General features: G+C 51.5%; 2 protein-coding genes across 19 annotated transcripts; one reads left to right on the top strand and one right to left on the bottom strand.

The window, feature by feature from the left end:
* The first annotated feature begins 39,067 nt into the window (after positions 1 to 39,067).
* FBN3 (fibrillin 3) lies at positions 39,068 to 125,537 on the top strand. Of its 15 annotated transcripts, none has more exons than XM_063719892.1 (65): positions 39,069 to 39,296; positions 41,247 to 41,415; positions 41,543 to 41,625; positions 42,503 to 42,601; positions 42,790 to 42,885; positions 43,731 to 43,826; positions 46,572 to 46,769; positions 46,867 to 46,992; positions 47,127 to 47,252; positions 50,740 to 50,892; positions 50,980 to 51,162; positions 52,719 to 52,862; positions 52,939 to 53,058; positions 53,159 to 53,284; positions 57,527 to 57,649; positions 58,942 to 59,217; positions 59,483 to 59,536; positions 61,305 to 61,430; positions 61,517 to 61,642; positions 63,880 to 63,999; positions 64,107 to 64,244; positions 64,365 to 64,415; positions 64,695 to 64,820; positions 66,716 to 66,940; positions 67,134 to 67,259; positions 69,353 to 69,481; positions 71,731 to 71,856; positions 73,173 to 73,298; positions 73,472 to 73,594; positions 73,964 to 74,089; positions 75,119 to 75,244; positions 78,009 to 78,131; positions 78,323 to 78,445; positions 78,921 to 79,046; positions 79,137 to 79,259; positions 80,347 to 80,469; positions 80,711 to 80,872; positions 81,860 to 81,928; positions 83,996 to 84,121; positions 86,493 to 86,618; positions 87,307 to 87,456; positions 89,130 to 89,201; positions 92,619 to 92,744; positions 93,027 to 93,152; positions 93,466 to 93,591; positions 93,955 to 94,071; positions 94,517 to 94,645; positions 95,471 to 95,590; positions 98,426 to 98,551; positions 99,777 to 99,929; positions 100,069 to 100,134; positions 100,358 to 100,483; positions 101,724 to 101,843; positions 101,956 to 102,078; positions 102,711 to 102,845; positions 103,614 to 103,739; positions 105,360 to 105,566; positions 107,555 to 107,680; positions 109,429 to 109,551; positions 109,790 to 109,906; positions 115,509 to 115,637; positions 115,730 to 115,849; positions 117,629 to 117,863; positions 118,718 to 118,868; positions 124,668 to 125,537. In XM_063719892.1, exons 2-65 carry the CDS (start codon positions 41,264 to 41,266, stop codon positions 125,007 to 125,009), a joined length of 8,541 nt encoding a protein of 2,846 aa, XP_063575962.1. In that variant the 5' UTR covers positions 39,069 to 39,296; positions 41,247 to 41,263; the 3' UTR covers positions 125,010 to 125,537. The 15 variants fall into 15 exon arrangements, with proteins under 15 accessions (XP_054395508.2, XP_054395509.2, XP_063575962.1 ...); XM_054539531.2 differs by lacking the exon at positions 47,127 to 47,252 and adding an exon at positions 123,322 to 123,429 and having other exon boundaries at positions 43,731 to 43,850; positions 102,648 to 102,845; positions 124,668 to 124,753; XM_054539524.2 differs by lacking the exon at positions 47,127 to 47,252 and having other exon boundaries at positions 102,648 to 102,845.
* Positions 125,538 to 128,266: 2,729 nt separating this feature from the next.
* CCL25 (C-C motif chemokine ligand 25) lies at positions 128,267 to 138,686 on the bottom strand. 4 transcript variants are annotated; one of them, XM_054539550.2, is made up of 7 exons: positions 138,320 to 138,686; positions 137,916 to 137,974; positions 137,617 to 137,739; positions 134,478 to 134,595; positions 134,248 to 134,381; positions 132,819 to 132,938; positions 128,267 to 128,699 (listed from the first exon to the last, which is right to left on the bottom strand). In XM_054539550.2, exons 3-7 carry the CDS (start codon positions 137,687 to 137,689, stop codon positions 128,692 to 128,694), a joined length of 453 nt encoding a protein of 150 aa, XP_054395525.1. In that variant the 5' UTR covers positions 137,690 to 137,739; positions 137,916 to 137,974; positions 138,320 to 138,686; the 3' UTR covers positions 128,267 to 128,691. The 4 variants fall into 4 exon arrangements, with proteins under 4 accessions (XP_054395525.1, XP_054395526.1, XP_024092740.2 ...); XM_054539551.2 differs by having other exon boundaries at positions 132,819 to 132,935; XM_024236972.3 differs by lacking the exon at positions 138,320 to 138,686 and having other exon boundaries at positions 137,916 to 137,978.
* Between the last annotated feature and the right edge of the window lie 2,307 nt (positions 138,687 to 140,993).

Genomic DNA, 140,993 nt, shown 5'->3' with positions numbered 1-140,993 from the left:
GAATGTCCATCAATGAGGGAGTAGAGAAATGAAAGGAGGATGAAATGTAATGGTAAGGTAATGGAATATTAAACAGGAGTGAAAAGGAATAAGTAACTCTCTCTGTCTCTGTGTCTCTCTAACTTTCTCTCTCTTGCCCTTGCTCTCATTCTCACTCTTTCCAGCGCTACTCTGTCAATATACATGCATCTTAATGTGGTGCTATTTCAAAAAGAAATTCAAGTTGTGCAATGTTAGTTTAGTGTGATACTGTTTATATAAATTTGAAACATAACAGCACTCTGGGTTGCTTATGGATACAATTCCACTTAAAAACAGATACAGATTAAGGAAGTAATGGCCTTTTTTTTTTTTTTTTTTTTTCCTAAGTACTTGCAGGTTTCAAATGTGTCTCCCTGCAGTGACCAAAGAGAGCAGATCACTATAGGTCAGTGGCCAGAGGAGTCCAGGAGTCAGAGTGGGATGTGACTGAATGATCAGTATAGCCAAGGGATCAATATGACTGAGGTAGCCAGACCAACCACATAGAAGGTAGACTTTTTATTTTTCCTTTGAGACAAGGTCCCACTCTGTTGCCCAGGCTGGAGTGTAGTGGCATGATCATAGCTCACTGCAGCCTCAACTTCCCAGGCTCAAGCCAGCCTCCCACCTCAGCCTTCCGAGTAGCTGGCATTACAGGTGTGCACCACCATGCCTGGCTAATTTTTCTTTTCTTCCTTTTTAGACACGGTTTCCTGCTATGTTGCCCAGGCTGCAGGCTGGTCTCAAACTTCTGGGCTCCCAAAGTGTTGGGATTACAGGCGTGAGCCTTTGTGGCTGGTGGAAGGTAGCTTTTTCTTTTCTTTTTTTTTTTGCCAGAGTCTCACTTTGTCTCCAAGGCTAGAGTGCAGTGGCATGAGCTCAGCTCACTGCAACCTCTGCCTCCCAGGTTCAAGCGATTCTTTTGCCTCAGCCTCCTGAGTAGCTGGAATTACAGGCATGGGCCACTGTACCCAGCTAATTTTTGTATTTTTAGTAGAGATGGGGTTTCACCATGTTGACCAGGCTGGTCTTGAACTCCTGACCTCAGGTGATCCTCTTGCCTCGTCCTCCCAAAGTGCTGGGATTACAGGCATGAGCCACTGCCCAGGGCTGGAAGTTAGCTTTGATGCAGCCATTTGTCCTGGGGCCCCATGAACAAGGTGTGCTCTACAAGAAAGAGTGCAGATGGGATGTGGATTCTGGAAATCATATGTAAGATTTGCAACCTCGTGCATGGTTCTGAGTATCTGTAGCTTGCAGCAGGTCTAGACATGCCAACTCTTGATTTAGAGCTCAAAAGTCATCAGGGTCTTATGGGCCAGCTGAGGACACCAGGGGTCAGGCACCAGGATTTTCTTTTTTTGCATTAAATCAATTTTTTAGGCTGGATGCAGCACCTCATACCTGTAATCCCAGCACTTTGGGAGGCCGAGGCGGGATTGCTTGAACCTAGGAGTTGGAGTCCAGCCTGGGCAACGTAGTGAGACCCTATCTCTACAAAAAAATTTAAAAATCTGGCTGGGCGCTGTGGCTCATGCCTGTAATGCCAGCACTTTAAGAGGCTGAGTCCAGCGGATCACATAAGGTCAGGAGTTCAAGAGCAGCCCGGCCAATGTGGTAAAACCCCATCTCTACCAAAAATACAAAAATGGCCTGGGTGTGGTGGTGCATGCCTGTAATACCAGCTACTTGGGAGGCTGAGGCATAAGAATCACTTGAACCTGGGAGGCAGAGGTTGCAGTGAGCTGAGATTACACTACTGCACTCCAGCCTGGGCGACAGAGCAAGACTGTCTCAAAAAAAAGAAAAAAAGAAAAGAAAAGAAAAAGAAAAAGAAGAAAAAAAAGCTGGATGGGGTGGCTCATGCCTGTAATCCCAGAACTTTGCAAGGCTGATGCAGGTGGATCACCTGAGGTCAGGAGTTTGAGACCAGCCTGGCCAATGTGGTGAAACCCCGTCTCTATTAAAAATACAAAAATTAGCTGGGCATGGTGGCGCACACCTGTGGTTCCAGGTCCTCAGGGGGCTGAGGCAGGAGAATTGCTTGAACCCAGGGGATGGAGGTTGCAGTGAGCCGAGATCCACTGCACTCCAGCCTGGGCGACAGAGCAAGACTCTGTCTCAAATAAAAAAAAAAAGAAAGAAAGAAAGAAAAAGAACAGCTTCATCACCCCCTAAAATTCCCTTACACTGCCTGTTAGGAGTCACATCCTTCCTTCTTTCTCCTTGACAACCACTGATCTGCTCTCTGTCACCATAGTTTAGCCTTTCCGGGACTGTCGTATAAATTGAATCAGTCACATACTGGGTAGCCTTGTGAGACTGGCTTCTTTCTTTTCTTTCTTTTTTTTTTTTTTTTTGGATGGAGTTTCATTCTTGTTGCCCAGGCTGGAGTGCAATGGCACGATCTCGGCTCACTGCAACCTCCACCTCCTGGGTTCAAGCGATTCTCCTGCCTTAGCCTCCCAAGTAGCTGGGATTACAGGCATGCGCCACCATGCCTGGCTAACTTTGTATTTTTAGTAGAGACGGGGTTTCTCCATGTTGGTCAGGCTGGTCTCGAACTCCCGACCTCAGGTGATCTGCCCACCTCGGCCTCCCAAAGTGCTGGGATTACAGGCGTGAGCCACCGTGCCCAGTGAGACTGGCTTCTTTCACTCAAGCAGAGGAAAACAGTATTTTTTTTCCCATGGGCTTTTTTTTTTTAAGACAAGGTCTGGCTCTGTCACTGAGGCTGGAGTGCAGTGATGGAATCACAGCTCAGTGCCAACTCCACCTCCCAGGCTCAAGCCATCCTTCTGCCTCAGCCTCCCGAGTAGCTGGGACTACAGATGCACACCACCACACCTGGCTAATTTTTTTTTTTTTTTTTTTTTTTTTTGGTAGAGATGGGGCCTTGCTATGTTGCTCAGGGTGGTCTCAAACTCCTGGGCTCAAGTGATCCTCCTGCCTTGGCCTCCCAAAGTGCTGGGAGGACAGGCGTGAACCACTGCACCCAGCCCATAAATGTTCTGATTTATAGCAGTTCAGGTTTGCAGCAAAATTGAGTGGAAAGTACAGAGATTTCCCACATATCTACCCTGCCCCCCAAGCCTAGCCTTTTCCTTATCAATGTCCGCCACTAGAGTGGTGCATTGGTTATACTCGATGAATCTCCAGGGATCCGTCCTCATCACCCCGAGTCCACAGCCTACATTAGGGCTCACTCTTTTTTTTTTTTTTGAGGAGTTTTGCTCGGCTAGTTTATATATTTTTTTAGGCAGGCTCTTTCTCTGCCATCCAGGCTAGAGTGCAGTGGCACCATCACAGTTCACTGCAGTGTCGACCTCTCCAGCTCAAGCCATCCCCCTGCCTCAGCCTCCCTGAGTAGCTGGGATTACAGGTGCACCATCATGCCTGGATAATTAAAAAAAATTTTTAGGCTGGTCACGGTGGCTTACACCTGTAATTCCAGCACTTTGGGAGGCCAAGGTGGGCAGATCACTTGAGATCAGGAGTTCGAGACCAGCCTGGCTAACTTGTTGGAACCCTGTTTCTACTAAAAATTCAAAAATTAGCCGGGCATGGTGGCACGCACTTGTAGTCCCAGCTACTCAGGAGGCTGAGGCAGAAGAATTGCTTGAACCTGGGAAGCAGAGGCTGCACTGAGCTAAGATGGCACTACTGCACTCCAGCCTGGGTGACAAGAGTGAGATTCTGTGTTAGAAGAAAAGAAAAAATATAACGTAATTTAAATTAATTTATTTAGAGACATGGTCTCTCTCTGTCCCCCAGTCTGACCTGGAACTCCTGGGCTCAAGCAATCCTTCCACTTCAGCCTCCTGAGTATCTGGGACCACAGGCTTGTGCCACTGTGCCCAGCAAGAGCTCATTTATTTTAATTAATGAGTTCCCATTGTCTGAAAGTACCACTGTTTATTTATTCATTTATCTCCCAAAGGGCATCTTGGCTGCTTCCAAGTTTTATGCAATTATGAATAACACTGCTATAAACATCCATGTGCAGGTTTTGTTTTGTTTTGTTTTTGTTTTTGAGACAGAGTCTCACTCTGTCGCTCAGGCTGGAGTGCAGTGGCACGATCTCGGCTCACTGCAAGCTCCGCCTCCCAGGTTCACACCATTCTCCTGCCTCAGCCTCCCAAGTAGCTGGGACTACAGGCACCTGCCACCATGCCCGGCTAATTTTTTGTATATTTAGTAGAAACGGGGTTTCACCGTGTTAGCCAGGATGGTCTCGATCTCCTGACTTCATGATCCTCCCGCCTCGGCCTCCCAAAGTGCTGGGATTACAGGCGTGAGCCACCACGCCCGGTGAGTTTGTTTTTGTTTTTTGAGTCGGAGTCTCGCTGTGTCGCCCAGGCTGGAGTGCAGTGGTGTGATCTCGGCTCACTGCAACCTCCGCCTCACGGGTTCAAGTGATTCTCCCGCCTCAGCCTCCTGAGTAGCTGGGACTACACGCACACGCCACCACACCCAGCTAATTTTTGTATTTTTAGTAGAGACAGGGTTTCACCATATTGGCCAGGCTGGTCTTGAACTCCTGACCTCGTGATCTGCGCACCTCGGCCTCCCAAAGTGTTGGGATTACAGGTATGAGCCACTGCACCCGACCCATGTGCAGGTTTTCTTGTAGACATGAGCTTTCAACTCATTTGGGTAAATATCTAGGAGTGAAATTAATTGGTTATATGGTAAGAGTATGTTTAGTTTTGTAAGAAGCTGTAAAACTGTATTCCAGAGTGGCTGTACTGTTTTGCATTTCTTTCAGCAATGAGTGAGACTTCGTGTTGCTATATGGGAAACATCTTTTTTTTTTTTTTGAGTCAGTCTTGCTTTGTCACCCAGGGTGGAGCACAGCGGTGTAATCTCAGCTTATTGCAACCTCCACTTCCCGGGCTCAAGCACTTCTCATGCCTCACCCTCCCGAGTAGCTGGCATTACAGGCATGCACCACCACACCCGGCTAATTTTTGTATTTTTAGTAGAGATGGGGTTTTGTCATGTTGCCCAGGCTGATCTCGAACTCCTGGCCTCAAGTGATCCGCCCACCTCAGCTCGCAAAGTGCTGGGATTACAGGCGTGAGCCACCACTCCTGGCCATATAGGCAACAAAATTTTTAATTATGGCAACATCTAGAAAAAAATGTTTTATCCTGTATCCTGCATTTTTCTTTTCTTTTCTTTTTTCTTTTTTTTTTTTTTTTGAGATGGAGTCTCACTCTGTCGCCCAGGCTGCAGTGCAATGGGCCATCTCGGCTCACTGCAACCTCTGCCTCCCAGATTCAAGCAATTCTCCTGCCTCAGCCTCCCAAATAGCTGGGATTACAGGCTCGCGCCACCACACTCTGCTAATTTTTTGTATTTTTAGTAGAGATGGGGTTTCACCATGTTGGCCAGGCTGGCCTTGAACACCTTGCCTCAAGTGATCGGCCTGCTTTGGCCTCCCAATATCCTGCTTTTTTCTTTAAAAATAGTATGAAAACATTTTACATATTGTTAAAGAAAATCTACAAACATTTTTCATAACTGCACATTGGATCTTATCACGTGATTGTACACAGCGTACCGGATACCTCAGGCTTTGCACTAACCGAATATTAAAATAACAATAACAGAAGCATTGTTATATGTAAATATTTGCCTATTTCTCATATTTCTTTCTCATGGATTCCCAGCAGTGGAAATACTGGCTTGAAAAAGGCAAACACGTTATGATTCTTGGTACATGTTGCCAAGAACTCACCAGAAGCCTGAAATTTATGCTAAAAGCAGCAAGCTGGCTGGGCACAGTGGCTCATGCCTGTAATCCCAGCACTTTGGGAGGCTGAGGAGGGTGGATCACCTGAGGCCAGGAGTTTGAGACCAGCCTGGCCAACATGGCAAAACCCCATCTCTACTAAAAATACAAAAATTAGCTGGGCATGGTGGTGTGTGTCTGTAATCCTGGCTACTAGGAAGGCTGAGACAGGAGAATCACTTGAACCTGGGAGGCAGAGGTTGCAGTGAGCCGAGATTACGCCACTGCACTCCAGCCTGGGTGACAAAGCAAAACTCTGTCAAAAAAAAAAAAAAAAAAAAGGTTAGATTAAAATAGACAAAAGATGTCTCGTTCTCTTTCCTTTTTTAGAGACAGAGTCTTACTGTGTTGCCAGGCTGGGGTGCAGTGGAACTATCATAGCTCACAGAAGCCTCAGCCCCCTGAGTTCAAGTGATCCTCCCACCTCAGCTTCCCAAGTAGGTGGGATTACAGGCATGTGCGACCATACCCAGCTAATTTTTATTTTTTGCAGAGATGTGGTCTCACTACATTGCCCAAGCTGGTCTCAAACTCCTGGGCTCAAGTGATCCTCTCACCTCGGCCTCCCAAAGTGCTGGGATTACAGGCATGAGCCACAGCACCTGGCTAAGAATTCCTCTGTAAGTTTTAAAGAGACAACTCAGTACATTGCTTGACCATTTTGCCCTCTGTTCTTAAGCTTAGAAAATGCTTTGACATCTCAGAGATTTAAAATCCATTTGCAGCTGGACGCAGTGGCTCACGTCTGTAATCTCAGTACTCTGGGAGGCCAAGGCAGGCAGATCACTAGAGGCCAGGAGTTTGAGACCAGCCTGGCCAACATGGTGAAACCCCGTTTCTACTAAAAATACAAAACTTAGCTGGGCAAGGTGGCACATGCCTGTAATCCCAGCTACTCGGGAGGCGGAGGCAGGAGAATCGCTTGAACCCAGGAGGCAGAGGTTGCAGTGAGCCGAGATTGTGCCACTGCACTCCAGCTTGGGCAATAGAGTGAGACTCCATCTAAAATAATAATGATAATAAATAAATCCAAAGAACTTAGTAAACTCCTTTGGTGTCACAAAGCTGTTTGATGACAGAATCAGTATTATAACCTGGAAGTTCAAACTCTGGCCTGGCGCTTTTTCTTATTTTATAGCTAGTCTTTGAGGTAAGATTTGTACTGTTAATTCATTCTGCCTACCCATCTACACACAAATAAATAATTTTAAATAGAGCAAAAGTAGAGGAAGTAGGGAAGGAAAAAAGGATTCTGGAATTCCATAAAAGTTTTGTGTTTTTTTTCTTTTTTTTTTTTTTTTTTTGAGATGCAGTCTCACTCTGTCACCTAGGTTGGAGTGCAATGGCGCAATCTCGGATCACTGCAACCTCTGTCTGCCTCCTGGGTTCAAGCGATTCTCCTGCCTCAGCATCCTGTGTAGCTGGGATTACAGGCGCCTGCCACCATACGTGGCTAATTTTTGTATTTTTAGTAGAGACAGGGTTTCACCATGTTGGCCAGACTGGTCTCAAACTCCTGACCTCAAGTGATCCACCCACCTCGGCCTCCTAAAGTTCTGGGATTCCAGGCGTGAGCCACTGTGCCTGGCCTGTTTCTTTTCTTTTCTTTCTTTTTTTTTTTTAAATTGAGACAGGGTCTCACTCTGTCACCCAGGCTGGAGTATGGTGGTGCCATCTCAGCTCACTGTGGCCTCAACCTGGGCTCAATCAATTCTCCCATCGGGCTCCTGAGTAGCTGGGACTATAGTTGTGCACTACTATGCCTGGCTTTGCTGCTTTTTGATCTGATAACAGAAAATGGCCTGTATCCGCAACATAATCAGAAGTAGATAACAAACCAGCTGGTTAAAAGGAACTTGCAAAAGAACAATACACCTCTTTGGTCAGGTGTGGTGGCTCATGCCTGTAATCCCAGCACTTTGGGAGGCCGAGGTGGGTGGATCACTTGAGGTCAGGAGTTTGAGACCAGCCTGGCCAACATGGTGAAATCCCGTCTTTAATATAAATACAAAAATTAGCTGGGCGTGGTGGCAGGTGCCTGTATTTCCAGCTACTTGGGAGGCTGAGGCAGCAGAATTGCTTGCAGCCAGGAGGCGGAGGTTTCAGCGAGCCAAGATCACACCTTTGCACTCCAGCCTGGGTGACAGAGAGACTCTGTCTCTAAATCAATCAATCACATGCTCCTAACACAGTCCATGAAGGGGGTCAACTCACTGAACTACCAGAAATTGATTATGGTTACAGAAAATGTCGTAGGTTGTATGTTTGTAGAGCCGTATCTGCACACACACATATGCACTTTTCCATGCTTGTTATTCAGATAGCAGCTGCATTAAATTTATATCATCCTAGCTACTGGCTTAGTAGCCAAGAATCTATATAGAGTTGTAGGGCAGTGATAAACATAGGGTTTTAGAAGGCATTTACTATAGATTGTTTTTTTTTTTTTTTTTTTTTTTTTGAGACGGAGTCTTGCCCTGTTGCCCAGGCTGGAGTGCAATGGCGCGATCTCAGCTCACTGCAACCTCCGCCTCCCAGGTTCCAGCGATTCTCCTGCCTCAATCTCCTGAGTAGCTGGGATTACAGGCAGGTGCCACCACGCCCAGCTGATTTTTGTCTTTTTAGTAGAGATGGGGTTTTGCTGTGTTGGCCAGGCTGGTCTAGATCTCCTGACCTCTTGATCTGCCCACCTCGGCCTCCCAAAATTCTGAAATTACAGGCGTGAGCCACCGCACCCTGCCTAGATTGTTACCTTTTTTTTTTTTTTTTTTTTGAGATGGAGTCTCTCTCTGTCGCCCAGGCTGGACTACAGTGGTGCGATCTCGGCTCACTGCAAGCTCTGTCTCCAGGTTCACGCCATTCTCCTGCCTCAGCCTCCCAAGTAGCTGGGACTACAGGCGCCCGCCACCACGCCTGGCTAATTTTTTGTATTTTTAGTAGAGACGGTGTTTCACCGTGTTAGCCAGGATGGTCTCGATCTCCTGACCTTGTGATTTGCCCGCCTTGGCCTCCCAAAGTGCTGGGATTACAGGAGTGAGCCACCGTGCCCGGCCTAGATTGTCACCTTTAATTAAAGTAACTTTTAGCTGGGCATGGGCCTGTAACCTCAGTTACTTGGGAGGCTGAGGCAGGAGGATCATTTGAGCCCAGGAGTTCAAGGCTGTAGTGTGCCATGATCCTGTCTGTGAATAACCACTGCACTCCAGCCTGGGCAACATAGCAAGACTTTCTCTCTCTCTCAAAAAGGTAACTTATAATTTTCATAAATTTTGAACTCCTTGAGCCCAGGAGTTCAAGACCAGCCCTGGTAACATATTGAGACCTCATCTGTACAAAAACTTTAAAAATTAATTAGGTGTGGTGGTGTGCACCTGTAGTCCCAGCTACTCAGGAGGTTGACGCAGGAGGATCACATGAGCCCCAGTGGTTGAGGTTGCAGTGAGCTATAATCATGTCACTGCACTCCAGCCTGGGTGACAGAAAGACCCAGTCTTTTTTTTTTTTTTTTTTTTGATGGAGTCTTGTTCTGTTGCCCAGGCTGGAGGGCAGTGGCGTGATCTTGGCTCACTACAACCTCTGCCTCCTGGATTCAAGCAATTTCCTGCCTCAGCCTCCCGAGTAGCTGGGATCACAGACATGCGCCACCAAGCCCGGCTAATTTTTGTATTTTTAGTAGAGACGGAGTTTCACCATATTGGCCAGAGTGGTCCTGAACTCTTGACCTCAGATGACCCACCTGCCTTGGCCTCCCAAAGTGCTGGGATTACAGGCGTGAGCCACTGCGCCTGGCCCACAATATATGTGTGTGTGTGTGTGTGTGTATATATATATATATATATATATGTTTCTGAGACAGAGTTTCTCTCTTGTTACCCAGGCTGGAGGGAAGTGGCACAATCTCGGCTCACTGCAACCTCCACCCCCAGGTTCAAGCGATTCTCCTGCCTCAGCCTCCTGAGTAGCTGGGATTACAGGCGCCTATCACCATGCCTGGCTAATTTTTGTATTTTTAGTAGAGATGGGGTTCCACCATGTTGGCCAGACTGATCTCGAACTCTTGACCTCAGGTGATCCTGAGCCACCGCACCCAGCCAAACAATATATATATTTAAGAATTTAAGGTCAGGCATGGTGGCTAACACCTGTAATCCCAGCACTTTGGGAGGCCAAGGCAGGTGGATCACTTGAGCTCAGGAGTTCAAGACCAGCCTGGCTAACATGGTGAAACCCTGTCTCTACTAAAAATACAAAAACGAGCTGGGCGTGGTGGCAGGTGCCTGTAATCTCATCTACTTGGGAGGCTGAGGCAGGAAAATGGCTTGAACCTGGGAGGCGGAAGTTGCAGTGAGCTGAGATCACGCTACTGCATTGCAGCCTGGGCGACAAGAGCAAAGAAACACTCCATCTCAAGATAAATACATAAATAAATAAATAAATAAATAAATAAATAAATAAAATAATTAAATAAATAAATGTACCAGAATTTTTCTGTGTTCCAAAACTGTCAGAACAATTCTAAAGAGCTAGCCAATTTTTATACGTTTCCTTTCAACACTTCCTTTTTCTTTAAAAGAAAGGAAATTTTCTTTGTTCTAAAGTAACGTGATTTAACAAATAGGATTTACAAGATATAAATTATACCAAAATTCAAGATTAATTTTTTCTTTCAGATCCCATATTTTTTAGAATTTGAGACCAAATACTAATCTACCATATTTACATTTCAGCTATATCAGATTAGCTTTTCCATATAGGTGATTTTGTGTTTGTTCATTGAAATAAATACCTTGCCTATGTACCTACTGTTGAGAACATTTACTTAGGCTAACATTTTGTGGTTTTTTTTGTTGTTGTTGTAGTTTGTTTTTGTTTTTCTTGAGGCAGAGTTTCGCTCTTGTTGCCCAGGCTGGAATGCAATGGCGTGAGGTTGGCTCACTGCAACCTCTGCATCCCAGGTACAAGCAATTCTCCTGTCTCAGCCTCCTAAGTAGCTCGGATTACAGGCATGCACCACTACCTCCGGCTAGTTTTTTGTGTGTTTAGTAGAGATAGGGTTTCACCATGTTAGTCAGGCTGGTCGGGAACTCCTGACCTCAGGTGATCCACCCGCCTCAGCCTCCCTAAGTGCTGGGATTACATGCATGTGCCACTGTGCCGGGCCTTTTTTTTTTTTTTTTTTTTTGAGACAGAGTGATGCTCTGTCAACCAGGCTGGAGTGCAATGGTGCCATCTCAGCTCACTGCAACCTCTACCTCCCAGGTTCAAGCAATTCTCCTGTCTCAGCCTCCCAAGTAGCTGGGACTACAGGTATGGTTCACCATGCCTGGCTAATTTTTTGTATTTTCAGTAGAGACGGGGTTTCACCATGTTGTCCAGGCTGGTCTCGAACTCCTGACCTCAGGCGATCTGCCTGCCTTGGCCTCCCAAAGTGCTGGGATTATAGGCGTAAGCCACCATGACAGCCTAGGCTATGTTATTATAATAGGAAATCAGTTTAAAAAATACTGATATATGAAGATGCTTAAACATTTAAAATATATTTAAATTTATTTATTTATTTATTTATTTATTTATTTATTTATTTATTTTTGAGACAGGGGCTTTCTCTTACCCATCTTGGAGTGCAGTAGTGGACTCACTGCAGCCTCCGTCTCCTTTGCTCAAGCAATCCTCCCACCTCAGCCTCCTGAGTATCTAGGATTACACCTGGCTAATTTCTAATAATTTTTTCTGTAGAGACAGGGTCTCACTATGTTGCCCAGGCTGGTCCCAAACTCTTGAGCTCAAGCGATTCTCCTGCCTCAGCCTTCCAAAGTGCTGAAATTACAGGCACGAGCCACCATGACCAGACCCATTTTAGATAAAATATCTTTAATTTGCACAAACATGATAATATTTAGATAACTTCTCTGCAGGTGATAAGAATGTCACGTCAAACTCCTTATCAGAGAGTCTACTAACAGATGCACAAAGGTTTTTTTTTTTTTTTTAATTTTTGAGACAGAGTCTTGCTCTGTCACCTAGGCTGCAGTGCAGTGGTGCAATCTCAGCTCACCGAAACCTCCACCTCCTGGGTTCAAGCGATTCTCCTGCCTCAGCTTCCTGAGTAGCTGGGATTACAGGCACCCACCACTACGCCAGGTAATTTTTGTATTTTTAGTAGAGATGGGGTTTCCCCATGCTGGACAGCTTGGTCTCGAACTCCTGGCCTCAAGTCATCCGCCCGCCTTGGCTTCTTGAAGTGATGGAATTACAGGTGTGAGCCACCGCGACCAGCCTAGATGCACAAACATGTTTTCTGATCTGGCCTCTCTTTTCTGCAGACAGGGAAAGGGTCTCAGTATAACCTTCATGCTCAGCCCAAAATCCAGTTCTGTCTCCTTCATGGGGAACAGTGATGTCAAGCTCTGGCCCCTGAATAGTGCACAAAGAGAATTATACTAAGCCTGGGCAACATAGCGAGATCCCCATCTCTACAAAAAAGAAAATAAATGAGCTGGGAGTGGTGGCACATGCCCGTAGTCCCAGCAACTCAGGAGGCTGAAGTGGGAGGATTGCTTGAGCCCAGGAGTTCCAGGTTGCAGTAAGCTATGATCATGCCATCGCACCAATCCAGCCTGGGTGACAGAGTGAGACTCTATCTCTCTCTCTCTTTTTTTTTTTTTTTTTTTGAGCCAGGGTCTCACTCTGTCAACCAAGTTGGAGTGCAGTGGTGCCATCTTGGCTCACTGCAACCTCTGCCTCCTAGGCTCAAAAGATCCTCCCACCTTAGCCTTCCGAGTAGCTGGGACCACAGGTGCATGTCACCACACCCAACTAATTTTTTGTATTTCTGGTAAAGACAGGGTTTCGCCATGTTGCCTGGGCTGATCTCAGACTCCTGACCTCAGGCAATCCTACCGCCTTGGCCTCCCAAAGTGCTGGGATCACAGGTGTGGGCCACTATGCCCAACTGACCCTATCTCATTTCTTTATTTATTGGATTTATTTATATATATATTTTGGGGGGATGGAGTCTCACTTTGTCACTCAGGCTGGAGTGCACTGGCGAGATCTCAGCTCATTGCAACCTCCACCTACCGGGTTCAAGCAATTCTCCTGCCTTAGCCTCCAGAGTAGCTGGAACTATAGGTGTACACCACTATGTCCGGCTAATTTTTTGTATTTCAGTAGAGACGGGTTTTCACCGTGTTACCCAGCGTGGTCTCACACTTCTGAGCTCAGGCAATCCGCCTGCCTCGGCCTCCCAAAGTGCTAGGATTACATGGGTGAGCCACCGCACCTGGCCTGGACCGACCCTATCTCTTAAAAAAAAAAAAAAAAAAAAAAGAGGCCGGCGTGGTGGCTCACACCTATAATCCCAGCAGTTTGGGAGGCTGAGGTGGGCAGATCACGAGGTCAGGAGATCAAGACCATCCTGGCTAACACAGTGAAACCCAGTCTCTACTAAGAATGCGAAATATTAGCCGGGCATAGTGGCACCTGCCTGTAGTCCCAGCTACCCGGGAGGCTGAGGCAGGAGAATCGCTTGAACCTGGGAGGCGGAGCTTGCAGTGAGCCGAGATCCTGCTACTGCACTCCAGCCTGGGTGACAGAGCAAGATTCTGTCTCAAAAAAAAAAAAAAATTGTGTTGGCCAAAACTTTCACAACACCCATCCCAAAATACTTGTTCCACGTGGTATGCAGATCAACTGTCTCTTCAGACAAGCACTTCTTTAATCTTTACTTCATCAAAATGGAATATTTCTTTGAAATTCCACACCTTTTTAAATTCCTAAATCCTCAGACAGCTTTCTTAGTTGGCTCACTTGAAGTTTCATCATCTTTGTTACAACAACCTCTAATGAGAACAGGTTTCAATAAAGGAGGTGACTCAATCACATTCTTGTTTTTGAGATAGAGTCTTGCTCTATCACCCAGGCTGGAGTGCAGTGGCATGATCTCAGCTCACTGCAACCCCGCCTCCTGGGTTCAAGCAATTCTCATGCCTCAGCCTCCCAAGAAGCTGGGATTACAGGCACATGCCACCATGCCTGGTTAATGTTTTTTGTATTTTTGGTAGTAACATGGTTTCACCACATTGGCCAGGCTGGTCTTGAACTCCTGGCTTCAAGTAATCCACCTGCCTCAGCCTCCGAAAGTGCTGGGATTACCGGCATGAGCCACCGCACCTGGCCTCAATCATCTTGTTTAACTATTTCTCAAAGGCTCTGATCTGCAAAGGAAGATTAATTTCAGGTCTGAACTGGCCAACGGAAACCACCAAATGTCCTGGGGTCATCTTTTTCTGAAGTCAGGGAATGTTCAGAAATGCCCGCATACCACGTGGTGGATAAACAATATTAGCGTAATTCCCAGCTTTCCACAGTGAAAGGATATGGTTCAGTGTCCAAGAAGAATTCATCATGAGTACATCACTGCAAGAACCAAAGACTCCTGCTGGGCGTGGTGGCTCACGCTTGTAATCCCAGCACTTTGGGAGGCCGAGGCAGGCGGATCACAAGGTCAGGAGATCGAGACCATCCTGGCTAACACAGTGAAACCCCGTCTCTACTAAAAAATACTAAAAAATTAGCCGGGCGTGGTGGCAGGTGCCTGTAATCCCAGCTACTCGGGAGGCTGAGGCAGGAGAATGGCGTGAACCCGGGAGGCGGAGCTTGCAGTGAGCCGAGATCGCGCCACTGCACTCCAGCCTGGGCAACAGTGAGACTTCATCTCAAAAAAAAAAAAAAAAAAAAAAAGAACCAAAGAGTCCACAAATAAATCGAAAACTAAATAGTAGTAGATGAGCTTTGCTTTGCTGAGGATTCGTGGTAACGAAGGCTGTGTTATTTTATTCAACATTTCGTACCCATGCCTGTAGTCTCAGCTACTTGGAAGGCTGAGGTGGGAAGATCACTTCGGCCCAGGAAGTCGAGGCTGCAGTGAGCTGTGATGGTGCCGCTGCACTCTAGTCTGGGCAACAGAGTGAGACCTTGTCTCAGAAATAAATAAATAAATAAATAAACAAACAAACAACATAGGCTGGGTGCAGTGGCTCTTACCTTTAATCTCAACACTTTGGGAGGCCAAGGTGGGTGGATCACTTGAGATCAGGAGTTCAAGACCAGCCTGGCCAACATGATGAAACCCTGTCTCTACTGAAAATACAAAAATTAGCCAGGCATGGTGGTGTGGGCCTGTAATCCCAGCTACTTGGGAGCCTGAGACAGGAGAATTGCTTGAACCCAGGAGGCAGAGGTTGCAGTGAGCTGAGATCACACCATTGCACTCCAGCCTGGGCAACACAGCGAGACTGTCTCCAGAAAATAATAATAATAATAATAAAAATAAACATAATAGTAATAATAACCTGTTTCAAGATACTTACTTTTTCTGCAGGGCTCTTGAAACCACACCATAAAACTCATTCGCCTTCTCCACTAGCATTGCAGTATGGATTCAAAAATTCAAATAGGCCAGACGCGGTGGCTCATGCCTGTAATCCCAGCATTTTGGGAGTCTGAGGTGGGCAGATGGCTTGAGGTCAGGAGTTCAAGGCCAGCCTGGTCAACATGGTGAATCCCCATCTCTACAAAAAAAAAAATACAAAAATTAGCCAGACATGGTGGCACATGCCTGTATTCCCAGCTACTCAGGAGGCTGAGGCAGGAGAATCGCTTGAACCCAGGATGTGGCGGTTGCAGTGAGCTGAGATCACGCCACTGCACTGCAGCTTGGGTGACAGAGTGAGACACTCTCAAAAAAAAAGGCTGGGTGCAGCGGCTCACGCCTGTAATCCCAGCACTTTGGGAGGCCGAGGCGGGCAGATCACGAGGTCAGGAGATCGAGACCATCCTGGCTAACACGGTGAAACCCCGTCTGTACTAAAAATACCAAAAATTAGCCAGGTGTGGTGGCGGGCGCCTGTAGTCCCAGCTACTTGGGAGGCTGAGGCAGGAGAATGGCCTGAACCCGGGAGGTGGAGCTTGCAGTGAGCCGAGATAGCATCACTGCACTCCAGCCTGGGTGAAAGAGCAAGACTCCATCTAAAAAAAAAAAAAGGCAATCACTATTTGATTTTTTCCATTTTTTTGCTGGTTGACACTGATTTTTCTTTCTTGATAGCAGCAGATTCCTCAAAGGATGATGACCAAATATATACATAAAGTTCCACATACAATTAGCTCATGAAAGAACAGTGAATTAAATTACCTCAACAACTCAAAGACCAGTCCCCTCCCATGGGGCCCCATCTTCCGAAGACCCCCAAACCAGGAGGCACTTCATTGTTTCTCTCCTCTATGAGCTCCTCCACACGCTATCATTTCTTTTTCTTTCTGTATTTTTATTATTAAGACAGAGTCTCACTCTGTTGCCCAGGCTGGAGTGCAGTGGCCCAATCATAGCTCAATGCAGCTTTGAACTGCTGGGCTCAAGCGATCCTCCCACCTCAGCCTCCCGAGTAGCTAGAACTATATAGGTGCATGCCACCATGCCTGGCTACTTTTTTTTCTTTTTTTTTTTTGTTGAGACGGAGTCTCTCTCTGTCACCCAGGCTGGAGTGCAGTGGCAGCAATCACGGCTCACTGCAACCTCTGCCTCCCGGATTCAAGCTATTCTCCTGCCTCAGCCTCCCGAGTAGCTGGGATTACAGGCACTTGCCATCATGCCCAGCTATTTTTTTTTCTGTATTTTTGTAGAGACAGGGTTTCACCATGTTGGCCAGGCTGGTCTTGAACTCCTGACCTCAGGTGATCCACCTGCCTTGGCCTCCCAAAGTGCTGGGATTACAGGCATGAGCCACTACACCCGGCCATCCTGGCTAATTTTTAAAAATTATTTTTAGAGACCGGGTCTCACTATGTTGCCCGGGCTGGTCTCAAACTCCTGGCCTCAAGTGATCCTCCCACCTCAGCCTCCAAAATTTATTGGATTATAGGCGTAAGCCATTGCACCCAGCTTCTCTTTTAATTTTCTAGGCTATTTATAGGGTCCACAATAGATCATGCCAGCCCCTCCGCTAAGGGTTATCCACCAACATCTCATTTAACCTACACCATCCTCTCCAGAAGTAAATATTGCATTGGTGCAAAAGTTATTGCGGTTTTTGCAACTAAAAGTAAAGGCAAAGCTGGACACGGTGGCTCACACCTGTAATCCCAGCATTTTGGGAGGCTGAGGCAGGTGGATCACAAGTTCAGGAGTTCGAGACCAGCCTGACCAACATGGTGAAACCCCATCTCTACTAAAAATACAAAATTAGCTGGGTGTGGTGGCGTGCGCCTGTAATCCCAGCTACTTGGGAGGCTGAGGCAGGAGAATCACTTGAACCCGGGAGGTGGAGGTTGCAGTGAGCCAAGATCGTGCCACTGCACTCCAGCCTGACAACAGAGCGAAACTCTGTCTTTAAAAAAAAAAGGTAATGGCAAAAAATGCAATTATTTTTGCACCAACCTAATATTATTTCTCTCATGTCACAGATGAGAAAACTGAGGTTTAGGGGGAATCTCTAAATTGTCTAGTGTCATGTGGCCAGAGACGTAATTCATAACTGGACACCTCACTCCGGATGCTGTTCATGGCCCTACTCCTCTTTGGTGGGTAAATACTCCGGGAAAGGCACGATTTTCTCCTAGTGTGAACTCAGGGTAGGCAAAATAGCCTCGTCCAGTCACAGAAGGCCCCTGACCTGCCCGAGAAAGGTGCTCCAAACCCCGCGCTCTGTGGCTTCCCCCACCCTTGTGTTTTTGGTCTCCCAGGGGGAAACTGAGGCAGCCTGGGCAGTGGCCAATGATCCCAGACATTAGCAGAAAGAAATCCCGAATTTTCCTTGGCAGAGGGAAGCCTCAGGATCCACAAAGCAGGAACCTGTGACTTGACGGCAATTCCCGGAGCTCCCAACCCCGCTGACACCCCCGTGAAGTATGGCGTAGCCCACGCCCAGAATCTCACTCCCTATGACTTGTAACTACTGTCTTTTCTTTTCTTCTCTTTTCTTTTGAAACAGAGTCTCGCTCTGTTGTGCAGGCTGGAGTGCAATGGCACCATCTCGGCTCACTGCAACCTCCGCCTCCCAGGTTCAAACAATTCTCATGCCTCAGCCTCCTGAGTAGCTGGGACTACAGGCACCTGCAACCACTCCCGGCTAATTTTTTGTATTTTTAGTAGAGATGGGGTTTCACCGTGCTAGCCAGGATGGTCTCGATCTCCTGACCTTGTGATCCGCCCGCCTCGGCCTCCCAAAGTGCTGGGATTACAGGTGTGAGCCACCTTGCCCGGCCTTGTCTTTTCTTTTCTTTTCTTGTCTTGTCTTTTGAAACAGAGTCTCGCTCTGTTGTGCCGGCTGGAGTGCAATGGCACGATCTCGGCTCACTGCAACCTCCGCCTCCCAGGTTCAAGCAATTCTCCTGCTTCAGCCTTCCGAGTAGCTGGGAGTACAGGCTCCTGCCACCACGCCTGGCTAATTTTTGTATTTTTGTAGAGATGGGGTTTCACCATGTTGGTCAGGCTAGTTTTGAACTCCTGGCCTCAAGTGATCCGACTGCTTCAGCCTCACAAAGGGCTGGGATTACAGGCTTGAGCCACCGTGCCTGGCACTACTCCCACTTCTATAGCCCCTTCATCTCTCTAATCCTTTTATCCTCATGACAGCTTTACCCAAGCCCCTGAACAGGAGCAGAAAATCCATTCATTTAGGCCGGGCGTAGTGGCTCACGCCTATAATCCCAGCACTTTGGGAGGCCGAGGCGGGTGGATTACTGGAGGTCAAGGAGTTCAAGACCAGCCTGGCCAACATGGTGAAACCCCTTCTCTACTAAAAATACAAAAATTAGCCAGGTGTGGCGGCGGGTACCTGTAATCCCAGCTACTCAGGAGGCTGAGACAGGAGAATCACTTGAACCCGGGAAGTGGAGGTTGCAGTGAGCTGAGATTGTGCCATTGCACTCTGGCCTGGGCAAAAAGAGCAAAACTCTGTCTCAAAAAAAAAAAAAAAATCTGGGCGCAGTGGCTCATGCCTGTAATCCCAGCACTTTGGGAAGCTGAGGCGAGCAGATCACCTGAGGTCAGGAGTTTTAGACCAGCCTGGACAACATGGTGGTTGGGAGACTCAGCCTCCCGAGTAGCTAGAATTACAGGCACCTGCCACCAAGCCCGGCTAAGTTTTTGTATTTTTAGTAGAGATACGGTTTCACCATGTTGGCCAGGTTGGTCTTGAACTCCTGATGTCAGGTGACCCACCCACCTCAGCCTCCCAAAGTGCTGGGATTACACGAATGAGCCACCACACCTGGCTGAAAAAAATCATCTATTAGAGATGAGGTCTTGCTATGCCACCCAGGCTGGTCTCAAACTCCTGGCCTCAAGCGATCCTCCCTCCTCAGCTTCTCAAAGTGACATGATTACAGACGTGAGCCACCTCAACCAGCAGCTTTTTGTTTTGTTTTGTTTTTTTAATGGAATCTTGCTTAGTCACCCAGGCTGGAGTGCAGTGGCACAATCTCGAATCACTGCAACCTCGGCCTCCCGGGTTCAAGTGATTCTCCTGCCTCAGCCTCCTGAGTAGCTGGGATTACAGGCACCTGCCACCATGCCTAGCTAATTTTTTGTATTTTTAGTAGAGACAGGGTTTCATCTTGTTGGCCAGGCTGGTCTCAAACTCCTGACCTCAGGTGATCTGCCTGCCTCAGCCTCCCAAAGTGCTAGGATTACAGGCATGAGCCACTGTGCCTGACCTGCTTCTTATTTTATTTTTATTTATTTATTTATTTATTTGAGACAGAGTCTCGTCAGGCTGGAGTGCATGGCACGATTCGGCTCACTGCAAGCTCCGCCTCCCAGGTTCATACCATTCTCCCGCCTCAGCCTCCCCAGTAGCTGGTACTACAGACGCCCACCACCACGCCTGGCTAATTTTTCTGTATTTTTGGTAGAGACGGGGTTTCACCATGTTAGCCAGGATAGTCTCGATCTCCCGATGTCGTGATCTGCCTGCCTCGGCCTCCCAAAGTGCTGAGATTACAGGCGTGAGCCACCGCGCCCGGCCCCTGTTTCTTATTTTAAAATGTAGCAGGAGGCCAGACATGGTGGCTCTCACCTGTAATCCCAACACTGTGGGGGGCCAAGGTCAGAGAATTGCTTGAGGCCAGGAGTTCAAGACCAGCCTGGGCAACATAGCAAGACCCCATTTTTACACGCTGGCCATGATGGTGTATGCCCCATGGTCCCAGCTACTAGGGAGGCTGAGGTGAGAGGATTGCTTGAGCCCGGGAGGTCAAGGCTGCAGTGAGTTGTGATTGCAGCACTGCATACCAGCTTGGGCAACAGAGCAAGACCCTGTTCTCAAAAAAAAAAAAAAAAAAAGAGACCTGGGGCAGTGGCTTAGGCCTGTAATCCCAGCACTTTGGGAGGCCGACGCAGGCGGATCACCTGAGGTCAGGCGTTTGAGACCAGCCTGGCCAACACAGTGAAACCCCATCTCTACTAAAAATACAAAAATTAGCTGGGCATGGTGGCGGCTGCATGTAATCCCAGCTACTCAGGAGGCTGAGACAGGAGAATCGCTTGAATCTGGGAGGCGGAAGTGGCAGTGAGCTGACGTTGCACCACTGCACTCCAGCCTGGGCAACAGAAGGAGACTCCATCTCAAAAAAAAAAAAAAAAAGAGGCAGAGAGAGCAGGAGAAAATGTGGGTAAGAGCCTTTATTATAGTTGCCATGGGCTAATTTGAATAATTTCTCCAGGCTCTGGGGCATACGTGCTGTCCCTAATTACCTGGCACGTGGCCCTAAAGTAATCAGGTCAGGGCAACAGGCTTGAATTGTCACAGCTCTGCAAAAAAGGTGGTTGTGGGGTGTGAGCTTTGCATAGGAACTGTGTGCTCTTGGACAAGCCAGTTGTTTGCAAACTCTCAAACAAATTAGCTAACCCTGAAGAAATCAGCAAAGCCTGGAAGAAGCTGTCTCTCCGGCATTAGCAAGGCCCAAGATGCCAAAACATCAGAAAACAGAGAAACTCCTGGCCTCAAGTGAACCTCATAGAAAGACCAGTCCCCTCCTGTGGGGCCCCATCTTCTGACGACCCCCAAACTAGGAAGCACTTCATTGTTTCTCTTCTCTGTAGGCTCTTCCACATTTCTTTCTCTTTCTGTCATTTCTTTCTCTGTCTGTATTTTTCTTTCTCTTTCTGTATTTTTATGTATTATCATTTGGGTCAGGGTCTCACTCTGTGCCCAGGCTGGAGTGCAGTGGTGCAACCATAGCTCAATGCAGGCTTGAACTCCTGGGCTCAAGCAATCCTCCCACGTCAGCCTCCTGAGTGTCTGGGACTTACAGGTGTGTGCCACTAGTCCAGCCTTTTCCCTTTCACCTTGCTTTCCCTAGGGTCTGTTCCCCTGCCCTACCTGGCTCCTGTGTCCCCAGAGAGCTGGCCAAACAGCAAGGGAAAGGGATTTCCCCCTTCAAGTGTTACTAGGGCTAAGGGACAGAACCCAAGTTAGCCACCCACCTGCACATTTGACCTCGCCGCAGGGTCTGGCAGCTGCACCCTACACAGACACTTGAATCAGATCTCAGTTCTGTCGCTCTGTGACCTCCTGTTGCAATTTGCTGGAAAGCAAGTGAATCCTGTGCCCAGACACATTGGCACACATCTGTGGTTGTGTGTCAGGTACCCAGGAGGCTAAGGTGGGAGGATTGCTTGAGCCCAGGAGTTCGAGACCAGCCTGGGCAACATAGTGAGGCCTTGTCTCTACAAAAGATAAACAAAATTAGTCAGGTGTGGTGGCATGCACCTTTGGTGTTGGCTACTCGGGAGGCTGAGGTGGGAGGATGGCTTGAGCCCTAGAGGTCTAGACTTCAGTGAGCTGTGATCGTTCCATTGTACTCCAGTCTGGGCAAAAGAGCAAGACCCAGCCGGGCGTGGTGGCTCACACCTGTAATCCCAGCACTTTGGGAGGCCGAGGCGGGTGTATCACCTGAGGTCGGGAGTTCGAGACCAGCCTGACCAACATGGAGAAACCCCATCTCTATTAAAAATACAAAATTAGCCAGGCGTGTTGGCGCATGCCTGTAATCCTAGCTACTAAGGAGGCTGAGGCAGGAGAATCACTGGAACCTGGGAGGCAGAGGTTGCAGTGAGCTGAGATCACGCCATTGCACTCCAGCCTGGGCAACAAGAGCGAAACTCAGTCTCAAAAAAAAAAAAAAAAAAAAAAAGCGAGACTCCCATCTCTAAACACATATAGATACACATATAAAATACAAAATATATATAAAGAACAAAAATCCTATTAGAAAATCTAAGCTGGCCGGGCTCAGTGGCTCATGCCTGTAGTCCCAGCACTTTGGAAGGCTGAAGCCAGTGGATCACCTGAGGTCAGGAGCTCAAGGCCAGCCTGGCCAACATGGTGACTCCCCATCTGTACTAAAATTACAAAAAATTAGCTGGGCATGGTGGTGGGTGCCTATAATCCCAGCTACTTGGGAGGCTGCAGCAGGAGAATTGAACCTGGGAGGTGGAGGTCGCAGTGAGCCGAGATCACACCATTGCACTCCAGCCTGGGCAACAAGAGTGAAACTCCATCTAAAAAAAAGAAAAGAAAAGAAAAGAAAATATCAGCAGTTGCCTATACAACCAAAGGACCAAAGAGACTTTTTTTTGAGATGGCGTCTCGCCCTGTCGCCCAGGCTGGAGTGCGGTGGTGCAATCTCGGCTCACTGCAAGCTCCACCTCCCAGGTTCATGCCATTCTCCTGCCTCAGCCTCCCGAGTAGCTGGGACTACAGGTGCCCGCCACCACGCCCGCCACCACACCTGGCTAATTTTTTGTATTTTTAGTAGAAATGGGGTTTCATCGTGTTAGCCAGGATGGTCTAGATCTCCTGACCTCGTGATCGCCCGCCTCGGCCTCCCAAAGTGCTAGGATTACAGGCGTGAGCCACCGTGCCCCGCCAAGATCACCTAGATTTTCTTCTAGAAGTTGTAGAGTTTTGTAGAGTTTTTTCTCCTTCTCTTCCTCCCTCCCTCCCTCCCTCACCCTCTCCCCTCCTCCCCCTCCCCCTCCCTCCCTCCCTCCTTCCCTCTCTTCCTCCCTTCCTCTCTTCCTGCCTTCCTTTCTCCCTTCCTTCCTTCCTTCCTTCCTTCCTTATTTTTGTTTTCTCTCCCTTCCATTCTCCACCTTCCTCTTGCACCATCCCCTATAGCTTTGTATTTGACATGTAGGTCTACAATTCTTTGTGTTTGTTTGCATGGTATAATATACATGGCATAAAATTTTCCTTTTTTTTTTTTTTTTGAGACAGAGTCTTGCTCTGTCGCCCAGGCTGGAGTGCAGTGGCGTAATCTCGGCTCACTGCAACTTCCACCTCCCGGGTTCAAGCGATTCTCCTGCCTCAGCCTCCCGACTGGCTGGGAATACAGGTGCGGGTGCCACCATACCCAGTTAATTTTTGTATTTTTGGTAGAGATGGCGTTTGGCCATGTTGGCCTGGCTGGTCTCGAATTCCTGACCTCAAGTCATCCGCCCGCCTTGGCCTCCCAAAGTGCTGGGATTACAGGCGTGAGCCACCGCACCCAGCCACCATTTACCATTTTAACCTGTCAATGCAGAGTCAAACTCTAAAATATTCGAAGAGATTTATTCTGAGCCAAATATGAGTGATCATAGCCCATGACAGAGCTCTCAGGAGGTCCTGGGAACATATGCGCAAGGTGGTTCGGGAGCAGCTTGGTTTGATACATTTTAGGGAGGCATGAGACATCAATCAAATACATTTGAGAAATATGCTGGTTTGGTACAGAAAGGTAGGACAATTCAAAGGAGGTGGCGGGTCTTCCATTTTCTGATTGACAATTGGTTGAGTTTGTCTAAAGGCCTGGGATTAAGCTGGGCACGGTGGCTCACCCCTGTAATCCCAGCACTTCTGGAAGCTGAAGTGGGTGGATCACTTGAGGTCAGAAGTTCGAGTCCAGCCTGGCCAACATGATGAAACCCTGTTTCTATCAAAAATACAAAAAAATTAGCTGGGCACGATGGCAGGTGCCTATAATCCCAGCTACACTGGAGGCTGAGGCAGGAAAATCTCTTGAACTCGGGAGATGGAGGTTGCAGCGAGTCGAGATCATGCCACTGCACTCCAGCCTAGGCAACAGAGTGAGACTCTGTCTCTAAATAAATAAATAAATAAACAAACAAACAAAATAAAGACCTGGGATTAATAGAAAGGAAATGTTCAGGTTCAGATAAAAGATTATGGAGACCAAGGTTTGTTTGTTTGTTTTGAGACAGGGTTTCGCTCTTGTTGTCCAGGTTGGAGTGCAATGGCATGATATTGGATCACTGCAACCTCGGCCTCCCGCGTTCCAGCAATTCTCCTGTCTCAGCCTCCCGAGTAGCCGGGATTACAGGCATGTGCCACCATGCCCGACTAATTTTGTATTTTTAGTAGAGATGGGGTGTCTCTGTGTTGGTCAGGCTAGTCTCGAACTCCTGACCTCAGGTGATCTGCCTGCCTCCGCCTCCCAAAGTGCTGGGATTACAGGTGTGAGCCACCACACCTGGCCCAAGGCCATTTCAAACTATGGTAAAGAAACATGTTTTGGGGTAAAATACTTTTATTTTCTTCTTTGCCACGTAATGTTATGCCAGAGTCAGGTTGGAAAGTAAGTCACGATATATAGGGTTAAATAAAACCCATCTGATGAGGATTTATGGTTTGTGGGGCAGACTCAGGCCCCTTAGACAGGAATTTGGGCAAGATAAAAAAATATTGGAGCTTAGTCCTCAAACCGTTTTTAAGTACGCAACTCAGTGGTATTAAGTACATTTGTGTTGTTTTGCAAACATCATTGTCAGAAGCATGTAAACCAGAGTGACTCCATCTTGAATAGGGGCTGGGTAAAAATCAGCCTGAGACCTAATGGGCTGCACTCCCAGGCAGTTAAGTCATTCTAAGTCACAGGATGAGACAGGACGTCAGCACGAGATACAGGTCGTAAAGACCTTGCTGACAAAACAGTAAAGAAGCCGGCTGAAACCCACCAAGACCAAGATGACGACATGAGTGACCTCTGATTGCCCTCACTGCTGCACTCCCACCAGCGCCATGACAGTTTACAGATGCCATGGCAACATCAGGAAGTTACCCTCTATGCTCTAAAAAGGGGAGGCATGAATAATCCACCCGCTGTTTAGCATATCATCAAAAATTAACCATAAAAATTGGCAACCAGCAGCCCTCGGGGCTGCTCTGTCTATGGAGTAGCCATTCTTTTATTCATTTACTGTCCTAATAAACTTGCTTTCACTTTATGGACTTGCCCTGAATTCTTTCTTGTGCGAGATCTAAGAACCCTCTCTTGGAGTCTGAACTGGGAGCCCTTTCCCGTAAGATCTTCACCATCCATCTCCAGAACTTTTTCCAAACAGGAAATCTGTACCTGTTAAATAATAGCACTGGCCGGGCGCTGTGGCTCACGCCTGTAATCCCAGCACTTTGGGAGGCCAAGGCGGGTGGATCATGAGGTCAGGAGATTGAGACCATCCTGGCCAACATGGTAAAACCCCATCTCTACTAAAAATAAAAAAAAATTAGCGGGGCATGGTAGCGCATGCCTGTAGTCCCAGCTACTCGGGAGGCTGAGGCAGGAGAATCTCTTGAACCTGGGAGGTAGAGGTTGAAGTGAGCCGAGATCATGCCACTGCACTACAGCCTGGTGACAGAGTGAGACACTGTCTCAAAATAATAATAATAATGATAATAATAACACTTCATCCCTCTTCCCCCAGCCTCTGGTAACCTCCATTCTACTTTCTGTCTCTGTGAATTTTCCAATTCTAGGTACCTCACTATGCTCCCTTTTGTGTTCATTTTTTTGTTTTTTTTGAGTCTCACTCTGTCGCCCAGGTTGGAGTGCAGTGGCTTGATCTTGACTCACTGCAACCTCCACCTCCTGGGTTCAAGTGATTCTCCTGCCTCAGCCTCCCAAGTAGCTGGGATTACAGGTGCCCACTACCACTCCAAGCTAATTTTTGTATTTTTAGTAGAGACGGGGTTTCACCATCTTGGCCAGGCTGGTCTCGAATCCCTGACCTCAGGTGATCTACCCATCTTGGCCTTCTAAAGTGCTGGGATTACAGGTGTGAGCCACTGTGCCTGGTCTGTGTTCATTTTTGTTTTGTTTTGTTTTTAGATTTTTAAAAAGTTTTAAAATTTTTTGTAGAGAGGGGTTCTCACTTGTTCGAGGCCGGTCTCAAACTCTTGGGCTCAAGCAATTCTCCTGTTTCAGCCCCTGAAAGTGCTGGGATTACAGGCGAGAGCCACGGCACCTGGCTGCATTCATTTTTTATGAAAAGTGTAAAGTCTGTGCCTATTTTTTGCATATGGACATCTGATTGTTCTAGCACCATCCATGGAAAATGTAACCACACCAGACCAATCTGGTTCACCTTTTTTTTTTTTTTTTTTTTTTTGGAGATAGAGTCTCACTCTGTCACCCAGGCTGGAGTCCAGTGGCACAATCTCAGCTCACAGCAGCCTTTGCTTCCTGAGTTCAAGTGATCCTCCTGTCTCAGCCTCCTGAGTAGCTGGGATTACAGGGGAGCACCACCACACCCGGCTAATTTTTGTATTTTTAGTAGAGATGGGGTTTCACTATATTGGCCAGGCTGGTCTCGAACTCCTGACCTCAGGTGATCCGCCTGACTTGGCCTCCCAATGGTTCAATTTATTTTTTTTTGGAGTCTCGCTCTGTCACCCAGGATGAAGTGCAGTGGTGTGATCTCGGCTCACTGCAAGCTCCGCCTCCCAGGTTCACGCCATTCTCCTGCCTCAGCCTCTCGAGTAGCTGGGACTACAGGCACCCGCCACCACACACAGCTAATTTTGTTTTTGTATTTTTAGTAGAGATGGGGTTTCACCATGTTAGCCAGGATAGTCTCGGCTAGTCTCGATCTCCTGACCTTGTGATCTGCCTGCCTCGGCCTCCCAATGTGCTGGGATTACAGGCGTGAGCCACCGCGCCCAGCCCCAATGGTTCAACCCTTTTTTTTTTTCAAGAAGGAGTTTCACTCTTGTTGCCCAGGCTGGAGTGCAATGGCACGATCTCGGCTCACCACAACCTCCTCCTCCCAGGTTCAAGCGATTCTCCTGCCTCAGCCTCCCTAGTTGCTGGGATTATAGGCATGTGCCACCACGCCCGGCTAATTTTGTAGTTTTAGTAGAGACGGGGTTTCTCCATGTTGCTTAGGCTGGTCTTGAACTCCCAACCTCAGGTGATCCACCCGCCTCGGCCTCCCAAATGCTGGAATTACAGGCGTGAGCCACCAAGCCCGGCCAGTTCAACTTTTATGTAGCAGAGTTGTGAGTTGTTTTTCAGTTGCCACGGACCCCCAGGTAGAAGGTCACATAACCTGAGCATGTCCAGGTGAACCAAGTGTGTAACCACGAGCAGAACCTAAGTGCTCCCACTGAGGAGAGAGGAGTGGAGACTGAATTAAGAAGCAGACACAGCATGACAGGACCCAGGATCCAATCAGAGTGAGCCCTGGCATCACCCCATGGCCGGATCCAATCAGATCATGCCTCCCAGTATCACCTCAGTGCAAGATCCAATCAGAACACGCCTCATTACCCTATGCTTATAAAAGCTGCCCCAGCCTGCAGCTCCCGGAGACAGATTTGAATGTTTCCTCCTGTCCCCGTGCAGTCGACTTGCAATAAAGCTTTTATTTTCTCAAAAGCTGGTGCCATGTATTGGCCTGTATGTGCATTGGGCAGGGAGCACATTGATCGCATAGATAGCAAAAAGACTGTCCTTTCTCCGTTGAATTGCCTGTGAGCTTTTGTCAAAGATCAATTGATTATATTGGTGTGGATTCATTTCTGGACTCTCTGTTCTGTTGATCTGTGTGTCTTCTTTTGCCAATACTGTCGTGGTTATTGCAGATTTTCAGAACATCTTGATATTGGGTAGTGATAGTCCTCCAACTTGGTTCTTCTTTGATATTTTGTAGGCTATTCTCAGTCTTTGTCTTTCTGTATCAATTTTAGGATCAGTTTGTCAATATCTACAACCTGGCAACATCTATTAAAATTAAAAATATAGGCCGGGCACGGTGGCTCACGCCTGTAATCCCAGCACTTTGGGAGGCTGAGGCAGGCAGATCACGAGGTCAAGAGATCGAGATCATCCTGGCCAACATGATGAAACCCCGTCTCCACTAAAAATACAAAAATTAGCTGGGCGTGGTGCCACGCGCCTGTAGTCCCGGCTACTCGGGAGGCTGAGGCAGAGAACTGCTTGAACCTGGGAGGAGGAGGTTGCAGTGAGCCAAGATTGCACCACTGCATTCCAGCCTGGTGACAGAGTGAGACTCCGTCTCAAAAAAAAATATATAGATATAGATATAGATATATATCCTTCACTCAGCGACCTCATTGCTAGAAATCTTCCCCTTGGAAAGAAAATCATCAGCACATATGGGCATAGGTATAAAAATTAATTTTTGTAGAGACAGGGTCTTGCTCTAATGCCCAGTCTGGAGTGCAGTGGTGTGATCATGGCTCACTGCAACCTCCACCTCCCAGGCTCAGGTGATCCTCTCACCTCAGACTTCCAAGTAGTTGGGACTACAGGTGCAAGCCATCATGTTTGGCTAGTTTTTAAAAATTTTTTTTGTAGAGACAGGAGTCTCATTACATTGTCCAGGCTGGTCTTGAACTGGTCTGAAGCAATCCTCCTGCCTTGGCCTCCCAAAGTGCTGGGATTACAGGTGAGAGCCACTGTACCCAGCCAAAAAATTCTTTTTGCAGCATTTTTTGCTGACTTTTTGGTAGTGGTGGGGAATAAAACCTGTTAACCAAGTGAAAACTCATCAATGGGGATGTGGTTGAATCAATGAAGGTTCATCCACACCATAGATGATTATCAAGCAATTAAAAAGAATGAATTCAGATTTTAGTAGGTGGTCTAAGAAGTTTCCAGAAAGTCCTGCGAATAAAAAATTATGTTCAATATGATTCCATATTTATGAAACAATGACCCCATCCTCTCTTTTTGGTCTATGTATTTATGAATATCTACCTTCGTTTAATGAATAAAGAGAACAACCTGGTAGACTGTTAACTTGAAGAATGACCAAAGTAAGAGGAAATAAGAGAAAAAGAGAGGGTAGTTCAACCCCTGATGACTGTTGAAAAAAATAGTAGCTTCTTTTTCTAAACCAGTGCTGTCCAATAGAAATACAAATGCAAGGTCAGGCTCAGTGACTCATGTCTATAATCCCAGCACTTTGGGAGGCTGAGGCAGGAGGATCGCTTAAGCCCAGGAGTTCGAGATCAGCTTGGACAACATGATGAAACCTTGTGTTTACAAAACATACAAAAGTTAACCGGGTGTGATGGCATGCATTTGTAATCCCACCTACTCGGGAGGCTGAGGCGGGAGGATTGCTTGAGCCTGGGAGGTTGAGGCTGTAGTGAGCCATGATCACACCACTGCATTCCAGCCTGGGCAACAGAACAGGATCTTGCCTAATAAAAAAGAAATAAAATAAAAACTAATGCAACCAACATAGACAATCTTAACTCTTTTAGAACCCACATTTTATTTTATATATATTTACTTATTTATATATATATTTTTGAGACGGAGTCTCACTCTGTTGCCCAGGCTTGAGAGCAGTGGTGCGATCTTAGTTCACTGCAACCTCCGCCTCCCAGTTTCAAGCGATTCTCCTGCCTCAGCCTCCTGAGTAGCTAGGATTTCGGGTGCCTGCCACCACGCCCAGCTAATTTTTTGTATTTTTAGTAGAGACGGGGTTTCACCATGTTGGCCAGGCTGGTCTCGAACTCCTAACCTCATGATCCACCCGCCTGGGCCTCCCAAAGTGCTGGGATTACAGGCATGAGCCACCGAGTGGCCTAGAACCCACATTTTAAAAAGTAAAAAGAAACAGATGAAATTTTAATAATAGAATTTATTTAGTCCAGTGTACCCAAAATATCAGCATTTCATCCCTGTCATTGCTATTTGAGGCATCTTACATTCTTTTTCTTGTGTGACGTGCTTGCGATTCCGTGTGGATTTCACACTTACATCTCCGTAGAACTGGTTCAAATGCTCAAAAGCTCCCTGTGACCAGTGGCCACCTAACAATCTATGGGAAGACTTGAGTGCCCCCTAGTGACAGATTTGATTAACTTCCTCTTGGCAATGAGGTCCTCAAACGTAAATCAGATGGCGTGGCTCCCTGCCTAGAACCCACCATGGCTCCCTGCTGCCTCCAGGTCATACCCACGCTCCTAGCTTTCAAGACTCCTTTCAATCGGAGTCCTGCTAGTCTCTCCACAAGCAACTTCCACTCCTTCCTTCCGGTCATATCAGATTTGCTCACCATTCATTCATTTACTGATCCATCGATTCAGCGTTTATTGAGTGCCAATGAAGGCCCTGGCACATGTGCGTTTTCTGAAGATCAGTGATGTTCGGGTTTCTGGATCTGACAATTTGCACTTAACCAACTTTATTTTTGAGTGTCAGTCTTCTTGTCTGACTTAACTAATGGCACCCTTAAGGTTTCAGGGGGCAGAGCGGAAAGCTGCAAGTGCACCCTTAGCCCTCAAGGATGAGACCAGAGGGAGAGAAGCTGGGCAGGCATTGGGGCCCCAGATAAATGGGTGCAGATGGCAGAGCTGGCAGTGGGTGCCAGAGTCCTCTCTTCTCCCAGCAGGGCTAATCCTAATCCAGTTGAAGTCTGACCTCAAAGCCCACCTTGGCATGTCAAAATGCTGGGATTATGAGCCAATGCACCCCGGCCTCTCTTGCTTTCTTGCTTTCTTTCCCTCCCTCCCTCCCTCCCTCCCTCCCTCCCTTCCTTCCTTCCTGTCTTTCTTCTCTCTCTCTCTCTTTCTCCATTCTTTTGACAGAGTCTCACTCTGTCGCCCAGGCTGGAGTGCAGTGGCACAATATCTGCTCACTGCAACCTCCGTCTCCCAGGTTCAAGCAATTCTCTGCTTCAGCCTCCCAAGTAACTGGGATTGCAGGTGCCCACCACCACGCCTGACTATTTTTTTTTGTATTTTTAGTAGAGATGGGTTTTCACCATCTTGGCCGGGCTGGTCTTGAATTCCTGACCTCGTGATCCACCTGCCTCGGCCTCCCAAAGTGCTGGGATTACAGGCGTGAGCCACTGCGCCTCTCCTCTCCTCTCTTCTCCCCTTTCTTTCTTCCTTTTTCTTCTCTCTCTCTCTCTCTCTCTGTCTTTCTTTTTATTTGAAAGGGTCTTGCTCTGTCTCCCAGTCCGGAGTTCAGTGATGTGATCTCGGCTCACTGTAGCTTCTACAGTGACATCTGGGGCTCCCAGACATCTGGGGATCGAGTGATCTCACCTCAGTCTCCTGAGTAGCTGAGACTACAGACTCATGCCACCATGCCTGGCTAATCTTTGTGTTGTTTGTAGAGACGGAGTTTGCCATGTTGCCCCAGCTGGTCTCTAACTCTTGCGCTCAAGGGATCTGCCTGCCTTGGCCTCCCAAAGTGCTGGGTTTACAGGTGTGATCCCCCGCTCCCGGCTCGACATGGAAATACTGCCAAGATGTATTAAGAAGTTAAAAGAGGCTGGGCATGGTGGCTCATGCCTGTGATCCCAGCACTTTCGGAGGCCAAGGCAGGCAGATCATGAGGTCAGGAGATAGAGACCATCCTGGCCAACATGGTGAAACCCCGTCTCTATTAAAATACAAAAAAAAAAAAAATGCCAGGTGTGGTGGCATGTGCCTGTAGTCCCAGCTACTTGGGAGGCTGAGGCAGGGGAATCGCTTGAACGTGGGAGGCAGAGGTTGCAGTGAGCTGAGATCACACCACTGCATTCCAGCCTGGGTGACAGAGTGAGACTCCACCTAAAAAAAAAAAAGAAGTAAAAAGAGGGGCAGCATGGTGGCTCACACCTGTAATCTCAGCACTCTGGGAGACCGAGGCAGGCAGATTGCTAGAGGCTAGGAATTTGAGACTGGCTTGGGCAACACAGCAAGATCCCATCTGTACAAAAAATTTAAAAAATTGGCCAGGTGTAGTGGCGTGCACCTGTAGTCCCAGCTACTCCAGAAGCTGAAGCAGGTGGATTGCTTGAGCTCAGGAGGTTGAGGCTGCAGTGAGCTGTGATCATGTCGCTGCACTCCAGCCTGGGTGACAGAGCAAGACCCTGTCTGAAAAAACAAACAAACAAACAAAAAACAAAGGGAAGGAAACACTGACACATGCTATGTGGATGAGCCTCAGAAATACTGCTAAGTGAAAGAAATCAGATTAAGAGGCCACATAGGCGGGGCACGGTGGATCACACCTGTAATCCCAGCTACTCGGGAGGCTGAGGAAGGAGAATCGCTTGAACCTGGGAGGCGGAGGTTGCAGTGAGCCGAGATCGCGCGACTGCACTCCAGCCTGGGTGACAGAGGGAAACTCTGTCACAAAATAAAACAAACAAACAAAAAAATAAAAATAAAATAAAGGGCCACCTAGTGTGTGATTCCATTTACGTGAAATGTCTAGGCCAGGCACGATGGCTCATGCCTGTAATCCCAGCACTTTGGGAAGTCAAGGCAGATGGATCACTTGAGGCCAAGAGTTCAAGACCAGCCTGGCTAACATGATGAAACCTTGTTTCTACTAAAAATACCAAAAAAATAGCCAGATGTGGTGCCACGTGCACCTGTAATCCCTGCTACTCGGGAGGCTGAGGCAGGGAAACATTCGAACCTGGGAGGTGGAGGTTGCAGTGAGCCAAGATCATACTATTGCACTCCAGCCTGGGTGACAGAGGGAGACTTCATCTCAAAATAAATAAAATAAAATAAATACATGCAATGTCCAGAACGGGCAAATCCACAGAGAATAGAAAGTGGATTAGTGTTTGCCAGGGACTGGGATACGGGGAATGGGGAGCAACTGCTAATAGGGACAGGATTTCATTCTGGGGTGACGAGTATGTTTTGGAACTAGATAGAGGGGGTGGCTGCACATACTGCATGTACTGAATGCTACTGAATTGTACACTTGAACATAGTAAGTGCTATGTTGTGTGAAATTGATCTCAGTAAAAGAAAACAGTAAAAAGATGGTAATTGAGAGAGATTGATTTAGTTTGCAAGAAAAAAATATTTTTTTTTACAAAGATGAGAAAAAGCAAATACAGAACAAGATACAAAGCTGCTAACATTTGTGTTTATTAGAAAGAGAAAGAGGCCAGGCTCCACGGCTCACGCCTGTAATCCCAGCATTTTGGGAGGCCCAGGTAGGCAGATCACCTGAGATCAGGAGTTTGAGACCAGCCTGGCCAATATCGTGAAACCCCATCTCCACTAAAAATACAAAAAAATTAGCCAGGCGTGGTGGCGGCAGGTGCCTGTAATCCCAGCTACTCAGGAGGCCGAGGCAGGAGAATCGCTTAAACTTGGGAGGTGGAGGTTGCAATGAGCTGAGAGTGTACCACTGCACTCCAGTCTGGGCGACAGAGTGGAACTCTGTCTGAAGAAAAAAGAAAAAAAAGAAAGAAAGAAAGAGAAAGAGGCCAGGCACGACAGCTCATGCCTGTAATCTCAGCACTTTGGGAGGATGAGTTGGGAGGATCATTTGATCCCAGAGTTTGAGACTAGCCTGGGCAACATAGTGAGACTCTATCTCTACAAAAAAAAAAAAAGTTAAAAATTAGACAGGTGGTACATGCCTGTAGTCCTAGCTACTCTGGAGGCTGAGATGGGAGGATTGCTTAAGCCCAATTCGAGGCTGCAGTGAGCTGTGGTCTTCCCCACTGCACTTTAGCCTGGGTGACAGAGGGAGACTCTGTTTTTTTTGTTTGTTTGTTTGTTTTTAATTATTTTTACAAAGAGGAAAGAGGGCAACTACAGAACAATGTATAAAGGTGCAAACATGTGTGTTTATTAGAAAGAGAAATAATATATTGTATATGGACCCTAGACAGGTCCCCCAGCTAGAACATCAAGGCAATGGGGTGAGGGTGTGGCTGGGGGCCCAAGGCCATGGGGAAGGTTCCAGCTTTGTGGCCTGGGTTCAGATTTGCCTGTATTCTTTCCTGGTGGTGGGGTCCCAGTGGGCGATCTGGTGGCTCTGTGCCTCAGTTTCCTCATCTGTGTAATGGGATGATAGCAGAGCCTGTGTTGAGGGTCTCTTGTGAGGATCCAGGCTGATCTCTTCCTCGGAGCTTTCCTGGGTCCTCTGCAGCCTCCCTCCCTGCTCAAGCCTCATTCCTGGGCATGTGGCCAAACTCCTGGCGTTGTATGCAATGCTCTGACTCCCAGCTGCTTCCTGTGCTTACACAAAGAGGGCTCTGTCCCCAAGCCACCCTGGCCTAGGCTGGCCCAGTGCACGCCACACACCATAGACTGCAGGCATCTCCCTGTCCCTCCTGCCATCTCCTTGTCCCCAGCCCTGATCCTGTGCTCCTGGGCACACCCTGCCTTCCTGTGTCCATGCCTTCCTCGAGCCCATGCTAATGAACATCTGGGGTCTGCTGGCTCTGGGTGCACACAGTCAAGTCCCGCCTATGAGGGGGGCTCCATGGCTGCTCAGAAAGTCAAACGGAGGGTGGGGCTGGAGTGACTCACAGTGACCTTAACGGGATGACAGTGGCAGCAGCGGGGGGGGGGGACAGTTCTGGGGGACATTAATAGTGTGACAATGTGACAGCAACAGGTGACAACATCACAGGAACTGGGAATGATGGGAAGGCAACAGGTGACAGCAACAGGTGACACTGTAATTTTAAAACCCACTAGGGGCCAGGTGCAGTGGCTCACACCTGTAATCCCAGCTACTTAGGAGGCTGAGGCAGGAGAATTCCTTGAACCCAGGAGGAGGAGGTTGCAGTGAGCCAAGATCCCGCCACTGCACTCCAGCCTGGGTGACAGAGCAAGACTGCATCTCGGGGCGGGGGCGGTCCGGGGAGGACAAAAAACAAAAAAAGAGAATATCCACTAGGGGTCGGGTGCGGTGGCTCACACTTGTAATCCCCACAGTCTGGGACCAAGGAAGGTGGATCACCTGAGGTCAGGAGTTCGAGACCAGCCTGGCCAATGTGGTGAAACCTGGTCTCTACTAAAAATACGAAATTAGCCAGGCGTGGTGGCAGGCACCTGTAATCCCAGCTACTCGGGAGGCTGAAACAGGAGAATCACTTAAACTGGGAGGCGGAGGTTGCAGTGAGCTGAGATGGCACCACTGCACTCCAGCCTGGGTGACAGAGCAAGATTCTGTCAAAACAAACAAACAAACAAACAAAAAACAAAAGAAACTTTAAAACACCAGATCCCCATTGGAGCCCCCATGGACCTCATTTTGCTGAGGGTGGCGGGAACTGGTGCCAGCATCTCGGATCATTGAGCAGCATCAGGGCTTAGGATGCCAGATGGTAATGAACGGTGTCTTCCTGGGGCCCGATCTGCGTGTGATGTGTGTGAATGTGGTTGGCTAATGCACCACCAAGCTTGGTCACTCTTCCTGCTGAGCCCGGTTGTTGCTGATACCAGTGGATTGTGATGTTAAGAACCCTGACATTCTGGGTGAAGGTGTAAAGGTGACAGGAGACATGCACGTCCCAGGTAGCGGAGCAACCGGAAAAGAGCATGGTGTCACATGGACAGGTGACAATGAGACAGGGTCATAGGGACAAGTGACTGTAGAATAGGAACATGGTGATAATGATGATATACATACATATTTAGAGACAGGTTCATGATCTGTTATCCAGGCTGGAGTCCAGTGGCAACATCATAGCTCACTGCAGTCTCAAACTCCTGGGTTCAAGCACTCCTCCCACCTCAGCCTCCCAAGTAGCTGGGACTACAGGTACATGCCACCATGCCCAGCTAATTTTTCTATTTTTCTGTAGAGATGGGGTCTTGCTATGTTGCCCAGGCTTGCCTTGAACTCTTGGCCTGAAAGGATCCTCCGCCTTGGCCTCCCAAAGTGTTGACATTACAGGCGTGAGCCACCGCGCCTGGCTGATGATGCAGTTTTGATGGAGAGACCATGCATGTGTTTTGTACAGTCCTGGGTGGGGGGACCTTGATATGTGGTAGGATTTAAAGCCTAAATGTCCCTTCTTTTTTTTTTTTGAGATGGAGTCTTGCTCTGTCACCCACGCTGGAGTGCAGTGGCGTGATCTTGTCTCATTGCAGCCTCTGCCTCCCAGGTTCAAGCCATTCTCCTGCCTCAGCCTCCCAAGTAGCTGGAAATACAGGCGTGTGCCACCGCGCCTGGCTAATTTTTTTATTTATTTTTATTTTTATTTTTTTGAGATGGAGTCTTGCTCTGTCACCCAGACTGGAGTGCAGTGGCACAATCTCGGCTCACTGCAAGCTCCACCTCCCAGGTTCACACCATTCTCCTGCCTCAGCCTCCCAAGTAGCTGGAACTACAGGTGCCCGCCACCATGCCCAGCTAATTTTTTGTATTTTTAGTAGAGATGGGGTTTCACCATGTTAGCCAGGATGGTTTTGATCTCCTGACCTCGTGATCCGCCCGCCTCAGCCTCCCAAAGTGCTGAGACTACAGGTGTGACCCACCGCACCCGGCAATTTTTTTATATTTTTAGTAGAGACGGGGTTTCACTGTGTTAGCCAGGATGGTCTCGATCTCCTGACCTCGTGATCCGCCCAACTCGGCCTCCCAAAGCGTTGGGATTACAGGCGTGAGCCACCATGCCCAGCCTAAATGTCCCTTCTTAACAATGTGATGTAATGAGGGTGGGGGGGGGGTGACTCTGTCTGTGATACCACATCAATAACTGGCAATAACATAACAGACCAGGGTGGCATCATGGGAAGTCTGAAACCACAGCACACAGTGTGGACAGTAGCTTGGGTGGGGGGCTGTGAACAACCAATGCCCACTCACTGCTGTCATTGAGCACTTCAGGCGCAGGGACTTCCAACAGCTCCACATCTTGGTCTTGCCACACCCTCTGGCTTCCTTCTCCCCTCTCTTCTGGAGGGCAGGTAGGGAGACTTCTAGGACTGAGTCGCTCCCTGGCCCACAGTTCTTCCAGGAAAGCCCTCCGCCAGACTTAGCCATGGCAACAGTGGCCGTGCAGTGTCCCTGGGATGGGACAATCTCTCTCTACCTTTTGCACCTGTGCTGGGCTGCTTCTAGGGCACCCGGTGCTTGTCCCCATGTAAGATACATTTGTTGCAGAACAAATCCTGGTGGACCTTGGCAGAAGAGCCTGGAAAGAGGTGTCCAAGGTGTTCGGGGAAACTGGTTTGTCCACAATAGCCCCTGGGCCCACCCTCCAACAGGAACCCCACCCCCCTGTCTCTGCTGGGCCACCTTGATCCTGGGGTTCCCTCCCCAGTCCACCCTCCCCATGCCCCAGCACCCCACCTGACCCTTCTCACAGGGTCCACGGCCCCCTCCCTTGGCCAGGATGACTGGATCTTGTCCCTGAAGTCGGCGTCTGTCCCATGCTCCCTGAGCCCAGCCCTGGGGCCCTCAATGCTCCCCGGACACAGTCTAAGACCTAGAAGTGGAGCCTCGGGAGAACCTCCCTTTTCTGTGAGTCCACTGTGTCTCCCCTCAGAGGCTGGGGCGGGGAGCCTGCTGAGGGCTCCTAGGTGCTTCTAGCCTCTTCTTATGTTTCCTGCTTTCCTCTTGCTCCCTCCTCTTCTCCTCTCCCCTAAAGTTCCAACCTCACTCCATCCAGGCATGTTTGTTCTAAGTTCTCTCCTTCTCCAGGCCTTTGCCTGTTCTGTTTCCTCCAGCAAACTCCTATGCAACTGTCAAAACCTAGTTCAAAAATCCCCTTCCAGGCCAGACGCGGTGCCTCACGCCTGTAATCTCAGCACTTTGGGAGGCTGAGGTGGGTGGATCACAAGGTCAGCCTGGCCAACATGGTGAACCCCCATCTCTACTAAAGATACAAAAAATTAACCGGGCATGGTGGCACAAGCCTGTAATCCCAGCTGCTCGGAAGGCTGAAGCAGGAGAATTGCTTGAACCTGGGAGGTGGAGGTTGTAGTGAGCCAAGATCACACCATTGCACTCCAGCCTGGGTGACAGGGCAAGACTTTGTCTCAAAAAACAAAACAAAACAAAACAAAAACAAAATCCTCTCCCTCCCTGCAAATTGTGAGTTTATCCTATTGAACTCCCAAAGCTGACTTGCTGAATATACTCCCACCATAGCACTTCTGGAATGGAGACAGGGTCTCCATTTTTTGGAGATAGGGTCTTGGTCAGTTGCCCAGGCTGGAGTGCAGTGGCACAATCATAACTCACTGCAGCCCCAACCTCCTAGGCTGAAGCAATCCTCCTGCCTCAGCCTCCTGAGTAGCTGGGACTATACATGCATGCCACCAGGCCTGGCTAATTCTTTTTAACTATTTTTTTTAAGAGATGGGGTCTCACTATGTTACTCAGGTTAGTCTCGAACTCCTGGTTTCAAGCCCACTGGGCTTACTTACTTATTACATTCCGGAAGTGCTGTGGTGGGTGGATATTGAACTCCCAGCTTTGGGAGTTCAATAGAGTAAACTCACAATTTGCAGATAAGGAGGGAATTTTTGAACTGGACTTTGACAGATGCGTAGGAGTTTGCTGGATGGAGTAACAGCTTCAGGCCCAACGCACAGCTTCTGACAGATCCCCATGTTAAGGGTCTATTCTCAAAGGTAGGAAGGTGATGGAAAAGCCTAGAAATTTTTGTTTGGAGTACTGACAACAGATAGGGAGCCGAAATTCTTGTCTGGTTCCTTTGGTAGGTGGAGAAACAGGTTCAAAGAGATTTGAAAGTTTACACCGTTTGAATTGTTAACCTCTTCATTATGAGAACCAGATGAAATCCTGGGCCCTTCTCCCTGGGAAATACATCTTTGCCCAAAGTTTTGTCAACATATTTAGGGGCCCCTGATCTCAGCCTAGTTAAGAATCCAGGCTCCAAGAGCCAGGTGAGTTTCCAACGTCACTCTGGCAATTCTCCTTGCTCGAGGGAGGGGGCGGCGGCTTGGGAGGCAGTAAGAGGGCCGCCCAGGTGAGTCCCGGGATTTCTCTGCCCAGGCTTGTCGTCCAGGCCCCCCAAAAGTCAGAGCCCCACCTCCATCTCAATCTCTATCCGAAAACGCGGCCCCGGCAGCCCCTACTAGGCGCCCCCAGCCCTGAGCCCCCCGCCCGCCCTCACATCCCTCCAGTCCATCGGAGTCTTTCACTCGGAGACCCGGCCCTCCCCCGAGCCGCAGCCTCTCTCCCCGCCCCGGATCGGAGCCCCCCGTCCCCGCCCCGGGAGCTAAGAGGTGCAAACGCGCCCTCCTCCAACTCCTCCCGCCCCCAACTCCCCCCGAGTAGCAGCTCTGGGCTGGGAACGCGGCGGGGTCGGCCTCTCGGCTTTGCGTTCCCGCCCCGGGTCCCCGGCGCCGCAGAAGCCCGCCCTGCAGCGCTGAGTCCCGCGCGTCCGCCTGCCGTGCCCGCCTCCACGCGCGCCGCCTCGCAGGTAGGTGAAGGCGCGGGGCCCTCGGCGGGGCGAGATCGCGGGCGCTGAAGGGTGGGGAAGGCGGGGGCGGGGGGGCCGGCAGGGGGAGGGGGAGACGATTCCTTTGTTCGCAGCCAGGCAGCCCCGGGCCCAGCCCCCTCCCCTCTCCGCCTTCTAGTGGCGCCCTCCGCAGTGGAGAGTGGGGGCGCGGGGACGCGGCGGGAGGGGCTCGGCTGGGGCGCGGGGCCCCTGACCCACAGGTGAGGGCGGAGCCAAGCGTGGTCGCGGCCGGGGGCCCTGCCAGGTGGAGATCGCGCCCCGCGGGCTCCGGGGGCGCCCCCTCCCCGTCGGCGGAGCTTGGGATCCCTCGCTCTTTGGCCCTCAGTCTCCACACCCCGTGCGGGGCGCGCCTTCTCTGCTCATTCATTCCACAAACTCCAGGGTGTGGCTCGCAGAGGCAGCGGTGTGTAGGGGGGACCGAGGCAAATCAGGCCAGAGACTCCCCCCACCTAATTCCCCTACCCGACCCGAGGCAGGGGGCTGGGGCGGAGGGAGTGGGGGAGGAGGGCTTGCAGGGCCCGAGGCTGCTTGGAGTCCACAGAGCCTCAGAGTGCGGACTGACCCGGACAACTGAGAAGAAAAAGAGGGCGCCCCTCTCCAGCCAGCCAACCCTCCAACGTTGACAGGGGTCTCTCCCTTCTCCGGGGCCTTTGGACAACCAGGTTGGCCCAGAGAGGGGCGTGGCCAAGGCCACACAGCAGGGCTCCCCGCCCATTCTCCACCTAGGCCGGGTTCCTTTCCTCCCTGGAACCTGAATGGAACAGGAAGGCCACTTGGTCTGGCTTCTCTCCCTCGAGTATTTTGCCTCCACCCTCCAAACTGTCGTCTCCTGTCCCGGTCTTCTCCCTCGCGTCCTTCGTGGCCCAGGAAAGACCCAGCCACGGGGGGCAGGAGCGAGTTCCGTTCCTGATCTTCTCCCCCTCCTTCTTCTCTTCGTGGGCTTAAGCTCCCCAGCTTAGCCCCTCACTCATGGTGTGATGGCCTTAGTTTGCGCATCTGTGAAATGGGCACAGAAGCGGTCCCTTCCCTGCTGGGCACAGGGTTACTCTCTGCATTGGGAAGTTCCAGCCCCTGCCTGGGCCCCCTGCCCAGGGAGGCATCCAGCCCCGACCTGGGAGCAGTGAACAGTCAGAGAAGGCTTCCTGGAGGAGGTGTGATGTTAGAGAAGGGTCTTGCGGCTGAGGGTGCACAGCGGAGGCAAGACCGAGGTGGGATGTGGAGGGGAGGGGACACAGGGCCAGGTGGGGCCAGGCATTGCAGGAGTGGGGGTATCTGTGTCACAGAGGGACAGTGGGGTTGTTGCCTCCCACGACTTACCATCTTCCTCCTACCCTGGACGCTCTCCCGGCCCCACCCTCCCAGCTAGAACTTTGGGAATTTCCTCAATGCCTCCCACCTCCCAGGACATGAGCCTCCCATTCCTCTCCTCTCTCTCCCATCTGGACAGCCCCCAGCCTTCTGACATGCTCTTTCCAACGGGACCCTGCTACCCTTCCGCACTCCACCTAACACGCATTTCTGACCTTGCTCCTCCCACTCAAAGCTTTTCAAGGGCTCTTCATTGTCCTTGACCAACGAGCAACACCTCCATGACACCGCTACGCCCACTCCTGCAACGCCTGGCCCCACCTGGACCCACCTGGCCCTCTCTCCCCTCCCTTCCACGTCCCACACCCGTCTTGCCTTGGCTGTGCACCCTGAGCCCCAAGACCCTTCTCTAACATCACACCTCCTCCAGGAAGCCTCCTCTGACTGTTCACTGCTTCCCGGTTGGGGCTGGATGCCTCCTTGTGCTCCCAGAGGCCCCGGGGCTGCCCCATTTGGCAACCACCCTGCCCTCCTCGTTGTGTTGGGTCCCCCATGGCCAGGGTGGGGGGCTCTTCTAGGGCTGACTCTGCTTCCTCTCCGCAGCCTCCAGGGGACACGCCATGACTCTGGAGGGTCTGTGTTTGGCCCGGCTCCTGCTGGCCTGGTCGGCCCTGTTGTGCATGGCGGGTGGCCAAGGCCGCTGGGACGGGGCCTTGGAGGCTGCAGGTCCTGGACGTGTGCGGAGGCGGGGCAGCCCGGGCATCTTGCAGGGGTGCGTGGTACCTGGGATGCAGGGAGACCCCTTCGGTGTGGATTGGGCCGTCCTGGGGCCAGCGGAATACCCGGGGGGATGTCCACACAGGCAGGGGCTCACCAGACCCAACTCACTGTCCCCGAAGGCCAAATGTATGCGGCTCCCGGTTCCACGCCTACTGCTGTCCAGGCTGGAGGACATTCCCTGGCAGGAGCCAGTGTGTCGTGCGTGAGTGCTACTGCCGTCTGGAGGTGGGGGTGGGGGGGGCACAGGCCGAGGACACTCTTACCTGCCTGCAGGTCCAGCTCTGTTTACACGGGGACTTAGCCAGGGACCTCTAGCTGAACCACAGGAATGGCCCTTGCGTCTGTCCTCGGGGTTCCAGGCCAACCTGCCATGTTCATTTCCTTTGCCCTATAACCTCCTTGTGTCTGTCTGTCTGTCTCTCTGGTTCCCTTGCTTTGTCTCTGCTTCTCTATTCATCTCTGCTCGTGTCTGTCTCTGTTGGTTTCTTTTCTTTATGATTATTACTTTTAGAGATGGGGGTCTCTGTGTTGCTCAGGCTGGTCTCAAACTCTGGCCTCAAGCAATTTTCCCATCTCAGCCTCCCAAATTGCTAGGATTCCAGGTGTGAGCCAGCGCACCTGACCTCTCTCTGTCGGTTACTGTCTCTCTATCTAACTGATTCTCTCTCTCTGTCTCTCTGAGTCTCTGTCTGTCTGTCTCTCTCTGGCCTCACCGTCTCTTTCTGTTTCTGTCTCTGGAATCTGACTCCACTTCCCAGGAGACACCCAACCACAGTATCCAGGACCCCAGCACCTCCAGCTCTGTCCTCACAGCTCAGCAGCTCTGGCCCAAAGAGCGTTCTCTCCCAATGGCTCTAGCAAAGTCCCCAACCCACAGCCTGGGTCACACCCCCTGCCCAGCCCAGCCCGAGTTGGGGGACGTCCCATGAAAACAGGGGTGGGGTGTGCTATGAGCAGAGCCGGGGATGCAGATGACCAGCAGCGTCCACCGAGGTGTTCCGGCCAGCCTGGACACCGATGGAGCAGGGACGGCCCAGGCTCGGTCCTGGTCTTGACTGCCACCCGCTGCACCCATCCAGCCATCTGTAGGCGCGCCTGCGGTGAAGGCTTCTGCTCCCAGCCCAACCTGTGCACCTGTGCGGATGGAACGCTGGCTCCCAGCTGCGGGGTGAGCCGAGGTGAGCAGGAAGTGGCCTCTTGCGGGAGGGACAAGAAGGTCACAGGGTTCCGGTTGCCACGAGGAGCCTGGGCTGCTTTTGTTGAAGGACAGGAGCAGGGCTGAGCATGCCTAGTCCTGCAGCCGTCCTGGGAGGGCATCTCGGGGCCCGTCTCCACCTTACTGTGCGTCCTGCCTTTCTGTCCCCAGGGTCAGGGTGCAGTGTGAGCTGTATGAATGGGGGCACCTGCCGGGGGGCGTCCTGTCTGTGTCAGAAGGGCTACACAGGCACCGTGTGTGGGCAGCGTGAGTATCCCCATGGGACTCCCCTCCTTGCACACCTGGGACTGTGATCCCAGAGTATTGGTCTCTGCTGCCACCTGCCCACGGCCCAGGGTTCCTTCTTCCTGGACTGGAGATTGCAGGGGACATTTATTGTCACAGTCTTTTTTTTTTTTTGAGACGGAGTCTCGCTGTGTCGCCCAGGCTGGAGTGCAGTGGCAAGATCTCAGCTCACTGCAAGCTCCGCCTCCCAGGTTCACGCCATTCTCCTGCCTCAGCCTCCCGAGTAGCTGGGACTACAGGTGCCTGTCACCGTGCCTGGCTAATTTTTTGTATTTTTAGTAGAGACAGGGTTTCACCGTGTCAGCCAGGATGGTCTCGATCTCCTGACCTCGTGATCCACCTGCCTCAGCCTCTCAAAGTGCTGGGATTACAGGCGTGAGCCACCGCACCTGGCCTTTTTTTTTTGAGATGGAGTTTTGCTCTGTTGCCCAGGCTGGAGTGCAGTGGCACCATCTCAGCTCACTGCAACCTCCACCTCCCAGGTTTGAGCAATTCTCCTATGTCAGCCTCCCGAGTAGCTGGGATTACAAGCGCCTGCCACCATGCCTAGCTAATTTTTGTATTTTTAGTAAAGATGGGGTTTCACCATATTGGACAGGCTTGTCTCGAACCCCTGACCTCAGGTGATCCACCTGCCTTGGCCTCCCAAAGTGCTTGGATTACAGGCGTGAGCCACTGAGCCCGGCCTCAATCTTATTCAACCTGGGCCAGATCCTGGGGATTCCTGGGTGAAGAGGGGCTTGCTGTGAACCCCAGCTCTCTCTGCTGCTGGGGGACCTCCAGCTATCACCCTCTCTCCTCCACAGCCATCTGTGACCGCGGCTGCCACAATGGGGGTCGCTGCATTGGGCCCAACCGCTGCGCCTGTGTGTACGGCTTCATGGGACCTCAGTGTGAGAGAGGTACCAAGCACGAGCGGGTGGGAGGTAGGCAGGGGACTCGGTGGAGGAAAGGGGGTTTCCTGGAAGCCTCTGAGACATGGCCAGGCTTTGAGAGGACCCAGCTGGCCTCCTTCCCGCAGTTGGGGCAGTCTGAGGACATTTCTTTCATTTGCTCATCTGTTCTCCAAAACATCTGCTATTCACTGGCTCTGAGCGAGCGCCTGTGTTGGAGTCTGGTAGGAAAGAGAGAGGATGTGCCAGTCTGAGGGGCAAGGAGAAGAAACTGCAAGCAGAAGATTCTTATCTGGGGGTGTCAAGGCTAAGACAAGGGTTGGGGCAGCCCTGGAACATGTGAAGGACAGAGAAACCATCTGCTCCACGGAAGGGAGTCAGGGAGGGCTTCCTGGAGGAGGGGACCCCTCAGCTGGATCTGGTAGGGTGGATTGGACTTCATGAGATGGGCAAACCCCCTCTTTATTGCACCCTAATTCTCTCTTTTTTTTGAGACAAAGTTTTGCTCTTTCACCTAGGCTAGAGTGCAGTGGTACGATCTCAGCTCACTGCAACCTCTGCCTCCCAGGTTCAAGCAATTCTCCCGCTTCAGCCTCCCAAGTAGCTGGGATTACAGGCATCCCCACAGGTCAGCTAATTTTTGTAATTTTAGTAGAGATGAGGTTTTGCCATGTTGGCCAGGCTGGCCTCGAACTCCTGGCTTCAAGTGATCTGCCTGTCTTGGCCTCCCAAAATGAGCTACCACAGCCGGTCACCCTAACTCTTAAAAATGATCCCATTTTTAAGAGGGCTAAGATGGGTGGGGTTACCTGCTGAGAGGTTGTTACCAAAATTAAGAGGGTGGACGTACCAGGAGTTTGAGACCAGCCTGGACAACATAGTGAGACCCCCTTCTCTACAAAAGTAAAAAATTAGCCTGGCATGGTGGTGCATATCTGTAGTCTCAGGCTGAAGTGGGAGGATTGCATGAGCCCAGGAGTTCGAGGCTGCAGTGAGCCGTGGTGGTGCCACTGCATTCCAGCCTGGGTGACAGAACCAGACCCTACCTCTCTTAAAAAAAAAAAAAGAAAAGAAAAGAAAAAAGAAAGAAAGAAAAGAGGCCAGGCACTGTGGCTCACGCCTGCAATTCCAGCATTTTGGGAGGCTGAGGCGGGCAGATCACTCGAGGCCAGGAGTTTGAGACCAGCCATGGCCAACATGGCAAAAGCCATCTCTACTAAAAATACACAAAAAAATGTAACCGGGTGTGGTAGTGCGTGCCTGTAGTCCCAGCTACTTGGAAGGCTGAGGCATGAGAATCTTTTGAACCTGGGAGGCAGTGAGCCAAGATCGCACCACTGTACTCCAGCCTGGAAGACAGAGCGAGACCCTGTCTCAAAAAAGAAAAGAAAAGAAAAGAAAAAAGGAGAATGGACACAGTGATGTCTTTCTTGTGAGCAGTGAGGTGTGGCAGGGATGCGGAGAGAAGAAGGAAGGAGTCAAGATGAACCCCAGCCTGGTCTGAAAACTGGGGGGAAGGTAGTGGTGCACCCTGGCAGGGAGGAGGAAGACTCTGAGCTCAGTGTTGGCCGAGGGACTTGCAAGTTGTCTGGGAAGCAGCTGGACACTCAGGCCTGGGGCTGAGACAGCAGTGTGGCCTGCTCCGTCCATGGGGACTGAAGCCCAGGATGCAGCTGAGGATCCCCGTGAGAGAACGAAGGGCCAGCAGAGACAGCCACCTGGGCATTTAAGCCAGGACAGAAAAAACAGAGCCCACAGGAGGCTGAGAAAGAGAAAGAGAACAGGAGTGGGTGGCGTCAGGGACGTCCAGGCTTGTGAGATTTTCAGATTCAGGAGGCATCTGAGTGCCTGACGTGGTGTTTCGGCCCAGGAAGGTGAGGATGGGCAGGACCCGGGGACTAGAAGCTGGAGGGGCTGGGGAAGTGACCTGGGTTTGAGGGTGGGCTTCTGGAAACTGCAGAATTGGAACATGGGCTGTTGGAGGCGGGCCAAGCTCTGGGTGGCAGGAGAGTGAGGGGGAGGGGAAGGGGGAGTGGGGGAGCTGCCAGGAATTACGTTTTGGCTTGGAGCATCAGGACAGCCGTGGGGTGGGGGTCTCTGTGAAGCCCCTCCTCCTTATGGGGCCTGAGTTGGGGGTGAGTTTGGCTTCTTCTCTTGGGAGGGGCTGCCCTTGTTTGAGAGCTAACTCCTTTATTGGAAACATCTGGGAGAAGAGAGCCAAGAAGTCACATCTGGGCTCATGTACTGGGGTTGGGGGAACCAATGCGGTCACCTTGGGCTGGGCCTGATGGGGATTGGGGATGTGATGTTGGGGGTCCAGAGAATTTAGGCAGATAACAGATCCTTCCCCAGATCTGGGTGATATGGCAGGGCCAGGCGTGTGCTCAAGGACTAGACATGCTTTTTAGCTGGGCGTCCGTGAGTCCCTGCCCAAGCCTGAAGGGAGGATAGGCCTGGAGAAGGAGTCCCATCAGTTCAGACAGGGTGTTCACAAAGGCCCTGAGCTTTATGGGCTTGGAGGTGCTGGTCTCTTGGAAGTTGGTCACGAAATGCTTTGAAGAAAAAGGGTTTTGAAGGGTGCATAGGAGTTCGTTAGGTAGGGAAAGGGGAGGAAAGATGTTCTATTTAGTAAGGGAGCAGCATAAGTAAAGCCTGGTCTGTGGGTGCAGGGGCCGCTGGGAAGGTGTTAGAGACGCAGAGCTCTCTAGACAGGGGCAGCCCTCAGCCAGGTACCCACATCTGTCTGCCCTGCAGATTACCGGACGGGACCCTGCTTTGGCCAAGTAGGCCCCGAGGGGTGCCAGCATCAGCTGACGGGCCTCGTGTGCACCAAGGCACGTTGCTGTGCCACCGTGGGCCGTGCCTGGGGCCTTCCATGTGAACTTTGCCCTGCACAGCCACACCCCTGCCGGCGCGGCTTCATCCCAAATATCCACACAGGGGCCTGCCAAGGTGAATAGTGGGGTCAGGGCTGATTGGGAGGCCTTGGCCGCCTTGGTTCTTCCCTCCGATGGGCCTCTCACTCCCTTGCCGGGCTTTGTCTTTGCAGATGTGGATGAGTGCCAGGCTGTGCCAGGCCTGTGCCAGGGAGGCAGCTGCGTCAACATGGTGGGCTCCTTCCATTGCCACTGTCCATTTGGACACCGGCTCAGTGACAGCAGCACTGCATGTGAAGGTGGGTGACTGGAGGGGGACAACCTGAGACCTCCTCTGTGACTCATGACCTGGGGGGCTCAGGCTCCCCTGCAGGAAGGCAGAGGGTTCAGGCTGGTGAGATGCCCAGTTCTGACCTTGTCCCTGTCTATGTAGATGTGAATGAGTGTCTCAGCCTGTCCGGCCTCTGTTCCGGGGGTGACTGCACCAACACTGTCGGGAGCTACGTGTGCACCTGTTCCCAAGGTTTTGCCAGCAGCCTGGATGGCACCCACTGCCTGAGTGAACCGAGGGGCTGGAGTGGGAGAGAGTGGGTAGGAGAGAGACCCCTTGTTCAGCTGTCTGTCTCTCTCCTTTTTTTTTTTTTTTTTTTTGAGACAGAATCTTGCTCTGTTACCCAGGCTGGAGTGCAGTGGTGTGATCTCAGCTCACTGCAACCTCCGCCTCCCGGTTCAAGAGATCCTCCTGCCTCAGCCTCCCAAGTAGCTGGGATTACAGGCACACACCATCATGCCTAGCTAATTTTTGTATTTTTAGTAGAGATGGGGTTTCTCCATGTTGGCCAGGCTGGTCTTGAACTCCTGGCCTCAAGTGATCCACCCTCCTCGGCCTCCCAAAGTGCTGGGACTACAGGCATGAGCCACCTCGCCCTGCCCCACCCTCATTTTTGAGATGGGGAAACTGAGGCCCAGAAAGGGGAGGTTTGCTTGAGTCCAGTCAACAAGTCCAGAACACACTCAACTCCCCAGACCCCCTGCCCAGGTGGCGGTCCCTTGGGCTGTGGCTCCCGCTGGAGGCCCACCGTTCAGCAACCCCCAGACACTTGGTCTGGCCAAGTGGGAACCCCCCCCCAACACCCCGCTGCGCTTAGGCCTCTCCCTCCTTTTGCTGTCTTGATGAGCTGAATGTCAGGCCCTGGAAGTTGCCTGTGGCCAGCAGGGCTGGCCAGGAACATGAATGCTGGTGGCAGAGGATGGGCAGTGTCCTGGTCTGGGGAGACAGGAGGGGGCTTGGAGGTTTTCCAGCATCACCCTGGTCCCCTCAGGCTAGGCCACTACCAGGTAGAGCTGAGAATATTGTGTTTGGAGTTCAGCCAGCATGCTGTGGCCATCTCCAGACTTTATTTATTTATTTATTTTTGAGATGGAGTTTCGCTCTTTTTGCCCAGGCTGGAGTGCAATGGCACGATCTCGGCTCACCGCAACCTCTGCCTTCCAGGTTCAAGTGATTCTCCTGCCTCAGCCTCCCAAGTAGCTGGGATTACAGGCATGTGCCACCCCGCCTGGCTAATTTTGTATTTTTAGTAGAGACAGGGTTTCTCCATATTGGTCAGGCTGGTCTCGAACTCCCGACCTCAGGTGATCCGCCTGCCTCGGCCTCCCAAAGTGCTGGGATTACAGGCATGAGCCACCGCATCCAGCTGGCCAACTCCAGGCTTTCTAGGTCTCCACCACTGGGGGCCATCACAGTTGGCATTAGGGGTAGCTATGGACACATCCCCTGGACTGCGGGGTCCTCTCTCAGCTGCTAAAGACCAGACCCTGGATTGGACAAACCAGCCTCTGAACAGAGGCTTTGGAATCAGTCCGGGGCTCCCACCCAGAGCTGCTCACAGACCCTGTGGCCTTGGGCAAGTGACTTAACCGCTCTGTGCCTCAGTTTCCCCATCTGTAAAATGGTAGATAATAGCAGTACCTAGCTCAATGAAGATTGAGTAAGATATCATTTGGGGAGTAATTTGCAGAGGGTTGGTACCTAGAGGATACTTAATACACATTCATGGACACCAGGTAATGTTGAGGCTGTGACCACTTAGCTCACAGTGTGTACTTACAGCAATGACAGGATCATTTTTGTTAAAATTCTTTTAACACAGTCTTACTCTGTCCCCCAGGCTGGAGTGCAATGGCACGATCTCGGCTCACTGCAACCTCCGCCTCCAGGGTTCAAGTGATTCTCCTGCCTCAGCCTCCCCAGTAGCTGGGATTACAGGCACCCATCACCATGCCCGGCTAATTTTTGCATTTTTAGTAGAGACAGGGTTTCACTGTGTTGGCCAGGCTGGTCTCAAACTCTTGACCTCAGGTGATCCATCCCCCTCAGCCTCCCAAAGTGCTGGGATTACAGGCATGAGCCACCGTGGCTGAGCATTTGTGTTAAAATTCTTATATTCTGTCTCTCTTGCTTGAGGGACTGTTGCCTGTTGGGTCCCCTGAGATTGGGAAATCGAGTTTCCCGTCCTCGTCTTGCTTTTGCAGCTGTGTGACTTTGGAGGAGTCTGTTGATCTCTCGTCGTCTGGGCAGGCCCAGTCCCCTTCGAGGGGCTATGATAAGGCTGAGAACGAAAAACCCTGACTCCCACGCACGTACCTGGGGGGCCCCCAGGTGCACGGGGTGGGGACCAGGGAGGTGGAAACATTTGCATGTTTTCCCAGCTTGGGGCAGGTCAGGGGTGGCTCTCAGTGGCCCTCCCAGCTGCTGGGAGGAGGTTTTTAAACTGTGGGCCACCAGCCAAGCTTTGTGCATTTTTAAGCCTAAAAATATGCTCTTTAAGCCAGAGCCTGAGAAATCCAATCGCTGCATAAAGCCATTGACCTTGAGGGCGCAGTGGGAAGTGGAAGAGTGTTGGTGGTTCTCATACCTGGGGAGCCTGTCCGCCTCAGTCTCCCCGGGGTCTGTAGCTGTCAATCTACCCCTCGACTCCTTGGGGCCCCTCTCTGAAATTCACAGTCTCGTAGGCTTCTGCGTAATGCCTGAAGCCAGCAAGCAAAGACACACAGCTGCAGATCTTGGTGTCCCTGCCTGGTATCCCAATGGGGCAGTCTTTCCCCGCCAATGGGTCTTCCTCAGTGTGGTTGGATGCCTGCAGCGACGGGGAGCTCACTACCTCTGTGTGATAACTTGGAATCTTGGTAACAAGAGATGGCACTGAGCAAGCATTGGCCACGTGTCAAACTTTTCTATTTATTTATTTATTTATTTATTTTTGAGGCGGAATCTTGGTCTGTGGCCCAGGCTGGAGTGCAGTGGCACAATCTTGGCTCACTACAACCTCTGACTCCCGGGTTGAAGTGATTCTCCTGCCTCAGCCTCCCAAGTAACTGAGATTACAGGTGCACGCCACTGCACCTGGCTAATTTTTCTATTTTTAGTAGAGGCAGGGCTTCGTCATGTTGGCCAGGCTGTTCTTGAACCCTGACCTTGTGATCCACCCGCCTCAGCCTCCCAAAGTGCTGAGATTACAGGCTTGAGCCACTGCGCACAGCCCTTTATTTTTTTTGAGACAGAGTCTCGCTCTGTTGACCAGGCCGGAGTGCAGTGGCATAATCTCAGCTCACTGCAACCTCTGTCTCCTGGGTTCAAGCAATTCGTGATTCGCCTGCCTCAGCCTCCCAAGTAGCTGTGATTACAAGTGGCTGCCACCATACTTGGCTAATTTTTGTATTTTTAGTAGACATGAGGTTTCGCCATATTGGTCAGGCTGGTCTTGCACTCTTGACTTCAAGTGATCCTCCCGCCCCGGCCTCCCAAATTGTTGGGATTACAGGTGTGAGCTACTGCATCTGGACTATGTCAGACTTTTCATCCAGGTAATACTTCTCCCGGGTGAGGTGGATGCTCCAAGCATCCCCATTTTATGGAGGGGAAACTGAAGCACAGAGTGGCAAATAGACCCGTCCTACAGGCAGTGCTGCTACAGCTGGAATTTGGATCCAGGTCTGGTCACTGATATCCCGTGCTCATGGGCTCACCCTCTGATCTTTTGCAGACCACCGGGCCGGCACCTGCTTCTCAGTGCTTTTCGGGGGCCGCTGTGCCGGAGACCTCGCTGGCCACTACACTCGCAGGCAGTGCTGCTGCGACAGGGGCAGGTGCTGGGCAGCTGGCCCAGCCCCTGAGCTGTGTCCTCCTCGGGGCTCCAGTGAGTAAGAGCTGCAGCCTGCAGGGCTGCGGGGAGGAGGGGACAGGGGAGGGCCAAGGGCCTGGCCTCAACCCTGCTTCTTTGCAGATGAATTCCAGCAACTGTGCGCCCAGGGGCTGCCGCTGCTACCCGGCCACCCTGGCCTCTTCCCTGGACTCCTGGGCTTCGGATCCAATGGCATGGGTCCCCCTCTTGGGCCGGCCCGACTCAACCCCCATGGCTCTGATACGCGTGGGATCCCCAGCCTGGGCCCTGGCAACTCTAACATTGGTGAGGCCTGGGGCTTGGGAGGAAGGTTCCAAGACTTGAAGGATGGTCCTGGATCTGGGAAGACAGCTCCGAATAGGGGAGGGTGTCCAGGCCTCAGAGAGAGTGTTAGAGCTTTGGAGGGGGAACTCCTGGCCTGGCTAGTAGGGATGACAGTGCTAGTAGTGGATGGGGTTGGAGGTAACTGGAGAATCTGGTCCTCAGAGTTAGGGTTTGGGCTGGACACAGCGACTCATGCCTGTAATCCCAGTACTTTGGGAGCGGAGGTGGAAGGATGGCTTGAGGCCAGGAGTTCGAGACCAGCCTGGGTGACATAGCAAGACCCTGTCTCTACAGCAAATTGAAAATTAGCTAGCTGTGATGATGTGCACCAGTAGTCCCTGCCGCTCAGGAGGATGAGACAGGAGGATTGCTGGAGCCCAGGAGTTGGAAGCTGCAGTGAGCTGTGATTGTGTCACTGCCCTCCAACCTGGGTGACAGAGTGAGACCCTGTCTCTAAAAATAAATAAATAAATAAATACGTCAGGGTTTGAGCTTTGGGTGGGGAGTTTGGGCCTGGTATAGGGGTCTGTCATGTAGGATTTAGGCCTGGGGTGGGTTCTTGCCCCATAATGAGGATTTGGGCCCAGAGTGGGAGTCCAGGCATCACTGGGACCAGGTTAGAGGGATCTAGGCTCCAGATTGAAGGGATCTAAGGCTCCATTTTGGAGGGTTCTAGGCCCCAGGTTGGAGGGATCTAGGCTCCAGGTTGGAGGGATCTAGGCTCCAGGGTGGAGGGATCTAAGGCCCCAGGTTGGAGGGATCTAAGGCCCCAGGTTGGAGGGATCTAGGCTCCAGGTTGGAGGGATCTAGGCTTTAGGTTGGAGGGATCTAGACTCCAGGTTGGAGGGATCTAGACCCCAGGTTGGAGGGATCTAAGGCCCCAGGTTGGAGGGATCTAAGGGCCCGGGTTGGAGGGATCTAGAGCCCGGGTTGTAGGGATCCAGGTCCCAGGTTGGAGGGATCTAGGCTTCAGGTTGGTGGGATCTAAGCCCCAGGTTGGAGAGATCTAGGCCCCAGGTTGGAGAGATCTAGACCCCAGGTTGGAGGAATCTAGGTTCCAGGTTGGAGAGATCTAGGCACCAGGTTGGAGAGATCTAGGCCCCAGGTTGGAGGGATCCAGGTCCCAGGTTGAAGGGATCGAGGCACCAGTTTGGAGGGATCTAGGCTTCAGGTTGGAGGGATCCAGGCCCCAGGTTGGAGTGATCCAGGCCCCAGGTTGGAGGTATCTAGACCCCAGGTTGGAGGGATCCAGACCCAAGTTGGAGGGATCCAGGCCCCAGGTTGGAGGGATCCAGGCCCAGGCTGGAGAGATCCAGGCCCAGGTTGGAGGGATCTAGGTCCCAGGGTGGAGTTCTGAATCTAAGGCGGGACTCTCCGCAGGAAAGAGGGCAGGATCTGAGCCAGGGCAGGGTCCCAGCCTTAGAGGGGGTATCTGGGCCTAGAGAGGTGAAGCCCAGGCTCCAGACTGGGGCAGGGGCCAGCCACTGCTCAGATGCCTCTGCCGGCCCCACCCATAGGCACTGCTACCCTGAACCAGACCATTGACATCTGCCGACACTTCACCAACCTGTGTCTGAATGGCCGCTGCCTGCCCACGCCTTCCAGCTACCGCTGCGAGTGTAACGTGGGCTACACCCAGGACGTGCGTGGCGAGTGCATCGGTGAGCTGCGGCCAGGTGGAAGGGGGGGGTTCTCACTGCCCTGCTGGTGCTAGGGCTCAGGGTCCTCTCCCCTCAGATGTAGACGAATGCACCAGCAGCCCCTGCCACCATGGTGACTGCATCAACATCCCCGGCACCTACCACTGCCGGTGCTACCCGGGCTTCCAGGCCACGCCCACCAGGCAGGCATGCGTGGGTACGGCTGTCCGTCCGAGATTGGGGGTGATGTTGGGGGGTCTGGCCCAGGCTTGGAGGGTGGGGGGCACCTCTTGACTGCCCACCTGCCTTCCCCGCAGATGTGGACGAGTGCATTGTCAGTGGTGGCCTTTGTCACCTGGGCCGCTGTGTCAACACAGAGGGCAGCTTCCGGTGTGTCTGCAATGCAGGCTTCGAGCTCAGCCCTGATGGCAAGAACTGTGTGGGTGAGTTGGGGGTGGTTGGGTGGGCAGGGGCTTCCGGGCCCCACTAGCTGCCTTTTACAGCCACCTCAAATCTTCACTCTGCCCCAAAACCCACCTCCCTCCCTATGATGTCTCCTCTGCTCACCTCTGAACCCAGCAGCCCACCTTAGACCCTTCTTATCCCCTGACCGCCCTGACTCTCCCCTTCGTGTCCTCCTTCCTGAATTTATTCCGTGAATCACAATAAAAGGACCTTTTGGGGCCAGCCTTGGTGGCTCATGCCTGTAATCCCAGCACTTTGCAAGGCTGAGGGAGGAGAATCTCTTGAGCTGAAAAGGTTGAGGCTGCAGTGAGCTGTGATCGTGCCCCTGCACTCCAGCCTGGCTGATAGAGTGAGACTCCATCTCCTAAAGAAAAAGAAGTCCGAGTGTAGTGGATCATGCCTGTAATCCCAGCACTTTGGGAGGCCGAGGTGGGTGGATCACCTGAGGTCAGGATTTCGAGACCAGCCTGACCAACATGGTGAAACCCCGTCTCTACTAAATACAAAAATATTAGCTGGGCGTGGTGGCAGACACCTGTAATCCCAGCTACTCAGGAGGCTGAGGCAGAAGAATCACTTGAACCCGGGAGGCAGAAGTTGCAGTGAGCTGAGATCGCACCACTGCACTCCAGCCTGTGGAACAAGAGCGAAACTGTCAAAAAAAAAAGAAAGAAAAAGAAAGATTTTTTTGGGCAAGACCACACTGGCAACCACCTGACCCTGGCCTGAAGCAGGGTCCCTCCCCATCCTAGGATGGCTTGGAAGAGCCTGGCTGATGTGAGACAGACAGACAGAGAGAGAGAGAGAGAGACAGAGAGAGACAGAGAGAGAGAGAGAGAGAGAGAGAGAGAGAGAGGAGAGATGAGATCAGGACCTTGGAGAGTGCCCCCACCTGAGGTATGGTGAGTTATGGCTTGTGGGAGCCAAGTCCCATTGGTCCAATGGGACCTCTTGACTCCATCACCTTATCTCAGGAGGTCTACCTTCAAGTCTCCCCTCGGGTGGAAGGATCTTGTCCTTTCTGCATTCCTTCATTTAAAAAGACATTTTTTGGCATTTATTGATATATAATTCATATACCATAAAATTAGCCATTTGAAGTGTACTAGTCAACGGTTTTTAGTATATGCACAGAGGTGGACAAGCATCACTACAACCCAACTGGAAAATATCTTTATCACCTCAAAAACAAATCTGGTATTCATTAATAGTCATTCTATAATTCTCTGTCTTCACCCGCAGCCCTGGGCACTAGGCGAATTGGTTTTCTGACTCAATGAAGCTGCCAGTTCTGGACAAAAGGGAATCATGGCTTTTTGTGACTGGCTTCTTTTGCTGAATATGATGTTTTCAAGATTCATCCATATTGCAGCATGTATTGGTGCTTCATTTTTTTTTTTTTTTTAGATGGAGTCTCGCTGTATCGCCAGGCTGGAGTGCAGTGGTGCGATCTCAGCTCACTGCAACCCCCGCCTCCCCAGTTCAAGCGATTCCCCTGCCTCAGCCTCCTGAGTAGCTGGGACTACAGGCCCCCACCATTAGGCCCAGCTAATTTTTTGTATTTTAGTAGAGACGGGGGTTTCACCATGTTGGCCAGGATGGTCTCGATCTCCTCACCTCATGATCTGCCCGCCTCGGCCTCCCAAAGTGCTGGGATTATAGGCGTGAGCCACCATGCCCGGCCTCATTTTTTTTTTAATTAAATAAATTTTTATGCCAGGCACAGTGGCTCATGCTTGTAATCCCAACACTTTGGGAGGCTGAGGTGGGAGGATCACTTGAGTTCAAGTGTTCGAGACCAGCCTGGCCAACATGGTGAAACCCTGTCACTACTAAAAATACAAAAATTAGCCGAGTGTGGTGGCGCATGCCTGTAATCCCAGCTATTCAGGAGGCTGAAGCAGGAGAATTGCTTGAACCCAGGAGATGGAGGCTGCAATGAGCCAAGATCACACCACTGCACTCCAGTGTGGGTGAAAGAGAGAGACTCAGTCTCAAAAAAAAAAAATTTTTTTTTTTTATGCCAAGCTTAGTGGCTCACAACTGTAATCCTAGTACTTTGGAAGGCAGGAGGATCGCTTGAGGCAGGAGGATTGCAAGATCAGCCTGAGCAACATAGCAAGACCCTGTCTCTACAGAAAACCCAAAAATTAGCCTGGAATGGTGGCAGGTGCCTGTAGTCCCAGCTACTCAGGAGGTCGAGGCAGGAGGATCACTTGAGCCCAGGAGTTCAGGGCTGTAGTGAGCTGTGATGGCATCACTGCACTCTAGCCTGGCTGACAGAGCTAGACCTTGTTTCAAAAAAAAAAAAAATATATATATATATATATTTATTTATTTATATATTTATTTATTTATTCATTTTGAGTCCCTCTCTATCTCCCAGGCTGGAGTGCAGTGGTGCCATCTCGGCTCACTGCAACCTCCGCTGCCTGGGTTCAAGAGATTCTCCTGCCTCAGCCTCCTGAGTAGCTGAGATTACAGGTGTGTGCCACTGTGCCCAGCTAACGTTTGTATTTTTAGTAGAGACGGGGTTTCACCATGTTGGCCAGGCTGGTCTCGAACGCCTGACCCCAGGTGATCCGCCCGCCTCGGCCTCCCAAAGTGCTGGGATTACAAGCGTGAGCCATCGCGCCCAGTCATATATTTATTTTTTTGTGATTGGCTCTCACTATGTTGCCTAGGCTGGACTTTAACTTATATCCCAGCAGACAGACTAATATACAAGCAAACACAGCCATAGACAACCACAGCTTGTTTGCTTCCCGTACCCCAGGTACGGGTCCTGGGGGGCTCAAGCAATCCCCCTGCCTCAGCCACTTGAGTAGCTGGGACTACAGACATGAGTCAGCATACCTGGCTTCTTCATTCTTTTCCATGGCCAAATAATGTTCCATTACATGAATAGACCACAGTGTGTTGATCCATTCATCAGTAGGACACTGGTTTGTTTTCACTTTTTGCTGTTAGGCATAATGCTTCTGTGAATGCTCATGTGCATATTTTGTGGTGGCATTTCATGCAGTTCTTTTATTTATTTATTTATTTATTTATTTATTTATTTATTTATTTATTTTGAGACAGAGTCTCACTCCGTCCCCCAGGCTGGAGTGCAGCGGCATGATCCTGGCTCACTGCAACCTCCACCTCCTGGGTTCACGTCATTCTCCTGCCTCAGCCTCCCGAGTAACTGGGACCACAGGCGCCCGCCACCACGCCCGGCTAATATTTTTTTTCTTTTTTTTTGTATTTTTAGTAGAGACGGGGTTTCACTGTGTTAGCCAGGATGGTCTCAATCTCCTGACCTCGTGATCTGACCATCTCGGCCTCCCAAAGTGCTGGGATTACAGGCGTGAACCACCGTGCCCGGCCACATTTTTTTTTTTTTTTAATGTATGTTCAGTCCTTTATTGTTTAAAACTGACATTTTGGAAAACAACTCATTTCTGCCCCTGCCACCTTCCATTAAATTAGACCATGGTCTTACTAACTTTATTTCCGTTTCCTTTTTATGAAATTGAAGTAAGATTCACACAACCTAAATTTAATCATTTAAAAGTGAACAAGAGGTTGGGCGCGGTGGCTCACACCTGTAATCCCAGCACTTTGGGAGGCCGAGGTGGGCGTATCACGAGGTCAGGAGTTCAAGACTAGCCTGGCCAACATGATGAAACCCCGTCTGTACTAAAAATACAAAAACAATTTAGCCAGGCATGGTGGTACATACCTGTAATCCCAGCTACTCAGGAGGCTGAAGCAGGAGAATTGCTTGAACCTGGGAGGTGGAGGTTGCAGGGAGCTGAGATCACACCACTGTGCTCCAGCCTGGGTGACAGAGCGAGACTCTGTCTCAAAAAAAAAAAAATTGTTGTCTTTTAAAAAATATTTAAACATTTTAAAATGAACAATTCACTGATATTTAATAAATTTCCAATGTTGTGCAAAAACCACCACCTTTATTCAGCTTTGAGCAAATATTTATGCAGCACCTACCGTATGCAGCCTGAGCAAGACAGGGGTCATGCCCTGGGGAACTCACGTCCCAGCGGACAGACTAATATACAAGCACACACAGTCACAGACAACTACAGCTTGTTTCCTCCCACACCCCAGGGAGGGATCTCGTGGGGGACGGGCGGTCAGTCCTGGAGCCTGGAGGAGGGAGAGAGAGAGTCCCAGTGTGGTCCCTGCCTGGACCCAGCCTCTCCTGTTGTCCCCAGACCACAACGAGTGTGCCACCAGCACCATGTGCGTCAATGGCGTGTGTCTCAACGAGGATGGCAGCTTCTCCTGCCTCTGCAAACCCGGCTTCCTGCTGGCGCCTGGCGGCCACTACTGCATGGGTAAGCCTGGAACCAGACTGGCCAGCGGAGGGGAGAAGGGAGATGGGGAAGCACAGGGACAGGGAGGAAGAGGAGAGGGACCAGACAGGGATGGGACAGGCATGAGAGAAGGAGAAGAGAAGGGGCAGGGAGAGAAAGAGGAGGAGGAGGGAAAAGGGAAGAAGCAAAGAAAAAGAAAAGGAAGAAAAGAAGAGGCAGGTGCCATGGCTCACGCCTGTAGTCCCAGCACCTTGGGAGGCCAAGGCAGATGGATCATTTGAGGTCAGGAGTTCAAGACCAGCCTGGACAACATGGTGAAACCCCGTCTCTACTAAAAATACAAAAATTAGTCGGGTGTGGTGGTGGGCACCTGTAATCCCAGCACTTTGGGACACCAAGGTGGGTGGATCATTTGAGGTCAGGAGTTCGAGAACAGCCTGGCCAACATGGTGAAACCCCATCTCTACTAAAAATATAAAAATTAGCCAGGTGTGGTGGTGGGTACCTGTAATCCCAGCTACTTGGGAGGCTGAGGCAGGAGAATTACTTGATCCTGGGAGGTAGAGGTTGCAGTGAGCCGAGATTGCGCCATTGCACTCCAGCCTGGGTGACAAGAGTGAGACTCCATCTCAAAAGAAAAAAAAAAATTGATGGGTTATAAGGTGGGGAAGGGCCAGGTTCATCTGTGATCCCAGCACTTTGGGAAGCTGAGGTTAGAGGATCCCTTGAGGACAGGAGTTCGAGACCAGCCTGAGCAACATAGTCAGACCCCATTTCTACCTAAAAATAAAAATTAGCTGGGCATGGTAACATGCACCTGTAATCCCAGCACTTTGGAAGGCTGAGGCAGAAGGATCACTTGAGCTCAGGAGTTTGAGACCAGCCTGGACAACATGATGAGACTCCATCTCTATAAAAAATTTTAAAAAATTAGCCGAACATGGAGATGAACCCCTGTAGTCCCTCCTACTCGGGAGGCTGAGGCAGCAGGATTGCTTGAGCCCCGGAGTTGGAGGCGGCAGTGAGCTATGATCATGCCACTGCACTCCAGTCTGGAAGTCAGACCCTGCCTTTAAAAAATTTGTTTAAAGGTGGAGAGAAAGATAGAAAGATGGGGAATAATGGGGGAGGAGAAGAGGAAGGAGACAAGAGGAGGAGAGGACACAGACACAGACAACAGGAAACTGGAAAGACAAGAAACTGGAAAGGAAGGAAATAGAATGGCTGGGAAGATGGAAAGAGTGGGAGATGGGGAGGGGAGAGAGGAAGGGAGCAGGCTAGAACCCATCCCCGTGCTGCCACTGCTTCTGAAGACATTGACGAGTGCCAGACGCCCGGCATCTGTGTGAACGGCCACTGTACCAACACCGAGGGCTCCTTCCTCTGCCAGTGCCTGGGGGGGCTGGTGGTAGGCACGGATGGCCGCATGTGCATGGACACCCACGTGCGCAGCACCTGCTATGGGGCCATCGAGAAGGGCTCCTGTGCCCGCCCCTTCCCTGGCACTGTCACCAAGTCCGAGTGCTGCTGTGCCAACCCGGACCACGGTTTTGGGGAGCCCTGCCAGCTTTGTCCTGCCAAAAACTCCGGTGAGCATCCGGCTGCCCGGTCCCCATCGCCTCCTTGGTCTGAGTGCCTCCATCGGTCCTCGCTTCTGGTGGGGGGTCATGGCTGCCATGGAGTGGGGGCTCTTCCCAAAAAGAGGCTGAAGGGAGTTGCTCCCTCCCCAGGGTTGGAGTTGCGTCTTAGTCCCAAACTGTTGCCCAAGACCAGGGGGCCTAATCCCTGCCTGTGGCTGAATCCGAGCCATGGCTAAGCTCCCTGACCCATCTCACTCTGTCCCTCCATCCCCAGCTGAGTTCCAGGCACTGTGCAGCAGTGGGCTTGGCATTACCACAGATGGTCGAGGTAAGTGGAGCCCAGTGCCTCCAAACAGCAGCCAGCCTGCCCCTACCAGATGTGGGGAGAGCCGTGGTCAGAGGCTGTAGGAGTTTGCTCAGGGTTCCCGTAACAAAGTGCCCCAGACCAGACGGCTTCAACAACAGAAGTTGATTCTCTCACACTCCTGGAGGCCAGAGGTCGGAGATCAAGGTGCGGGCAGGGCTGGTTCCCTTGGAGGCTTTGAGGGAGAATCTGTCCCAGACCCCTCTCCAGCTTCTGGTGGTGACTCCAGCAATCTTTGGCATTTCTTGGCTCATAGAGGCGTCACCCCATCTCTGCCTCCATCTTCACACGGCGTTCTCCCTGTATGTGTGTCTATGTCCAAAATTCCCCCCACCCTTTTTTAGAGATGCGATCTCACTATATTGCCCAGGCTCGAGTGATGTGGTGCAATCACAGCTCACCGCAACCTCGACCTCTTGGGCTCAAGTGATACCACCTGCGTAGCTGGGACTACAGGCACTCCCCACCACGACCTGCTAATTTGTTTTTCTTCTTTCTTTCTTTCTCTCTTTCTTTCTTTCTTTCTCTTTTCTTTCTTTCTTTCTTTCTTCTTTTTCGTTCTTTTCTTTCTTTCTTTCTTTTTTTTTTTGACAGAGTCTTGCTCTGTTACTCAGGCTGGAGTGCAGTGGCATGATCTTGGCTGACTGCAACCTCCGCCTCCTGGGTTCAAGTGATTCTCCTGCCTCAGCCTCCCAAATAGCTGGGATTACAGGCGTGTGTCTCCACGCCCGGCTAATTTTTGTATTTTTTTTTTTTAGTAGAGATGGGGTTTTGCCCTGTTGCCCAGGCTGGTCTCAAACTTCTGGCCTCAAGTGATCCACCCACCTCGGCCTCCCAAAGTGCTGTGATTACAGACATGAGCTGCCATGCCCAGCCAGTTTTTAAAACATTTACTTCATGGCCAGATGCGGTGGCTCACGCCTGTAATCCCAGCACTTTGGGAGGCTGAGGGAGGTGGATCACTTGAGGTCAGGAGTTCCACACCAGCCTGGCCAACATGGTGAAACCCATCTCTACTAAAAATAGAAAAATTAGCCAGCCGCGGTGGCAGGCGGCTGTAATCCCGGCTACTTGGGGGGCTGAGTCACGAGAATCATTTGAACGAGGGAGGCGGAGGTTGCAGTGAGCTGAGATCACACCACTGCACTCCAGCCTGTGCGACAGGGTGAGACCCTATCTTAAAAAAAAAAAAAATTACTTTTTATAGAGATGGGGTCTCGCTATGTTGCCCAGGCTGGTCTCAAACTCCTGGGCTCAAACAATCCTCCCACCTCAGCCTCCCAAAGTGGTGGGATTACAGGTGACAGCCACTGTATCTGGCCTATAAGTGCTTTTATTTTTATGACAATGCCACTGTATGGATGTCTGCTCCACTATTTCCAAACTGGAGATAATTTGGCCCCTGCCCCACCGAGGTCATTTGACAATGTCTGGAGTAGTACTGGGGTGGTGGGTGCTACTGACAACTCATGGGTGGAGGCCACGGGAGCTACTTGACATCCTAAAATGCACGGGATGGCCTCTTGCAGCAAAAAATGATCTGGCCCCAAATGTCAGCAGTGCCCAGGCTGAGAAACCTTGGTTTAGAGCAAAATGAGGCCAGGTCTGGGCTGGAGCTCTGGCCTTGGAGAATCTGACTTCTAGAGACCCCTGGTGTGCCGGGACACACCCTCCTCCTGCCACAGACACACCCTCCTTCTGCTGCTGCTGACACACCCTCCTCCTGCCGTAGACATCAACGAGTGTGCTCTGGACCCTGAGGTTTGTGCCAATGGCGTGTGTGAGAACCTTCGGGGCAGCTACCGCTGCATCTGCAACCTGGGTTATGAGGCAGGTGCCTCAGGCAAGGACTGCATAGGTGAGCATGCCACCTGGCAGGCGGATGTGTGGGCGGCCTCTCCCACTGCAGACCCCTCACCCCTCTCTCCCACCCCCACCCCACAGACGTAGATGAGTGTGCCCTCAACAGCCTCCTGTGTGACAACGGCTGGTGCCAGAATAGCCCTGGCAGCTACAGCTGCTCCTGCCCCCCCGGCTTCCACTTCTGGCAGGACGTGGAGATCTGCAAAGGTACTGGGTCCCGGGCTCACGTGGGTTTGCACACACACATATGCGCCAACATACTCGGCGTTTGGCGTGTGCACACACAGGCACGCACACACGCAAAGATGCTTACATGTTACCTCTATTCACATACACATGCATGCTATATGTAGTGTGCACACACACATATATGCACACACTCAAATACTCACATGTTGCATGAGGTGTGTACACAAGACACACATGCACACGCTCAGAAACATCCTGTACACAGCCACACTCAGACATGCACGTTGCATGTGTCATGCATACATACACCTAGACACGCTGCACATGCTGTGTACACACAGACGCATACATTCAGACATGCTGTGTGCATGTGTACGCAGACACGCATGCTCAAAGACACTTGCATATGTACCTACATTCACATACACACACTCAAAGACACACATATACTCACATTTACATACACACGTATTCTTTTTTTTTTTTTTTTTTTGAGACAGACTCTTCCTCTATCACCCAGGCTGGAGTGCAGTGGCACGATCTCGGCTCACTGCAACCTCTGCCTCCTAGTTCGAGCAATTCTCCTGCCTCAGCCTCCTGAGTAGCTGGGATTAGAGGCGCCCATCACCACGCCCAGATGATTTTTGTGTTTTTAGTAGAGACAGGGTTTCACCATCTTCGCCAGGCTGGTCTCGAACTCCTGACCTCAAGTGATCCACCTGCTTCAGCCTCCCAAAGTGCTGGGATTATAGGCGTGAGCCACCACACCTGGCCCATACACTCATTCTCACACTTCCCACACTTGCAGTCCCAGTCACACACGGTTGTACACACTCAGGGGCACACAGTTATACACACATCCCAGAAGTCCTACTCAAACTACAGAGTTTGGAGAGCTTCTAGGTGGATGGACACATCTGTGTACTGGCAGGGCGGCATGCCCAAAGCAGGCACGGAAGTTCCACATCTCCTCCCAGATACCCTGCACTGTGCATCTCTTCCATCTGGCTGTTCATCATTTGTAGTATCCTTTATTTTTTTATTTTATCTTTTTGAGACAGAGTCTCGCTCTGTCACCCAGGCTGGAGTGTAATGGCGCGATCTCGGCTCACTGCAACCTCCACCTCCTGGGTTCAAGCAATTCTCCTGCCGTTAAAGAGATTATCTTGTCTCTGCCTCCCAAGTAGCTGGGACTACAGGCGTGCACCACCACGCCCCACTAATTTGTATTTTTAATAGAGATGGGGTTTCATCATGTTGGCCAGGCTGGTCTCCAACTCCTGACCTCAGTGATCCACCCGCCTCTGCCTCCCAAAGTGGTGGGATGACAGGCGTGAGCCACGGCGCCCAGCCTGTGATATCCTTTATAATAAACTAGTAAATGTAAGTTAAGTATTTCCCTGAGTCCTGTGAGCCACTCTAGCGGATGATCAAGCCCGAGGAGAAGGCAGAAATTCTGGAGGCCCCGATTTGCAACTGGCATCTGGTGTGGAAGACAGTCTTGTGGGACTGAGCCCTCAACCTGTGGAATCAGACTTTAACTCCAGGCAGAGAGCGTCAGAATTGAGTTATAGGGCACCCTGCTGGTGTCAGAAAATTGGGCACCTTGGCAAAAACAAACAAACAAAAAAACCCACATGTGGTCACTGATGTATTCTGTGTTGTGTTGTGTTGTGTTGTGTTGTGTTGTGTTGTGTTGAAGGTGAGAGTAAGAATACAGTTTTGGCTGGGTGCAGTGACTCACGCCTATAATTCCAGCACTTTGGGAGGCCGAGGTGGACGGACCACCTGAGGTTGGGAGTTTGAGACCAGCCTGGCCAACATCGTGAAATCCCGTCTCTACTAAAAATACAAAAAAAATTAGCCAGGCATGGTGGCACATGCCTGTAGTCCCAGCTACTTGGGAGGCTGAGGCACGAGAATCGCTTGAACCCGGGAGACGGAGATTGCAGTGAGCCGGGATGGTGCCAGTGCACTCCAACCTGGGTGACAGAGCGAGACTCTGTTTCAAAAAAAAAAAAGAAAGAAAAAAAAGAAAACAGTTTGGCATTTCCTGTCTCTGACAGCGTGTACACACACAGCTCAGCACACACGTGTGCTTGCACGCACATTTGATTCCAGTGCCCTCTGCACACTTGTGCATCTGGGTGCACCCCGTGCCACCGGGTGCAGTAGCCCCTTGGGGAGGAGGGGTCCTGGCCAGGTAAGGCTCCTCCTCCTGCAGCTCAGGACCTGGTGGGGGGCTGTCCCCACAGACGTCGACGAATGCCTGTCCAGCCCGTGTGTGAACGGCGTCTGTCTGAACCTGGCTGGCTCCTACACCTGCAAATGTGCCCCTGGCAGCCGGCTGGACCCCTCTGGTACCATCTGTCTAGGTGAGTGGCCCTGGAGCCCGACGGCATTCCAGAGGCTGGGCATCTATGGGTCAGGGTGCAGGTGTAGGGCCAGCAGGTGAGACAGGTGACCCGCCTTTTCTCCCCAGACAGCACCAAGGGCACCTGCTGGCTGAAGATCCAGGAGAGCCGCTGTGAGGTGAACCTTCAGGGAGCCAGCCTGCGGTCCGAGTGCTGCGCCACCCTCGGGGCAGCCTGGGGGAGCCCCTGCGAACGTTGCGAGATCGGTAACACCCTCCTCGGGGCCTCCCAGGTGCCCATGGGAAAACCCCTCAACGGGGCGGGTCCCCCCTGGGGCTGGCATGAGAGAATGACTCCTCTCTTCACTCTCGTTCTCCCAATTGCAGACCCTGCCTGTGCCCGGGGCTTTGCCCAGATGACGGGTGTCACCTGCGATGGTAACTCCCTGCCCATGTCCAGCTCACCCCCTACTCCAGAGCCCGCATACAACCAGGCGCACCACCTTCATGGGTGCCACCTCCGGCCCCACCCTGGAGTCTTTTGCGATGGGGACAGATGTTCTCCCTCCCTGGTCCCCAGGCCTTCTTGAGAGTCCCCAGTTCCCGTGTCCCCATCCCCTTCCTTCCTCCTCAAGGACAACTTGAGACCCCAGGGGAATGGCCAGCCAGCGCCCTTCCCCTCCCTGGACCCTCCGGCTTTCCCTCCTCCTTACCCAGATGTTAACGAGTGTGAGTCCTTCCCGGGAGTCTGTTCCAACGGGCGTTGCGTCAACACTGCCGGGTCTTTCCGCTGTGAGTGTCCAGAGGGCCTGATGCTGGACGCCTTGGGCCGGCTGTGCATGGGTGAGTCCAGGCGAGGTCCGCACACGGGGCCACACATTCTTCCTTCGTTCCCTCCACCCACAGTGACTCGAGGAACAGGAGAGATTTTTTATTTATTTATTTATTTTTGAGATGGAGTGTCGCTTATGTCGCCCAGGCTGGAGTGCAGTGATGCAATCTCGGCTCACTGCAACTTCCGCCTCCTGGGTTCAAGCGATTCTCCTGCCTCAGCCTCCCGAGTAGCTGGGATTACAGGCACGCACCACCATGCCTGGCTAATTTTTGTATTTTTAGTAGAGATGGGGTTTCACCATGTTGGCTAGGATGGTCTTGAACTCATGACCTCAGGTGATCTGCCCGCCTCTGCCTCCCAAAGTGTTGGGATTACAGGCGTGAGCCACTGCGCCCGGCCTGAACAGGAGAGATTTCAGGCATCCTTTGGGATCCTCTGCCTCTGGCTAACACATCATGAAAGACATTTGGGTGGGTTTTTTTTTCTTTTTTCTTGAGACGGGGTCTCACTCTGTCACCCAGGCAGGAGTGCAGTGGTGCAATCTCATCTTACTACAACTTGCGCTTCCTGGGTTCAACTGATTTTTGTACCTTGATCTCCTGAGCAGCTGGGACTGCAGGTGTGCACCACCACACCCAGCTAATTTATTTATTTATTGGTATATCTATATATATTTTTGTAGGGACAGGGTCTCACTATCTTGCCTAGGCTGGTCTCAAACTCCTGGCCTCAAGGGATCCCCCTACCTCAGCATCCCAGAGTGCTGGAATTCCAGCCAGGATTTATCTTTGAGGACAGTATTAGGTTCACAGCAAATATGAACACATAGCCCCCACCTCCACACACGTACAGCCTCCCCAGCTATCAACCTCTTGCACTGGGGTTGAAGGTGCATTTGTTACGATGGATGAAACTGCACTGGTACAGCACTGTCATCTCTAAGTCCGTAGAGCACCTTAGGGTTTACCCTTGGTGTATTGGACATTCTATGGGTTTGGACGAATGTATAATGACATATGTTCACCATTGTAGTGTCATACAGGGTAGTTTCACTGCCCTAAAAATCCTTAGTGGCTGGGCATGGTGGCTTACGCCTGTAATGCCAGCACTTTGGGAGGCTGAGGCGGGTGGATTGCTTGAGGTCAGGAGTTCGAGACCAGCCTGGCAAACATGGTGAAACCCATCTCTACTAAAATACAAAAATTAGGTGAGCGTGGTGGCGGGTGCCTGTAATCCCAGCTACTCGGGAGGCTGAGGCAGGAGAATCGCTTGATCCCGGGAGGTGGAGGTTGCAGTGAGCTGAGATTGTGCCACTGCACTACAGCCTGGAGGACGGAGTGAGACTCTGTCAAAAAAAAAAAAAAAAAAAAAATTGGCCAAGTACGGTAGCTCACGCCTGTAATCCCAGCACTTTGGGAGGCCGAGGTGGGCAGATCACTTGAGTTCGAGATCAGCCTGGCCAACATGGTGAAACCGAGTCTCTACTAAAAAATACAAAAGTTAGCCGGGTGTGGTGGCACACACCTGTAATCCCAGCTCCTCGGAAGCTGAGGCGGGAGAATCGCTTCAACCTGGGAGGTGGAGGTTGCAGTGAGCTGAGATTGTGCCACTGCACTCCAGCCTGGGTGACAGAGCAAGACTATGTCTCAAAAAAAATCAATCAACCAATGAATTAATCGTTAAAAAAAAATATGGAAAGAGGGGCTTAGAACAGTGCTACAGAACAAGTGCACATAGTACCCTCCCAGGCAGTGTCTGGAGGAAGTCACCCCTTTTCACTCTGGCCCTCGACCTGGCTACATCCGGGAGAAAGTTTCCGATGGGAGTGACTGAGCGGCACGCCTGTCTTGCAGCGTGCACAGTGTGGCAAGGGTGGGGATGCAGTGACTGTTCCCCTGTGCAGATGTGAGATTGGAGCCATGTTTCCTGCGATGGGACGAGGATGAGTGTGGGGTCACCCTGCCTGGCAAGTACCGGATGGACGTCTGCTGCTGCTCTATCGGGGCCACGTGGGGAGCCGAGTGCGAGGCCTGCCCGGATCCCGAGTCTCTGGAGTTCGCCAGCCTGTGCCCGCGGGGGCTGGGCTTTGCCAGCCGGGACTTCCTGTCTGGCCGACCGTTCTATAAAGGTGCGGTTGGGGAAGGAGTCAGGCCCCTGGAAGGATGGGGAGGGGCATGGCATAGGCAAAAGCCTGGAGATGGGAGGTGTGTTTGGGGAAAAGGGGATGTGGGCAAGGCCAGGCACTAAGAACCCAGGGAGGGCTTGGTGTATGGATCCCGAGCTTGGAGACGTCAGGGTGGTTTGATACCCCTGTACTTCAGATGTGAATGAATGCAAGGTGTTCCCTGGCCTCTGCACGCACGGTACCTGCAGAAACACAGTGGGCAGCTTCCACTGCACCTGTGCGGGGGGCTTCGCCCTGGATGCCCAGGAACGGAACTGCACAGGTAGGTGCCACCTCTGCCTCTTGGAGACAGCGTGATCCTTGGCAGGGATAGGGGCCTCGAATAAGACATAGAGACAACACCTGTTCTTTTTCTTCTTTTTTTTTTTGAGACGGAGTTTCACTCTTGTTACCCAGACTGCAGTGCAATGGCGCGATCTTGGCTCACCGCAACCTCCGCCTCCCAGATTCAAGTGATTCTCCTGCCTCAGCTTCCTGAGTAGCTGGGATTACAGGCATGCGCCACCATGCCTGGCTAATTTTGTATTTTTCAGTAGTGATGGGGTTTCTCCGTGTTGGTCAGGCTGGACTTGAACTCCCGACCTCAGGTGATCCGCCCACCTCGGCCTCCCAAAGTGCTGGGATTACAGGCATGAGCCACAGCGCCCAGCGAGCACCTGTTCTTTGGGCACTTCTTGTGTCCGCCTCTGTGCTGTGTGACCTAGGGCAGGTGATTGCCCTCCCTGGGCTGCAGGGACCCTGACTATAAAAGAAGGGGCTGGGCCGGGCGCGGTGGCTCACGCCTGTAATCCCAGCACTTTGGGAGGCCGAGGTGGGCAGATCACAAGGTCATGAGATCCAGACCATCCTGGCTAACACGGTGAAACGCCGTCTCTACTAAAAATACAAAAATTAGCCGGGTGTGGTCGTGGGCGCCTGGAGTCCCAGCTACTCGGGAGGCTGAGGCAGGAGAATGGCGTGAACCTGGGAGGCGGAGCTTGCAGTGAGCCGAGATCGTGCCACTGCACTCCAGCCTGGGCGACAGAGCAAGACTCCGTCTCTAAGAAAAAGGGGGCTGGGCCAGGCACGATGGATCATACCTGTAATCCCAGCACTTTGGGAGGCCAAGGCAGATGGATCACTTGAGGTCAAGAGTTCGAGACCAGGCTGGCCAACATGGCAATACCCTGTCTCTACTAAAAGTACAAAAATTAGCTGGGCCTGGTGGCAGGCACCTGTAATCCCAGCTACTCGGGAGGCTGAGGCAGGAGAATCACTTGAACCCAGGAGGCGGAGGTTGCAGTGAGCTGAGATTGTGCCACTGCACTCCAGCCTGGGTGACAGAAAGAGACTGTGTCTCAAATATAAATAAATAAGTAAATAAAACATAAAAGAAGCGGCTGGCAAAGGTGACCTTTAGAGGCCTCCAGGGCCGGCATGGGGGCTCATGCCTGTGATCCCAGCACTTTTGGAGGCCAAGGTAGGAGGACTGCTTGAGCCCAAGGGTTTGAGACTAGCCCGGGTAACACAGCGAGACCTCCATCTCTGCAAAAAATAAAAAAAATACTATTGCATTAACTGTAGTCCCAGCTACTCAAGAGGCTGAGGCAGAAGGATCCCTTGAGCCCCTGCAAGGTTGAGGCTGCAGTGAGCTGTGATCACACCACTGCACTCCAGCCTGAGTGACAGAGCAAGACTCTGTCTCTAAAAAAACAAACAGGCCGGGCTCAGTGGCTGACGCCTGTAATCCTAGCACTTTGGGAGGCCAAGGCAGGTGGATTGCTTTAGGTCAGGAGTTCGTGACCAGCCTGGCCAACATGGTGAAAACCTGTCTCTACTAAAAATACAAAATTAGCCGGGCATGGTGGCGCACGCCTGTAATCCCAGCTACTCGGGAGGTAGAGGCAGGAGAATCGCTTGATCCTGGGAGGCAGAAGTTGCAGTGAGCCGAGATTGCACCACTGCACTCCAGCCTGGGTGACAGAGCAAGACTCTGTCTCTAAAAATAAATAAATAAGTAATAAAAATAAAATAAAATAAAATGAACAAACAAATCTACCACCAAAATAAAGAAAATGGAGAGCTCCAGGCTGTGAGAAAACTCCCTGCCCTTGTCATGTTTAGTTCGGGGTCCCTCCATTTCCTTGGCTCCTTTTGGGGGCTTCTGTTCTGCCTGTCATATCTACAGATTTGATGACCCCATACAGCACCCCATCATGTCTGCATCATGTGTCCCCTCTTGGCCTGTGCCTCCTTATGTCTGCAGACAGGCTTCCTCTAGCCCACACCTCCATCAAAGGACAGGGACCCCCCTGCCTTGTGCCCTGTGATGTGGCCCACATGGCGCCTCCAGCCTCTGCCCCCATCTCCCCACAGATATCGACGAGTGTCGCATCTCTCCTGACCTCTGCGGCCAGGGCACCTGTGTCAACACGCCGGGCAGCTTTGAGTGCGAGTGTTTTCCCGGCTACGAGAGCGGCTTCGTGCTGATGAAGGACTGCATGGGTCGGTGACTGCCGGGCAGGGGTGTGGTGGGCACCCTGGGCAGGGAGGGCATTGAGGAGAGGGAGGGTGGGGACGGCTGTTGCTGTGCAGACGTGGATGGAGGGGGCAGGAGGAGGGAGGAGCTGCAAATTAGCTGGGTTACAATGAGTCTGGGCTCCATGAGGCTTCATCCTTAGGAGAGAGACCTGGGGGCCGAGACCTGGGGGTGGCCGGCACACTGGGGTGTGGTCTCCCGGGGAGGGTGTGTAGCTTGGGTAGAGGACAGGGCCCCTCAGAGAAGCCTGGGAAATACTGCCGGTTACGAGGCTTCTCGTCCCCATCATTGACTTTGTTTTTCATTTGATGAGCATTTCACATGCATCCTCTGAGCTAGAGGCACTGCAGGGAGCTCCAGCTCCAGGGAGCCCTCTTTCCTTGGAGCTCACAGCCTAACAGGAAGACAGACATGAATAACATGAATCGATGAGGAAATGCAAAATTGGGCTGGGTGCAGTGGCCCTCGCCTGTAATCCCAGCGCTTTGAGAGGCTGAGGCAGTAGGATCGCTTGAGTCCAGGAGTTCGAGGCCAGCCTGGGCAACATAACAAGACCCTGTCACTACAAAATTTTTAAAAAATTAGCTAGGCATGGTGGCGCGTGCTACTCGGGAGGCCGAGAAGGGAGGATCCTTTGAGCCCAGGAGGTTGAGGCTGCGGTGAACCATGATCGCACTTTTTCACTCCACCCTGGGTGACAGAGTGAGACCCTGTCTAACAATAAAAGGAAGGAAGGAAGGAAGGAAGAAGAGAAAGCCAGGCACAGTGGCTCATGCCTGTAATCCCAGCACTTCGAGAGGCTGAGGTGGGCAGATTGCCTGAATTCAGGAGTTCGAAACCAGCCTGGGCAACACGGTGAAACCCCGTCTCTACTAAAATACAAAAAATTAGCTGGGTGTGGTGGCGTGAGCCTGTAGTTCTAGCTACTCAGGAAGCTGAGGCAGGAGAATTGCTTGAACCCAGGAGGTGGAGGTTGCAGTAGCCGAGATCACGCCACTGCACTCCAGCCCGGGCAACAGAGCGAGACTCTGTCTCCAAATTAAAAAAAAAAAAAAAGAAAGGAAAAGAAAAGAAAAGAATGCAAAATTGCCACTGTCAGAAGCCCTTAAAAGGGCCACATGATCTGATGAGAGGTGGCTGAGACAGGATTGCTTGAGGCCAGGAGTTCAAGACCAGCTTGGTCAACATAGAGTGGCCCCGTCTCTATACAAAATTAAAAAATTAGCCGGGCGTGGTGGTGCCTGCCTGTAGTCCCAGCTACTCAGGAGGCTGAGGTGGGAGGATAGTTTGAACCCAGTAGGTGGAGGCTGCAGGGAGCTGTGATCGTGTCACTGCACTCCGGCCTGGGTAACAGTGTGAAAATCTGTCTCAAAAAAAAAAAAAAAAAAAAAAAAAAAAAGGCTGGGCTGGGTGGCTCACACCTGTAATCCTGGCAGTTTGGGAGGCTGAGGCAGGTGAATCACTTGAGGTCAGGATTTTGAGACCAGCCTGGCCAACATGGTAAAACGCTGTCTCTACTAAAAATACAAAAATTAGCTGGGCTTGGTGATGCACGCCTGTAATCCCAGCTACTTGGGAGGCTGAGGCAGGAGAATTGCATGAACCCAGGAGGCAGAGGTTGCAGTGAGTTGCTGATAGTGCTACTGCACTCCAGCTTGGGCAACAGAGTGAGACTCCATCTCAAAAACAACAACAACAACAAAAGGAAAGAAAGAAAGAATGGAGTGGGGGTGAAAAGGGTGAAGACACTGGAGAACAGCATGTGCAAAGGCCCTGGGGTGGGCCTGGGGGATGGAAGGATGCCTCTGTGGCTGAAGAGTGATGAGGCCATGGCGAGGCTGTCTGCTCCCTGCCCTGAGTCCTGGCGGGGAGCAGGACTCAGCTTTCTGGGAGCTGAATCCTCAGCTTTCTGGTGTGTCCTGCAGGGAGTAGAGGAGGGCTTCTTAGCGCCTTTTCTAGTGGCCCCAAGAGTGTCAGCTTCGTGGCCTTTGTTCTTCTGAGAATCTCAGCCTCCCCCCTCATCTGGCTGGTCTCTGCTCCTGGTGCAGACCCCACTCCCCTGGGTCATCCCAACCCGGAGCCTCCAGTCTCTCCTGGCTCCCGCTGGGGTGAAGGGGTCTGGGGAGGTGGCAGGGAGAAGCCAGCATGAGCCTCAATGCCCTCTCCCTACATCAGCACCTTCACGCCTGCTCTCTCTTTCCACACAAACCTTCAGACGTGGACGAGTGTGCAAGGGACCCGCTGCTCTGCCGGGGAGGCACTTGCACCAACACGGATGGGAGCTACAAGTGCCAGTGTCCCCCTGGGCATGAGCTGACGGCCGAGGGCACTGCCTGTGAGGGTGAGTGTGCATCTGGGTGTGCAAGTGTGAGTGTCAGCCTGTGTGTGTGAAAGTGAGTGGGTGTCTGGTGAATGTGGGCTTGATGAGTGAGAGCGTGGGCATGCGTATCTGTCTTTCTGAGGCCATACCTGTGTGTGAGCGTGCAAGTGTGTCAGTGTGTATCTGTGTGTGTAAGTGGGTTTGTATGCAAGATGGCCGGAGTGTGTTTGTGTGTCTAGATGAACACGCACATGTGTGAGTGTCTGTATAAGGGCAAACGTTTGTGCATTTGTGTGACTGTGTGTGTCTGTACAAGGGGGAGTGTTTGCATGTGAGTAGGTGTGTTGTGTGTGCATCTGTGCGAACACACAAGAGGGTTTGAGTGTGTATTTGGCTATGAATGTATCTACCAAGGGCAAGTGTGTTTGCATGTGCGTAGGTGTGTTTCATTTTGTTTTGTTTGAGACAGGGTCCCAGTCTGTTGTCCAGGCTGGGGTGCAGTGGCACAATCACAGCTCACTACAGCCTCCACCTCCTGGGCTCAGGTGATCCTCCCACCTCAGCCTCCCAAGTAGGTGGGACTACAGGCATGTACTACCATGCCTGGCTAATTTCTGAGTGGGTGTGTTTGTACGTAAGTCTGTGTGTGTGTGCAAGAGAATGTGATGTGTGGTTGGATGCAAATGCATGTTTATAAAGAGAGGTGTGTTTGTGTGAGTGGGTGTAAGGATGTGTTTGTGAGTGGGTCTGTGTGGGTGTACCTCTGGATGTGGGTGTCTGGGTGTGGATGTGTGTTTGCACAAGAACAGGTATGTTTGAGGGTGTGTTTATGTGTGTGTCTGAGTGTGCACATGGATGTGTGTGTATGTGTGAGTGTGCATTGGGTGTTTGTGTGTCTGTGTGTGTGCATGGGTGTGAGTGTGCCCCTGGGTGTGGATGTGTATTTACACATGGGTGAGTGTATTTGTGTGCAAGTGGATATAAGGTGTGTTGTGAATTTAGGAGTGTGCACCTGAGTGTGAGTGTGTATCTGAGTGTGCCTGTGTGTGTCTGTCAAGGGTGAGTGTGTTCACATGTAAGTGGGTGCCAGGGTGTGTTTGTGAGTCTGTGTGAGCGGGCACATAGGGTGTGTATATGGGTGTCTGTGTTTATAGGAGAGTGAGTGTATTTGCATGTGAGTGAATGAGTGAATGCGAGTGTATGGACAGGCACATGCGGGGCTGTGCCAATGCCGGCAGTGTGAGCTCCTTAGCATGCGTGTGTGCCCCAGTGTGTCTCATGGTCACACAGATGGCAGATGGGGCACAGGCCTGTCTTTCACCTGCATTCCCCCACAGACATCGACGAGTGCTCCCTGAGGGATGGCCTGTGTCCCCACGGCCAGTGTGTCAATGTCATCGGTGCCTTCCAGTGCTCCTGCCATGCCGGCTTCCAGGGCACACCTGACCGCCAGGGCTGCGTGGGTGAGACTGTGCCCACCTGCTGGCCCCTGGGCACCAACCACAGCCCCAGCCATAGTGGCAGCCCCTCCAGTCCTCACCTCAACTCCACTCTGCTCCCACCCCCAAACCAGCCCCCTCCCCATGCTGGACCCCCTCCCCCTAGCCCCAGCCCCTGTCTGCCCTGCATCCTGCAGACATCAACGAATGCCGGGTCCAGAATGGTGGGTGTGACATGCGCTGTATTAACACTGAGGGCAGCTACCGGTGCAGCTGTGGGCAGGGCTACTCGCTGATGCCTGACGGAAGGGCATGTGCAGGTAGGTGGGCACAACTTCTTCCCACTGCCTGGTGTGAAGGGTGAGGAGGAGGTGTTGGCCGGGTCCTACACTGGCCCAAAGCCCAGCACAGCATAGTGAAGCCAGCCAGACCCGGGGCACCCCCTGCCTGGCCTGTGGTCCTGGCCCCAGGCAGGCTGCTCACCCTGTGGGAGAGCCCCTGGGGTTTTTGCAGAGGAGGGTGAATAAGGTGGAAAAGAACCTCAGAACTGCTTGAGCGCCCCCAGACGACTCGAGTGACCATTGCTATCCTTACCTGGCTGCAGTTCATCCTGGGGCCTGGGGAGCAGATGTGTACTGGGGGGTCTATCAGGGCAAAGCTAAGCACAGTCCCCAACCCTGCTCCCCCAGACGTGGACGAGTGTGAAGAGAACCCCCGCGTTTGTGAGCAAGGCCACTGCACCAACATGCCAGGGGGTCACCGCTGCCTGTGCTATGATGGCTTCATGGCCACGCCAGACATGAGGACATGTGTTGGTGAGGAGCCGGGACGGCGGGGTGGGGCAGGTGGAGGAGGCAGTGTCAGAATTCACACACCAGGTCTTCCACAAGGTGGCACATAGGCATGACAAACACCAGGCCCCACCCCTGCCATTCACAGGTAGGAAGATGAGGCTTTGTAACAGCACTTGCTTTTCCACTTAAGGGTCCCTAGCACCCCAAGTCTGCTCTCCAAAGCCCATGAGACCCCATTTATATAACAGAAGGAGAATTCCCCGAACCTTGCTCTTTTAAATGGCGTTTGTTTAATACGACATACCCAACATCTATCAGAGGATTGTGTCCTGTTCAAGGGCTGTGCTTTAATATCACCGAAGACAAAGGGGTTTCTGGCAGAGGACAGTGGACAAGGCAGGAAAGAGACTCAGAACTGTGTTCTCTAAGGTGGCGATTGCTGTCCTCACCTGGCTACAGGTTGTCCTGGGGCCTGGGGAGCAGATGTGTACTGCGTGCCCTACCAGGACAAAGCTGAGGCCAGAGTGTGGAAGTTCCAGGAAGTAACAATGTAACTCCCGGCCAAGAAACCGAGTGAAGCTTAAAGAGCTTAGAGAGTTGCAGTTTATAGGAGTCTCAGAGAGCAAGCACTTCAGCGATGGGCCTTGTGAACAAATGCATTTAGGGAATGCAGTCTGCTCCATGCCCCTGTTGCAGATCCACTGTGCATATTGGCATAAAGGCTCTGAAAAGTTCTGCAGGAGGAAACCCTGGTTAGCTTTGTGGATCTCAGCCTTCTCTAAATATATTTGACCATAAAATACTTTTGGAAACACATTCCTGGTGTGTTCCTTGGAATGTGCACTGTGAAACGCTCACAAAACACTCCCAATTGCCCAGTAGTGGACATAGAGGGAGCTCCCCGCCCCTGGAGAAAAGAGAGTCCTAGCCGAGAGGATCTGTGCGGCGGGAAAGTCAGGAATGCTGGTGCTCTCCCTCCCACCCTCACCTACTTCCTCTCCCTTCACCTCTGCACCCAGTCCTCAGACCTCATGCTCTCTTCCCCAACAGATGTGGATGAGTGTGACCTGAACCCTCACATCTGCCTCCACGGGGACTGCGAGAACACGAAGGGTTCCTTTGTCTGCCACTGTCAGCTGGGCTACATGGTCAGGAAGGGGGCCACAGGCTGCTCTGGTGAGCCGGCGGTCAGCGGTGCAGGCAGAGGGGACTCCCCGTGGCCATTTTGGGACTCATAGGGTCTGTTTCCATCCCCCAGGGCAGAGCACAGCCAGAATTCATTCTCATAGATTTCCACGGATGGCTTCTTGTGTTAAAGCAAGAACAGAGTCCTATACAGTGCCCCGGGGCGGGGGTCCCCTGAACAGCTCAGGAGGGGAAGCCCCAAGTGTCTGCAGCAGCATTTCTGAAACGTGAATGTTTGATAATTTGATGTGATACAGGGATACGCTTAAACATTTGAATAGTGACTGTGTTAGTTCCCTGTGGCTGCCATAACAAATGATCACACAATTGGTGGCTTAGAAATTGATTATCTGGGCCGGGCGCAGTGGCTCATGCCTGTAATCCCAGCACTTTGGGAGGCCGAGGCGGGCAGATCACCTGAGGTCAGGAGTTCGAGACCAGCCTGGTCAACACGGTGAAACCCATCTCTACTAAAAATACAAAAATTAGCCAGGCATGGTAATCCCAGCTACTCGGGAGGCTGGGGCAGGAGAATCATTTGAACCCAGGAGGCAGAGGTGGCAGTGAGCCAAGATAGCACCACTGCATTCTAGCTTGGCCAACAGAGTGAGACCCTGTCTCAAAAGAAAATAAGTAAATTGATTCTCCACTTGGCACAGCGGCTCACACTTGTAATCCCAGCACTTTGGGAGGCCAAGGCGGGAGGACTGCTTGAGCCCATGGGTTCGAGACCAGCCTGGGTGACATGGATACATCACAACACGGCCATATGGCAACATTAATAGAGACGGCAACCCCATCTCTATTAAAAATTTTAAAAATTAGCCTGGGCAGGGTAGCTCACACCTGTAATCCCAGCACTTTGGGAGGCTGAGGTGGGTGGATTACCTGAGGTCAGGAGTTTGAGACCAGCCTGGCCAACATGGTGAAATCCCATCTCTACTAAAAATACAAAATTAGCCGGGCGTGGTGGCGCACACCTGTAATCCCAACTACTTGGGAGGCTGAGGCAGGAGAATCACTTGAATCCAGGAGGCGGAGGTTGCAGCGAGCCAAGATCGTACCACTGCACTCCAGCTTGTCTTGCCTCTGCCTCCCAATTTGTTGGGATTACAGGCACGAATCACTGCACCCAGTAGTATCTAATTTGTAAAGATGAGGTCTGGCTGTGTCGCCCAGGCTATAGTGCAGTGGTGTGATCATAGCTCATGAACTAGTTCATAGCCTTAAATTCCTGGGTTCAAGCAATCCTCCCAGCCTCAGCCTCCCGAGTATCTGGGACTACAGGTGCATGCCGCCAAGCTGGGCTAATTTTAAAAAAAGTGTTTGTTGATCAAGCATGGTGACTCATTTCTGTAATGCCATCACTTTGGGAGGTTGAGGTGGAAGGATTCTTGAGCTCAGGAGTTTGAGACAAAAAATTTAAAAATTAGCCAGGCATGCTGGCGCTCACCTGTAGTCTTAGCTACTCAGGAGGCTGAGGATTGCTTAAGACCAGGAGATCCAGGCTGCAGTGAGCTATGATTGCACCACTGCACTGCACTCCAGCCTGGGTGACAGAGTGAAATCATGCCTGGGGGGAAAAAAGTGTTTTTGTAGGAACAGGTTCTCACTATGTTGCCCAACCTGGTCTCAAACTCCTTGCCTCAAATGATCCTCCCACCTTGGCCTCCCAAGTAGTTGGGATTACAGGTGTAAGCCATTGCATGTGGCTACACAGCCTTCTTAGAAGAACACTAGTCACCGGACGGGAGCCTACGCTAATCCGGGATGACCTCATCTTAACTTAGTTACATCCACGAAGACCCTGTTTCCAAATAAGGTCACATTGACGAGTTTCAGCGTTTAGGACTTGAACACACCTTTTAAGGGGACACAATTCTATTCACTCCAGCTACATGGTTATTTTAATGTGTATTAGAAACAAATGTTACATAACAGAGCATCAAGCCCATGACTTCTTAGAGGTTGTTGATGTTGATCCAAAATTGTCTTTTAAAACACAATTTATGTCAGGGAAAACAGAAGTGTCGTAAAGAAATGTTTAGTAACCAGCTCACCAAGGTTTAACATGGCAGAGATTGTAAGGGTGAGGCATAATTGACTCTGGATTGGAAACGCTGGTGGACAGGGAAATCCTGGCTTGGAAAAAGGGGCGTGTTCATTCGGACAGTCACTTTTTTATTTTTTTATTTTTTTATTTTTTTGAGTTGGAGTCTCGCTCTGTCGCCCAGGCTGGAGTGCAGTGGCGCGATCTCTGCTCACTGCAAGCTCCGCCTCTCGAGTTCACGCCATTCTCCTGCCTTAGCCTCCTGAGTAGCTGGGACTACAGGCACCTGCCACCACGCCTGGCTAATTTTTTTTGTATTTTTAGTAGAGACAGGGTTTCACTGTGTTAGCCAGGATGGTCTCAATCTCCTGACCTCGTGATCCACCCGCCTCGGCCTCCCAAAGTGCTGAGATTACAGGCGTGAGCCACCGCGCCCAGCTGGAGAGTCACTCTTAATATCTACCCCAAGTCTTTCATGCTGCTATTTCAGACCATTTCTGAGGGCTGCTGACAGTCATGTCTGTTAGGTTTCGGGGTTTTCTTCTTGGGCTCTGGGTAAAGATGGAAGTTCCCCAGGTGGATGGGAGGAGGCTTTCTGGGCCAGCTCTCCCCTAGAGAGGAAGAGTCCCTGCCCTTTCAGCTGCTATTGCATCGAGTCTTTCCTTCTGTGACTGGGTCTCGGCATTGTGCCTCCTCTCCCTTTAGATGTGGATGAATGCGAGGTTGGAGGACACAACTGTGACAGTCACGCCTCCTGTCTCAACATCCCAGGGAGTTTCAGCTGTAGGTGCCTGCCAGGCTGGGTGGGGGATGGCTTCGAATGTCACGGTGAGTACCTGGGGGCAGGGAGTGGGGGCAAAGCAGAAGAGGTAGGTGGGGGACAAGGCAGTGGGAGGGTGGGATCCGGGGGTGTCTGCAGGGGGGCAGTCAGGGTTGGAGTGTTGATGGGTCTTTCTGCCTTCTGCCCCCACCCAATGCACACACCATGGGGTGGGGGGTCTGGGCTCCATCTCCTGCAGACCTGGATGAATGCGTCTCCCAGGAGCACCGGTGCAGCCCAAGAGGTGACTGTCTCAATGTCCCTGGCTCCTACCACTGCATCTGCCGCCAAGGCTTTGCCGGGGATGGCTTCTCCTGCGAAGGTGAGATTAGTGGGGTGGGAGGGCAGGGGCCCTAGAGGGAATTCATGGGGCAGGGGCCCTAGAGGGCTGAATTCATGGTGGCCGCCATGGTCACTCGACCTCCTGACTCCTGACTCAATGGCCGCTCCGTGGGTGCTGGAGAGGCTGTGTCCTCGGCCCAAGGGGTGCTGCTGCCTGCCCACGGCTCCCTTGAACGCTTAAGTGCGTGAGACACTTCCTTCCTGGCTGCCCTCCTCCCTGGATCTGGAGAGACTGGGTCCCCTCTCTGGAGTCCAAGAGTCCAGACCACCTCTCCCCTCCCTGTCCCTGCCTCGGTCACTCGCCTCCCACCCCCGAGTCAGGGACTGAGTCCCCAGGGCTACTTGCCTGGTACTCTGGCTGACAGCGAAGTTTTCCAGTGACTGGGACCTCCTACCCACCCTGTGTGGGTCCTGGTCCCCCGGCCTCCAGCCCTCCGAATCTTGGGGCCCCTCAGACAGGGACGAATGTGCCGAGAATGTGGACCTCTGTGACAACGGGCAGTGCCTCAATGCGCCCGGCGGGTACCGCTGTGAATGTGAGATGGGCTTTGACCCCACCGAGGACCACCGGGCCTGCCAGGGTGAGGTTGGGCCCGGCAGGGCAGAGGACAGAGTGGGTGGGTCCCCGCCGCAGACTCTGAGTGGGGCAGGCTGACCCAGGGTCCCCGCAGATGTGGACGAGTGTGCGCAAGGGAACCTCTGTGCGTTTGGGAGCTGTGAGAACCTGCCTGGAATGTTCCGCTGCTTCTGCAATGGTGGCTACGAACTGGACCGAGGGGGTGGCAACTGCACAGGTGTGAGGTCATCTGGGCTGGAAGGGGAGAGGAGAGAGCAGGAATTGGGGAAGGGGACATGGCTCACTCCCTCACTGCCCTCAGATCTCTTTTCAAGCATCCTCCCCTGTAGTCTTGCTGGGGGGCGGGGGGCGCCTTGCCTGATGTCCCCATCATTTCCCGTTCCTGTTCCCCTGCTGAATAAGTTCAGTGATTGAAGTGGCCCCTCCATGCTAGCTGCTGAAAGAGTCTGCTACCTCTGTGTGTTTTAGAAATGGGCAGATGGTAAATATTTTTGGCTTTGCAGACCACACAATCAGTCTCTGTCATGATTCAACTCTGCCATTGTAGCTCAACAGCAGCCACAGGCAATATGTAAATGAATGAATGTGGCCCCTGTACCAATAAAACTTTATTGACACAAACGGGTGGTGGACCGGATTTGGCCTACAGATTGGAGTTTGCTAACCCATGGTTTGAAAGTATTTTCTATATATGGGTTTTGGCTGGGTGTGGTGGCTTATGCCCATAATCTCAGCACTTTGGGAGGCTGAGGTGGGAGAATCACTCGAGGCCAGGAATTGGAGACCAGCCTGAGCAACATACTGAGACCCCATCTCTAAAAAGTAAAAATAAAAAATTTGCTGGGCGTTGTGGTGCACACCTGTAGTCCCAGCTACTCCAAAGGCTGAGGCAGAAGGATCGCTTGAGCCCAGGAGTTTGAGGCCGCAGTGAGCCGTGATTGTGCAACTGCACTCCAGCCTGGTCAACACAGCAAGACCCCGTCTCTAAACATCAATAAATTAAGAAAATAAAATAGATATGGTTTTCATATGTTGATTGTGTGGAACCCAGGGCAGGTAGAGTTCAATGAACAAAACTCTGCCAGGCAGAACAGAGCAGGAGAGGGAATGGGGTTGGAAGGGACAGGACAGACTGGAGGCTCCTGTCCTCTTAGGTTTCTTCCCAGGGAATGACATGACATTGTCCCACAATCTGGTGCCCAGGAGTTGACCTTGAGCGAGGGCTGCAGCTTCCCGGGATGAAGCTAGAGGGAGGGGGGCTGAGGGAGGGGCTCCCTGCTGAGGACCGCGCCTCCTCCCTACAGACATCAACGAGTGTGCAGACCCAGTAAACTGCATCAATGGCATGTGCATTAACACCCCCGGCAGTTACCTCTGCAGCTGCCCCCAGGATTTTGAGCTGAACCCCAGCGGAGTGGGCTGTGTGGGTGAGTCCATGCTCAACTCCAGATCAGGGTTCTGGGGTCAGCAGAGGTGGGTGGGATTGCCGCCTGGGTTAACTCAGATGTCAACGTGTTCAAATCTACCTGCTTCTGACAAATGGGACATCTGCTGGTCTCCCACAAGAGTGGTTGTCCTTGTCACCTGTTAAAATAGGCACATGCATGTACACGCACACATACAGCTTTCCCCCTGACACCTACTAACCATCCCCTTCTGCCTGTTCAGACACTCGGGCCGGGAACTGTTTCCTGGAGACGCATGACCGAGGGGACGGTGGCATTTCCTGCAGTGCCGAGATCGGAGTTGGTGTCACCCGGGCTTCCTGCTGTTGCTCCCTGGGCCGGGCTTGGGGCAATCCCTGTGAGCTGTGCCCTATGGCCAACACCAGTGAGTCCCTGCGGGGCAGTTGAACACCGTGACCTGAGCCACCGAGACCCAGGAGCTTAGGGGATCACCTCTGCTAATGGCGGCGGTGGGGGGCTTAGGCGACAGGAAAACCAAGAACTAGGGAAGGAGAGGGGCTCATCCTGGGTCACACAATGTACTCTTGGTAGTTCATTGGCTGGGCCTCTCTCCAAGGTTGCTTTCTGTAAATTCTCTGTGTTTATAGTCACTTGATCACTCAGTCAGTCAACAAACATTGAGAGTTCCTCTGTGTCATGTGCTGGGGACTGGGGACTCAGAGAAGGATGAGCCACAGCCTCTGCACACTGCTTCTCCCTCACCCTTAAACCAACAGTTTCAGGACTATGAGAGTAGAACTGTCCTAAGGGTTTTCTTTGAGGCATAGCCATAGCTCAGGAGAAAGCTGTGGGGAAGAGAAATCTGTGGGGAAGGCTTTCCAGGGGAGGAGGCTTGAGTGAGGTTTTGAAGGATGTGTAGGAGTTTTCCTAGCGGAGTAGGAGGAATGACGTGCAATGCAGTGAGAACAGTATGTGCAAAGGCCTCAGGTGTGAAACAGGGAGGTACCCGTCCACCTATTCAGGTGGATGCATGTGTGAATGTCCAAGGTCTTCCTTGCATGGGGAAAACTTGCAGTTACACTAGGATATGGTTTTGCATCAGAAGGAATAATCTTCTCTCCTTCCTACCCCCAGCCACTGCCACATAACTCTGCTCACATGTTGAATGGGAACCCACATTTACACACACACACGCATGCACACGCACATGCACACACACACACAAGCAGCCCCAGGACTGGCCAAAGTCTCTTGGCCCTAAGAGGCTAAAGAGATATGGGGATGTAGTTAGTACAGTAGAAGGATGGGAGCCTGCTCTTAAGCCCTTTTCAGGCTTCCTGCTGTTGCTCCCCTGTTTACCCTAAGCTTTGCCCCAATACCCCACCTCACAGGAGCCTGTTTCCCTTTACAGCTGAGTACAGAACCCTGTGCCCGGGTGGTGAGGGCTTCCGGCCTAACCCCATCACTGTCATTCTGGAAGGTGAGTTCCTGGCAGACCATCTGTCTGCCTAGAGACTGACTTTTCTGTCATCCCCACCTCACCAAAGTGCAGAGTTGAGCCGTTTTGTCCTGGGATGGGGCAGATCTTTCCACCTGGAGGCTGGGCAGCAGGACCACACTATGATTTTAGTTTGTGTTTAATTTTTTTGATCTGTTCTTTCAGCCATTTCTTCCACTTGTTGGTTTATTGATCTTTTCATTTGTCCCCCATCCTTCCATTCATCCTCCATCCTTCTGTCCATTTATCCTTCCATCCACCCATCCTCCCATCCATTCATCCATCCTTCCACCCATCCATCCATCCATTCATCCATCTATCCATCCATCCATCCATCCATCCATCCTTCTGCCCATTTTTTCCATCCATCTGTACATCCATACATCCTTCCATCCAGTCATCCTCCATGTACCCATTCGTCCATTCTTCCTTCCATACTTCCATTCAACCATCCTCCATCTACCCATTCATCCATCCCCCACTCATCCCTCTCTTATCCTTTTATCCATCCATCTAGTCAACCATTCATTCCCCATCCTTCATCTATCCCCCATTCTTTCATCCATCCCCCATCCTTCTGTCCATTCACCCTTCCATCCGTCCGTCCATCCATCCATCCATCCATCCATCCATCCATCCTTCCACCCGACCATCCATCCATTCATCCATCCTTCCACTCATCCTTCCATCCACCCATCCATCCATCCATCCATGCTTCCACCCGACCATCCATCCATTCATCTATCCTTCCACTCATCCTTCCATCCACCCACCCATCCATCCGTCCATCCATCCATCCATCCATCCATCCTTCCACCCGACCATCCATCCATTCATCTATCCTTCCACTCATCCCTCCATCCATTCATCCTTCCACCCATCCAACCATTCCGCATCTACCCATTCATCCTTCCCCCCCTCATTCCTCTCCTATCCTTCTATCCATCCATTCACCCATTTATCCCCCATCCTTCATCTATCCTCCATCCTTCCATCCATCCCCCATCCTTCTGTCCATTTATCCTTCCATCCACCCATCCTTCCATCCATCCATCCTTCCACCTAACCATCCTCCATCTACCCATTCATCTATCCTTCCTTCCATCCAACTATCCTTTATCTACCCATTCATCCATCCTTCCATCCATCCCTCCATCCTTCCATCCAACCATGCTCCATCCACTCATTCATCCATTCATCACTCATCCCTCTGCTATCCTTGTATCCATCCATTCACCCATCCATCCATCCCCCATCCTTCATCTAGCCCCCATTCATCCATCCATTAATCTATTTCCCGCTCTTCCATCCATCCATCTCCCACCCACCTATCTCTCATTCTTCTATCCATCTATTCACCCATCCATCTATCCCCCATTCACCCATCCATCCTCAATACATCCATCCATCCACTCATCCATCCACCCATTTCCCATCCACCCATTCCCTACTCCCTTTCTATTCTCCCCATTCATCCACCCTTCCATCCATCTTCTATCTCCCATCTATTCATCCATTCATCCCCCATCCTCCATCCATCTATCCATCCACTTATCTACCCATTCACTCATTTGCCTGTCTACTCACTTATCCATCCACCTTCCTATCCATCCACTCACTCATCATCTTATTCACTGACCCACTTGCTTATTTACCCATCCACTGTTTTCATATCCATGCATCCATCCACTCATCCATCCATTCATCCATCCTCCCATCCATCCTTTCTATAGGGCGTGACGAGGCTGGAGAAAACTATCTATTCTCCATCTAGAGGAAGAAAACTATCTATTTCTCTATCTAGAGGAAACTATGTGGGATGGGAGAATGGACTAACAGATGAAGGGAATGGAGTTGAATTTAGGGTAACATTAACTCAAGAGAGTCTGTGTCCGGCCGTCAAGATAGACCCTTCAAATGTCTATCAGTCGTGGACAGCACTTGGGGATCCTCAAGAGGGCCCTGGAGAACCCAGAGCATGGTGTGGGTGCCCCTTAAGTCCTCTGCATGGGTTTAGCTCCCAAGCTTGGCTTCCTTATTTCCTGACAGACATCGACGAGTGCCAAGAGCTGCCAGGGCTGTGTCAGGGGGGTGACTGCATCAACACGTTTGGCAGTTTCCAGTGTGAGTGCCCACCTGGCTACCACCTCAGTGAGCACACCCGCATCTGTGAGGGTGAGCATGGATTCTCTTTGGGATGGGTCAGGCTTTTCCGCTCTCTCCCTGCCTTCCTGCCCTGCCAAGCCTCACAAGGGTAGAGGAGGGAAGGCCTCATGGAAAGGCTTCTGCCCCCTGCCTCCTCTTTTGTCATGATCTGTCAGTTCTCTCTTGCTGCCTTTAAGATGTTCATGGCTGCTGCGGATCTGTGGCGTGGGGGATGGTAGGCAGGCCCTTTAAAACACCATGACACTCCCTTATGAAGTACAGCAGCTTCTTTCTTCACCATGTCTTTGTCTGGGTGTTGTAAGCTTTTGACTGGATTCCAGAGTTCTGCAAAAGTTTATTTTTGTCTGTTTTGCCAGCTCAATGGTTGCTTTTGTGGAGGAATGGAGCCCTGGAGTTCCCTACTCTGCTATTTTTGGTGACATCACTCTTAGCATGCTAATATTCCACCACCTATTTTTGCCTGCTAGCTAAGAATACCAAAAAACCAAAAGAAGAATAACATTTTGTGACGCATGAAAATTATATGAAATTCAAGGCTGGGTGTGTGGCAGCTCACACTGGTAATCCCAGTACTTTGGGAGGCTGAAGTGGGAGGATTTATTGAGGCCAGGAGTTCAAGACCCACCTGGGCAACATGGCAAGACCTTGTCTCTACAAAAAATTAAAAAATTAGCTGGGCGTGGTGACTCACACCTGTAATCCCAGCTACTTGGGGGGCTGAGGCAGGAGGATCACTTGAGCCTCGGAAGTCAAGGCTGCAGTGAGCCATGATTGTGCCACTGCACTCCAGCCTGGGTGACAGAACGAGACCCTGTCTTAAAACAAACAAACAAAAAAGGGTGGGCACAGTGGCTCACGCTTGTAATCCCAACACTTTGGGAGGCCGAGGTGGGTGGATCACAAGGTCAGGAGTTCGAGACCAGCCTGGCCAACATAGTGAAACCCCATCTCTACTAAAAATACAAAAATTAGCTGGGCATGGTGGCACACGCCTATAGTCCCAGCTACTCGGGAGGCTGAGGCAGGAGAATCACTTGAACCTGGGAGGTGGAGGTTGCGGTGAGCCAAGATGAGGCCACTGCATTCCAGCCTGGGCAACAGAGTGAGACTCTGTCTCAAAAAAAAAAAAGGAAAGAAAGAGAGAGAGAAAGAAAGAAAAAGAAAGAGAAGAAAGAAGATAAGAAAAGAAAGTTATATAAAATTCAAATTTCAGGGGTCCATAAATAAAATTTCCTTGGAGCACAGCCAGTGCCACAGTGTGTTTGCATATTGTTTGTGTCTGCTTTCTTGCTACATTGGCAGATTGAATAATCATGACACACTGTAGTTTGGCCCGCAAAACCAAAATGATCTGGCCCTTTGCAGAAAAAGCTTACTGCCCCTGGACTAGAGTAATGACCAGATTGAGAATCAATTTTTTCCCCCAAGAATACTTTATCCATAAGGTTCTTGATTCCTATCATATCATATTAGGAAGATATGGATGATCCATTCTTGGTGATTATAAAAATGACTCATGAACTCAGGTCATTTTGTTCCTAATAGAAGCAGTATCATCATCATCTTTATTTTTATGAATTTTTTTTTTAGAGCCGGTGTCTCACTCTGTTGTCCAGGCTGGAGTGCAGTGGTGTAATCACAGCTCACTGTAGTCTTGACCTCCTGGACTCAGGTGAACCTCCCACCTCTGCCTCTCAAGTAGCTGGGACCACAGGCATATGCCACCATGCCCAGCTAAATTTTCATTTTTTGTAGAGATGGGACCTCACTATGTTGCCCAGGCTGGTCTCAAACTCTTGGCCTCAAATGATCCTCCTGCCTTGGCCTCCCAAAGCAGGGATGATAGGCATGAGCCACTGCATCCAGCTTGTAAATGTTTTTTTTTTTTCACTTAATGTCATATTGTTTTTGTTTGTTTGTTTGTTTTCATTTGTTTGTTTTTTAGAGCCAGGATCTCATTCTGCACCCAGGCTGGAGTGCAGAGGCGTGATCACGGCTCACTGCAACCTTAACCTCCTGTACTCAAGTGATCCTCCCAAGTGGCTGGGACTGCAGGCATGCACCACCATGCCCAGCTAATTTTTTAAAATTTTTAGTAGAGATGGGGTCTTGCTATGTTGCCCAGACTGGTCTCGAACTCTGGGCTCAAATGATCCTCCCACTTCAGCATCACAAAGTGCTCAGATTACAGGCATGAGCCACCATGCCCCGCCCATATTGTAGCTTTCTTCATCACTAAGATGTGTGTGTGTTTTAAGCTGATTTTGAAACCAAACTTAGGTCCATGGTGAAGTGGCCTTGCTGGGTCTCTGGAGTGGAGTTATTCAGACAATTCCTGGACGCTGCCCACTGTTCCCCTCCACCGCTCCTTTCCCTGCAGATATTGACGAATGCTCCACACACGCCGGCATCTGTGGTCCTGGCACCTGCTACAACACCCTGGGGAACTACACCTGTGTCTGCCCTGCAGAGTACCTCCAAGTCAATGGTGGCAACAACTGCATGGGTAAGAAGTGTGATGACCTAGGGAACTGGCAGTCACAGAAGCAGCACCTGGGCATGGGAGGAACTGCTGGGAGCCTTCAAGCCTATGGAGAGGGAGGGTAAGCATAAATGAAGTGCTGATATGTGGCGGTAAACAAAGCTGCAGAACTCAGGAGCCCAGAGCTGCCATGAACGTTGCTCAGGTTGTGCACTGCTCAAAAGAGGCTGAAAAAAATGAATGGATCCCCCAAGTGTGTTGGGGGAGAGACATTAAGCCAATCAAGCCAGCCAGTAATCTTTTTTTTTTTTTTTTTTTTGAGATAGATTCTCGCTCTGTCACCCAGGCTGGAGTGCAGTGGCACAATCTCAGCTCTCTGCAACCTCCACCTCCCAGGTTCAAGCGATTCTTCTGCCTCAGCCTCCCAAGTAGCTGGGATTACAGGCGTGTGCCACCACACCCAGCTAATTTTTGTGTTTTTAGTAGAGACAGGGTTTCACCATGTTGGCCAAGCTGGTCTCAAACTCCTGACCTCAAGGGATCCGCCCACCTTGGCCTCCCAAAGTGCTGGGATTACAGGCATGAGCCACTGTGCCCGGCCAAGCCAGTAATCTTCAAATGAATCAGTTAAGGAGTTCCCATCTCTTTGGCTCCCTCTTCCAGTGATTTAGGTGACCCTTACCCACATTCTTCTCCTTTGTGCCAACTACAGATATGAGGAAGAGTGTCTGCTTCCGGCACTATAACGGCACATGTCAAAATGAGCTGGCCTTCAACGTGACCCGGAAAATGTGTTGCTGCTCCTACAACATTGGCCAGGCCTGGAATAGACCCTGTGAGGCCTGCCCCACTCCCACCAGTCGTGAGTAACCCTCCCCAACCTTCTTCCCAGCCTGGCCCCTCCTAGCGTAATGGTTAAGGAAACACAGTGCCCTTAGGGCTCTTAGATTAATCCTCCTTGTTCTGATGAGAGCCGGAGAGTTGAAGTTTTGTCCCTCTATTAGTCCATTCTCATACTGCTATGAAGAAATACTGGATACTGGGTAATTTATAAAGAAAAAGAGGTTTGGCTGGGCGTGGTGGCTCACGCCTGTAATCCCAGCATTTTGGGAGGCCGAGGTGGGTGGATCACTTGAGGTCAGGTGTTCGAAAACAGCCTGGCCAACACGGTGAAACCCTGTCTCTACTAAAAATACCAAAAAAATTAGCTGGATGTGGTGGTGCAAGCCCGTAATCCCAGCTACTCGGGAGGCTGAGGCAAGAGAATCGCTTGAACTCGGGAAGTGGGGGTTGCAGTGAGCCGTGATCACGCCACTGCGCTCCAGCCTGGGTGACAGAGCAAGACTCCATCTCAAAAAAAAAATTAAAATAAAAAAAAGGAGGACTTTAATGGACTCGCAGTTCCACATAACTGGGAAGGCCTCACAATCATGGCAGAAGGTGAAGGAGGAGCAAAAGCACGTCTTACATGGTGGCAGGCAAGACAGTGTGTGCAGGGGAACTGCCCTTTATAAAACTGTCAGATTTCGTGAGACTTATTCACTATCACGAGAATAGCACAGGAAAGACCCGCCCCCATGACCCAATTACCTCCCACCAGGTCCCTCCCATGACATGTGGGGATATGGGAGCTACAGTTCAAGTTGAGATTTAGGCAGGGACACAGCCAGACTGTGTCAGTCTGCATGTATGGAAGGCAATACTTTAAAGTGAGCAAGGCAGCTTTTCTTCCATTTTGCAGATTTCGAGAATTCAGGATGGATCAGTGGAGTTTTCATTGGTGGGGAAGGCCCTTGAAGATTCACAGGAGTAGCTGGGGGTGGGGTAGGGTGGGAGGGAGTCGGTAAATGTCCCAGGCCAGGGAGGAAAGCACAGCTGGTTAGAGAGACCATAGACCTCCTGGGCTGGGGAAGGGGCAGACCTGGAGAAGCTCAGAGCCAAGATTGGGACCCTGATGGAAACATCGGTCAGGATGAAGGAAGGCATTCTAGGCAGGGGCACAGCAAGAGCCAAGGCCTGGAGGCAGGACTGAACAGAGTGTGTTGACTGCAGGAATGAGTCCTGTTGGAATGATCTAGCAGCCAGCCCAGGCACCAAGAGGAGCTGCAGGAATGGGGCAGTGATGGGAAAGGAGCTTCTAGGGGTTTGTAGCCGTATTCATTCCCCAGAGCTGCTGCAAAACATTAATGCAAACTAGGTGGCTTTAAAAACCAGACGTTGTGGCTCACGCCTGTAGCCCCAGCTACTCGGGAGGCTAAGGTGGGAGGGTCACCTGAGCCTGGGAGGTTGAGGCTGCAGTGAGCCGTGATTGCACCAGTGCACTCTAGCCTGGGTGACAGAGTGAGACTTTGTCTCAAAAAAATTAAATTAAGTTAAATTAAATAAGTGGAAGGAGGGAAAGGGTGGGGAGAGCAAACAAAGTTCAAGGTGGCCAGGTGAGGGCTGGGCTCCAGGGATGAGGTGTCCCCTCCCGATTGGGAGTGGGTTGGGGTCAGGCCTGCAGCCCCAGACTCAGCTTTGTTCCCCTTTGCGCAGCTGACTACCAGATCCTGTGTGGAAATCAGGCCCCGGGATTCCTCATTGACATCCACACGGGGAAGCCCCTTGGTGAGTGAGCGGTCCCTGCTCCATCCCTGGACACCCATCCACCTGGGTCTTCTTCTTCCTACCCCTCCCCTCCTCAACAGCTCTTTTCCTTACATCCACTCCTCCATCCTCCCCTCCTCCTCGCTCCACACACCTCCAACTCCCCAGGAATCCTGCCCTCAAAAACACTTCTTTTTAAAAAAAGAATGACACTATTTTTATTAAACCGTTATCCATTTTTTAAAATGATAGTAAAATATATGCAACATAAAATTTACCATTTGAGCCATGCACGGTTGGCTCATGCCTGTAATCCCAGCACTTTGGGAGGCCAAGGTGGGTGGCTCACCTGAGGTCAGGAGTTCGAGACCAGCCTAGCCAACATGGTGAAACCCTGTCTCTACTAAAAATACAAAAATTAGCTGGGTGTGGTGATGCATGCCTGTAATCCCAGCTACTTGGGAGGCTGAGGTATTAGAATCGCTTGAACCCAGGAGGCAAAGGTTGCAGTGAGCCGATATCTCGCCATTGCACTCCAGCCTGGGGGATAGAGTGAGACTTTTTTTTTTTTTGTCTCCAGAAAAGTATCATTTGAACCATTTTTAGTGTGCAGTTCAGTGGCATTAAGTACACTTTCATTGTTTTGCAACTATCACCATCCAGAACTTTCTCATCTCCTCCCACTGAAACTCTGTCCCCATGAAACTCTCACTCCCCATCTCCTTCAGTCCCTGGAACCCACCATTCTACTTTCTGACTCTGTGAATCTGACAGTTCTAGGGACCTCCTGTGAGTGGAACCACATAGGATTTGTCGTTTTGTGTCAGGCTTATTTCACTGAGCATGATGTCCTCAAGGTGCATCCGTGTTGCAGTTTGTGCCAAATTGCTCCGTGCCCTTTTTTTTTTTTTTTGAGATGGAGTTTCGCTCTTGTTGCCCAGGCTGGAGTGCAATGGCACGATCTCAACTCACTGCAACCTCTGCCTCCTGGGTTCAAGCAATTCTCCTGCCTCAGCCTCCCAAGTAGCTGAGATTATAGGCACCTGCCACCACGCCTGGCTAATTTTTGTATTTTAATAGAGGCAGGGTTTCACTATGTTGGTCAGGCTGGTCTCAAACTCCTGACCTCAGGTGATCCACCCACCTCAGCCTCCCAAAGTGCTGGGATTACAGGTGTGAGCCACTGCGCCTGGCCAGAATACTCCCTTTTTAAGTTTAACAACATATTGCATAATTTAACACCTGCATGCCAAATTTCAACCATGCAGTGTTTAACTGATGAATCCATTTTCATTTGTTTTAATCCTCTGAATATATTCTCCTTATTTTTTTAAAAAATCAAACCATGGCGGCTGGGCGTGATGGCTCACACCTGTAATCCCAGCACTTTGGGAGGCCGAGGCAGACGGATCACGAGGTCAGGAGATTGAGACCATCCTGACTAACAAGGTGAAACCCCTTCTCTATCAAAAATACAAAAAATTAGTTGGGTGTGGTGGCAGGGGCCTGTAGTCCCAGCTACTCGGGAGGCTGAGGCAAAAGAATGGCGTGAACCCGGGAGGCGGAGCTTGCAGTGAGCCGAGATCACGCCACTGCACTCCAGCCTGGGTGACAGAGTGAGACTCCGTCTCAAAAAAAAAAAAAAATCAAACCATGGCAAATAAAACTCTTCTCCTCCAGTCATCACCTCAACTCTCTTTTCTCCCTTTCTGGACGTTCTTATGCTTTATGGCTGGAATATTTCTTTCTAGTTTTTTCTTCCTTCATTACATAATAGGTCCCCCACTGAAAATATATGACGCTGGTTTCTGGGGCATTTTACATAAATGATGTAGTGCTTGACATGTTGGTTACAACTTGCTTTTTTTCATCCAAATTATGTCTTGAGGAACTGGCCAGGTTACTATCTGCCATGCAGCCTCTCTCTTTGCCCTGCCTGGAAGTGTTTCATGGTGCAGATACATCCCAGGTCCCCCAGTGATGGGAACTTAGGTTGTTTCCAGCCCCCCATTGATGGACACTTAGGTTCTTTCAGATCCCCTTTTGATGGACACTTGGATTGTTTCCAGTCCCCTATTGATAGATAGGTGGATTGTTTCCAGTTCCCTATGGATGGACACTTATATTGTTTATAACAGTTTTATTGGGATATAATTCACATACCACACACTTCACCCATTTAAAGTGCCCCGTTTAGTGGTTTTGAATACATTCACAGAGTTATGCAACCGTCACCTCAATCTAAGCTTAGAACTCATTTTCATCACACAAAAAGAACATTTTCATCACAGTCCCCCATTGATGGACACTTAGTATGTTTCCAGTCCCCCACTGGTGGATATTTAGGTTGTTTCCAGTCCCCCATTGATGGACACTTAGTTTGTTTCCAGTCCCCCACTGATGGACACTTAGTTTGTTTCCAGTCCCCCATTGATGCATATTTAGGTTGTTTCCAGTCCCCTATTGGTGGGCACTTAGGTTGTTTCCTGTCCCCCATTGATGGACAATTAGGTTGTTTCCAGCCCCCCATTGATGGACACTTAGTTTGTTTCCAGTCCCCCACTGATGGACACTTAGATTGTTTTCAGTCCCCCATTGATGGACACTTAGGTTCTTTCAAGTCCCCTTTTGATGGACACTTAGGTTGTTTCCAGTCCCCTACTGATGGACATTTAGATTGTTTATATATAATAGCTTTATTGAGATATACTTCACATACCACACACTTCACCCATTTAAAGTGTCCTGTTTAGTGGTTTTGAGTACATTCACAGTGTTACACAACCATCACCTCAATCTAAGTTTAAAACATTTTCATCACACAAAAGTAAACCCTATGCCTATTAGCAGTCACTCCCTTTTCCCCCTCCTTTCTGCCCCTGGCAACCACAAATCGACTTTTTGTCTCTATTGATTTGCTATTTCTGGACATTTCCTTTAAATGGAGTCATGCAATATTGTTCTTTCATGTCTGGCTTCTCTTAGCAGAATGATTTTAGGTTTCAACCACATTGTCACGTGTTACAGGGCTTTATTCCTTAATAAGGCTGAAGAATATTCCATGGTACAGACATCCCATATTTTGCTCTGCATTCATCAATTGATGTTTCCAGTTTCTTGCTAAATAGCATCTCATACCGCTGTCCTGCTTATGCTTAAGGCCATTTCTTTCCAGCAGGGTTGCTGGCTCACAGGGAGTGTGCATTTTTAATTGAGAAAAACACACACTGTCTCTCTGCTCTTGTCTTTCCTCCCACATCCTCATCTCTTTCTCGTGTGAGTGGATGTATTTTGGTCACAGCAAGATTTTTTTGAGTGTGTGCTGGTTTGTGGCCACAACAGCCTCAGCCAGACTGCAGGGCTAGTGGGTCCCTTTGCTCAGCGTCGCTGGAAGTCCCAGGGGGCTGGGCTGCCCCTGATGGCAGATGCCCTCTGCAGACATTGATGAGTGTGGGGAGATCCCTGCCATCTGTGCCAATGGCATCTGCATCAACCAGATTGGGAGTTTCCGCTGCGAGTGCCCCACAGGCTTCAACTACAACAGCATCCTGCTGGCTTGTGAAGGTGCCACCTCTCTCTGTTCCCAGTCCTGGGGTCTGGGTGGGATGCATGTCCGCCACTGTGCAAGCTGGGCAAGTAACTAAAACTCTGTAAACCTCCATTTCCCTGTCTGTATAATGGGCTAACACCTTTCCAAGGGCCTCCATCTCATATAACCACCCTTACTCCAGCTCTGGCTGCTTCCAGAGAAACCACCTGCTCCAAAGCAGTGGACTGGGTTTCAAGTTTGATTCTGTCAGGATGGGCTTCTCTGTCACCCCCAGCTCATTTGCTGTATTTGCCCAGATGTCGATGAGTGTGGCAGCACGGAGAGTCCCTGCCAGCAGAATGCCGACTGCATCAACATCCCCGGTAGCTACCGCTGCAAGTGCACCCGAGGGTACAAACTGTCACCAGGCGGGGCTTGTGTGGGTGAGCAGGGTCCCTGGGAGGAGGTGAGGGAGCTGGGCTCTGTCGCCCATGGGGACTTAGATGGGGTATGGTTTTGTCCAGGTCTTTCTCCTTTTCTATACTATTAGGGGGGTGGGGGATGTATTGAGAGTGTCTGTTAATAGGATGTGATAGAGGTGAGAGCTCAGGTCGATGCGGACAGCCTGACGCCCCTGGTGGAAGTTTGAGCGGGGAACTTCAAGGCAGTTTCTGGCTTCCCCATTGCAGTAGGGAGAGCTCAGGCAAACACTGTGTGACAGGAGCCCTGGGAACACCATGCTCTCTGCACCCCCAGGACGGAATGAGTGTCGGGAGATCCCAAATGTCTGTAGCCATGGCGACTGCATGGACACAGAACGCAGCTACATGTGTCTATGTCACCGTGGATTCCAGGCCTCTGCAGACCAGACCCTGTGCATGGGTGAGACCCTTATCTTCCCCCTCCTTTCAAGCCAGGCTGCCTGGGGTCTAAACCTCCCCTGGGATGGAAGTGGTGTTTCTGTCCATCCTAGTTCACAAACAGATCCAAGTTTGGGTCCTGAGATTAAGATCTTGGGTAAATGGTTGATCTGCCTCCCTGTGCCTCAGTTTTCCCATCTGTAAAATGGGGGTGATATATCACACCAGGAGTACTTCCCAGCCATCACCGCCAGGGGTCACTGCCCAGTCATCTAGGCAGGGCTAGGTGCAGGGGAGGAGTGCTAGGTCCAGCTGGCCTCTCACTCCCCAAGTCCCCCAATGCCCTGGGTGAGCTGGGCTGGGCTCTCAGGCTTTGCTTCTGCAGACATTGACGAGTGTGACCAGCAGCCTTGTGGAAATGGGACCTGCAAGAATATCATCGGCTCCTACAACTGCCTCTGCTTCCCTGGCTTTGTGGTGACACACAATGGGGATTGTGTGGGTGAGTTGGCTCAGGTGGCAGGCTGGCCACAAAGTAGGTTCTCAGAATCTAAGGAAGTGAATCTAGAAATTGGCCACAGAAAGATGCCCAGAAAGTCCCCGATTATTTAGAAATTAAATAACATACTCCTAAATAATCCATAGGTCAAATAAATCATAAGGAAAATTAGAAAATATTTTGAAGTAAAAGAAAATGAAAATGAAAGCATAACATATGAAAATACATAGGATGCAGCTAAGGGGACACTTAGAGGCAAATTCATAGCATTACATGGTTATATTAGAAAATATCAGCAACTACCTCATAAGATATACACAGTCTATACATGAGTGCTCAAGTTGAAGCCAATGCTATCAGCTCAACTCAGTTGTGGACAGAAGTACAAGGAAGGCTTGATCCCTTCAAGTTTTGTGGGTGAACTGGCCTCCCCATCTCCCCTCTACAGATTTTGATGAGTGTACTACCCTGGTGGGGCAGGTGTGCCGATTTGGCCATTGCCTCAACACAGCTGGTTCCTTCCACTGCCTCTGCCAGAATGGCTTTGAGCTCACAGCTGATGAGAAGAACTGTGTGGGTGAGTCTGCCTATGGTGCTCGGAGGCATCTCAGCCAGCCCCTGCTCCATGTACACCACAGTTTGGTACTTCTGGGTGAGCATAGATCCATTTACTACCCAAGCATTTATTTTAAGGTTTTAAAAAAAATACCCAGCACTTTGGGAGGCTGAGGCAGAAGGATTGCTTGAGGCCAGGAGTTTGAGACTAGCCTGGGCAACATAGTGAGTCCTCGTCTCTACAAAGAAATTAAAATTAGCCAGGAGTGGTGGCTATTGCCTGTAGTCCTAGCTACTCAGGAGGCTGGGGCAGGAGAATCACTTGAGCCCAGGAGTTTGAGGATGCAGTGAGCTATGATCACACCACTGCACTCCAGCCTGGGCAACAGGGAAAGATCGTATCTCAAAATAAATAAATAAATAAATAAATAAATAAATAAAATAATTATAAAATCAGCACATCAAACCTATGTTTCTATGTATGGGGTTTGTTGTGTAGGGTGAGGCTGTCTTGAAAATGTAAGTTTCCAGAAGCAAAGAATAGTAGAAGCACTAAATAGATACCATGGAAGGAATCTGCTGGTGGTGCCAGATTAGGAATCTTGCTACCTCTTTCCACTGGACACCATCTGGCCCCACCTATAACCCCACGAGAGTCAGATAATCCTTCCCCAGCTGTCCCTGTCATCCTGAGTCTCAGCCCTTGCCCTGGAGCCAGAATTGCCAGTGGGAGGGCTTGTCCTGGGGCCCTCAGTGATCACACAGTGATTGCAGGTGTTGGTCCCAGTCCCAAGTGAGCCCCCTGCATCCTGGCTGGCACAAGGACCCTTCTTCCTCCTTTTCACAGACACCAATGAGTGCCTCAGCCTCGCAGGAACCTGCCTACCAGGCACTTGCCAGAACCTCGAGGGCTCCTTCCGCTGCATCTGTCCCCCTGGCTTCCAGGTGCAGAGTGACCACTGCGTTGGTGAGTGTCCAGCCCCAACTCCCATTTCTGGGGCCAGGGAGTGCCTCTCTTTCTCCGTCCATAAAATGGGAATACCAGCTAGGGTTGTGATGAAGGTGGAGATGTACTTAATGCAGCATCAAACACAGCTTCATAAACTATTATTGTCATTCTGATTGTTTCTGGACTCTGCACTCAGGACTTTGTCTCTAGTGCCCACAGGCTTCCTCGTGAATCCTATAAATTGACATGGGTGTGGGGTCTGACCGTTTCTCAGTGCACCCAAATGTAGAGCTCCGCACTTGCTAACTGGAGATCAAGGACCAGTCTGGCCCAAGCTTCACTGGTGTAATCACCCATAGAGATGATTTCATGCAGTCTGGACTAACCAGTCTGGCCTAATCTCCTTTGGTCCATTTATCCACTTGGACTAGCCTCAGAGAGTGTGGGCTAACCTGGACCAGCCTGGGCTGAGCAGGTGAGCTACCTTGTTCACTGTGGTCTAACCTGGACCAGTCTGGCTTGAGCAGATGGGCTAGCCTGGGCTAACCTGAACCATCCAGGCTTCCATCTGGGCTAGCCTTGTATAACCTGAGCTAACCTGGACCAGTCTGGCCTGGCCTCTTCTGATCTATTCTTTTGTTGTTGTTGTTTTGTTTTGTTTTTTCGTTTGTTTGTTTTGTTTTGAGACAGAGTCTCACTCTCAGCTCACTGCAACCACCACCTCCCAGGCTCAAGAGATTCTCCTGCCTCAGCCTCCCAAGTAGCTGGGATTACAGGCACTCATCACCATGCCTGGCTAATTGTTTATTTTTTTTTGAGACGGAGTCTCACTCTGTCCCCCAGGCTGGAGTGCAGTGGCACAATCTCGGCTCACTGCAAGCTCCGCCTCCCAGGTTCACGCCATTCTCCTGCCTCAACCTCCCAAATAGCTGGGACTACAGGCGCCCGCCACCACGCCCGGCTATTTTTTTGTATTTTTAGTAGAGTCGGGGTTTCACCATGTTAACCAGGATGCTCTCGATCTCCTGACCTCGTGATCTGCCCGCCTCGGCCTCCCAAAGTGGTGGGATTACAGGCATGAGCCACTGCGCCCAGCCTAATTTTTGTATTTTTAGTAGAAACGGGGTTTCACCATGATGGCCAGGCTGGTGTCAAACTCCTGGCCTCAAGTGATCCTCCCACCTCAGCCTACCAAAGTGCTGGGATTGCAGGCATGAGTCACCACACCCGGCCTATTCTGATCTATTCCATTTGGGCTAGCTTAGTACAACATGAGCTAACCCTATCCGGTGTAGGGTAAATATAGCCAGTCTCAGTTAGCTTTGTGCAATTTTGTTTTTTTAAGATTTAAATTTTTTTTCTATTTTTTTCTTATTTTAATTTCAATAGTTATGGGGGAACAGGTGGTTTTTGGTTACATGGATAAGTTCTTCAGTGGTGATTTCTGAGATTTTGGTGCACCTGTCACCTGAGTAGTATACACTGTACCCAGTATGTAGTCTTTTATCCCTCACCCCCCTCCCATCCTTCCCTGGGAGTCCCCAAAGTCCTTTATATCATTATTATGCTTTTGCATCCTCATAGATTAGCTCCCACTTATAAGTGAGAACATACGATATTTGGTTTTCCATTCCTGAGTTACTTCACTTAGAATAACGGCCTAATAACGGCCTCTAGCCCCATCCAAGTTGCTGCAAAGGACATTATTTTGTTCCTTTTGGTGGAGTCTCACTCTGTCACCCAGACTGGAATGGCACAATCTCAGCTCACTGCAATATCCAACTCCCGGGTTCAAGAAATTCTCCTGCCTCACCCTCCTGGTAGCCGGGATTACAGGTGCACACCACCACAACGCCCAGCTAATTTCTGTATTTTCGGTAGAGACGGGGTTTCACCATGTTGGCCAGGCTGGTCTCCAGCTCCTGACCTCAAGTGATCCACCAGCCTTGGCCTCCCAAAGTGCTGGGATTACAGGTGTGAGCCACTGTGCCTATTTCGTTCCATTTTGTGGCTGAGTAGTATTCCATGGTGTATTATATACCACATTTTCTTTATCTACTCGTTGGCTGATGGGCATTTATAAACATGATAGCTCCATATTTTTGCGATTGTGAATTGTGTTGCTATAAACATGCATGTGCGTGTGTCTTTTTCATATAATGACTTACTTTCCTTTGGGTAGATACCCAGTAGTAGGATTGCTGGATTGAACGGTACTTCTACTTTTAGTTTTTTTGTTTGTTTGTTTGTTCGTTTGTTTTTGAGACGGAGTGTCGCTCTGTCGCCCAGGCTTAAGTGCAGTGGTATGAGCTCAGCTCACTGCAAGCTCCACCTCCCGGGTTCACGCCATTCTCCTGCCTCAGCCTCCCGAGTAGCTGGGACTACAGGCTCCCACCACCATACCTGGCTAATTTTTTTGTATTTTTAGTAGAGTCGGGGTTTCACCATGTTAGCCAGGATAGTCTTGATCTTCTGACCTCGTGATCCACCCACCTCGGCCTCCTAAGGTGTTGGGATTACAGGTGTGAGCCACTGCGCCCGGCCTTACTTTTAGTTCTTTAAGGAATCTCCACATTGTTTTCCATGGAGGTTGTGCTGTGTGCAGTTTCAGTCTCCAATCATGAACTATTCCTGACCATGACATTTACTCTGGAGATGCCTTCCCGGAAGGACCTATGTGCACACACAATGCCCACCTCGTGCTGAAGCTCATACTGAGCTCTCAGGATCCCAGTCCCACTGCAACCCCTGGCTGGACCTGCACTCCATCTGCCCCTTCTCACAGCTGAGTCCTCTCCCCACTGGTAGAGGTCCTACTTGTCCCCCACCCAGCTCATGTCCCTGCCCTTCCAGATATCAACGAGTGCTCAGAGGAGCCCAACCTCTGCCTCTTTGGCACCTGTACCAACAGCCCTGGGAGCTTCCAGTGCCTCTGCCCACCTGACTTTGTCCTCTCTGACAATGGGCACCGTTGCTTTGGTGAGTCTGCACAGGGCTTAGGGAAGACGGTGGGAAGTGGGGCGGGGAAGCGTCAGATCGCCCAGAAAAGAGGGTTGTGGTTTCTTGTATGACCCTCTGGGAGCTCTGACCAGGCAGAGGTGTCTCTCTGCATTAGCAGAGTTATGCTAGTGCCAGCAACCTCTTGGCTATAGAGGTCATGTCTACGGAGGGCTAACCTTGTCCATTCTGAGCTAGGTGTGTGCTTATTTAGGTTTTCCTTGTATTGGTCACACGACTATAGGCTGTCAATGGTCTGGTTTTGTCCAGTTTGAGCTAGCCTAGACTACTCTGGGCTGGCTCCATTTCAGCTGGGCTAGCCTTGTCTACTGTGGGCTAACCTCATCCAGCTTGAGCCAGCCTGTTCTCTCACAGGTCGGGGGCAATAAAGGTGACAGCAGAGCCTGCAGTTCACCTCAATGAATATTTGCTGTTCTGGGAGGCTGGGACCCCAGCCTGCTGGTGAGAACTTCATAGGTGACCAGAGCCGAGGATTGGGGGTTTGGATCCTCAGGCTTTCTGGAATCAGTCGTTTTGCCTCTCCAGGAAGGGGTTTTTGATCCAAGAGTAACCACCGAGTTTGATCTTTCTTCCTGGCATGAGGACACCCCAAAGCAATGAAGTGGGGTGGGATTCCAGCTGTCCCCTCAAAACTCCAGGGCAGGCCAGGAGCGGTGGCTCATGCCTGTAATACCAGCACTTTGGGAAGCTGAGGCAGGCTGATCACCTGAGGTCAGGAGTTTGAGACCAGCCTAGCCAATGTGGTGAAACCCTGTCTCTACTAAAAATACAAAAATTAGCCGGGTGTGGTGGCACATGCCTGTAATCCCAGCTACTTGGGAGGCTGAGGCAGGAGAATCACCTGAACCTGGGAGGTAGAGGTTGCAGCGAGCTGAGATCATGCCACTGCACTCCAGCCTGGGTAACAGAGCAAGACTCCATCTGAAAAAAGAAAAACAAAAAAAACCCAACCAACAACAACAACAACAACAACAACGAAAATCCCAGGGCAGATCCTCATTGGCCCAGAGTAGGTCACATGTCCATACTCAAACCAGTCACCATGACCAGGGGCATGGCATGTTCTGATTGGCCACTGGCAGGATCAGCACAACCCATTCACCAGGACTGGGGTGCGGGAGGTCAGAGGGGCAGGTGGGCACCGCCAGTGGCTTTCAATCAGGGTAATGGAGCCCCCACCCCACAGACACACGGCAGAGTTTCTGCTTCACCCGTTTTGAGGCTGGGAAGTGCTCGGTGCCCAAAGCTTTCAACACCACCAAGACCCGCTGCTGCTGCAGTAAGAGGCCTGGGGAGGGCTGGGGAGACCCCTGCGAACTGTGTCCCCAGGAGGGCAGCGGTGAGTGCCCACCCCTGTCCAGCCTCCCTGGATGATGTGCCTTCACCTTCCTCTCTCATTCTTCCCTCATCCTTCCCTGTACACGCCTGGGGGCTGCACCTGGGCCCTGACTCTGGCTCCCCTCCCCCTCTCCGTCCAGCTGCCTTTCAGGAGCTCTGCCCCTTTGGCCACGGGGCAGTCCCAGGCCCGGATGACTTCCGAGAAGGTGAGCCCCTCACCCACGTGCTAAGAGCCCCTTCTGGGCCACCCAGATCCATCTCCGCACTGCCTGAGTCTCTGAGTCTCAGGCTCCCCCTGAGAGCCTGGGTGGCCCTGGACCCTGCCAGCCTGGGGCTTGGGCTCTTGTCCCCTTGGGGCCTTGAGTGTGGCCAGGGCTCTGGGGATTGCATGGTGACAGAAGCCATGTCTGCAACGCCTGCCATCCGCAGACGTGAATGAGTGTGCAGAGAACCCTGGCGTCTGCACTAACGGCGTCTGTGTCAACACCGATGGATCCTTCCGCTGTGAGTGTCCCTTTGGCTACAGCCTGGACTTCACTGGCATCAACTGTGTGGGTGAGTGGCCAGCCCTGCTCCAGCCCTGTCCCAGACCCCTCCCAGGACAGGAAGGAGCAGAGCAAGGCAGAGAAGACACCCACCCCCGCCAGGCAGTGGGTGAGATCCTGTCCTTACCCACTGCCTCTCTCCTCTCTTCACTTTTCCTCCCTCTGTGCTTCACTCACTCATTAATTCACTTGCTCACTCATTTTCTTGCTCATTCATTCACTCACTCACTTATTCATTTAGTCATTCACTTATTCATTTTCTCATTCATTCACTCATTTACTCCCTCACTCATTCACTTACCAATTCACTCACTCATTCACTCCTTTGCTCACTCATTCCTTCACTTGTTCATTCATTCACTTGTTAATTCACTAACTCCCTCATTCATTCACACCTCATTCATTCACTTGCTCATTCACTCACTTATTCATTTACTCACTTATTCACTCATTCACTCATTTGCTCCCTCACTCATCCACTTGCTAATTCACTCACTCATTCACTACTTTGCTCACTCATTCCTTCACTTGTTCATTCATTCACTCACTCATTCATTTACTCATTCACCCATTCACTCGTTTGCTCCCTCATTCATTCACTTGCTTGTTTGTTCACTCATTCATTCATTCCTTCATTTGCCTCCTTGCTCATTCACCCATTCAATCACTCATTTATTCATTTACCCACTCATTCCTTTGCTCATTCATTCATGCTTTCACTCACTTATTCAGTCACTCATTCGTTTCCTCATTTGCCCCCTTTTTCATTCATTCACTTCCTTGCTGATTTCTCCATTCACTCACTCACTAATTCACCCACTCATTCAGCCCTTTACTCACTCATTCCCTTATTCATTTAACCATTCATTCACTTACTCACTTATATGTTTTTTAGAGATGAAGTCTTGTTATGTTACCCAGGCTCTTTTCGAACTCCTGGGCTCAAATGACCCTCCTGCCTCAGTTTCAGTTACTGGTTTAATCACTCCTTCATTCACTGGCTCATTCATTCACTTCTTGCTCATTCACTCACTCTCTTGCTCACTCATGCATTCCCTTACCTGCCCACTTGCTCACACATTCACTCATTCATTCACTAAACACATACCACTTGCCTGCCCCATAGCCAGACTAGAGGTGCATTCGATCTGGCCCTATCCAATCTGTGGTGTCAACAGGCAGGCCGATGGGATGCTACTGAGGATGGGGGACCCTCTGCAGACGCTGACCGCCCCCTTATTCCCACCCAGACACAGACGAGTGCTCTGTCGGCCACCCCTGTGGGCAAGGCACATGCACCAATGTCATTGGAGGCTTCGAATGTGCCTGTGCTGACGGCTTTGAGCCTGGCCCCATGATGACCTGCGAGGGTACGACTCTGCTTGCCCAGGACCTGGGCCATGAGATGGAGATGCCTGGGGGAGGGCATGGGGGTCCCACCAGCAGCCCCCACCCAGCTGGCACCTCCACTGGCCTCCCCAGACATCGACGAATGCTCCCTGAACCCGCTGCTCTGTGCCTTCCGCTGCCACAATACTGAAGGCTCCTACCTGTGCACCTGCCCAGCCGGCTACACCCTGCGGGAGGACGGGGCCATGTGTCGAGGTAGGCCTGACCAACATGGTGAAACCCCGTCTGTACCAAAAATACAAAATTAGCTGGGCGTGGTGGCGCACGCCTGTAATCCCAGCTACTTGGGAGGCTGAGAGACAGGATAATCGCTTGAACCTGGGAGGCGGAGGTTGCAGTGAGCCGAGATCATGCCACTGCACTCCAGCCTGGGCAACAAGAGCAAAACTGCACCTCAAAAAAATAAAATAAAATAAAATAAAAAATAAAAAAAAATCCTGCAATGCACACAGAACAGCCGCCCACCACAAAGAACTTTCCTATCCCAAATGTTCATAGTGTCAAGGGTGGGAGACCCTGGTCTGGGACTCAGTGTCTCTGGGGCTGTTTCAGGGTCCGTGTTCCAGGGGCCATGAGCAGACTCACAGACCCTGACATGGGCAGGGGATGCAAGCTTTGGGGGACAATTCCTGATTCCCTCAGCTTCTTGGAGGCTGGGGCTGGGCAGGAGCTGGGGGCTCCCTTCCTGGGAGGGATGGACACCTGGCAGAGCCTGCAGGGAACTCACTCAGGTCCCACCAGGACTGACGTAGGGTGGAATCCAGGTCCCTACCCCAGGCCATGGGGTGCCTGGCCTTGGCTGACCATCTGTCCCTGGTCATCCGAAGATGTGGACGAGTGTGCAGATGGTCATCAGGACTGCCACGCCCGGGGCATGGAGTGCAAGAACCTCATCGGTACCTTCGCGTGTGTCTGTCCCCCAGGCATGCGGCCCCTGCCTGGCTCCAGGGAGGGCTGCACAGGTATGGGGGCACTGGAGCTTCAGGGGTGCAGGGAACCCCTTGTGGAAGGGAGAGGTCAAAGCAAGAGGGTCGGACTGGGCACAGTGACTCATACCTGTCATCCCAGCACTTTGGGAGGCTGAGGTGAGAGGATCGCTTGAGCCCAGGAATTTGAGACTTCAATGAACGGGAGGGACAGGCAGTGGGGGGGACAGGAGGTGGGAGGGACAGGCAGTGGGAGGGACAGGTAGTGGAGGGGACAGGCAGTGGGAGGACGGTGCCGCTGCACTCCGGCCTGGACGACAGAGTGAGATCCCATCTCCAAAAACAATAAAAATGAAAATAAGGCCGGGCACGGTGGCTCACGTAATCCTAGTACTTTGGGAGACCAAGGCGGGTGGATCATCTGAGGTTAGGAGTTTGAGACCAGGCTGTCCAACACGGCAAAACTCCATCTCTACTAAAAATACAAAAAAAAAAAAAAAAAAAAAAATAGCTGGGCGTGGTGGCAGGCACCTGTAATCCCAGCTACTTGGGAAGCTGAGGCAGAAGAATTGCTTGAACCCGGGAGGTGGAGGTTGCAGTGACCCAAGATCAGGAAATTGCACTCCAGCCTGGGGAATGAAGTGAGACTCTGTCTCAAAAAATAATAATAATAAAAATAAAAATAAAAATAAAATAAAAATAAGCAAGAGGGCCTGGGCAGATCCAAAGGGGCCCTTTGGGGCTGTGGGAGAGGCTGGCTGCCTGTGGCCTCCCCGTCCACCTGCATCACCCCTCCCATCTCAGATGACAATGAATGCCGTGCTCAGCCTGACCTCTGTGTCAATGGCCGCTGTGTCAACACCGCGGGCAGCTTCCGGTGCGACTGTGATGAGGGATTCCAGCCCAGCCCCACCCTTACTGAGTGCCATGGTGAGTGCAGCTGGACAGGCACAGTGGATGCAACCACCTACCATGTGGTGCCCACTGCCTGTCCCCCCCACTGCCTGTCTCCCCCACTGCCTGTCCCCCCCACTGCCTGTCCCCTCCACTGCCTGTCCCCTCCACTGCCTGCCCCCTCCACTGCCTGTCCCCTCCACTGCCTGTCTCCCCCACTGCCTGTCCCCTCCACTGCCTGTCCCTCCACTGCCTGTCCCCCCCACTGCCTGTCCCCCCCACTGCCTGTCCCCTCCACTGCCTGTCCCCTCCACTGCCTGCCCCCTCCACTGCCTGTCCCCTCCACTGCCTGTCCCCCCCACTGCCTGCCCCCTTCACTGCCTGTCCCCCCCACTGCCTGTCCCCTCCACTGCCTGCCCCCCCCACTGCCTGTCCCCTCCACTGCCTGTCCCCTCCACTGCCTGTCCCCTCCACTGCCTGCCCCCTTCACTGCCTGTCCCCCCCACTGCCTGCCCCCTTCACTGCCTGTCCCCCCCACTGCCTGCCCCCTTCACTGCCTGTCCCCCCCACTGCCTGCCCCCTCCACTGCCTGTCCCTCCCACTGCCTGTCCCCCCGACTGCCTGCCCCCTTCACTGCCTGTCCCCCCACTGCCTGTCCCCTCCACTGCCTGTCCCCCCCACTGCCTGTCCCTTCCACTGCCTGCCCCCTTCACTGCCTGCCCCCTTCACTGCCTGTTCTCCCCACTGCCTGCCCCCTTCACTGCCTGTCCCCTCCACTGCCTGTTCCCCCCACTGCCTGCCCCCTTCACTGCCTGTCCCTCCCACTGCCTGTCCCCCCCACTGCCTGCCCCCTTCACTGCCTGTTCCCCCCACTGCCTGCCCCCTTCACTGCCTGTCCCTCCCATTGCCTGTCCCCTCCACTGCCTGTCCCCCCCACTGCCTGTCCCTTCCACTGCCTGTTCCCCCCACTGCCTGCCCCCTTCACTGCCTGTCCCTCCCACTGCCTATTCCCTCCACTGCCTGTTCCCCCCACTGCCTGTCCCCTTCACTGCCTGTCCCTCCCACTGCCTGTCCCCTCCACTACCTGTCCCTCCCATTGCCTGTCCCCTCCACTGCCTGTGCCTCCCACTGCCTGCCCATCCCACTGCCTGTCCCCTCCACTGCCTGCGCCTCCGACTGCCTGCCCCTCCTACTGCCTGTCCCTCCCACTGCCTGTCCCTCCCACTGCCTGTCCCCCCACTGCCTGTCCCTCCCACTGCCTGGGAGCTCTCCAAGGCAGGGACGGGGCCTGGGGCACAGACGGGCAACCCAGGGGGTTGCTGAGCTAATCCGGACACACATGTCCAGTGCTCCCCTGCTGCCCCTCTTCCCTCTGTCCCTTCTGTTAAATCTTGGAGGAGCAGGATGCCCCCTCCATGCTTCCTCCAACCTCACTGGCGCCACACCCTGGAACCAACCTTCCCCAGATCTCCCACTTCCGGGGAGCTAACCCTAGCCGGTGACCCACTAGTGCCATCTGTCCTGTGTATCCAGCTCCCTCCTGGACACCCCTATCCCCAACATCCCCAAAATACAGCTTGCCCCAAAGCAAGCTCAGTCTTTGCCCCCAAACCAGCCTCCTGGAGTGACTGTTGTCTTTCCCGTTGTTCTCCGTAGACATCCGGCAGGGGCCCTGCTTTGCCGAGGTGCTGCAGACCACGTGCCAGTCTCTGTCCAGCAGCAGTGAGGCTGTCACCAGGGCTGAGTGCTGCTGTGGGGGTGGCCGGGGCTGGGGGCCCCGCTGCGAGCTCTGTCCCCTGCCTGGCACCTCAGCCTACAGAAAGCTGTGCCCCCATGGCTCAGGCTACACTGCTGAGGGCCGAGGTGGGTGCCCATGCCCTCGGGACCCCCAGGGAGGCAAGAAACGGGGGAGTTTGCTCAAGGTCATGTGTCTGTACTGCAGCAGGTGCTAGAATGTGTGAGCCATACTGTGTGTGTGTGTGTGTGTGTGTATGTGTGTGTGTCTTTGTGCTAGCAGATATGAGAACCAGTACATGTGCCCCATATGCGTGGAAGAACTCGGGGGGTTGAGGGAGCAGGTGTGTGAGCCAGTGTGTGTGTGTGTGTGTGTGTGTGTGTGTTCTGAGACAGAGTCTCGCTTTGTCACCCAGGCTGGAGTGCAGTGGTGCAATCTCAGCTCACTGCAACCTCTGCCTCCCAGTGGCATACCTGTCATCCCAGCACTTTGGGAGGCTGAAGCGGGAGGATTGCTTAAGCCCAGGAATTTGAGGCTGCAATGAGCTAAGATAGTGCCACTGCACTCCAGCCTGGGTGACAGAGCAAGACCTCGCCTCCAAAAACAATTTAAAAAATAGGCCGGGCACGGTGGCTCACGCTTGTAATCCCGCACTTTGGGAGGCTGAGGCGGGCGGATCACCTGAGGTCAGGAGTTTGAGACCACCCTGGTCAACATGGTAAAATCTCATCTCTACTAAAAATACAAAAAATTAGCTGGACATGGTGGCGTGTGTATGTAATCCCAGCTACTCGGGAGGCTGAGGCAGGAGAATCCATTCAATCCGGGAGGCAGAGATTGCAGTGAGACGAAATCACGCCATTGCACTCCAGCCTGGGCAACAGAGAAACTCTGTCTCAAAAAAATAAATAAATAAAAATAAAAAGCAAGAGGGCCTTGACAGACCCAAAGGACCCCTTTGGGGCCGTGGGAGAGGCTGGCTGTCCCATGGCCAGTAAAGATGAGGTTTTGCCATGCTGGCCAGGCTGGTCTCGAACTCCTTGGCTCAAGTGATCCACCCACCTCAGCCTCCCAAAATGCTGGGATTACAGGCGTGAGCCACTGCACCCGGCCCAGTGTGTGTTCCTTGTGAGTGAGAGCTCGTTCCGGACTTCATGGGAGCCAGTGTGTGTCTGTGTGTGTCAGCTGGGTGAGAAGTATACACTGTGTTCATCTGTGAAGTAGAAGGCAGTGAGAGGGAGCCAGCGGCCTGTGTGTTGTGGACTTGGGTGAGTGTACAAGGGCAGGTATGTGAGTGTCTGCGTGTGAGCGAGCATAAGGACATCAACGTGTCTCATTGAGTGTGTCACTGAGAGTAAGATGGGTTATCCATGTGACCAGCAGTGACATCAATAGGACTGGGGAGGGCCGGGTGCAGTGGCTCACGCCTGTAATCCCAGCACTTTGGGAGGCTGAGGCGGGCAGATCATGAGGTCAGGAGATTGAGCCCATCCTGGCTAACACGGTGAAACCATGTCTCTATTAAAAACACAAAAAATTAGCCGGGCGTGGTGGCGGGCGCCTGTAATCCCAGCTACTCGGGAGGCTGAGGCAGGAGAATGGCGTGAACCCGGGAGGCGGAGCTTGCAGTGAGCAGAGATCGCGCCACTGCACTCCAGCCAGGGCGACAGAGCAAGACTCTGTCTCAAAAAAAAAAAAAAGTAGGACTGGGGAGGAAATGGCTTTTTGGGGGTGTGGCTGGGGGGAGACTCGGGAGTCCCTGAGTGTGGGCGTGTGTTCCCGTGTTTCTGCAGGAGCATCTAGGTGTGTGGCTGGTGTGTCATGTTGCACTGTGTGTCTCTGTTGTGCATGTTGGTGCACTGAGGAGGTGTCGCTGTTGAGGTTGGGGAGGGGTGGGTGTGTGTCCCCCTCCCTGGAAGCTTCATGGGCGTGTCCAGTGGGCTCAGGTGTCATCCACAGCCTGAGGATGGGGTCCACGTGGGCTGGGGTGCAGTGGCCTGTGTGGAAGGGAGGCTGGACTTTCCTTTGAGGAGACAGCTGCTGGGCGAGAGAAGGAGACATGCCTCGGTGGCCCGAGGCAGCCAGCCAGCCCCATTTGCACCCTGCTTTTTCCCAGATGTGGATGAATGCCGTATGCTTGCTCACCTGTGTGCTCATGGGGAGTGCATCAACAGCCTCGGCTCCTTCCGCTGCCACTGTCAGGCCGGGTACACACCGGATGCTACTGCTACTACCTGCCTGGGTGAGCCCAGCCCTCTGCACCTGCACCCTTGGCCCAGCCCAGCCACCTCCTGCACAGCCCCTGAGCACAACTTCCCTGAGACTTTCCAGTTTGCAATGTTAGGCTTTCATTTACAAAGTGGTGCCCGAACCATACAGACAACTGAGGGCCAGGTGTGATGGCTCGCTACTGTAATCCCAGTATTTTGGGAGGTCGAGGTGGGAGGATCACTTGAGACCAGGAGTTCCATAGCAACATAGCAAGACCCCATCGCTAAAAAAATTAGCCAGGAATGGTGGCCTGTAGTCCCACATGCGCCTGTAGCCCCAGCTACTTGGGAGGCTACTTGAGCTCAGGAGTCTGACGCTGCAGTGAGCTATGATTGCGCCACTGCAGTCCAGCCTGGGTGACAGAGTGAGACCCTGTCTCTTAAAAAATGAAAAAGAAAAGAAAAGAAAGAAAAAAAAAACAGGCCAGGCATAGTAGCTCATGCTTGTAATCCCAGCACTTTGGGAGGCCAAGGTAGGCACATCATTTGAAGCCAGGATTTCAGGACCAGCCTGGCCAAGATGGTGAAACCCCATCTCTGCTAAAAATACAAAAATTAGCTGCACGTGCTGGTGCATGCCTATAATCCCAGCTATGCGGGAGGCTGAGGCAGGAGAATCGTTTGAACCCGGGAAGTGGAGGTTGTAATGAGCTGAGATCATGCCACTACAGTTTAGTCTGGACAACAGAGTGAGACTCTGTCAAGAAAGAAAGAGAGAAAGAAAGAGAAGGAAGGAAGGAAGGGAGGGAGGGAGGGAGGGAAGGAAGGAAGAGAGAGAAAGAAACAAAGAAAGAGAAAGGGGAGAAAGAGAAAAAAGAGAAGAAAGAGAGAGAGAGAAAGAAAGAAAGAAAGAGACAGAAAAAGAAAGAAAGAGAGAGAGAGAAAGAAAGAGAGAAAGGGAGAGGAAGGAAGGGAAGGAAGCCCAAGTGAGGTGGCTCACGCCTGTAATGCTGGAACACTTTGGGAGGCTGAGGCAGAAGGATCACTTGAGGCCAGGAGTTTGAGACCAGCCTGGCCAACATCGTGAAACCGTCTCTACTAAAAAAAAGAAAAAAGAAAAGAGAAAAAAAATTAGCCAGTTTGTATGTGCCTGTAATCCCAGCTGCTTGGGAGGCTGAGGCAGGAGAATTGTTTGAACCTGGGAGGTGGAGGGTGCAGTGAGCCGAGATTGCGCCATTGCATTCCAGCCTGGGTGATGAAGCGAGACTCCGTCTCAAGAAAGAAAGAGAGAAACAGAAGGAAGGAAGGAAAGGAGGGAGGGAGGATCCTTTCCTTCTCCCACCCCCACCCCCTTTGGGCCATTTTCCTGCTGTTATTTCTTCCTTTTATTTTGCACATCCTGATATTTTTCAGTTCCGTTTTGTAGCAAGTGTACATCTAAGTCAGCGGGAAGAAAACTCCAGCCCGAGGGTCAAGTCTGGCCCTGCATTTGTTCTTGTCAATAAAGTTTTATTAGCACACAGCCATGCACATTTGTCTGCTTACCCTCAATGGCTGCTTTGCTAGTACAAAGGCCACATGGAGTAGTTGTGTCTGAGATGGTGTGGCCTGCAAAACCAAATGTATTTCCCATCTGGCTTTTTGCAGAAAAAAGTGTTAATTCCTGTGTAAGTCCACAGATTTTAGATGGTCGGGGTCTGGGTGGAGACCTCAGTTCCTGAACACCCCCAGGGAATGTCTGTCTAACCCTGCCCCACCACACCACGCTGTCCTTCCCTAGATGTGGATGAGTGCAGCCAGATCCCCAAGCCATGTACCTTCCTCTGCAAAAACACGAAGGGCAGTTTCCTGTGCAGCTGTCCCCGAGGCTACCTGCTGGAGGAGGATGGCAGGACCTGCAAAGGTGATGTCCTTTCAACTCTCCCCCACTCCCGCCACTGCATGCAGTCTAGGGCCCCAAAGGGATGGCCAAGACATGTCCCCTGCAATCGCACCCCCTCCCATCTGCATGGAGTCAAGCACCATCTCCGGGGTCTTTCTCTTGTCACCCCTCTGCCTGGAGGTGGCAAGGGCAGCCCCTGGGAAGTCCCTAACCCCCCACTGGGCCCTGCCCTGAGCCTGCTGGACCATCCGTGCTGCAGACCTGGACGAATGCACCTCCCGGCAGCACAACTGTCAGTTCCTCTGTGTCAACACTGTGGGCGCCTTCACCTGCCGCTGTCCGCCCGGCTTCACCCAGCGCCACCAGGCCTGCTTCGGTGAGTGACCCTTGCCCCTCACCGGGAGGTGACGCACGACCCCAGCATTAGTTATTTTGCTCACCAAAAAAGTATCAAGTTGGCTGGGCGCAATGGCTCACGCCTGTAATCCCAGCACTTTGGAAAGCTGAAGCGGGTGGATCATCTGAGGTCAGGAGTTTAAGACAAGCCTGGCCAACCTGGTGAAAACCCGTCTCTACTAAAAATACAAAAAAATTAGCCTGGCATGGTGGCAGGTGCCTGTAATCCCAGCAACTCGAGAGGCTGAGGCAGGAGAATCGCTTGAACTCAGGAGGCAGAGGTTGCAGTGAGCTGAGATCACGACACTGCATTCCAGCCTAGGCAACAAGAGCGAAACTCTGTCTCAAAAAAATAGCATCAAGCACCCAGTGTGTACTGGACATTGGGGACATGGGGGTGATCAGAACAAAGTCGTTACTTCCTCAGTGCTCGCTTCCTGGAGGCATCTAGAACCTCCTTCCTCTCCTTTGGGAGGAGAGAGGCCCTCTGGCCTTGGCTTATGGCATCTTGCCTTCCCCCTGACAAGTCCCTGCTGGATCTCCCTCCCAGAGCCTCCCCAGAGCACTCCTGAAATCCCAGGTCTCACATAGTCCCAAGAGGAAATCAGTTCAACAGCTAAAGCCACAAGAGCATCTGCTACCATCATTGTTTCTTAGTGTCTTGTGGCCCCCAGGGAACACAATCTTCCCCAAAGGCAGAGCCTAGTCAAGGGTGGCCCCATTCACACTCCCACTAATCTGCCCAGACAGCACCTACTGTGTTCCAGGCAGTGCTCCAGACCAAAGGATGGCAGACTCCAGGCTGCCAGCTAAGCCCGGCCCCCTGCTTGCTTTTGTTAATAAAGTTTTATTGACACACAGCCAAGCCCGCTTGCTTACAATCACCTGTGGCTGCTTTTGCACTATATTGGCAGAGAAGAGTCTTGGGACAGAGCCTGTTACAGAAACAGAAATGGTTTGTCGGGCCCTGTTATAGACCCTGGGGGTATAGCAACAAAATAAAAGACAGGGCTCTTCCATCATGGAACTTTCCTTCTAGCACAGAATCAGACTAGAAGCAGACATAATAAGAAATTAACAGAATGGTGTGGCTGGGTGTGGTAGCTCATGCCCGTAATCCCATCACTTTGGGAGGCTGAGGCTGGCAGATCACTTGAGGCCAGGAATTCGAGACCAGCCTGGCCAACATGACAAAACCCCGTTTCTACTAAAAATACAAAAATTAGCCAGGTGTGGTGGTGGCGTCTGTAATCCCAACTACTTGGGAGGCTGAGGCAAGAGAATCACTTGAACCTGGGAGGTGGAGGTTGCAGTGAGCCGAGATCATGCCACTGCACTCCAGCCTGGGGGACACAGCAAGACTCTGTCTCGAAAACAAACAAACAAACAAAAAATTAACAGAATAGTGTGTTCAAAGGTGATGTGTGTCATGAAGAAAGAAAAAGTAAAAGCAGGAGTTCAGGAAAGAAGGAGAGGGCGACAGGGTTGTTTTGGAGGGTGGGGAGAGGTTTGGTGGTGGTGGTTTTTGGTTATGTTGTCTGTTTGTTTGTTTGTTGTAGAGATGGCGTCTTGCTCTGTCACCCAGGTTGGAATACAGCAATGTGATCACAGCTCACTGAAACCTCAAATTCCTGGGCTCAAGCAATTCTCTCACTTCAGCTTCCCTAGTACTTGGGACTACAGGCTCACCACATCTGGGTTTTTTGTTTTTGTTTTTGTTTTTTGTTTCTTAGAGATGGAGTCTCTTAATGACTCTGTTGCCCGGGCTGGAGTACAGTGGCTATTCACAAATGTGATCATAGCACACTGAAGCCTCAAACTCCTGGTGTCAAGTGATCCTCCCACCTCAGCCTCCTGAGAGGGCTTCAGTTTTAAGAGAGGGATCAGGTGAAGTGTCACCAAAAGAGAACATTTGGCTGGGCATTGTGGCTCACGCCTGTAATCCCAGCACTTTGGGAGGATGGCTTAGGGTCAGGTGTTCAAGACCAGCCCAGGCAACATGTCAAGACTCCGTCTCTACAAAAAATACAAAATTAACTGGAGGTGGTGACTCCTGCCTGTAATCTTAGCTACTCAGGAGGCTGAGATGGGAGGATCTCTTGAATCCAGGAGGTTGAGGCTGCAGTGAGCAGTGTTCATACAACTGCAGTCCAGCCTAGTGGACAGAGCAAGACGCTTTCTCAAAAAAAAAAAAAAAAAAAAAAGACAGAGAGAGAGAACAAAGACTCTCGAAACAAGAGGCATTTCTGTTTTTCTGCAACATTAAAGTTTGTGGCCGGGCATAATGGCTCACACCTGTAATCCCAGCATTTTGGGAGGCTGAGGCAGGAGGATTGCTTCAGCTCGGGAGTTTGAGACCAGCCTGGGCAACACAGTGAGACCCCATCTCTATTTAAAAAAAAAAGGTAAGGTTTTCACTGGATGTGTGAGCAGCTGCATGGACCAGGGCCGTGCATTACATGGGTACCATCCGTGGAGCAAGCTCACACGTGACTGCTTCTCTCACTAGAAACGAGTTTAAATTCTCAGCCAGGCAGGTGGTGGTGGTGTGAGGCTCAACTTGATCAAAAGTCAAACTTTTTTGCAAAGGGCTCAAGAGGAGTAAATATTTTCAGCTTTGTAGTTGAGATGGTCTCTGTCGCCATGATTGGACTCTGCCATGGTAGCATCAAAGCAGCGGGAGAGATATGTAAATGAAAGACCGTGTCTGTGTGCCAATAAAACTTTATTGATACAACAGACAGTGGCTTGGATTTTGTCTCAGGGTGTTCCTGTTTGCTGATGACTAAACTATTAATAGAAGAGCAAACTCACATGACCACAGTAGGCCAGCCTGACACTTGGTTTGCTTTGCTAGATGTAAGGGAAAGAAACTGTGGGTGGTGGCAGACATTTCTGTTTTTAATTTTTGAGATGGAGTCTTGCTCTGTCGCCCAGGCTGGAGATTGCAATGGTGCAATCTCAGCTCACTGCAATCTCACCTCCCAGGTTCAAGCGATCCTCCTGTCTCAGCTTCCCAAGTAGCTAGGACTACAGGTGTGCGCCACCACGCCCAGCTAATTTTTGTGTTTTTTGTAGAGACAGGGTTTTGCCATGTTGCCCGGGCTGGTCTTAAACTCCTGGGCTCAAGCAGTCTGCCCACCTCGGCCTTCCGAAGTGCTGGGATTGCAGGCATGAGCCACGGTGCCTGGCTGTGCCAGACATTTCTTCTGGCCAGAGTCTAGAGCTATTCTCTGTGGCCCCTCAAGTGACAGCTCAGGCAGCTGCAGGGGCCACTCCTACTTAGAAGCTGCATGTTCCCATGTCTGTTGTTCCCAAGAGATATTCACTTTTCGTTTGCTTGTTTTTGTTTTTTGAGACAGAGTCTCACTCTGTCGCCCAGGCTGGAGTGCAGGGGCATGATCGTGGCTCACTGCAACCTCCGCCTCCTGGATTCAAACGATTCTCCCACCTCAGCCTCCCAAGTAGCTGGGATTACAGGCATGCAGCACCACATCCAGCTAATTTTTGTATCTTTAGTAGAGACGGGGTTTCACTATGTTGGCCAGGCTGGTCTTGAACTCCCAGCCTCAGGTGATCCGCCCGCCTCAGCCTCCCAAAGTGCTAGGATTACAGGCGTGAGCCACTGTGCCCGACCCTGAGACAGACTCTACATCTCCATAGATATATGCTTAGTGTCAAGAATCTCTGTACTCAAGGAAGCCAAAAGCAGAATTTTCCACCAGGAATTTGTTGTTCATTCCTCAAAATCCCAGTTCAAATGCAATATACCAGCCATGGGCTCCTACCATTGTAGCAATGCTCTCTGGCCATTGTAGCAATGCCCTCCTACCATCGTACCAATGCCCTCCTACCATCGTAGCAACCTGGCCATTTTAGCCAGCTCAGGCTGCCATAACAAAATACCAGAGACTGCAAGCGTGGGACTTAGCAAATTCAAATCCAAAAACTGGGCCGGGCACAGTGGTTTGCACCTGTAATCCCAGCACTTTGGGAGGCTGAGTTGGAAGGATCTCTTGTGCCCAGGAGTTTGAGACCAGCCTGGGCAACATAGTGGACAACGTAGTCCCCACTAAAAATACAAAAATTAGCCAGGCATGGTCTTGTGCACCTGTAGTTCCAACTAGCCAGGAGGCTGAGGTGGGAGGCTCACCTGAGCCCAGGAGGCGGAGGTTGCAGTGAGCTGAGATTGTGCCACTTCACTTCAGCCCAGGAGACAGAATGAGATCCTATCTAAAAAAAACAAAATTAACAGTTCGTTAAATGAAGCAGAGCAAAGCCACACCAAGTGAAGATGTGGTGGCCATTTAAAATTATGCAAATAAGAATAGTAAGAAAAAAATATATATGTTTGTGTATATATATATTTTTAAGATGGAATCTCACTCTGTCAGTCACCCAGACTGGAGTGCAGTGGCACAATCTCGGCTCATCGCAACCTCCGCCTCCCGGGTTCAAGTGATTCTCCTGCCTCAGCCTCCAGAGTAGCTGGGACTACAGGCGTGTACCACCACACCTGGCTAAATTGTTTTGTATTTTTAGTAGAGATGGGGCTTCACCACGTTGGTCAGGCTGGTCTCGAACTCCTGACTTCAGATGATCCACTCCCTAGGCCTCCCAAAGCACTGGGATTACAGGCATGAGCCACTGTACCCAGCCCCCAAGAATAGTAAGAATATTTAAAGACATAGAAAGATGATCACAGACTTTTCAGTTTAAAACAATAGCTTATACACACACACACACACGGACAACCCATACACTGGGTGGCTTAAACTACAGAGATTTATTTTTTTTCAGTTCTGGAAGCCGGGCAGTTCAAGATCAAGGTGGCAGCATGGCTGGTTCTGTGAGGGCTCTCTTCTTGGTTTGCAGACAGCCGCCTTCTTGCTGTGTCCTCACTTGGCAGAGACAGAGCAAGCTTTCTGGTGTCTCTTATAAGGGCACTATTCTCATCATAAAAGCCCTATCCTCATGACCTTATCTAACCCTGATCACCTCCCAAAGACCTAATCTCCAAATACCAGCCCACTTGGGGTTAGGGCTTCAACATCGGATTTTGGAGAGACACAAACATTCAATCCATGGCACTGACTGACCTCACACTACTGTCAGGTTTCCATGAGAACAAAACTCAACAGGCAACCCTATGTCATTTTTCCATGGGAGAAGGAAAAGAGGCTTTGTTTATCTTTTACTCTTTTACCAGGCACTGCCCTAAGCCTTTTACATGATTAGGTGAATTTAATTCTCTCTCGCACACACACAAAAATGCAATGAGGTAGACATTATCATCTCCATGTTACAGCTGAGGAAATAGAGGCACAGAGAGGGTAGGTAAGTTGCCCAAGGACACACAGCTTCGAGGCGGTGGAGATGAGATTCTTTATGTGCAGGATCTCAAACATTGGTGCCTATTCTGTGAGTCAGGAACTGTTACAGATCTCATTTCAGAGTGGGAAACAGGCACAGAGATGGTGAGCAACTTGCCTGAAGCCACACATTGGTGGCACTGGCATTGTGTCACCTGACACGAGTTCCTTAACCAGCAGGCAACCCTGCCCGATCTCTCTCCTCTGCAGACAATGATGAGTGCTCAGCCCAGCCTGGCCTATGTGGTGCCCGCGGGCACTGCCACAACACCCCGGGCAGCTTCCGCTGTGAATGCCACCAAGGTTTCACCCTAGACAGCTCAGGCCATGGCTGTGAAGGTACAGCCCAGCTTTGGCTGGGGTCTAGTGTTTGGGGGTGTTGGTCCTGAGAGCCGTCTGGTAAACCCTCTCTCCCTCTCTCTATGTCTCAGATGTTAATGAATGTGATGGGCCCCACCGCTGCCAGCACGGCTGTCAGAACCAGCTAGGGGGCTACCGCTGCGGCTGCCCCCAGGGTTTCACCCAGCACTCCCAGTGGGCCCAGTGTGTGGGTGAGTGGAAAGGGCTGGGAAGAAGCTGGGCCCTCCACCAGAATCTGCTCAGAGCAGGCGACTAACAGACACCACCCTGCAAGATGTTGTGACAAGCACAATTATCTAAAGATTGAACAGGCCAGCCGAGAAGGTAGTGAGTTGCCCACTGCTGGGGAGTCAAGGTGCAGCAGAATAAGCATGGAAAAGTGTCTGAGTTCATTCCTTAGGGCATGGTGGCCTGGAGGACTCAGTTGAGAAAGATTCTGAGACCTAAAGTCTGCAGTTCTGTGATCACAGGGAAAGAGTGCTGTGATTGATTAGTGAAGTCTGCCATGAGTGTGATTACTGATGTCTGCTATGGATGCTGCAAGGAGCGATGGAGGTGTGCATGCTATGTCATTGCCATAGCTGTTGCAAAGGCCCTCCATTTGGGGGGCTAGCCTTCTGCCCCCCAACCTTCCTCCATCTTCTGGCTGCTCCAGGACCTCCTAGCAGTCTCTTTCACTGCTCTCTTCATTCCTCCACTACAGTGCAGCTTTCACCCTCTACCATTTTCGGGCCCACTTGCTCTCTCCTGAGACCTCTCCTCGGCCTCCATCCTCTACCTCCACTGCTCTGGGCACCACAGTCTGCCCCTTCAGGCTCCTGGACACTCTCTCCTGTGGCCTTTGTGATGCGGCTATCCCTGCTCTCCCACTGCCTCCCAGGCACTGCCTTCTCTGCCCCCTCCTTTTGTCTCTCACGATGGGTCTTTAGCTAAGTTCTTCTCAGACTTCTGACATCACATGACATGACCCCACCCCCCAGGCAAGGTGTTTGTCCCCTGGGGATCTTGGGGATCCCACAGACCATCGGCCTTTGCTGGCAACTCTTCCTCAACTTGTCTCCTCCTCCCTGTACTGACTCATTCATTCTTTCCCCAACTGTTTGCCAAGGACCTGCCTTTCACTAGGCCCTGAGCTCAGATGCAGAAGTGAGCTGAAAAACCATTTCTGCCTTGAGTTTTTCAGTCCAGCAAAGGAAACAGGGATTGATTAGACCCCTAACTAGGTTCTCAACAGACGACCATTTTACCCCCTATGATACATTTTGAAGTGTCTGGGAGACATTTTTGATCATCACAATTGGGATCCACCATGGTAGTTCACTCTTGCGGGATATTGAGGTAGGAGGATGATTTGAGGCCAGGAGTTCAAGACCAGCCTAGGCAACATAGCAAGACCCCCATCTCTACAAAAAGTTAAAAGATTAGCTAGGCATGTTGGTGCACACCTGTAGTCCCAGCTACTCGGGAGGCTGAGGCAGGAGGATCCCTTGAGCCCAGGAGGTCAAGGCTGCAGTGCACTATGGTTGCACCACTGCACTCCAGCCTGGGCAATAGAGTGAGACTCCCAACTCTAAACAGACAATTGGAGGCAGATGGGTTTTCCTGGTGTCAAGCAGGTGGAGACCAGGGATGCTGCTCAATGTCCCACAGTGCAAGGAGGGCTCCTCCCTAGAGAATGATCTGGCCCCAAGTGTCAATAGCGCTGAGGGTGAGAAAGCTTGTTCTAGATCATCCCACACTTTGGGGTTTAGGGGACGTGTTGAGAGATGCTGTGAAGGAGAATCACAGGGTTTGGGGCAGCGGGGCTATGGGGCCGATCTAGTCTCAGGGCTCACTGCCAGCTTGCTGGAGACTTTGACATTGGACTTGGGCTCTGAACATAGAGCATTCCAGGTGGAGGGCTCTGGGGGTGTGAAGGCTGCACTGCCCCACCTCTGCGTCCTCCCTCTCCTCCTCCTTTCCTCCCACAGATGAGAATGAGTGTGCCCTGTCGCCCCCCACCTGCGGGAGTGCCTCCTGTCGCAACACTCTTGGTGGCTTCCGCTGCGTCTGCCCCTCTGGCTTTGACTTTGATCAGGCCCTCAGGGGCTGCCAGGATGTGGATGAGTGCGCCGGACGGCATGGCCCCTGTAGCTACAGCTGTGCCAACACACCTGGTGGCTTCCTGTGCGGCTGTCCTCAAGGCTACTTCCGGGCTGGGCAAGGGTGAGAGGCTGGAGTGGGGCAAGCAGACTCCATGCCCTGCAAGTATCCATGCATGCACCCATACACACACAGACACACACACACACGGGGCTTTGTGTATGCCAAGAATTTACCAGAAGAGCTCCTTCAGCCTGTGCATGCAGGCATTTGCCCACATATGCACAGAGTCCTGGACACGCAGAGGTACAGTGGCACCTGTATCTATTCACACACATCCTCACACCACTAACATGTAGTTGTCCACATGGCACACACCCACACCAGCATGCGTGGGCACCCTTGTGCATTTACAGATCCCAGCATGCACGTGTGTGTGTGTGTGTGTGTGTGTGTGTGTGTGCATGTCCCAGTGTGCACTCAGGCTCATGCATGCCCACATCCCTGGGGGCACTGTGCCATTGCTACATCCTGGTTTGCACAGGTGAGGAAGCACACGTCAGCCATCTGCGAGTGCTCACACTATACACACACCCCCGGGCACACTCAGGGAGATTCACACATTCCTACGCGCACACATGTGCCTGCATGAGTTATTCCCCATGTGAACACACAGGTTGGCATATGCACACGCCCCGGGTATGCTCATGTCCATTCATCCATCCCAGCCTGTGCACGTCCTCTCACTCCTGTGTTCACACCTATGCCCAAGTGAACTAAGGGACACACATGCACACCCTTATGTGGTGCACACACACTCATGCACACGGAGCCACACCAGCACATGCTCAGAGGCACATGTGTGCTTGGGCATTTGCAGCATGACTCAGAACGGAGTATAGGGGTGGAGCAGTGTGGCTGGGGAGGTCCCATCAGCCTGCCTCTGAAACCCCTCCACCCTGCCCATCCTGGCCCAGGCACTGTGTCTCCGGCCTGGGCTTCAGCCCCGGACCCCAGGACACCCCAGACAAAGAGGAGCTGCTCTCGTCTGAAGCCTGCTACGAATGCAAGATCAATGGCCTCTCCCCTCGGGACCGGCCACGACGCAGTGCCCACAGGGACCATCAGGTGACATGGGTGCTGCACTAGGCAGGGGTGGCCAGGGAACGGGTGAGTGTGGGAAAGAGGTTGTGGACCCGACTTAGTCATGTCAGCTCCCCCAAGAAGGAGCACCAGGCTCCACATCCCAGCAGGTTCTCCATGTCATGGTGCCGGCTTAGGGCCTTCTTGTGCTTTCTCAGCCCTGGGATTTTTCTTGGGGGTCTCTGGGGGACACATCTCCGGAACACTCTACCTCACCCCTGGTGACAAGTCAAGCGTCTTCCATACAGACCCTGGCCGGGCTGTGATGGTTTGTATGGATCCCTTTTATAAAGGTACTTGGATGCGGGGAAATACCTGGACCCCTCCAACCCTGCCTGCACCCTGGAATCTGTCACCCCCTCACCTCCTGGTTGGTGAAGGCCTCCCTTGGGACCCTTTTGGGATTTAGTTCCAATGGGGCCCTAAGTGGCCTCTGTACCACAGCTCTGCCCATCTCAACTCTTCTGTGCATCCCTCTGGGCTGTTCTCACAAACTCTTCGGCCAAGTTAAGCCCAAGCCCCTTCCCTGTCTGAGCCTTGGGGAGGTAAGTCTTTTCTCTGGGGACCCCAGCAGAGGCTCCCCTTAGGAGCCCCAGGGCCCCAACCTGACATACCCACTCAGCATCTGCCCTGTACCCCTCTTGTGCCTGAGGTGCTCCTGGAGTTCCTGAACCTGCCTTGTCTCTAGGAATCTCAGGGATCTTCAACACACCACTCAGTAGCAGTAGGGCAGGCCTATGGCTCCATCCCTCCTTCTCTCTCGGGCCACCCCATCAAGGTGTGCAGAGAGGGCAGTTTTGCCACAGATGCCAGCTGCTTGCCCCTCAACTGAAGAGTCCCTGACTACGGGTCAGTCCTGCAGCCATCACCCAAGGGATCTGAAAGCCAAAAATGTATTAAACACCTGCTGTATGCAGATATCACTCCAAGTGCTCTCTGTTCACAGCCTCTCAATGTTCATGACAACCCTGGGAGGTGTAGATGCCACTATTTTTTTTTCTTTTTTTTTTGAGACGGAGTCTCGCTCTTGTTGCCCAGGCTGGAGTGCAATGGCGCGATCTCGGCTGACCGCAATCTCTGTCTCTCGGCTTCAGGCGATTCTCCTGCCTCAGCCTCGCGAGTAGCTGGGATTACAGGTGTGCACCACCACGCCCAGCTAATTTTGTATTTTTAGTAGAGACGGGGTTTCTCCATGTTGGTCAGGCTGGTCTTGAACTCCTGACCTCAGGTGATCTGCCCGCCTCAGCCTCCCAAAGTGCTGGGATTACAGGCATGAGCCACTGCACCCGGCCTAGATGCCACTATTATCCCTATTTTACAGATGGAGGAACCTCGGAGAGGTTAGGGCACATGCCCAAGTTACAGAACTTGAACGTGGTGGTTTAGAGATTCCATGGCTATGGCACATCAACTTCTCTTTACAAGCAGCCTTGGCATCCATGGCCAGCCATCCTGGGCCCCTCTGTCTTCCGAAGCCATCACTTTACATTGTTTCCCAAACAATTATCACTGAGCATAGAAACCATTACCCCAAACTCACCCCCACTGCAAACATTTAGGTCGAAGCTTCTTCACTCCACAGATTTTACTGAATACCACTGCTGGGCACTGTAATGGAGCAACAGTGAACAACAACAACAAAAACACCTGCCCTCGTGAGGCTGATATTCTAAAAGGGAGACACACAAGAAATCAACATGTAAAACAGAAATCAACATGTAAAACAGATCATCTTTTATAACACATGACGAATATGATACATGATAAGTGCTATGGGGAAAAACAAAGTGAGACATGGGATAGGGTTATTGGGCTTGAGAGGCTTTCCATATTAGATAAAATGTGAGTGTATTACTTTGTATTACTGAAAGGCCCTTTTTCCCCTCTAGTTATTTTTTCCCCCTTGCTAGGAAAAATTGTGGATATATATATTATCCCATAGTTACTGATATTTTCTGTAAACTTCATAAGGGTAGAGCTGTGTCTGTAGGATTTACTACTGTATTGGTACCCCTTGGTCCTCAATAAGAGTGAGTGAGTGGTTGTCAGGGTCCCAGGGCAGAAGTAGATCAAGACAGAGAAGGGCTAATTTTTGTATTTTTAGTAGAGATGGGGTTTCGCCATGTTGGCCAGGCTGGTCTCAAACTCCTGGCCTCAAGTGATCAGCTCACCTCAGACTCCCAGAGTGCTGGGATTACAGGTGTGAGCCACTGTGCCCAGCCAAGGCCAGGATTTTGAGACCAACCCAGGTAACATAGTGAGACCTCCTCCACCTACAAAAAGTAAAAATATTAGCCAGCTGTGGTGCCATGTGCCTGTAGTCCCAGCTACTTGGGAGGCTGAGGCGGGAGGATTGCTTGAACCCAGGAGTTCAAAGCGGCAGTGAGCTGTGATCACACCTCCGCACTCCAGCCTGGGTGACAGACAGACCCTGTCTCAAAAATAGGGCTTTATTGTGCCTTTGCCTGCAATACCCACTGACTGCCAGCAGGGGTCGGTAAGAGCATAAGTCTTAACAACATTCCGTGGGAAGAAGGCCTGAGATCTCCAGAACTGAGGGGCTGGGGAACAGGAATAACTTTCACCTGAATGCAACAGCCAAACACTCCGTCGGCATGTAAACGAGGCCAAACCAACACAGTGCGCCCCAAAACAAAGGCAAAGAAAACACAGATGACCTTCTGTGGGGTTGGATACGTCACCCAGCCCTGGGGTAGCCTGCCATTGAGGCTCGCTGTCTTATTCAGGGCCCTGTCCAGCTGCCAAGACCAGGAAGGCACTTCAGAGGAGCTTAAATAAAGAAGGGTTTGTCGTTGGCACACAGGGGGCTCTCAAAGAGGGCCAGATGCGGGAAGCACAGCGGAAGCTATCAGGCGGCTCTTCTGTCTGGTCCTTTACGCTCTCCTCTCCGGCCCTGCTTGGCATCCCGTTTCTCTCACTGTCAGCTCTGGCATTCTTTTAGGGGCTGGCTTCTGCTGAAAGGCCCTTGTTCCTAACACCAGCCATCCCAAGACATTTCTGAGTGACCTTAGGGCTCTGGGTCGCAATGTCATCTGAATAATCCCCTGGCTGCTGGGTCTCTGAGAGCAAATCTTTGATTCCTTTGGCCCAGGCTGGCAGGGGTCTGAGCAACGTCCCTCAGCTGAGACTAGGGGTCTGTAGTGTGTAACTGTGGCCGTCTCCCTGCCTCTCTCAGAAGCAGCCTCAGCCTTATGCCACTGAGTCTACAGATCCAGCTGACCTTGAGGATGAAGAACCAGACTTGAGATGCCAAAGGAAGCAGTATTTTCCTCCACTTAATTTTTTTATTGATTTATTATTTATTTATTTATTTATTTATTTATTTATTTATTGAGACAAGGTCTCACTCTGTCACCCAGGCTGGAATGCAGTGGCGCAATCATAGCTCACTGCAGCCTTGAACTCCTGGGCTCAAGCAATCCTCCCGCCTCAATCCCCCAAGTAGCTGAGACCACAGGCACATGTACCACCATGCCCACCCAGCTAATTTTTGTACTTTCTTTGTAGAGATGGTGTTTACCATGTTGCCCAGGCTGGTCTCAAACTCCTGGTCTCAAGTGATCCACCCACTTCAGCTTCCCAAAGTGCTGGGAGTACAGGCATGAGCCACCGTGCTCACCCTATTTATTGATTTTTTTTTTTTTTTTTTGAGATGGAATCTTGCTCTGTCGCCCAGGCTGGAGTGCAGCAGCACGATCTCCACTCACTGCAAGCTCCGACTCCTGGGTTCACGCCATTCTCCTGGCTCAGCCTCCAGAGTAGCTGGGACTACAGGCACCTGCCACTATGCCTGGCTAATTTTTTTTTTTTAATTTTTAGTAGAGACGGGGTTTCACCATGTTAGCCAGGATGGTCTCAATCTCCTGACCTCGTGATCCACCTGCCTGAGCCTCCCAAAGTGCTGGGATTACAGGCGTGAGCCACTGCGCCCAGCCTATTTATTGATTTTTAAAATCAATTTGTTTCCTTTTTTTGGGGGAGCAGGGTCTCACTCTGTCACCCAGGCTAGAATGCAGCAGTGCAATCATAGCTCACTGCAGCTTGAACTCCCAGGCTCAAGGGATCCTCCCACCTCAGCCTCCCTAGTAGCTGGGACTACAGGTGTGCAACACCACACCTGGTTAATTTCTTGTATTTTTAGTAGAGACAGGGTTTCACCATGTTACTCAGGCTGGTCTCGAACTCCTGGGCTCAAGCAATCTGTCCACCTTGGCCCTCAGCCAACTTCATGTTTTTTGTAGCACATTTGTCACTTTTACATTTTCCATTTATTTGTTTACTATCTGCTTTGCTTTCCTAGAAGGTAAACTCCCTGAGGGGAAGGATTTTTATCTGCTCATTGCTGAATCCCCAGTGCCTCAAAGATTGCCAGGAATTCAGTAGGTGCCTAATAAACATATATATTTTTTTGAGACAGGGTCTCAGTCTGTTACCCAGACTGGAGTGCAGAGGTGTGATCACAGCTCACGCTGCTTCGAACTCCTGGGACCTCCCACATCAGCCTCCTAAGTAGCTGGGACTACAGGTGCACACCAGCACTAATATTTTCACTTTTTGTGGGTGGATGAGGTCTCACTATGTTGCCCATGCTGGCCTCGAAATCCTGGCCTTGGCCAGGCACGATGGCTCACGCCTGTAATCCCAGCACTTTGGGAGGCCAAGGTGAGCGGATCACTTGAGGCCAGGAGTTTGAGACCAGCCTGGCCAACATAGTGAAACCCTGTCTCTACGGAAAATACAAAAATTAGCCAGACATGATGGCAGGCACCTGTAATCCCAGCTACTTGGGAGGCTGAGGCAGGAGAATAACTTGAACCTAGGAAGCAGAGGTTGCAGTGAGCCAAGATCATGTCACTACACTCCAGCCTGGGCGACAGAGCAAGACTCCATCTCAAAAAAAAAGGAAGAAACAAAGAAATCCTGTCCTCAAGCAATCCTCCTGCCACAGCCTCCCAAAGTGCTGGGATTATAGGCATGAGCCCCCATGCCCAGCCTATTTTTTGTTTTAGATTCAGAGGGTACAGGTTTGTTATTAATAGACGGGTATATTGCATGATGAGGCAGTTTGGGCTTCTTCTGATGCCATCATCCAAACAGTGAACATAGTTCCCAATAGGTAGTTTTCTTTTTGTTTATTTATTTGTTTTCAGACAGTCTTCCTCTGTCGCCCAGGCTGGAGTGCAGCAGCATGATCTCAGCTCACTGCAACCTCCACCTCCCGGGTTCAAGCGATCCTCCTGCCTCAGCCTCCCAAGTAGCTGGGACTACAGGCGCCCGCCACCACACCCAGCTAATTTTTGTATTTTTAGTAGAGACTGGGCTTCACCATATTGGTCAGGATGGTCTCGAACTCCTGACCTTCTGGTCCACCCGCCTCAGCCTCCCAAAGTGCTGGGATTACAGGCGTGAGCCACCGCGTTTGGCCTCCCAACCCTTGTCTCCCTCCCTCTCTCCCTGCTCTAATAGTCCTAGTGTCTGTTCTTCCCATCTTTATGTCCACGGGTATGCAGTTTTTAGCTCCCACTTATAACTGAGAACATGCCATATTTGGTCTTCTGTTTCTGCATTAATTAGCTTAGGATAATGACCTCCAGCTGCAACCACGTTGCTGCAAATGGCATGATTTCATTCCTTTTTATAGCTCTTTCCCTCACTTTAGAGACTGGCCCAAATCTCCTCTTTGGCCACAATCCCAGGACCCCCTACCCACACCACATCGCGATTCTCCTGGGCTCTGACCACACACCTGGCCTTTCTTCCCAGGTGAACCTGGCCACCCTTGACTCCGAGGCCCTGCTGACCTTGGGCCTGAACCTCTCACAGCTGGGCCGGGCCGAGCGCATCCTGGAGCTCCGGCCGGCCCTGGAGGGTCTGGAGGGCCGGGTCCGCTACGTCATTGTCCGCGGAAATGAGCAAGGTTTCTTTCGCATGCATCACCTCCGTGGCTTCAGCTCCCTGCAGCTGGGACGGAGGCGGCCGGGGCCTGGAACCTACCGGCTGGAGGTGGTGAGCCACATGGCAGGACCCTGGGGTGTCCAGCCAGAGGGGCAGCCAGGGCCATGGGGCCAGGCCTTGAGGCTTAAGGTGCGGCTGCAGTTGCTTTAGTTGGGAGGAGCCTCAGTGGGCCCCAGCTGTCCAGAGAAGGGGGATTCTGGAACTGGGAAGGACTGATCCCCAGAAATGATGGCTGACCAGATGGAACCCCGAAACTCAGGAAGAGTGAAATGCTACACAACAACCTCAGGCGAGCCCGGCCTCTGCCTGGGCCTCTGTGCCAGCCCCGGGGGCCCCACAATTACTCAGTCTTTCCTGGAGACAGCAAGAAGCTGCAGTGTGCAATCCCCGCACCACAGCCAAAGTTAGGAAGAGGCCCTGTGGCCACCGTGTCTGGCCAATCTTAGGCTTTCACTTCTGTGCTGCACTGTGGCTTGCCCTGGCGGGGTCAGGGGGTTGGCGGGACATGGCAGTGGGCAACTGGGGTGGGCACAGGGCTTATTCCTCGGAGTAGAAGGGTGTACAGGGGGCCCAGACTCCACAGTGACTTGCCACATTTGCCCCCCATTTGGAGAATGCTTTTATATCAAAAGTGGAGATGATAATAAAGTTATTTTGGGTTAAGTCTGCCTGCACCTTGGCAAGTTCTTGAAGTAAGTAGATGCTGCCCTTGGACTGGGCGAGGCAGATCTTGTGCCTGGGGAAGCAGAAGGCCTTTTGGGCTCCCCAGAATGGTAATAACGGCTCACGCTTCCTGACCATGTACTACATACCAGACACCATTCGAATTTTTTTTTATTTTTTCTGAGACAGGGTCTTGCTCTGTTGCCTAGGTTAGAGTGCAGTGGCGCGATCATGGCTCCCCGTGGTCGCCACTTCCCAGGCTCAAGCAATCCTCCCACCTCAGCCTCTCCCAAGTAGCTGGGACCAAAGGTGCACGCCACCACACCCAGCTAATTTTTTAAATTTCTTTTTCTTTCTCTTTCTTTTTGAGACAGAGTCTCACCCTGTCACCCAGGCTGGACCGCAGTGGCGCAGTCTTGGATCACTGCAACCTCTGCCTCCCGAGTTCAAGTGATTCTCGTGCCTCAGCCTCTCGAGTAGCTGGGACTACAGATGTGTGCCACCATATCTGGCTAATTTGTGTATTTTTAGTAGAGACGGGGTTTCACCATGTTGTCCAGGCTGGTCTCAAACTCCTGACCTCAGGTGATTGGCCCGCCTCGGTCTCCCAAAGTGCCGGGATTACAGGCATGAGCTACCATGCCTGGCCTAACATTTATTTTTCTTAGAGTTGGGGGTGTCCCTATATTGCCCAGGCTGGTCTTGAGCTCCTGGGCTCAAGTGATCTTACTGCCTTGGCCTCCCAAAGTGCTGGAATTACAGGTGTGAGTATCCAATATTTTACCATTATTGACCACTTTGATTGTCACTACAACCTCATGAAATAGATGCTATTACCATCCCCGTTTTACAGGGAAAACTGAGGCTCAGAGAGGTTAAGCACTTTGGCCAAGGTCAGGCCAGGTTGAAAGTTGGGTGGCCTGGCGGGGTGCGGTGGCTCACATCTGTAATCCCAGCACTTTGGGAGGCCGAGGTGAGCAGATCACCTGAGGTCGGGAGTTTGAGACCAGCCTGGCCAACATGGTGAAACCCCATCTGTACTGAAAATACAAAAAAAGAAGCCAGGTGTGGTGCTGGGCACCTGTAATCCCAGCTACTCGGGAGGGTGAAGCAGGAGAATCGCTTGAACCTAGGAGGTGGAGGTTGGAGTGAGCCGAGATCATGCCACTGCACTCCAGCCTGGGCAACAGAGCAAGACTCCACCACCAAAAAAAAAAAAAAAAAAAAAAGAGGAGGGGAGGGGAGGAAGTTGGGCAGCCAGGTCCAGTGGCTCATGCCTATAACCCCAGTGCTTTGAGAGGCCAAGGCGGCTGGATCACTTGAAGTCAGGAGTTCAAGACCAGCCTGGCCAACTTGGTGAAACCCCATCTCTACTAGAAATACCAAAATTAGCCAGGGGTGGTGGTACGTGCCTGTAATCCCAGTTACTCAGGAGGCTGAGGCAGGAGAATCACTTGAACCCGGGAAGCGGAGGTTGCAGTAAGCGGAGATTGTGCCATTGCACTCCAGCCTGGGCGACACAGCAAGATTCTGTCTCAAAAAAAAAAAAAAAAAGAAGTTGGGCATGTTCCCAGACCATCAGCCCCCACACCACCCTGCATGGTTCCAGGCGGACTCCAATTCAATGGCCAGGATACTCACTGTGTTAATAAACACACAGTTAGCATGTACTGTGTGCTGTGCGTGTCACACATCACAGTGTATTTGGTATCCAACAAAGCGCTATGAGGCAGACAGTATTATCACCCCCATTCTCCAGAGGGGCAAAATTGAGGCTTAGAGAGCTTGTGGAACCTGTCTGGGTCACCCACATAGTGCGCGGTGGAGCCTGAACACTGAACGTGACTCCATTTCTTCTGCAACTTCATCCCAGTCCCTGATCCCAAACCACCAGGGTGTCCCCTAAGAGATGATGTGCTTGGTTTTCTTTCTTTCTTTCTTTTTTTTTTGAGACAAACTCTCGCTCTGTCACCCAGGTTGGAGTGCAGTGGCGTGATCTCGGCTCACTGCAACCTCTGCCTCCCGGGTTCAAACAATTCTCCTGCCTCAGCCTCCCGAGTAGCTGGGATGACGGGTGCCTGCCACCAAGCCTGGCTAATTTTTGCATTTTTAGTAGAGATGGGGTTTCACCATATTGACCAGGCTGGCCTTGAACTCCTGACTTCAGGTGATCCACCTGCCTCGGCCTCCCAAAGCGCTGGGATGACAGAGTGAGCCACTGTGCCCGGCCAATGTGCATTGGTTTTCATCTGGATCATTCTCTCTGTTGTGATGGAAACTGAGGTTGCCAAGGACCAAAGACAGCATCATCAGGTGGTGACTCAGGCCTCCACCTGTAGAACTGTCACTAGCGCCTGGCACCAGAGCTCTGTCCTTGGTCTGGTCCTGGCTTACCGGTGGCCTCCAGGCAGCCTATAAGAGCTTGCAGAGGGCTTCTGTGTCCATCAGCTGGACTCACCACAGCCCTGGAATCTAAGTAGAGCAAGCACAGTGACCCTTATTCTACAGACAAGCTGAGAGGTACCCAGAGAGTCAGCAATTGGTTCAAGGTCACCAGCTGGGAAGTGCATTCTGCAACCAGTGGCTAATGCTTGGCCCCTGGAGAGCTGTCTGTTAGAAGAGCTTCGGGTGGCAAAGATCGCATTGGCTTCACCCCAGGGCGGGGCAGCAGCAACTTGCACCTCATCATGAAACGTAACAGGCAGGAAAAAAAAAAAAAGAAAAAAGAAACGTAACAGGTAGGAATGACTCCATCACCCCCCAAGGTTTATTTAAAAGTTATAGAAAAGCATAGCCTGGGAAGGGCATCCTTGAACGGACCAGAGTTTTGGAGAGACCCAGAGGGACACACTGGCATGGCCCGGGGTGGACGGCAAGAAACAGAAAATGAGAGAGGTATCCTAAGTCTTCTCTACAAGAGCCACTGGCTGCCCAGGGTTGATGCTGGTCCCTGGAGCGGCAAAAGGCTTAAAATCAGGCCAACTCCCTCTTTCCAGTTGCCAGAGGGGCAGGAGGTGGTGGGGATGCAGAGGGAGGACCAACTCAGGTGCAGGGATTAAGACTTGACACAAAAGACAGAGGCGTGGGGCAGCTGGGTCTGTAGGGCGATGGTTTTATCGGAGAAAGATCCAGCCCCTCCTGTGCCGATGGATCCCAGAAGTGAGCCGGCTCACAGTCCTGCAGAAGCAATTACAGACACTGAAGTAAAATTGATGGCTGTGAAATAATAGTAACTACATGCATTTGTCTCTACCTCCAGTCCCCAGCACACAGCTTCTAAAACTCTTGTGAATTTCTGAGTAATAGGAGTGCTGGAATCTTTTATGCTAACTTTTTTTTTTTTTTTTTTTTTTGAGACAGTCTCACTCTCACCAGACTGGAGTGCGGTGGCGCAATCTTGGCTCAATGCAACCTCCACCTCCAGGATTCAAGCGATTCTCCTGCCTCAGCCTCCCTAGTAGCTGTGACTACAGGCGCGCAACACCATGCCCAGCTAATTTTTGTATTTTTAGTAGAGACAGGGTTTCACTGTGTTAGCCAGGATGGTCTTGATCTCTTGACCTCGTGATCTGTCCGCCTCGGCCTCCCAAAGTGCTGGGATTACAGGTGTGAGCCACCACGCCTGGTCTTTTGTGCTAATATTTGGTCTTTGAATTCTGTTTCTGACACAGAGCTCTGGATCCCTTGGAGTGTCCTGGGTAATGGGGACATCTTTTATTCTAATGAGGTGACTCTTAGTGGGCTTCTGGGTGGGGGCTGGTCACCAGCAAGACCAAGCCATTGATTAGAAACTTGGAGTTTTGGTCCCATTCTCCAGGAAGGGGAAGAAGGTTGGCAATGGAGTTAATCATCCTTCACTCCTATGTGATGAAGCTTCTTAAAAAAATCCCTGGTTGGCTGGGCATGGTGGCTCACACCTGTCATCCCAGAACTTTGGGAGGCCAAGGCAGGCGGATCACAAGGTCAGGAGTTAGAGACCAGCCTGGCCAACATAGTGAAATGCCGTCTCTACTAAAAATACGAAAAAAAAAAAAAAAATCCCTGGTGAAGGCCAGGCGCGGTGGCTCACGCCTGTAATCCCAGCACTTTGGACAGTTGAGGTGGGCGGATCACTTGAGGTCAGGAGTTCAAGACCAGCCTGCCCAACATGACAAAACCCCATCTCTACTAAAAACACAAAAATTAGTCGGCAGTGGTGGTGCATGCCTATAATCCCAGCTACTCAGGAGGCTGAGATAGGAGAATCACCTGAACCCTGGAGGCGGAGGTTGCAGTGAGCTATGAATGTGCCATGCACTCCAACCTGGGTGACAGAGTGAGACTCTGTCTCAAAAAAAAAAATTGGGCTGGGCATGGTGGCTCACACCTGTAATCCCAGCACTTTGGGAGGCTGAGGCAGGTGGATCATGAGGTCAGGAGATCGAGACCATCCTGGCTAACATGGTGAAACCCCGTCTCTACTAAAAATACAAAAAATTAGCCAGGCGTGGTGGCAGGTGCCTGTAGTCCCAGCTACTCAGGAGGCTGAGGCAGGAGAATGGTGTGAACCCAGGAGGCGGAGCTTACAGTGAGCCAAGATCGTGCCACTGCACTCCAGCCTGGGCGACAGAGTGAGACTCCATCTCCAAAAAAAAAAAAAAAAAATCCCTGGTAAGCTGAGGGTACTGGCCTGCAGTTCCAGCTACTCGGCAGGCTGAGGCAGTGAGCTATGTAGTCCTAGCTACTCAATAAGGCAGTAAGCTACGACTGCACCACTGCACTCCAGACTGGCGGAGAGAATGAGACCTCATCTCTGAAAAAAACAAAGCCTGAACTATGGGGTTCAGGGTCTTGTGACCACATTCACATGTGTGGGAGGGGTGGTGTACCCCAACTCCATGGGGACAGAAGCTCCTACACTTGGATCCCTTCCAGTCTTTGCCTACCTAAGCATCTCTTCCATCTGGCTTGAATAAGCCTATCCTTTGTAATATCTTTTTCTTTTTTTTTGAGACAGGGTCTCATTTTGTCATCCAGGCTGAAGTTCCAATATGATCATAGCTCACTGCAACCTCTACCTCCTGGGCTCAAGTAATCCTCTCACCTCAGCCTCCCAGGCAGCTGGAACTACAGGTGCATGCCACCACAACTAGATAATTAAAAAAATTTTTTTTTCTTGAGACAGGGTCCTGCTAGGTTTCCCAGTCTGGTCTCAAACTCCTGAGCTCAATTTCTTTTTTTTTTCTTTGAGACGGAGTCTGTCGCCCAGGCTGGAGTGCAGTGGCTTGATCTCGGCTTACTGCAAGCTCCGCCTCCCGGGTTCACGCCATTCTTCTGCCTCAGCCTCCCAAGTAGCTGGGACTACAGGCGCCCACCACCATGCCTGGCTAATTTTTTGTATTTTTAGTAGAGATGGGGTTTCACCAAGTTAGCCAGGATGGTCTCGATCTCCTGACCTCGTGATCCACCCGCCTTGGCCTCCCAAAGTGCTGGGATTACAGGCGTGAGCCACCGCGCCTGGCCATACTGGGCTGAATTGATCCTTCTGCCTCAGCCTCTCAAAGTGCTAGGATTATAGGCGTGAGCACCATGCCCAGCCCCTTTGTAATCTTTTACAATAAAATGGTAAACATAAGTAGAGCGCTTCCCTGAGTCCTGTGAGCTATTTTAGCGAATGATCCAACCAGAGGTGGAAGCCCTGACTTACAGCCAATCAGTCAGAAATAAGGTGACAACTTGCTACTTGCAACCAGCATCTGAAATGGGGGCAGTCTTGTGGGACTGAGTCCTTAACCCGTGGATTGTGTCACTACCTCCAGATAGACAATGTCAGGTGGACACAGTGGCTCATGCCTGCAATCCCAGCACTTTGGGGGGCTGAGGTGGGAGAATTGCTTCAGGCCAGAAGTTCGAGACCAGCCTAAGCAACAGGAAGAAACCCCATCTCTACCAAATATATGAAAATTAGCCAGGCATGGTGATGCTGCCTGTAATCCCAGCTACTTGGGTGGCTGAGGCACAAGAATCGCCTGAACCCTGGAGGTGGAGGTTGCAGTGGGCCGAGATGGCACCACTGCACTCCAGCCTCAGCAACAGAGTGAGACTCTGTCATAAAAAATTTAAATATTATATATAATATATATTTTATATATTATATATAATATATATTTTGTATATTATATATTTATATATTACATATATTTATATTATATATTTATATTATATATTTATATATTACATATATTTATATTATATATTTATATATTACATATATTTATATTATATATTTATATATTACATATATTTATATTATATATTTATATATTACATATATTTATATTATATATTTATGTATTACATATATTATATATTTAATATTTATGTATTACATATATTATATATTTATATATTACATATATTTATATTATATATTTATAGATTATATATATTTAGGCCAGGCACGGTGGCTCACGCCTGTAATCCCAGCACTTTGGGAGGCCAAGGCGGGTGGATCACGAGGTCAGGAGATCGAGACCATCCTGGCTAACACAGTGAAACCCCGTCTCTACTAAAAATATAAAAAATTAGCCCAGCGTGGTGGCGGGCGCCTGTAGTCCCAGCTACTCGGGAGGCTGAGGCAGGAGAATGGCATGAACCCGGGAGGCGGAGCTTGCAGTGAGCCAAGATCGCGCCACTGCATTCCAGCCTGGGCAACAGAGCGAGACTCCATCTCAAAAAATAATAATAATAAATATATATATTTATATATTATATATTATTTATACATTATATATTTATATTATATATTATATATTTATATTTATATATTATATATTATTTATATTTATATATTATATATTTATATATTATATATTTATTTATTATATATTTATTTATTATATATTTATTTATTATATATTTATTTATATATATTATATATGTAGAGAGAGAGAGACACACACACACACACACACACACACACACACACACACACATACACACAATGTCAGAATTCAATAGAATTACAGTACACCCACCCGGTCCCTGCTGGAGAATTGTTGGGTTTGGGGGGCCCTGGAGCTCTTGGGCCACTCCCCTGGGGCTTCACTTTCTCGCTTGCTGTAGTGTCTTTGGGCTGGGTCATGGCAGTGGACAGCCACCGAGGACCCTCCCCTGTGAACCTGCGGCGCTGACCACACAACCACCCCTCCTTGGTCCTGGAGGTGAATCTCCTGTCCCAGTGTGAGCCAATCATGAGCCCTCAGCCCTCAGCAAAGGTGATGGATGGGAGACGGTCACATGACCAAGAGTCCTTACCTGAATTAGCTGATATCAGGAGGGAGACATTCCTCTTGCTGCTGCTGATGGGATTGCTAAACTTGGACGATGATAACTTGGAGCTTCCAGAACTCAACTTCTTTACAGCATGAGGGCCTGCTGGAGAAATGGAGAGAGAAATAAGCAAGAGCTCTGCCATCATCCTTTGAGCTCCTGGATCCAGCTGAGCCTGAAGCTGTTCACTGGTTATTTAAGCCAATGAGTCTCCCATGTGCTTGAGCTTTCCATCTGTACCAGTGGAAAGTGTCCTGATTAAAAGAGCTGGACTGGCTGGGTGCAGTGGCTCATGCCTGTAGTCCCAGCACTTTGGGAGGCCAAGGCAGGTGGATTGCTTGAGTCCAGGGGTTCAAGTCCAGCCTGGGCAACATGGCACAACGTGTCTCTGCAAAATGAAAATAAAAAATTACCCAGGCATGGTGGTGTGTGCCTGTAATCCCAGCTACTTGGGAGGCTGACATGGGAAGATTGCTTGAGCCCAGGAACACAAGGCTGCAGTGAGTTGCGATTGTGCCACTGCACTCCAGTCTGGGTGACAAGAGTAAAACCCTGTCTCAAAATAATAATAATAATAATAATAATGAGCTGGGGCCGGGCATGGTGGTTCATGCCTCTAATCCCAGTACTTTGGGAGGCCAAGGCAGGCAGATCATCTGAGGTCAGGAGTTCGAGACCAGCCTGGCCAATATGGTGAAACCCCGTCTCTACTAAAAATACAAAAATTAGCCAGGTGTGGTGGCGTGAGCCTGTGCTCCTGCTACTCAGGAGGCTGAGGAAGGAGAATTGCTTGAATTTGGGAGGCAAAGGTTTCAGTGAGCTTAGATCGCGCCACTGCACTCCAGCCTGGATGACACAGCAAGACTCCATCTCAAAAAATAAAAATAAAAAATAAAATAATAATGAGCTGGATTAGTGGAGCATACCTGTAGTCTCGGCTACTCAGGAGGCTGAGGTAGGAGGATTGCTTGAGCCTGGGAGGTCAAGGCTGCAGTGAGCTGTGATGGCACCATTGCACTGCAGCCTGGGTGACACAGTAAGACTGTGTCTCAAAATAATAATAATAGAAGAGCTGGACTGGTGGCACTCACCTGTAATCCCAGCTACTTTGGGAGGCTGAAGTGAGAGGATTGCTTAAGCCCAAGAGTTTGAGGCTGCAGTGAGCTATGATCATGCTACTGCACTCCAGCCTGGGCAACAGAGCAAGACCCCATCTCCAGAAACAAAAACTGGACAACGACTAATTCAGTTGGTCATTCACTTGGTACCCCTCTCACCAGCAACTGGCTTTGTTTGGGGTTCAGGCAGGTGTCAGTATTCCGGTCTCCAATTCCCTCCCTCGGGGTCTGAGCAACACATGGGCTTGCAGGCAGGGAGGTGGGCCCCCTAGATGCCCAGCAGAGGTCTTGCCCACCTTGGAAGGTCTGCGTGTTGTGGCGGAGCTTTGCAAAAACCTTATTTCGAGCATCCAGGAGCTTCATGGCTCTCTGCACCTCCCTGCTTTTGGGGTTCCCACACACCTTCCTGTGTCTCTTGGGGAGGTAGAATCTGTGGTGAGCAGAGAGGGGTGCCCAGGTTAGGGTATAGGCTGGGAGCAAGGCTGTGTGTGCACCCCATCCCCCCAGCCCCCACGGCCCCACTCACATCGCAGCAGGCAGATTGCAGCTCCCGCTCACCTCCTGGATCCGGTAAGTCCAGGCGCGCCGGAGCACAGCCCACCCAATGGGGTAGTGGTAGGCCAGGCAGCAGTCCTCAGAGACACCTGCAACCACACAGCCGCCCAGACACTCGCATCCTTGCATGTTAACTTGGCAGGGCCAGCCACAGGCAAGGGCACCTGTCTGCATATCTGTCTGCTCAAACCACAACCCTTCCAGGCCCGGCAGAGGCTGAGGAACAGCCTTAGGAAAAAAAAGCCTCCTGGCTCACCCCTTAGCCCTGGATATTGGGACAGCCAGAAGTTGGAGAGGACCCTTGGGTCCCGGCTGGGAAGGGTGTGGAACCAGCAAATGAACGGACCAAGGCCACCTCTACTCCTGCTCTGGGGAAAAGGGTGACTCAGAGTGCAGGTGCACTGTGAGGAGGGGCCAACACCACCCCTCCCCAGCCAAGTTCTACCCTCCTAAAAATGAGCTGATCGGCAGCTCAGCGCGGTGGCTCATGCCTGTAAACCCAGCACTTTGGGAGGCTGAGGTGGGTGGATTACCTGAGGTCAGGAGTTTGAGACCAGCCTGGCCAATATGGTGAAACCCGTCTCTACTAAAACATACAAAAATTAGGCTGGGCGCGGTGGCTCATGCCTTTAATCCCAACACTTTGGGAGGCCGAGGCGGGCGGATCACGAGGTCAGGAGATCGAGACCATCCTGGCTAACATGGTGAAAGCCCGTCTCTACTAAAAATATAAAAATTAGCCGGGCGTGGTGGTGGGCACCTGGAGTCCCAGCTACTTGGGAGGCTGAGGCAGGAGAATGGCGTGAACCCGGGAGGCGGAGCTTGCAGTGAGCCAGGATCACGCCACTGCACTCCAGCCTGGGCGACAGAGCGAGACACCGTCTCAAAAAAAAAACAACAAAAATTAGCCAGGCATGGTGGTGGGCGCCTTTTTTTTTTTTTTTTCAGAGTCTCACTCTGTCACCCAGGCTGGAGTGCAGTGGCTCAATCTCGGTTCACTGCAACCTCCGCCTCCCAGGTTCAAGCAATTCTCCTGCCTCAGCCTCCCGAATAACTGGGATTACAGGCACCCGCCACTACAACCAGCTAATTTTTGTATTTTTAGTAGAGATGGGGTTTCGCCATGTTGGCCAGGATGGTCTTGATCTCTTGACCTCGTGATCCACCCTCCTTGGCCTCTCAAAGTGCTGGGATTACAGGTGTGAGCCACTGTTCCCAGCTGATAGTGGGCACTTTTAATCCCAGCTACTCCGGAGGCTGAGGCAGGAGAATTGCTTGAACCCAGGAGGTGGAGGTTGCAGTGAGCCAAGATCACGCCATTGCACTCCAGCCTGGGTGACAATAGCAAAACTCTGTCTCAATGAAACAAAACAAAACACCAACCAAACAAAAACAAAATTGTTTTAATACAAAGTAAAGAGCTCTCAGTAAATGCCAATTGTCTAGACAAGCAGAGATGAAACACACAGATGAATTAGACCTAGTGTTATCTTCAGGGAGCTCCTGGGAAATTGATCTCTGCAGAAAGGGGGAAGCACAGGCACTGTGGGGGGTGCCCGGAGGAGGAGGTGATGCTGCCAGAAAGTTCGGGGGGATGAGCAGGTGGAATGAATGAGCCGAGGATGAGCTGATGAGATAGTGGTGGAAGCTGGGGCGCAATTGTCTGCCTGAATGGCCTTTGGAGTTCTCTGCAATCCCACCTCTGCCAGAACTAACCTCCAGAGGCCGAGTCTGAGTCCCTGCAGAGCCCAGCCCAGCAGGAGCAGGGAGAGGGAGGACTCGAGCCCTCCAGGTGTCTCCCAACCTCAGCCTCTGAGGGCAAGGGGCAGTGCATTCTGTTGGAACCTCGGGCTGCAGTGCCAGGCAGGTAGCTCCCAAGGCTGGGGGCCAGGATCAAAAGGTCGGGCTGGGCCTGGCTCTGATAGCAAAACAATCAGACCACAGCCCAACCCCCTTCCCGGGCAAAGGCTAAGGACTTGGACCCATCAGATCCAGCCGAGGGCCGGGTAGGGCAGGTGGGGGCAGACAGGGCAGGAGGGTGGGGCCCTGCGTCTGCCACCCAGCCAGGGACCCTGCTTTGGCCAGCTGCTGAAACTCAGAGGATGTAGGACCCAGTGTCAGGGCTCCCGTGGGGACACCCCAGGCCCAGGAACTGTCCTTTGGCAACTGAAATCCTGAAGTGCCTGCTCTGCGGTAGGGAGTGGGGAAGAAGGAAAGAGTTCCCTATTAATAACAGGAACAGTTACTATTGCCGCCGCCAGACATGAGGCCTAGTCTTTTGCAGGCATGGGCTCACTGGACCCTCAAGTCAGAGCCATGCAGTGGGAATTTTAGATTCCCACTTTGCAGCTGAGGAAACGGAGGCTCCTAAAGGTTTAGGAAGCCGGGCACAGTGGCTCATACCTGTAATCCTAGCACTTTGGGAGGCTGAGGCAGGCAGATCACCTGAGATCAGGAGATCGAGACTACTCTGGCCAACATAGCGAAACCCCATCTCTACTAAAAAATACAAAAATTAGCCGGGCATGGTAGCACATGCCTGTAGTCCCAGCTACTTGGGAGGCTGAGGCAGAAGAATCGCTTGAGCCCAGGAGGCGGAGGTTGCAGTGAGCCAAGATCGCGCCACTGCACTCCAGCCAGGGCGACAGAGTCAGACTCTGTCTCAAAAAAAAAAAAAAAAAAAAGTGGTTTAGGAGCAACCAACTCTCAGCTGGACTGCATGGAGGGACCAGGATGGGAATCCACTCCCGTCAGTCTCCAGGGCCCTGATCTCCAACCCCACCCCTGGCTCGGCAGGATTAGGATTCTACAATACATCCCTGGCAGTAACTGGCTTTGCCCACAGCTAGAAGCCACCTTCTGCTCCCTCACATCTTTAGGAGTCTTGCAAAGGACTCCATGGGGCTCTCGAAGAAGGAACTGGGGGCCCTCCATCTCCCCGACCCCATCCCAGGAGCTACCCAAACACCAGGAGTTCCTGCATGTCAGGAGCAGGAGAATTCAGTGGAGATGGGATTGGGGAGACTTCTGGAGGAGATAAGAGGCAAAAGGGGTGGGGTGGGGGCATGGGGAGAGGGGCACTTGGGGGTAGGCATTGCCAAACACAGTACCTTGGGTGTGGACAGTGGGGGCCCAGGCTCCCAGAAAGCCGGCCACCAGGCAGGCCAGGAGCCACAGGTTCATGCTGCAGGCGGGTCCTCCTCCCCGGGCACCTGGACGAATAACAGGGCCACCTGGGGTTGTGGAGGGAAGTGGTGAGGACTGAGGAAGAGGAGGGGAGTGGGTACTGGGAACACCCCCGTCTTAAGCCCCAGGCATATGGCAAGGGAAGGAGGTTGTATAAAGTGGGAACAAGTTGTGCTGGAGGGACAAGCTGCTAATCTCAGTCACGTTCAAGGAAAAGACTCACCGATAGCCACTGGGTCAAGAGAGCTGATGCCCGCCAGGCTGTATGCCAAGCTCTCCCATCTGCAGGACCAACACGCTGAGCTTCACTCTTTATAGACAGAGCCCCACCCAGCCACCCCCTGCCCGCCCTCCTCCCTCCTCCTCTCCACCTGCACTCTCAGCCTCTGGAATTCTCCCTCCTCTACAGCAAGCTCCAACCTCGACCCACAGGCCCCCTTGCCTCGCCACTCCCCATCCCAGGCCTCCCAGCCAGCACCCCTACTGTCTCCAGAAAGGGCCCTTTTTCCCCTGTTTCCCTCACCTGCACACACCTGGTGGACACTGGCTGCCTGCAAGCAAGGCTCAGACTGCCTTGAGCCCCCAAAGCAAGCCCTTACCTTCACGCTTCCCCCGCCCTCAAGCTACCTGTTCCCTGGTGGGTCCCCGACTTCACTCCATTTCCCTCTGCTTCCACACCATGGTTAGGTAACTTAGCATGTCACAGAAATCCTCTGGTTGTGATCACAGGCAAATCCATAGAAACAGAAAGTAAATTAGCGGTAGCCATAGGATGGGGGGAGGGGAGAATGAAGGAGTGACTGCGAGAGGGTATGGGTTTCCTTTTGTTCTGAAATTAGATGAGAGTGATGGTTACATAACTCTATGAATATGGTCAGCACGGCACAATGGTGCACCTCCCACCGGTGAACAACCCCAACAAGAAAGAAACTGTCTAGGCCAGGCATGGTGGCTCATGTCTGTAAGCCCAACAATTTGGGAGGCCAAGGCCAGAGGATCGCTTGAGCCCAGGAGCTCAAGACCATCCCGGGCAACATAAAGAGACCTGCGTCACTACAAAAAATTTTTAAAAATTAGCCCGATGTAGTAGTGCATACCTGTAGTCCCAGCTACTCAGGAGGCTGAGGTGTGAGGATTGCTTGAGCCTGGGAGGTTGAGGCTGCAGTGAGCCGTGATCATGCCACTGCACTCCAGCCTGGGCAACAGAGCAAGACCCTGTCTCAAAAAATGAAAAAAAATGGCAGCCGGACACTGTGGCTCACACCTGTAATCCCAGCACTTTGGGAGGCCGAGGCGGGCGGATCCCCTGAGGTCAGGAGTTCGATACCAGCCTGGCCAACATGGAAAAACCCCATCTCTACTAAAATTACAAAAATTAGCCGAGTGTGGTGGGGGGCACCTGTAATTCCAGCTACTCAGGAGGCTGAGGCAGGAGAATCGCTTGAACCCGGGAGGTGGAGGTTGCAGTGAGCCGAGATTGTGCCACTGCACTCCAGCCTGGGCGACAAGAGTGAAACTCTGTCTCAAAAAAAAAAAAAAAAAAAAGAAAAAAGAAAAAATGGAAGAAATGTTTTGTTTTTGGAAGAAAAGCCAGGAGCCCCGGGTAGCCACGCCCTGCAGGAAGCAAAGCAACATTCACCGAGAAGGCATGTCTTTTTTTTTTTTTCTGAGACAGAGTCTCGCTCTTTTGCCCAGGCTGGAGTGCGGTGGCGCTATCTCGGCTCACTGCAAGCTCCGTCTCCCGGGTTCACGCCATTCTCCTGCCTCAGCCTTCCGAGTAGCTGGGACTACAGGCGCCCGCCACCGCGCCCGGCTAATTTTTTGTATTTTTAGTACAGACGGGGTTTCACTGTGTCAGCCAGGATGGGAGAAGGCATGTCTTCTTTCCCTGGGGCAGCAGGACCCACCCAGGACACAGGGACTAGGGGAGACACGAGGTGAAGATTAGGGAGGGCGAAAGGAGCGCTGCAGAGGCCGCACAGCTGATTGCTTTAAACTTTTTATCGCCTGCATCCATAGCTACATCTGACCTCTGTGGGTATTTATCACACTCTAAACTCCTGTCTCATTTCTCCCCTTCCACTGGGAGCCCAGAGGCGGCGGCTCCTAGCCTACTTCCCTGTCCCAAACCACATGGCCGGGTGGGTGGGACTTAGAGTTGGGGCCGGGCCTGGTGGGTGTGGCTTCTAGCCGGGGACGTGACTAGATAAATGACACTTAGAGCCCAGGGGCAGGGCTGGGTGGGCGTGGCTTATGGCTATGGGCGGGGCTTGCTATATAGCTCAGAGTCAGGGGCAGGGCAGAGTGAGTGGGATTTAAAACAGTGGGCGGAGCCTGACATATGGCGCTATGGCAAGGGGCCAGGCTTCGTAGGAGGGGCTTAGACTGGGGCGGGGCTTGCGCGGTCAGCCCCGCCCCACCAGAGTAGCTAAGACGCGCCGGGGGCAGGTGCTCTCACCCGTCCCGTTGCTGCGGCCAGTGGCAGCCCACGGGCCCGGGCGCTGTTCCAGTTCCTCCGCCTCTTGCTCTGGGTGAGTGAGGCTGGACCAGGACGCGGCTCCGCGTGGCTGCGAGCGTGGGGAAGCGGCGTGGCGGGCTGGGGCCAGCCTCTCCGCTACGGCCGACTGCCCCCTACCTTCCCAGCCCGCGGGCCGCGGCCAAGACGGTGTTACCCAAACTTGGGGGAGGTCCTCAACGTGAGTCTCCCTCCCTGCCTCACCCCTCACTGTCTGTCCCGCCGGCAGCCTTCACGGGGAGGAGGGGTTCCCAGTAAGGGGGCCCTCCAGGGACCAGCATGCAAGGTGCACTGGGGTGGGCGCGCTGGGGACCTGGGACCCAGGGGTTGGAGCAAGAGACGGGATGATCCCGGAGTTGAGGCCCGGAGTTCTGAGGACCACAGTTGCTTTGAGTAAAGGCCAGACCTTCACAGTCGGTACTGGACTGGCCTCTTCCACTCCTGCAGCAGCTGGGGGCATTAAGAGTAATCCGCTATCGGCCGGGAGCAGTGGTTCACACTTGTAATCCCAGCACTTTGGGAGGCCGAGGCGGGCGGATCACCTGAGATCAGGAGTTCGAGATCAGCCTGGCCAACATGGTGAAACCCCATCTCTACTAAAAATACAAAAAAAAAAAAAAAAAATAGCCAGGCATGGTGGTGTGCACCTGTAATCCCAGCTACTTGGGAGGCTGAGGCAGGAGAATTGCTTGAACCCAGGAGGTGGAAGTTGCAGTGAGCCAAGATCTTGCCATTGCACTCCAGCCTGGGCGACAAGAGCAAAACTCCATCTCATAAAAAAATAAA

This window comes from Pongo abelii, chromosome 20, assembly GCF_028885655.2.
Source record: "Pongo abelii isolate AG06213 chromosome 20, NHGRI_mPonAbe1-v2.0_pri, whole genome shotgun sequence".
Taxonomy (NCBI): domain Eukaryota; kingdom Metazoa; phylum Chordata; class Mammalia; order Primates; family Hominidae; genus Pongo; species Pongo abelii.
Note: the sequence above shows the minus strand (reverse complement) of the source record. Positions and strands in the feature narration are given on the sequence as shown.

Coding starts and splice junctions, on each gene's coding strand:
- FBN3 (XM_063719892.1), top strand. CDS start 41,264: ATGACTCTGGAGGGTCTGTGTTTGGCCCGGCTCCTGCTGGCCTGGTCG. Junction 43,827..46,571: donor GGGACCTCAGTGTGAGAGAG/GTACCAAGCACG, acceptor TCTGCCCTGCAG/ATTACCGGACGGGACCCTGC. Junction 52,863..52,938: donor CGTGCGTGGCGAGTGCATCG/GTGAGCTGCGGC, acceptor CTCTCCCCTCAG/ATGTAGACGAATGCACCAGC.
- CCL25 (XM_054539550.2), bottom strand. CDS start 137,689: ATGAACCTGTGGCTCCTGGCCTGCCTGGTGGCCGGCTTTCTGGGAGCC. Junction 134,596..137,616: donor CCCCACTGTCCACACCCAAG/GTACTGTGTTTG, acceptor GTGTGGTTGCAG/GTGTCTCTGAGGACTGCTGC. Junction 132,939..134,247: donor CAACACGCAGACCTTCCAAG/GTGGGCAAGACC, acceptor CCATTTCTCCAG/CAGGCCCTCATGCTGTAAAG.